Genomic DNA, 121,896 nt, shown 5'->3' with positions numbered 1-121,896 from the left:
GAGCCAATATTTTGAAGAAATTATGCTGATCTGTAAAACTCGGTTTAGGTTTGGACATTGCTGACACTCAGGAGTGGTCAGGTCCAGGTTTTGCTCTGGTTTTCTAGCTGTGGGCTCAGGTTCATTTCCTAAACCTCGGTCTGTCCCCCCAGTATGCAAAGGGGGCTGGAGGGTGTTGGTTTGGGCTGGGAGCTCTCCCCGTTGGCCTGGGTGCTGGACCACCTTGTGCCATGGCTCGGGGAGGCGATGCCTCGCCGTAACGGGGGGGACCGGCTGGCTGAGCCCAGGCACCGCAGCCGGGACCCCCCAAGCTCGCCTGCTTTCATGGGCCCCGCGGAAATGTCCCTGTCGCTGCCCCTGGGGGGCCGGAGGGAGCGGCACCTGACACACCGGCTGGGGCTAGCGCCCGCACGGCCAGGGTGGGGATTTGTCCCTCTCTTCACAGCGGGGGAATCTTCTCTTTCCTCCGCCCAACACTGGCTGAATAACAGGATTCTTCAGCAAAGGTGAGCTCCCCCCCGAGAGACAAGGCCTCTCTTGCACCGCAGGCTGTGCCGGCAGCAGGCGGTCGTCTCCTGGCGGAGAGGAGCGGACGCGCGGCAGAGTCCCGGCGCTGCAGCCGGGAGGGCGTTTGCACCCCTTTGTCTGCCACGAGGCCGCGGGGAGCTCGCGCGTCGCCTTCCCGGAGGGCTGGGGTGGCTCCTGCAGGGGACGAGCAAACAAACCAAGAAAATGCAGCACAGCGGGAACTACCAACGTGTTCCCTGTTCAGAGGGCAGCAGCTATTTAAATTTAGAATGTTTCGATACATGTTATTTTAAAAAGAACCAATAAAATCTATTTATATATTTGCTCCAGAAGAAAATTTGCAACAGTGGGATCTATTGATTTATTTATTTATTTACTTTTTAATCTCCCTGCTCTCCTAACTAGAGTGATGATTTCTGTGTTTCTCCTTTTAGGAGGATGACTAGAATACGTTGCCAGCTGAATTTCTCTTTTATTTTATTCCAAGTTTTAATTTAAGACAGGAGAAGTGTGGCTAAGCTTCTTATTTTATACAATTATTTTTTGGCACAGAACCCGGGGTCTCTCTAACTACATAGCTATGCATTCCATATTGTTTCAATCACGTTGAGATTGAAAGGAAGGATGTAAGCGACTGGTGACAGCCAAGAGCTGATGACAAAGCCTTGAGACAGCAGGTGAAGCAGAGCCGCGTTTGCTCCATGCACGAGTTTCACGCTCAGACCTGGGGCTCCCTTGATGGTGAAGTGGGTGCTGCAGACCCCCGTGCGCTGTCAGGGAGATGACAACATCCATTTGTACATACGCACACACCGATAATCGGGTGCATTAAATTGATGATGTAATGCGTAGGTGGCTGACTGAAACTTGGCATCAAGATTAAGAAATACAGACTATTTTGTCCGTAAAAAATGTTTTTAATGGCCGACTTACGGTACCATTGAAGCCCAGTGACATGCCTCTGTGGGTGAACTCAGTGTTTAGTATAGGATGTAATTCTGGAACTTGAACCATAAATCCACAAGTTCACACCTCTGAATTAACTTCATTCCCATTAGACTCAACGCCGTGTCCTGTTGGTAAAGTAAGGATTTATTGGTCCAGGTATTGAAAATTAAATGACTGAAATCTCCTTTCCTCATCTGCCAGAGAGGCCGTGGAAATTTCCCATCGTACGCCTTTTCTTACCCTTGCACTGCTGCCTTTAAATCGAGCTTTGGCTCCACGGCTTCATTTACACGGCGAGGCAGCAGCCCGGTCTGCAGACCTGCGTTATTTGTATGGACACAATGCGCAATTTACTGTAGCCTTCTTCCCCGCTCCTGGCACGCTGTGCGACGTCCTGGAGTGCAGGCGGTTGCACCGAGCCTGCTTCGTACTCTGCGCGTGAGCAACCCCGAACAAACCGTCCCGTGTCGCTGGGATAGCAGTAAACAAAGGGCCACAGTCGAAAAGGGTGCACCTCCCCGAAAAACCCCGCTTCGGGTCTTCAGCAGCAGGCTTGGATTTGACTTCGTGTGTTTTAGAGGCACGAAGTGTAATAGAAGTTGCAAGTATTATAATATCGTATTATTGGCACAGGGCACACCTTGCCTGGTTCCACGTGAACGACAGGGAGCGGGACTCTGCCCGGCCGGGCCACCTACGCAGATGTCCGTAGACGAGCTTGGATAGACTGGTCTCAGATATTTTCAATATTTTCTGTGACTAAATTTAGCTTTAAAAAAGTTGTTCTGATCACTTTGATACATTTTATGATCTAAGACTCCTCTCCACGTTTTAGTTGTTACAAGGATTTGTTGTTACAGGAATACGGAAGTCAGGTTGGACGGGGCTCTGAGCACCCTGATCTGGTTGAAGATGTCCCTGCCCACGGCAGGGGGTTGGACTGGATGGCCTTGAAAGGTCCCTTCCAACCCGAACCCTTCTGTGATTCTGTGATTCTATGAATGTTTCAGCATCTCTCTGCAGCGCCGAGAGCATGGGGAGGCCTGGAGCTGGTTAAGGCATTGCATGGGCCACTGGCAGAGGTCTTCTCTTTCCCCTCTGACATCGTTAGCGTCAATGCAGATTTATCTTTTAGATCTACAAACTTATGGCTGGCTTTAAAGCCCTCCCTGATTTTCCATCATCCAGGAATGCTTCAGTAACCGCTTTGTTCTCAGCCGCTGGCTGCATGGTGCGATCGACCGGCACTTCCTTCTCCAGTCAACGTGGGAATGCTGGAAGTAAAATATTGTCGTTTCAGACCCGGGCTTGCCGACCTTCCAGGGCGCGGGTGCCAGGCCAGTGCTCGACACGCGTTGGGAGCCGGGCTGGCGCGCCGGCCGCGACACGCTGCAGGGCTCCCCGGGGCAGGAGGTCCCTGGGGCTGGAGGAGGGCTCCATCAGTGCTGGGAGGAACCTGGAGATCCTCGAGCAAAGCAAAACAAACAGACGTGAACTCCCGCAGGAGTCAGGGAAGGAGCGCGAGAGCATAAGGAACACAGTGACACCAGTTTTGTTTCACTGTCTCGAAGAGGATTTGGGGAAAACATGGAGAGTTGGAAAGGAAATGATTTGGGGTTGGTCCAGCTGGTGCTCGGTGGCCGAGGAGGAGGAGGGCAGCTGGGTGGTGCAGGCGGGGGGACGGGGGCCTCTCGGGGCTGGAGGGGTGGTCTGGAAAGGCGGTATCAGGGCTACGGGTGGGCAGCGTGGTGGCACCTTGCCTTGGTAACTTCATCCCTGCCACCAGGTCACCGTCAGAGCCTGGTCACCTCGGATTAATCCTGCCCCCACCCACTTTTGAGCGTGTTTGCTTTTATTTCCCTCCCTGCACTGACTGCGCCCTGCCATGGGTGAGTACAGCAGAGCCGCCGCGCACAGGGCTCAGCATCTTTCAGCCGGTTCCCTGGTGCACCGCTGTGCCCCGCGGCCTCCATAAACATCATCGTCAGGTCTGGGAAATGATTAAAATTAATGAAAAAAGAGATCAGCAAGGAAACATAGACATCCCCACCAGTGCGGGCAACTAAAAAGGTGGACACAGAAATAGCAAACAGCCTGTCAAAGTTTAGCCTAATTTTTATTTCACTGTAAATGGAAACTCACTGCACTGGTACTGCCCCACGGTCCGTGGTGTTTCTCCCCAAAAGGTTTGATGGTGCTTTGGTGGATCAGGTTGAGAAATGCCTCTCTGGAGCTGCCAGCTCCGGCTGCTGCGAGGGACCGGGCAGCCCTTAGCTCTGACCTGGCAGCAGACCCCAGGCGCTCCTGTGGTACCATAAAGAAACTAATTTTTTCTCATTCTAATTCGAGTAAATGCTCGTTACCCAATGTTAGTATCTTACCTGTCAACGTAACAAATCGCAGAGCTCTGGTGGCCGGAGAGACAAGCACCAGCAACACGCAGTGCTTGCGACTTATCAAACTCCAACAGTAAATATTTATACGGCACGCCACAAGACTCCGAGCTTCGGGCCATAAACCCTGCTGAGCAACTGCGCGAAGGAAGCGGGCACCAAACCATCGAGTCAGATCACTCAGATCCCACTCCCCCCACCCCCCTTCCACCCTTGCTCAGCTTCACGCCCGCCTTCTCCTCCCCGCGCACACCGCAGGCGGCCCAGGGCAGGGAGGGGAGATGCCCGGCCCCTGGGGGCTCCCCCGAGGCAGCCGAGCGGCCCCGCTCCAGCCCCGCGGTGCCAGCCCTGCCCCGGCCGCTGCCGCGGCCCCGTTTTCCCAAAGCGTGAGAAGTTCAGCGCAGGCGGAATAACGTTTCTGAGCTGTCCCGTCCAGCAGCCCCAGGGAAATCAAGAGAGCGGGGAGCCTTTAGGATGGTGGAAGAACCAGGCTGTAAATTCAGAGGTATGCATCCACTCCAGCCGCACAGCGGAGGACCCTGCCCGATACCAGGCTTAAACCTCGCGGTCACCGCTGAGAACAGGCTCGGCTCGGCAGCACCAGCGCGGGCTTTACTCGATAGATTTAATCTGAATTTATTTGCCAGGTGATTCCTCTTGCTCCCTGTTCCCCAAGCGCTTCTGATGACACAAAATGTTGCCCGTGTTTCTAACCGCTCTTCAGCTTTCTTGGTAATTCGTTCAACTCGTCGAGCAGACCCCTGGCAGGTCCCCGCCGTCGCTGCCGCCCTCCTCGCCGCAAAGCCAAAGCCAAAGGCGACGGCCAAACCCACCCAGCAACCGCTGCACAGTCGACACGGGAACATTTCAGAAGCAGATGATATTGCTGACTTTTTAATGTGCTCTGCAAGGAACTTCCAAAAATGCTGTGGGCTCCCTCTGCTACTGGACGGAAGATACGTATTACAGGAAAAAGCATTACAGTTCATTTTTTCCCTGATTTCTCCCCCCACCCCCCCGTTAACTCTCCCTTTTTGGCAACAGCTTTTTGCAAAAGATACATTTTTCTAGGTTGGAAAATTTCAAATTTTATTTCTCCTCAGTCTTGAATGATCTCCAAGTTAATTTCTTCACCCGCAGACTTCTCATTAATTTTTTCCCCCCTCTTTTCCTTTTTTGCTTTCAGTCTTTTCTACAGTACTTCCTCCACTTTAGAATCATTTTAGAGTGACAAAGAAAATCAAATAAACTGGGAATTTTCCAGTTTTGGAGAAATTTTGAAAAGTTACAGAACAGAGGAGACAATTAAAAAAGAAAGGAAAACAAATTTTTAAAATTACATTCAGTTACGAAGGGGAGAAAAAGCAGGAAAAAGAGGGAAAATCAAAACAGTTAAATATTTAAAATTATTTTTCAGCAGTATTAAAACTGTTCCATTTCAAACCTGAAAGCAGCAGCGAATTTGATTTTTTCCACAAATATAAACAGTAAAAGGACAAAGTACACTGAGATTAAATAAGAAGGAAAATTACCTTTTTACAGACAGAGAGCGATTGAGGAAAGCAGAAAGTCCTTACGCGCTCGAATGCTCCCGGCAGTGTCTAAAGCCACCGAGACCTGGTGCACCTCGGGAGCAACGGCTGAGGGCCCAGGTTTGCTCCTACCCACCTCTCCTGGCCTGCAGGCCATTAGGCTGGAGAAAAACCTGCACTTCACACACGGACGTGGAAGCTGCTTCTACACCAGCAACGTCCCCGTGCCAGGGAGCGCTCCCGCATGGTGGCCCTCCCTCACCTGGTAGCGTCGTCGAGGCGTTAGACCTCTCGTGCCGCAGAAAGCTCTCCCTGGCCCACGCCAACAGACGGTCTCCCCCAAGGTTTTCCACGGCCCTATTTTGGAGGTGAAAGAGGTCCACGGCGTGGCAGTGGGGTGCTCTGTGCCACAGCGGTCCCAGGCACGTTTGGTTTGCTGGCACGGCCACGGAGGAGCCAGCAGCTCTACAGGTAGGTGGTGGCCTCTCGGCTCTCCCGCTCTCTAGCCTGCGCGACAGCGACGTTGATGCACTGAAGCCACTCCTCGGCGTTCTTCTCGTCTTTGGCCTTGAAAACATAGGTCTTGCTGTCGGTGAAGATCTCAAAGGCCCGGGGCAGGCTGCGGTCCCTGCGTTTCTTTGCCACCACTTTAACGCTCTGCACCTTGCTGAGCTCAATGGGGCAGTCGTCGGGGTCGTCTTTCTGAAACACAGGGAAGACAAACAGAACCAAGTTCATCCAGTAGAGCTTCCACCATCTTAATAAACCATTGATGTCTCTAGAGCTGGGCTTGTAAACATTGCTCATGCGGGCAAACGCACTGATGGGAACTTCCCAGAAGAGCCTTAGGGGAGTTGGAAACCCCCCTCCCACGCAGTGCCACGCTCACCTACTGAACCCCATCGGCTTTCATGGGTGTCATGGTCTACTGCACCCAATGGCCAAGGGTCCACAGCGATGCCCACGAGCTCTCCCCCCCAGCATCTGCACTTTTTAGTTCCAGCTTCAGCTATTAACATGGGCTTGGATTTTCCTTTCTCTGGCTTTTCATAATGTGGTCTCTGTTAACGGAGCCACGCACAACGCGTGCCGACCGCAAATGCCTCCTGGGTACAAAAATCAGCCAGTCCTCGGGGACTGAGGAAAGCTCTCTTCTCTTAAGCAGTGATAAGTTGTTCCCCTTCTCAGAGTCTCCACCCGAAAATGGCAGCAGCACCTCCTTTTGTTGGTTTTGAAAACAGAACAGGTACCTTGAGTCTGACCCAGGAATGTGAGGGAAATCACGGCATTTCTCAGCGGGGAATGAGAATACGGGATAGCTGCAATTTTGTTTGAAAACGTATGAAGTAGCTATGTCTAGGAAATCTTACTGTCACTGTAAGAAACATGATGCAGGGAGCGTCAGAGAGAGTTGTACAAAGACATGGAAGTTTCCTGCGGGAGAAGAGGTTTGTGAGCTCATGAAAAATGTACAAATTGGGTCTCGGGTGAGAAGTTTAAGCACAAGGCCCTGATTCCTCAAGAATATTTATGTTTCTCCTGTTGAGCTTCTCATACTTTTTATCAAGAGGAGTAAGGCAGATTTTCCAAAAGCTTTCTGCTCCTATCGTACAGGAAAAGTCTGGACTGATCAGAGTGAGAATTAGTGGTAATTATCTTGCAGGAGCTGAGCACGACTCGGGAGAGGCTGCGGTGTGGGAACTGCTGTCTCCAGAGCTGCTCTGCCTGCCCCGGCTTCATCTGCTCTCCCAGCAGGCCAGGTCTGAAGTGTGGGACCAGAACTGGGCAGGGAGACTTCTCCTGTGATAACGTCTCAGTCCTTCTGGGAAAGAACCAGGAACATTTTACTGTTCTAAGGAAAAGCTCATCTAAAAAGACCATCCAAAAGAAGTCCCAAGCCCAATAACTGTGATTCCTCTCTTGATAGTCCCCTACTCTTACCAACGATCTGCCATTTTTCCACATCCATAATGAACACCCTGGATGAGTTTCCCAACTTCTGGAGCTCTTCCGTGTTGCATACATAAGTATTATTTGCAGTCAAGGTCTCCTACATTCCTGAAGTGCCATAATCCCTGGGCAATCCCCTCCTTTCTGACTCAAACCAGCATTGAAGTCCATCCCTTGACCGGAGCAGCTCTCCAGCAAGAGAGGCTGGCACGAAGCCCTCGGCAGGGCCAGCGGATGGGTGAGCAGACAGACCCCTCCGGGACACGGGAGGTCCCTGGGCTGCGAATGGCAAAGACAGCGCAGAGCCATCGCCTTTCCGGCACATCTCCATCCCCTGGTGTCACTGTTGCTTGTTCCAGGATGGGACATTTATTTGTCTCATTCATTTTTTATCAGGGACCCCATTCCAGACCTGAGAAGTTTTCTTCAAATGATAATTTCCCACTAAAATGTTCAGTTCTGACCAAACAACATTACATGAACAATCAAGTTCATCTCCAGCTTCACATGGGAACAAATGTTTCCAGAGCCATCATTGCTTCCCCGTGCACAACCACGGGACCACAGCAGTGGCCCACCCTCCCCTGCTTCCACACTGACTGAGGCTTTATCAACAGTGTTAAGCTGGCTCTGCACTGAAACCTCACCTGGGATAAACGTTATGAAAATTTTATCACAGAAAATGCAAAGTAACGATAGACTCGGAACCAAAACTTTGCACCCCATGAGCCAGACCCTGAGACTTAGAAGCCCATCTAGCAAAAATTATATACTGCCTTCATTACCACATAGCGTTTGACCACAAGTTGCTAACGAACGTTGATTGTACCCTAGGCACATTTCTGTGGAAGGAGTTTACCACAATGTTCCAGGAGTTCAGGATGTGGCTCTTTTTTGGACCTCTTCTATTTTGCTTTTCTCCTGCTTCCCCTTTACCCACTGGCCATGCAGTTGCTCACACAGAGCGAATATTGTCCACATGGTTACTCTGACGAAGGGAAGGTTCATGGTGGGCCTCCAGGAATAAGCAGGCACAGCCAGCTGGCCATCTCACAATACCTCCTCTGTGTTAGGTTTGTATTTTTAAGTGAGCAGCGTGTAAAGTCCAAACGCCCACGCGGCACCCAGCCCTGCTCAACACCAGCAGAGACGACGGGGCAGAGCTGTCATGCTCAGCCAGGCAAGGACCGTCCGCCCTCGAAGACTGAAACAAGCTCCAGATGCAGCTGGGCAGGAGCCTCTACCACCGCTTTAGCCAGCCACAGCCTGCAGCCCTGCATCTTGCAACGCTTTCGGCAGCGGTACCCGGCCAGCGAGGCGCGGGGCTGGTCCTCCCTGTGGGAGCAGACCTCCTGTGGGATCTGAAAGTCTTGCTTTTACTGTCCAAACCACTTCGGTGAGGCTTCAGACCTCCAGCCCTGCTTAAAGGGCTTAACATTTTCTGTTCGGTGTCTGCAATAGTCAGCCCAGGGCACGTGTGCAACCTAAACCCGTGGGCTCAGGGTTGCTCCAGGCTGCAACCCAAGCAATGGTTAACGGCAGGACTTGACTCTCGAATTTAGGCCAAAAAACGTAGAAGTAACAGGGTATAACACTGAAAGACTGATTACCCAGGTGCAATAATGCCACTGCTGTCCCCGCGGGGCTGGATGCCAGCCTGCTACGCTGACAAACCAGTCCAGGTATTTGTGTTCAACCTTAAAAAAAAAAGCAAAGAAGCCTCGAGTTTGCCAGTTAGAAAAGGAAAGTTAATCTGTATGAATTACATTGTTGAGCAAAATCTGCTGTTCAACAATCTAATCTGCCAGCTTCACCTGCCTGCCACACGTTGCACATTCCCCACGTGAACGTGGGGAGCACTGAGAATGCAACTCCAAGGAGGCGATTTCTGCATGCTAATTGCATCCCAGGAGTAATCAAGGTATTCTGATGTGCCTTATGCCTGGCTTGTTTGGAGAGCTAATTAAAGCCATTCTGTTAAATACATTTCTATAAGCCAATTGACTTGGTAAAAAATGACAATTATTCTGACACTCTTTCAAAAGGGAACATCAGCCAGCACCGAGCTGCAGCTGTGGTACACATATGGATTAAACTGTCTTCAGAATCTCAACCACAACACCAGAAAAAGTCATTAGAAAGTAAGGAAAAGGCTGTTTCATGAACCTCTTGCTTTCAGAAGGATTGTATTGTCCCACGAAAGGCGCGTGTTCCTCCTCGGCAGGACAACCTATTGTATTTCCTATAGGAAGGGGCTCAGGAAGCCATTTAAGAAGCTTAAAGAGCTGTACTAGGTTTCTATAAAAATAAAGATTATTTACCGGAAACATTAAGGTTTGGCTATAGTTGGAAAATGCTGCTATTTTTGGATTATCTAAGAGAGAGCTCTTGTAACAAAATAAATAATCTATTCTGCACAATTCTCATTGCAAAAAGCTGAAGAAAATTAGTTTCTAATAACTGAGAAGTAATAACTAATGAGGACTGGATTCAATTACCTGCTCTTCCATGCCCTGGGACACACTTGTCTGTGAGGCCTATCGGTATAAATTTCAAACAATTTCACAGAAACTTCAGCAGAATTTATCTGACTTTAGATGAGGGTAGAAGGGAAAGCAAAAAAAACTCCGTTCCTTTGGGAGAAAAGCATTTTAGCATCACCTTGCTTTAAACACACTTGTATTTCCTGCACAAATAACACCAGTTATAATGCTGTCACCTCAAGAACAGTTATTAATGTACAGAAGCAGGCAAGACTTTCAAAAAAGGTGAAGAGTTGCTTGATTTTGGAGACTGCCCCGAGGTGTTCAGAAGGGCCTGACTTTCCAGATATGCTGAACATAACCATCTCCCCCCAAAACACTGCTGGTCCCATGAAAATTGGGGACCCAGAAACGACAGCTCACTTGCCGCACGTTGGCTGTGGCTGCTACATACCTGGCTGACCCATGCCATGCACCTTGCAAGTGGAAAAAATATATTTACCTGAGCAGAACTTACTGAATTTGTGGTTATTCAAGGAAATAAAGAATCACTGGTGTCAAGACTGGAAACTATTTTTTAACCCGCTGTAATTCCTGCAGGAACAGAAGCTTTTGCAATATCCGAGAAGTGACCCTGGGATGCCTCGAGGCAGAGGGGACGATGCTCAGGCAAGGTCACCAGCTCGTATAAATTACGCAGACATGGGAGCCGCAGTGCTGAGCCCTGGGCGTTTGTTGCCTGAACAAGAGCAGCGCTAATCTAACACTCTCGAAAATCTCACGTTCTTGATCCAGAGATAAAAATGTAACTAAAGCCAGCGAGCAACCCCTTGGCTGAAGTTAGCCATGTGGCGTACAGAGACCACGGGCAAAGCTGAGCGGTAAAAACCTCTGGGAAATGGTGTTGGGGAGGAGGAAGGAGAGAAATCAAACTGACGGTCTTCTGACTTACGGATTTTCCTTTCCGAAAAAGCAGCTGGTTGCCAGCCAGAGTGAAGTAGCGAGTTTTCCACCTTTTGATAAACTTCCACCGGACTTGCTTCTCTTTAAGCTTGCCTTCAATCAGAGGTTGGCCATCCTGATTCACAACTGGGGAGGTGAACACACAACGAGGGGTTATTTCTGCCCTCCCTTTGCCCCAGCCGAAAGCCAGGCTTTTGCTGCGACGCAGAGAAGTTTTTTTGCAGATCAGCTGTGTCAGCTCCAGGACCACATTCCTCCCGAACTCGAGCATCAGCTGTCACTTCAGAAAGACGTTTCAGCCCTTAGTCATGTTTTGCTTTAGCAGATGGAGCTGACAGCTCGGACTCCTCGGTCCATCGCTTTTTCTATTCCCTTGGCCATCACGTACCTATCCCCACCATTACGCCTCCCAGTTGTTCCTCAGCCCTGCAATAATAATTTATAATTTCATGAAAGTGAAAGTAAGCATTTATGTTGCCTCTGAGGCTTTAATCCACACTACAGAGCTCAGTACAGCTATATTCCTGCTGTGCAGTATTTTGGATAGGAATATTTCGAGGATATCACTCTCCATTAGCTGCAATAGCTTGCTTCATTGCAGCAGCAGCCCTGTGGAGAAGGAATTAAGAGCCAGAAGTGGGATGTCCACGTGGGGCTGAGAGATTCGGCACCATCCCACGGGAACGAGCGCCAACCTCTCACAGGTAATTCAAGCCCAGAAATGTGACTTTTTGCTGAGAAAGGGGTTGGTGAGTCCCAGGGCTTTGTCTCCCAGGCAGGACCTTTTCCGTCCTCACCCTCCCGAGACACAACCCTTCTTCCCTTGGGAAAGAGAAGTGTTTATTATCAGCCCTCCCTTATCCAGTGTTCGAGCAATAACCCAGCCCTGCATTCTGCAGAGGTCACTCCCTGTTACATCTTTATTATCTTTTCTAGTTCAGGAAATATTCTTCAGGAATATTTCAAAAGTCATTTAACATTAGCAATCCATTTTGTAAAAAATAATCCTTACAACAAACCCAGAGTTACTTAGGTCCCGTAAATCTCACAGCACTGACCGGTTGGGAATGTGATGGTTTCTCTCACTTTTGCATTTCTAAAATAACACAATTTATTTTGACTTCTGGACTGCCAAAGGCCAGAGCAACTCACAGCTCAGCCCCCAGGGACCCGGTGTCTGTCCTGCTCCCTCAGGAACAGTCAGGGTCTTTTCATCGTGTTGCCCATTGAAGACACGGATGTTTTTACCATCTTGTGGCAAAATTAACTTACTATCAGCGTGTCATTGGTCAGTAACACCGCCTCGCCTGCACGCTGGGTGTAAGAGCTAAAACAGCATTTCCGCCATGCGTGCACGTAAATGCCATCCTTACTGAGCCTACTTGAAATACCAGATGGGTAACTCTGCCCACGCCAAAGACGAGGAAGAGGAGGAGGAGAGACACAAAAGCTTCTGTCCCCCCGATGATCTGCGCTACAGCGCATTGCCCACAAATAATCTAAAATGTAATTAAAAATACATAGCATACAGTATAGAGTTCAATAACCGTAATGACGGTAATCGGCATGGAAACAGAAATACAGGCACACTCAGCTATCTCACCTTCAGCTCGGCCACTTTCCAATCTGTTCATCTTCTACGTGTTCTGAAAAGTGGCTTCAATTTGCCTTAGAAAAATAACTTACGTTTGTCACTATAGATATTCCTTCAATCAATTCCCTTAAAAAGAAAACCCAAATAAAGTCTCTAGGAAAAGGAGAGAAACCCCTTTTTTCTCTTATTGCAAAATTATTGCTATATTTAAAATTACTTTGAGAATTCAAAGCACTGCGTGAAAATTGGGAAGCCTTGCGCTTTGATTTACAGCATGTTTTAAGGTTGTGGCCACCTCTGCCGCCAGCCCTGTGACCATGGTGCTCACCCGTGATCAATGTTCACTGGCACTTACCTCGGCTGGAAGCATGCAGGGTTTTGGGAGCTGGAAGAGCGTTCCCAAACCTTGCTCGCAAAGAGGAATTTTCCAGCACAACAAAAGCCCAGCAACCAAGGGGATCACCATGGGCTTTAAACCATGACCACAGAGCAATCTCAAGCCGCTGCCCTTCACATATGGAGCAAACAATTTAAAAATTCTCTAATACCACGGCTGGGTTTCTTTTTCCGTTCTCTTCTATTTTTACACTGATAGACAGGACACGATGGAACAGATAGACTGAAGAGCAGTCCAAGGCGTGAGCAGTCTGAGAACGGATGTTTTTTGATGTGATGTTTAATTTGGAGCCTGTCCCAGCATCTGTCAGATGGTCAGCTATCCTCTGGCTGGCCGTACTTGCATACCTTAGCGTGAAAGTTTATCCAGTAATGCTTTTGCTTGAAAGCGTTTGCTATCGTCTGTGCACGAGCCTTTCAGAGCCCCAAACGCCGTAGGTTGGTGTGACGCTGAGGATGCCAGCTGAGCGGGGTGGCCAAGCGCAGCCACCAAAGGTAGCTCCTGGGGTTTCAAAGGCTTTATAGCTTTTTGGACACATACCTCTCTTCACTACCTCCTGTCTGGTAGAGGAAAAACAAACAATGCAAATACAATGCATCAGATTTAGATAAAGAATGTATGTTTTCCCCAGCGTTGTTTATATTGGCAGAGAGGCAGGCTTTGGGGGTCTTCAGTGTGTGCTATTTCAATTTCCTCAAGAAAGACTATAAATATTTCTGTCTCTGTAGATAGGGAGTTTTTGGAAGGAGATGGGCTGAATGAAAAGGGGGGTGGCTAAGTTTCAGCTTCAATGGGGAACTGCAGCTGTGATTTCCGCGATAAAAAAAGGTCACGCTCTGCTCCTCGCAGCCCGCTGCATCCCCAGCTCGACACAGCAGCTCTTTTCTGTATGTTTTCATGCCAGCACCGACGCGTTACACCACCCAGCCTGGCGTGGGACAACGTAAAACTAACTAACTAACTAACCAACCAACCTTGTTCAAACAGAGCAGAAAGCAGCTGAAATCCAGCTCACAAAGGTAACAAGATGCACACAAATGCCACTGAACAAAAAAGTACCAGAGAAAATAATAATCCATTTTGAGCAAGGAAAAAGCTGGGTTTTTTTCAGATTTTTTCTGCAAAAAGCTTGGGTCCATCAGACTGAGATGAGCCTTGGCTTTTTCACCTGAGCAGAATCATGCGGTCATTTCTGCCTGTGGCTGCGCTGATGTCCTGTTAGAGGGGACACCATCTGCCAACAGCAGCTTCATGGGGGAAACGTACTGGGAACCGAAGGGCTGTTTTTCTTTCTCAACAGCTTTCTAAGGCTGTATCAGGTATTATGTGGCATTTCTGCAGCTGAGATTTGCTGGGATACCCATAATGGTCATCCTGAAGAGTCATTCCTCTTTGGGAGCTCAGCAAAAGGACAGCCCCACAGAGCCGGCAGCTGTCTAGCAGGTCTGAGTACAAGTCCTCGTGCTCTCGTACCAGCCACTTCATCTTCTGGTCACTTCCTTCCCCATTTATAAAATCAGCATTATAATTTGTCAGATTTGTGAGAACAGATAAAAATGTTTGAATTTTTATAATTAGTTTTAAACAGCATCTAAGTTGATATTTTGCTTATTGTGCAAATGCCTCATCAAATTTCTAACCTAATGATGTACGGGGTAATATCCCTGTCATTCCCATAATTTGCCATTCACATGTGCAGTCTCTTGGTGGAGGATGTTTTCTCACCATGAGAATATGCAGTTTGGTGTCAGGAAATTACCGTCTCAGTAGCACGTGGGTGATAATAACAGGGCATAGCTCCATATTGTCTCCCAAGATGAAGTGTCAGAACAGCTATGACAAAGTCTACCCAGTGAGAGACAGAGAGCAAAAAGCTGTGAATCTGAGAAACTCAAACCAGCAGCACCAAGTAGCGAGCTTTCCCGGAGTGTGCACAAAAGAAAGAGGAGAGAACTTCACTTTAATAAAAGATGACAAAGATAGGACAGGAAAAGAATTTTTACTCCTACATGATTACAATAAAGAATTCATAATGCGCACAGTGACTTTCAGAGCATGATGACAGCTGTATAAACATGTAGATACAGCAAAAGAAGGATTTGATATGAAAAGACAATTAATTGCTCAGTGGTTGGGTCTTGTGCATCTACCTGGCTTCTGGTCCCATGGGAATGGCTTTGATACAGATTCCAGTGCAGTAGGAACATACTTTAACCCAAGCAAAAAAAGTTCGGGGACCAGAAGATACTGAGGTGGTTGGTGGTCAGGAGTGCAACATGAGAAAGGAAGTGAATGTACAATTTTGGCCTAAAGTGGATTTTTATGGCCAAAACCTTTCAAAAACAGGATTTACTAAAGAAATGCTGATCTCTCTTTAAGCACCCGGTGGCTGGAAGCAATGCTAACAGAGCACTTCTCATGTACATCCACAAAGAATCCCACGGGGAATTCTGATGTCAGCTTCCAAAGTTGTCGTAATGAATCTGATGCCAGTATGTCTGAGGGTCTGATTAGAAGAAAAAGATTCATGAAAGATAAGAATGAAGCTCTTTTCCAATATTTTTCTAAGTCCTTTTGCTTATTTTCATTGCGGTTAACTTCATAAAATCACAGAATAATTCAGCTGGAAGGGAGCTGAAGGAGTCTCTTGTCCAACCTCCTGCTCAAAGCAAGGTCACCTATGGGGTCAGACTAGGTTGCTCATGAATTTATCCATCCGGGACTTGAAAATCTCAACAATATCTCTAGGCAAGCTGTTCCAATGCTTGATCATCCTCATGGTGGGAAAGCTTTCCTTTGTAGCCAGTCTGAACCTCTCTTGCTCCAATTTATGCCTGTTGTCTCTTGCCCTCCCACCACACACCACTGAAAAGAGCCTGGCTCTGTCTTCTTGGTGACCTCCTTGTGGTTATGGACAGACTACTATGAAGTCCCCCTGGAGCTCTGCACCAGCTCTTGTCCCTCAGCCCCTCCTCGCAGGGCAAGAGCTTCAGTCCCCAAACGTCTTGGTGGAGCCTGTCCCAACCCCTACTGGGACTTTACTCAGTCACCACTGTAGCCGTTCAATGCCTGCTGTGTGCAAAGTAGGAGTAAGTGCATGGAGCTCTGTTAGCAAGGGACATCATGAGTAAATCCGTACTGCCTCAGAAACGTAGAGCTTTACTCTTCTGTCTGAACTCTTCCCAACACCAAATTCAGTAGCTGCTGACCCCCACTGCTTTCCATGGCAGAGCAGGGTTATACAAAAGAAGCATCTGCACTTCTAATACAGTTAGAAGATTTTTTAAAAATGCAATCAGCTGCCAGTTGGAGTGTGCGCATTCCTTATAAACATATTAATTATTGGAAAATTAAGTCTAGTTTTGATTTCTTCACCTTGCATCAATAAGGACAAATTAAAAGACTTCAGAAAAGTGATGCAAGAATGATTTAAGACTGATCTTTCATATGATTATCATATCACGGGAAACTAATGAAGCGTATTCTCCTTAATTTGCCCAAGCAAAGATCAAGATGTGACATGATGAAGTCTACAAATAGAGATTTTCTGCATAGCAGGGAAGGGCATAATGTGATGCAGTGTTTAGAGGCAGACTAGAAATAAACCCACATTTTAAGAGTGTGGTTAAATTACCTTAGCAATAACTTAGGCATGTCATGGGTTCTCCTTCACTTGACTTTTAAAAATCAGGTTTAGACATCTTTAGAAAAATAAGCAAAAGTAATACAGATCAAAGAGAAAACATTTCTTTAATATAAGCGTTATTGGACTAGATTCTTTGACTATTGTTTTATACAAGGTCAAACTAGGTGATCACATCATCTCTGGGGAAATCACTCTATGTGGTGGTATGCTAACATGTATGATGAGATCTTTAGCTTGAAAAAAAGAGTTAAAAGATTCAAAGGGTTATATTTATTATGTATTTATCATTACTTTTTTTTCTGCAGAACAGACAATAAGGCTAAAAATATTACCTAAACTCAAAATGAAGAATTATTTACTGTAATATCTATTGCTTCTTAAACCACCTCAATATAGAGATATATAACTCCAAAATCAATTTAACCCTGAATAGTACCCGTTGATGTAAGTGTCCATTGGAATTATTTTCTAGTAATTGTATCCTGCTTTCTTTGCAGAACTGCAATGCATCAAGTTTTAAGTAGTTTGGGTACTGAATAAAAAGTAAAAAACCCTCCAAACGCTTCCAAGATGAACTCAAGACATAAAAAACAAAGCATTAAATCTTGCATTTGATGAAACATAAAATCATCCACAAAAATTCAGTCCAATCATGAATGATCTCAATGATAATAAACTGCTCTTAACTTGAAAGAATGGAATGTGTGGGTGGCAAGCAGACGAAGATAAATGCAATTAACCTAAGGGAATATGGATTCACTCTCTCTCATTAATCATCACATTTGGTTTTGTTGAAAACCTGGAGAGGACACATTACTGAATGCCACTTTTTATAATTTTCAAGCAAGCATTATAGCAGGATATTTCAGTTCACTAGATAATCACCACTGCTAGCAAAAGATAAATGTATTCAGAAGTTAATATGGTGTAGGCTATTCTGAGTGAATTGCTTTTTCAAAGAGGAATTCATAAAAAAACCCTCAGTTTTACCCGAATCATTGCCCGTGGGCACAATGTCTCTTCTGCAGCCCACAGGGATTACTGCAATTTCTTTGTAAGCTTCCAGAATAGGGAATGTACTGCAATTCCCTCTCCAGCTATCAAGCGGTTTTACTGAATTTTTTTGTGCAAGACCTTGTGAAGCCAACTGTCAATACAGGAGGTTATGTTGAAATGAGGCTCTTAAAGGCCAGCTTTTCCTAACAAGAGGCACACACTGCATTTACCAACATTTCAAATGCCTTGTATCCGTGCTTGAATGGTCGTCATTTAAAAAAAAAAGGTGTAGCCTGGTTTTCCTAGCTCTGAGGCCAGCTACACAGTCAGGGCACGTACGTGTATTTGAGCAGATGAGTAGGATTTGTGGGAATGCTCTTCCTGGGTGGCAGGAAGAAACAATTTGGGATGATTTAACAGCACTTCTGGAAAAGTGTGGTTGTATAAGAAAGGCTTTGCAATCAGAAGAATGCATGAGAAATATTCAAACTTTCTCTGGGCTAATTGCCACTTTGAATACATCTACCACATTGCTTAAGCATAGCTGCATCTTTCCTCAAAAACTCAGCCTCCAAATGTAGTCTGGCTCCAAAAAAACATCATTGATCTGGCATCCTAAGGCAAAATCGAGGCTTTAAGGCGTAACGCCTTCCTAAGTCTGGAGGATAAATGGCATCTTGCAACATGGCATCCAAAAAATGCAACAAAACCCAACATTAACAAAAACCAAACGACAATAATAGAAAAAGAATTTGCCTCTGAATTCCTTCTTAAAGAAGAATTTGGTTGCTAAACAGCATTGCTGAGAGGGAGAAATTACTTTCTTGTCTTTCAATAGTATTTGAGATTTCAAAGGGTCTGTCCCACTGTGGAATGAAAATAAAAGATGTTTTACAGCCTTTACATTTTTTACCAATTCAAGGAGACCTCTGAATCCTCTTTCTCGTCTCAGATCTTATAAACCCAAAAGGACCCTAAAGTGTCTCCCACTCTGGTATGGCTTTTCCCAGCTGCCACAGCTCTACATCACCAATACTAAGGTGAATTTGTCATTCACCTGCAGATTTTTATTCCATTGAGCACTATCTTCCATGTTCCTTTCCTGCACCTGAGCTTCTTTATGATCCATACAATACTTCATTTTCTTGGGCTTCTAAAGGCTTTTAGAACTGAGAAAATCATGATATTCACAATGTGCCTTTTTTCCAAAATTTTCTTTAAACTGAGACAAAGAGACTAATTGCTCACAAAAAGGACAGTTACAGTCCAAAAATATTCTGTGCCTAGTTCCTCCTGTTCCTGACATCCTCAAAGGCATCCCTGAGCTCTCAGCCCTGGCTCTAAAACAAAGGGTAAATGGTGATTTTGAAGATGCTGACATTTATTAAAGTCTTCTCCTCCTCTCCTGGGCTATGGCAGCAGAGACAGCCCGGTGGCTGGGCAGGGAGGAGGACAGGCTGGAAACCCTTCTAGCAGGGGAGAGGCAGGCAGACCTGTGGGCAGCGACAGCCCTGCAAGCTCCAGGCACCACCCGCGGTGCCTTCAGTGCTTGAGGAGGGAAAACCTTCTTCCAAACGTCCAGGCATTCTCCATGCTCTTGAGTACTCGAGAAAAAGAAAGCAAAGTCTCAGCGTCTGCTGAGAAGGTAGCATTTCACTTAATACTTTAGTGCTGTATTTGCATTTTTTTCCATTGGGCTTTAGTTGACATCATACAGATACAAGCTAGAAAAAAGGTAAATCTAAAAAAAATTATTTGTTTTTCCACTCCTAGAAGAGGCAGTATAATTTACAAGGGCCTATATAAGTACCAGCATATAGGAATGAAAGTCTAATTTGTACCTGTACCTGCTGGGGAGCTTGACGAGGGCAGACCCCCAGCTGGCCAAGCGCTCCCACACTCGCACATCTCCATGCAGAGCGGATTTTGGCACTTCTTGGGAAGGACAGAACCGCTGTGCTGCTGGCTGGACACCGCTCAGGCTGGAGGGCAGAGCTTTGAATATATCGATCCCAGCGTGAAAACGGAGAACCGTATTTACACATCGGGGAAGTGGGATCGGCACGTGCATTTCATTGCAGCCTTTTCACAGCTGCTAGGGGAAACGGTGAACCCTTGGGAGCGACGTGACCTTCTCCCTCGTCTCCCTGGGATATTGCGACACCAAATCTACAACCTACAACACTGCGATGTGATTTTTCACCAGCCTGAAATGATGAATAAGCGAGAGGCGGCGTGCCAACCCCCCCGCCGCAGGCACTCCACGGCAGGCGTTACGCTCCCACTTCCCGAAGACCATCGGTGTCAGGCAGAGCATACAGCTTACCCTACTCGAGATGTCAGTTCAAGTGCTCTGCAAACAGACTCAAGAGCCTCTTCTCAGTGGTACAGGGACGTCCCCACTTCCGTAAGCTCTTGTACTAACCAAAGAGCACTGAAGAGCTCATTGGGAATTGCTGCCTGCTGTCGCAGTCTTTTATTGCTGTTTGCCTTGAGTTCAGACCCATTTGAAAACACCAGCTCTATACTGGTCATACCGGCGGGGTCTGGATCCCAGTCCCAACACCGCGCTCCTGGCAGCAGAGCCGCAGTGCTGTGCCTCATGGACCTCCCCGCGCCGCGTCCTGCTTCCAGCCCTTCTTAGACCCCTCCTTGGAGGACACGGCGCTTTGGCAGGAGAGTAACAGGGAGGCAAGGTGTCAGCCGTCCTTTGATGTCTCCAGACTAGTGTCATCAGCAAAACCCATGGCATCAATAAGGAAATGGTGCCTCATGTCACCCCGAGGCTTGCCTTTGCCGCCTTATCTGGTCTGTTGGCTGTAATACAGCTGTCCCACCAGCATAATCAATAGCTCGCTACAAACACGCCCCTTTTTGGACTAGTTAAATGTCTTTGAAAATTCAAAACAAAGCTACTTCATTAAGCTTTGAAATTTTAAGCTAGACAGACTCCTTTTCCTTGTAGCTTGACATATGTCTATCACTGATGTGATGGACAAACCACAGCAAGACCATGGTACTGAGATGAAATTTCAGCTCAAAGCGTGATTCTTTTATGGTTGTTGAGTCCCACGAGAGTTGTGGAAGGAGGAAGATGGTCAAATACCAATGAAATGAGCACGGGCAGCCCGGCCTGCAGCAGAGGCCGTGCCACTCTTGCAAGACTTACTAAATTCAGGATTGATGAAACATAAAGACATGCTAGCTGTTAAAATAAATAGCTGAAACAGCCAATTATTCAAAGGCTTGGCCAAAATATTCAAAATTCTTGGCCAGACTTGTGCAGGCTTTTAGAGAGTGGCAAAAAACATCTAAGACAAAGGCCATTCCTCCGAATTTCAGTATGCTGATCTAAAACACATGGGTATTAGAAGGCTTCAAAAAAAGGGTCACTAGAATCTTTTACCTGGGAAAAAGTGTATTTTCCACTCACCCTGTTTTCTAATATAGCTGAAGTATTATGGCTATTCTTAAGCATTGCCTTGTTCCTAAGACGATGCATACTATGGATTCAATTACATCATTCTGAGAACGAAGACGACATGAATCGGGTGTAGTATCTAGGCCAATGTCCCCTGACACGTGGCACCTGTGCTCCAGAGGACCGGGGACACGGTCCAGCAGAGGCAGCTCCTTTATCTGGACACTGCAAGATGGGTGCAGATCCCTCCCACTCCCCAGGGGTTAGTGGTCATGCAGATTTATGAGTCTACATTAATTTTGGATTGTATTCCTCTAAGCATACACCAAATGAGGTTTGTGCTGGACACTATAACCCACCAGAGACGCCTGGACGAGAGGAGTTTAATGGAAAATTCCGACTAAAATAGACACTGCCTGTGCTATGCTGGAAAGTTTGCTTTCCCTTTTCCCCAACCTCTGCCACCATCACCAGAGACACAGCGTTATCTGTGCGCGTCACTCCATCCTCCACAGCTCCACCACCACGCACAGCCCACCAGTGACGAAGGCAGACCACTCACCTGTTGCCTTTTCAGGGTTATTGCACATGAAGCACTGCCAAGTTCCTGCTTCCTCGCTGTAGCCGAATAAATCAAAGAACCTCACTTCTTCCAGGTGCATCTGCACGTGGTCCAGGTCCTAGGCCAATAATGAGAGAAACCAAACTCACTCACGAGGTGACCCACTGCACGGTTAACAGCTCGTAACCCGAAATCACAGAGGGATGCACAGCAGGTGCTGACGAGCGTCCTCTTCCATGTGCCTCCTGTGGGCAAACAACCTGCCAGGGCAAACGTGCTAAGCAGGACGTATCTCTCTCTCTATTATCAGTAGCAGCTTATATATATATATAGACACACACACGTGTGTAGGAGGCAGAGGACTGGTCTGGGGTTTTTTTGCCTCTTCAAGACTGCTGCCAGCAGTGCGCTCAGCAGTCCTGCCCAGCACGTTTCCCACCAGCTGAACCACCTTGATTACCTCCAGCCCTCTCTCAGGATTTTTTCGATGATCCACAAAGTAGTGGTCTCTGCTAACTTCCTCCTGTCCAGCCGGATCCCCCATCAGAGCAAGAGTTAGTGGCTGGGGACCACTTTATTCTTATTTTTTCTTTTTTTTTAAAGAAAAAATAGAGGCTCTGAACCCAGCTGCCTGTGAGAAGCACCAACACAAATGTTTAATGTGAATGTTAATATAAACATTTCCAAAACCCCAGCAACAACAGTGTTGATTTATCTCACACGAACACACCCAGGTAAATGTGACATTATTCTGCCAGTGACAAGCCAGGGAAGTAAGGATTATGCATCTGCAAAGTAAACTGAATGTCTGACTTGATCAAAGAAGCCTACAGAAAGTATACCTGCAGCTTCAAGTACGAGAAAAGCCAGAGGGTACTGTTTTTGAGGCAATTAATAACACTGTATAATTAAGTGTATTTTAAACCCTGTTATTTAATTTTAAAACAGATTGTGATCTCCCACTTAAACAAACGTTGGTGTTAAATACGAACAACCAAGTTACTCACTGCAAACACAAAAGGAATAGCCAGGACCGCTCAGAAAACTTTCCTATTTATTTGCGTGGGGTCTTCACAGATCTGCAACACCGCAGGCAGCAGCCCAAAGAAAACACGGATTTACGCAGTCAGTGGGGAAAATACCATCCCTTGCCAGGGACACTAGTTCAACACACTGAACAAGGCTGTGCAAAGGACCGAGTTGTTTGATTCCGGCCTTTTCAGACAAGCTTTAGCGAAGGAGAGGGAGCAGGGGGCCGGCTGGCCCAGGGAGACCTGGCAGCACGGTGTCTCTCCTCCCCAGCCTCTTTCAACCCGGGGAATGGCCAGGAAACGGCTGTTTTCACAAGAACCGAAATGCCCGAGACCACTTCAGACCTCCGGTCATCGCCCCGGATAACAAGCTCAGCTGAGCCAAACGTCAAGTTTTAACTGAATGGGGCTCTCGGGTGCCCCCACCCTCTGCACGCCGGAGGCCATCTCCTGATGGATTTTAGGCTGTCTGAAAGAAGGATGGCAAGGCAGGACAGAGAGCACGACTCACATCACCTGAGAAGCTCCAAACAACAAAGGTTTTCTCCCCTTTTCAGCAGGAACGTGCAGAGAAATGGGCTTCACAACACACGGGAAGACAGCGATCACACGACAAAGGTCCCGGACACAGGTTGCCTTTGTTTGCACGAGGCTGCTGCAGGGCAGCAGCCCACAGCCCAGCTCTTCCCTCCATCCTCGCACGGGAGTAAGCGGCCAGGCTGCAGCAGAGAGGTCCCCTGCGCGCCCCGGCTGCCTTGCTGGGCTCCCTCGTAACGCTCGGCTGTGCAATTCCTTATGCCTCGTGTGCCTGTTCGCCGGGGTCAGGGCTGCATCCGTTCCTCTGCGCAGCCGGCTGCTGGGCTGCCCTGCCCCAGCTCAAACTGGCTTATACTGGGGATCGCGGGTAAAACTGGATTATTTTGCCCTGTAAGTGCTCTTTATACATTGCTGAAGTTCTTATTTTCCTCCAAAGAGGAATTCTATACATTGGAGGAATTTAGCTGGCTGCTGTGCTGAGCGCTATGCAGCTTCTCTCCGTATTTCTCCCGCAGGTCCGTGGGAAGTGGATCGGACAGCCTGAAGCTCCCTGCCTCCCTTCAGATACTTGGTGCGTGGCGGGGGATCCCGAGCAGACGCCTCCCAGGGCAGGAGAGCCCAGTCCTCAGGAGGGACAGACCACACCAGCCCCCCAGGGTCTCCTCTCCGCTGGAGGGGCAGATGTCCCTGCGAGCAGGGGACGGCAGAGCAGAGCATGGCCAGCAACGCGTCCTGCCCCGATGTGCCCTGACCCTCCTCCCGCTGTGGCATCTGGGAGGCCACAAGATGGGCAAAATAACGACGGTACTGCTCTCAGTGGGTCCGTGCAGGACACTGTAAGGGCATGTGGATCACGCTGAACAAAAAGCCTAGGAGCTTCTCCATCCTGTGAAAAATCTTTTAGTGGCTGCAATGAGCCAACTCTAGACTGAAAGAGAACAAATATCACGGAAGTATCAATGCAGCAATCTTTCTTTTCCACTCTGTACTCTAGTACGCTTGAAATAATCTGCAATAAGCCACTTATTTCAGGAGGGGAAGCACAGGGAAAAAGCCTAATTGGAGAGAAGAGATTTATCTCATCCCCATGCTCCATCATCTTGCAAACTTCAGTGACTCCATTGTGAAAACGTGGCGCTTCTTTCTGCTGTGTAAACTGAGATAGCAAACAAAGGAAAGGGAAGAACAGAACTAACAATGGCTTAAAAATGTTAATTATTCTTTTGCAATGCTGCTCAACAAAAGACTCTCTTAAGGCATCACATGGGGCTCGTAAAGTAGTCACCATCTCACTCTTCTGACACAGCATGAGTCAACACAAAGAATTCAACAACGAGCTCAAAACCAGCTTAGTTTTTGTAATGTGGCCTGCGTGTACTTTGATAAAGAACTATGAAGCAACCGAACGGAAATCTGTAAGGATGTACATCTGGAAATGCTTTACTTCTGGCACATCTTAAGCCATGTTGTATAAATATTTTTTGTGGCATGAACTGGCTGCCCAGTGAAACACGACATGCTTTCTGTAAGCCAGGTATTCGCTGCAATTCCTTGCACACGCACCCTGGGCCAAATTCAGAAATCGCTAATAGTGATGTAAATCTGAAACTATTTCTCAGAATTTACTCTGGACTACATCACTGATGTAATAGATCCTTCTCCAGGTTTGCAAAATGCTTTAGCATACATATTGAAAAAAAAAGCCTAAATTCATTAACTCTGGATTAGCCGCAGGGTCACAGGGCAAAGGCGGAGCGATTGCAGAGCAGTGCTGCAGCACCGACCCCGCTGGGGGTCCTGGGGCTGCTGGGGGTCAGGCCTTCCCCACGTGCTCACAGCACAGAAATTCCTCAGTTCTGATAAAGCGTTCAGAAGCTGCTGTCACACGACGCGTAAAACTTAATATAAAATATAATACAGGATGCTGACACTGCATTTATATCAACAGTTTTCAAAATATTTTAAATTAAAAGTGCTACACTTATTGAAACAACCACACACCCATAATTTTGCTTCCTGCACTACTGGCAGAGGAATAATATTAACAACTACAATAATTTTGTCAAATCATTCACAATATGGGAAGTTCTATTAGCAACGGGAAGAACTTCTGAAACGAAAATTTCAGATTACTGCAGAAGCTTAGTCTGGCAAGCAAAGTAAGGACTAGGTCGTGCCGGGAATGCTTCGGCTAGATTTTTTGGGAATGTAAAAGCTAACGGAAACCTTCCTTAAGGCAGGCCTAGGTCTCGCTCCCAGAAAACTCAGTGGGACTTTTCTCAGTAAACTGAATGGAAATTGCACTAGAAACAAACTCACGTTCTATATTAACAAGCAAAACCAAAACTGAGAAAGTAAATCCAGCAGCATACTGCGGGGACCAAGACTGAATATTAAAGTCTTTTACCATTTCAGATGCATTACATCTGCTTGATGGTCTTCGGCCTCCGAAGGCTGTTAGGCAATCTGCAGCTCCCAGAGTTTCCAAACTTCAATTCACTGCTTAATTCATTAAATCAGTGAAGATCAGTATCTCATTTTCCAGCTCTGCTATTTTGGGAACTCAAAGATACTCTTACTGTCATGGAGTGATGAAAGTTCCCAAAATAGGCCAAATGCTAGTATCTGAGCAGTAGTAGGATTATGCAACCGATGCGCTGGAGACTAATCACGTTTCTAGAGTGTTAGATATGTTTTGTAGACTTTGTGTGCATGATGCACTACATCTAATCCTACCCATGAAGGCATGCTCTTCCCTAAGCTCTTTATTCACCCCAAACTCTTTTACACTCCACCGGCTCTGACTTTCGTCTAGTAGATCTTGGCACAGAATCAAGGTAAGCCAGAAGGTGTTTCTAACAGAACTCCTGTTTTTAAATCAGCCATAACCTTAGTAAATTAATCTTATTCAGTCAGACATCTTCATGCGTACAATATTCTGAGAGAGAGTATTTTAAAATCATGTTTGACAATTCATTTCATCCACTTGAGCTGGATGGAGATGTTCAGGAATAAACAGATATTTGTTTTGCAATCCTACAGCGTCCTTTTCCAAGAAGCGTGATTAATAGCTTTGAAATAGCATCCGCTGAAATCCCGGAGACAGTAATCTTTTAAACTGATGGGGGTAACTAATGGTGCATGTGCAAATGATCATTTCCATAAAATCCAAGTCTGTGTTTAACTAGGTGAATTTCCAAGTGGCCGCCAAATAGTCCATAGTGGCAGCTAATCTGAATCTAGGGTTTGAAACTGCCAGCAGGAAAAAATCCATATGTAGCATCACTAGTTTTCATCACCTCGGGAACAATCCACATGAAGCATGTAGGAGGGGGTGGAGAACAAGCCTGGAGACCTTTCAAAGCACAGTACAAAACAACACTGTGGACCCTCTGCGGAGGGTGAAAATATAATGCTGGTGAACATTTTTCAACATCCCCACAAGCTGAGTGCTTCATATAAAAGGGAGGTCAGAGGACGCACTATGGGTCACTGTATGGCCATCCAGGAGGAGAGGACTTGGCATGGCAGTAAGTGCTCGGAAGACGACAGAGCTAAGGCAAAGAAGGGAAAGGGGCAGGGAAGGGGGTTTTGTTTTTCATGATTTGAGCACAGCAAAGACTTGCTGTAGCTATTATAAAGGTCTTTGTACAGCTGTTCTAAAAGTCAGGTCAAAGTTCTTCTACTATTTTTTTTTCTGAGAAAAACAAAAGCTTACCTTTTGGTGTGGAAATGTAGACTGGATCATGGCAGTTTCAAAACTGTGCGTCCCCTTGAGCTGCGTCTTCTCCCACAGGGCCTTAAGGACTTGCACAGAATTACTCTGTATGGACAAAGGTTCTGCAAACAAGCTCTGAAGAAAATGTTGAAAAGAGGATTTCAAGTATTTTTTACTTGGCCATTAACAAAGAGCATCTTGTTCTTAGAGTGGGACAGCCATGCGAATAACCAGGGATTAGTTCATTTCTTTGTAAGGAGTTACGATGGATCAATATGCACACACTTAGATAAATCCTCAACTATTTAATTTCCTTTGGGCTTTTTTTGTTGTACATTACATGTCTTTAAGGTCTGTGGCTCACCAAAGATTATCAACTACCGCTACGCATAGCAAGTTGCATGTCATTTTTGTATTACAATGCTAGTTTATCAACATGTTAGCAGCACTGGCCTTGTGAACCAGGTGTAGATCTCAGCAACATGCATCTTTTTGGAAAAGACATGTCATTTACCAGTTCCTGCAAAGAGATGCTTCGCAGCGCTGCAGGTTTGTATGTGTTAATTTGGACCTGACTGCAGCTCCTGGTCCTTGTGCAGGGAAGAGTAACAATGCACTGTTTGTGACTCCACTGAACAGACAGCGGGATGAAATGCGAGAGAAAAAACTCCACAGAACACATTCAACGCAGATTTTGCTGGCAGAGTACAGAAATTTTCAGCCCCTGAACATTCACAAAACAAGATGAAACCTGTGTTGGGTTGGGTGCTCTCACCTCCAAAGCTCCCTATTTCAAAGGGTAGCAAAGATACAACCTTATGCTGCCTTGAATTATTCTAGTATTTCAACAGTGTTAAGTACTTCATTGTAGAAACTGCACACAAAGTCAATGTTACAAGAACGGTACTGCAGCTGAGAGAGCTTCGTGTTTCTGCCTCTACTATATCTGCTACATGATCTTGTAATTAAAAAATGCATTTGCATGCAGGAGCCAAGTTAAGAGTGCACAAGCAAATCTGATTTTCCGTATTTCAAGTATTTGATTTCGCAATATGAACAATGTCCTTTTAACGTAGGTTTCCTGGATGGACGTTCCTTCTTCTATTTCTAAGCAGAAACCCAATGATCCTAATCCCACTGTCTGGCATCCAACCGACACAGACACACTTCAGCAAGACGCAACCAGGAATTTTTATCGTGGCTGAGGCAATGCATTTTTTCCAGCTAAGCTGTCAGAAACAGCCAGATAATTTTGTCCAAATTAAGAAGGAGAAGCTCCAGGCAGCCACCTGGCATGAGAAAATGGCAGCCCAATTAGTTCGTCTTTGGCAAATTTATGAGCGACTCTAAGGAAGGTGTGAAAGGGGCACGTCAGACAGCCCCTTACTCGCTGCTGCTACCACAGCGGCGTGACACTGTCCCGCCTGATGAGGGGAATTAAGCCACAAATCATATAGCATTAGACGATTATTTTAATGAATGCAACTGTGAAACTAAGCATCCTGTCCATCAAGTAACCTCTCTATCATCACCCCTTATTCTAATTTTGTTCCTTTTGTTAATCATCACTTAACTGTAAGACAATTTCTCAGATCTCTGCGACATACGCTTCTCTTCCTACTGCCCTGCACTAATAATTTGCCGTTTCACAACTTCCATCCAAGGGTTTTGAAACAGGATATAACTATTCACTAATATTTTTCAAATTAAATAGAAAGCAGGGCTATGAAATTAAGGATCTGTTCTGGAGACCTGAGAGAAAAAGTCTCTCTTCTTGCTTTTCCTTTTGCAGAATGCAATGTTAAACAGAATACGAAGCAACTGGCAAAAAAGGAATAAAAACACAGTAACTGGTATTGAAATCTTCAGAAACCGTATATTAGTCGTCTGTCTGTGAATCTATGACGGATCTGCTGAAAACTACATTTTTATCACCAGCCTTTCATTTAACTCATTATTAACACACTATAAATACATTTTATGTCAAATTTATCTCTTGCACAATTTCACAGGCTTAAATAACATTATCCAGGACTGAATTTAGTATCCTGTATTTAATTTAATAATAGTTATATATCCAGTACTTAAAAGCTTTAGGATTTCAAACAAAAGAAAAACATAAATTATCTGACATTAAACACCATCCTGATGCAGAGCAAGCTCGAATGCTCGGTGCAATACAAGAGGAATGTTTTTTTCCCATAAAAAAGCATATTAAGTGCTGTGTTTACAGCACGTTTGCAAAGACATAAACTAAACTGCATGGCTTCAAGCCTGGCCCTGGCAGCGCGGGGGGATTCTGCCGGGGGCTCCTTGGCACAGGAGCCGGGGGCCAGGGGTAGCACTAGCACAGCCAGAGCAAACGAGGAATACCGCAGGGAATAAAAGCAAAGCTTCGGAAAGAGGAGCTGCAGTGGGATAAATGCAATTACCCAGCCCGGGGTGGGGAAAGCCACGGGAAACAGGGGGACCAGTGTTTGGGGGCAGCGTCTGAAGGAAGCAGAACCCAGCAGGGGCACGTGGGGATGGGGAAGGGGGCAATGGGCACCTGAGTGCAGAGGAACGGGGAAGGAAAGTAATATTGCCCCTGTGAGCTGGGAACCGTGCGAAGCTCAATAGTCCTGATAGAACTGGCAGGGCCAAATTCAGAGTAATGCGGGAAGGGGTTAAAGGGAGAGGTTTCTCGATGAAAGATGTATCACAGAAAGGCTAGGCACCAGGGATTAAAGGTGGATCAGTGATTAAATTGTCAGTGCAACTGATTCAAACCATGAACCGCAGACAGAGCAGAGGTCATTGCGTTAAAATCCAGCGGCAGGGGCGGCAAAGGCTGCGCAGCGGGGAGCGAGGCGTGCCAGCTCTGCCACCCGTCTCCTCTGCTTCTGCTCCTCCTTTCTCGTTTTTGTGCGTTTTAGTACTTTTCTCCGTATTTTTCAACATCTGCTTTCCTCTCATTAGGAATAAAATGATACATTTGTAACGTAATTCGTTTATTCTCTCTAAGTCCTGTTAAAATTCAACCTCTTTCTTCAGCTTTTCATTTACAGAGTAATTCACCTCCTTTATTTTCAACCTTTCACATTGTCTTCTCACCCTCTTTCTGCCTCTGCTCTTCTTTGCTTCCTTTTCTGTGCTCTGTCACTGTCCTCTCCTTCCCTGACCACCTCTCAGTTTGGCTCCTGCCCGTCCTCGTTCCTCATCTACAGCAAAGCCCCCGTCCCCACAAACAGCTCACACGGCACCTCTGGAGTCACGGAGACCACTTTTTGTACTGAAGCACCCAAACGCGCCTACTGACCTGCATTTTTGTAAAACATTTTTTGTGTTTATTTCTAAAAGCAAACACAGGGAAGAGTGATTTGAGCTGTTAAATTCACAGCATAACTCGCCATGCATCTTTTAAATTTCAGGTGAATTCTTTGTATTTCTAAGGTCGCATTAGGGTGGGATGAATTGTGGTGAACGGCTCTGCATAGGTTAAGAAACTGAACCTTGCTATTTTAACACAAAAGCCATCTGTTTCATCTTGAAGTGTGAATGTAGGGTTTTCTCTTACAATGTCATACTATTTGTAACCTATTAGGAAATTCCACATATGTCCAAATACTGAGCTGTATTTGGAAACGGTATTAAACGTGAGAAAATAGCTTTAGGGTTGGTAGGAGAACAGCACTGATCAGATTTGCAAATCCTGCTCAGTCAAAACTTCTGCAGTAAAAAAATCCCAGTGGGTGCTGCACCTCTAACTTCCACCTGCAGCCTCGGGGTTGATTCTGGTCCCCTACAAATCCACTGCAATGCTTCTGCTCGTTTGCAAAGCACCTGGGACTTACTAGAAGTTTTGCCTGAATAAGGACAATAAGGTTTGGTCCCACTTTTTTATCCTGGGACTTTGTAGTCTCTCCAGACAGTTTGAATTTGTTGTATTTAATAGAAATATAAAAACTTATAAACTGCAAAATCACTCCAACCTACTATAATGACTTTCTGAGAAATCACAAGGGTCGCAAAGCACTGTGGATTAGAAGTGTATTTAAAGAGATTAACCATTAAAACATTTTTTCTAAGTACAAAGTTAACAATAGAGAGTTGCCACTACTTTGTATTGCACACACCTGCTGGAAGAGGAACATGATATGGATCCACAGCGGAGGCTGCTGGCTGATGAGGGTAAAACTGGATTTACTGTACAGGCAGTAATGGCCCTTCAGGGGACAGCTGAAGAACAGCTTTGCTACACAGCTTCTAACAGTATCTAGAAATAAACAAACAGAATATCAAAATCAACTACATACCAGGCAGAAACCTAACTGTCCATTACCAGCGTACGTGCAATCAAGCAGTGCGTAGGCATACATTTCCACGACGGGGGTATCTCAGTCTGGGTCAACTCCTGCGGCGTTCAGAAGGGCATTGCTGTGCTGCGCCCTTAAATTAAATGCAGTACATCTGACAGTACTAGAGAAATTTAGTCTCCGGTGCTTTAAGTCTTGTGTAGTAATCATTTACTCCCAAATGCAAAAGGTGCAAGACAGTGCACAGTCAGGCTGTTTATCTTCTTGGTGCTTTCTCATGCATTCGGCACCGTTGTTTAGCTTATCGAACCAGACAGATATGTCAAAACTGTGCATCACTTATTCTTATTTAGAGTTTGCTGGAAAAAACATCCCATATTAGGAAACAGCCATATGGGGCCCTGACATCTGTGGGATCCTTGCCGAGACTTTGCGCGGCTGAAAGCTGGTGTCTGTAGGGACGGAGGAGTGCAGCGCATGGCTCCCAGCCAGGAACGGGCTCATTCAGCCACTGGTAAAAGCCGCGGTACCTCCCCTCCTTGCAGTGGATCCTGCTGAACCTGCCTGTGCAGAGGTGCTCTGGCTACAGCCTGGCTTCTAGGGGCTCCAGGTTCTACAAACCCCACTTCTCATCGAGGACACATGCTAAAGGTCTGCTTGTCATACCCAATTTTTTTTTTACACACTAAGCCAGGGCGCTGGAGCTTTTGCAGCCTTTGGCCGAGAGGCACAACACACGAGGGAAGGAATCATTGCCGCTGCCACGCTGCAAGGGACAATGCGACAAATCAGCAAGCCAGTGTGATGGCGGCTGCTGGCAGAACCTGCAGGCCATGACTGCTGGCACAGCCACAGTAAAAAAGCAGCAAAAAAAACACACGGAGAAGGAAAAGGCATGAAGCTCCAGATCCAACAGGACAAGGGACTGCAAATGCATACACAGTTACACGCCGGGAAAGGTGGGATATGTCCGTTCAGAGCTGTGACTCAGTGTCACTCACAGTCCCAGCTCCAGTGCACTACAGACAAGGCGTCTCCCATTCTCACTGCTCTGTCAAGCACCGACCATTTATGACATCTGTGATCATGTCATCTGTTGATAAAAATCCCGCAGTGGTTACATGCAACCCGCTGTCCTTTGAGATCAACAGTGCAGTACAAAAGCTATATGCTACGTAATGTTACCTGACTCTGAACTTCCCGTGCTGGTTTTAACTGGAAATGAAGCCCTTGAGATGCATGATTCTGCTTTTGCAAAATATTGACCTTGAACCCTCGTTTTCTGTCTTTGGATGAATGCTTATAATGATAACAGCATGTTAGGCATAAGCTAATCAGACTTCTTTATTAACTTAAAATAGCGGTGTCATTTTATAGCCCCTTTGAACCGGACCAAGTGGCTATCCAAGGTAAAAAGGCACGGAAAACAAGAGACAGAGATCCTTAGACGATGACCTTGATGCAAACACAGGGGAGAGCTGCACCCTCTTCACCCAGCTGGAGAGTTGAACTTGGAAGGGGAGGGGAACCACTGGCCCCACCAGCTGCTGCTGCTGCACTTGTTTCCTCCCTAAAGACAGAAAAGACAGACAGACAGACAAGCCGCCCTGCACTTGCAGATCAGCCCGCTAGACTGGTCCATGCACAAAGCCACCGGTGCTCACCTCTCCTGTGGCCCTGTCCTGCCAGCACCTGCAGGGTCAAAGCCAAAGCATTTCCAAGGAGAACAGAGAGCAGCGCAGGCTCCCGCGGAGTTGGCCAGCCAGGCCTCCCCGTGCAGCGTCCACAGAATGAATCACGCAGTTGAGAAGGCTGACACGGGCCAGCTGCGCAGGGAGCATTACTCAGAGCCTCGTGCTATCCTGGTGAGTCACCGTGCGGTGAAGGTGTAGGAATAAAGTGCTGTAAGAAAATATCCTAACTGGAAAAATGAGTTGTAACTTCATAGAAAGTGTGGCTAACGGGAGAGAGTTTAAATAGCACAGCCTTCTGGAGCTACTGACAATGAGAGCCAGCAACAAGGAAGACTGATATCAGAAGGCAGCCTTTCTGTCCAACAATAGACCATCTTGAAATACTTGTTGTTTTTAACATTTTTCATCTAATCAAGATGTGAAAGCATAGGAGAGAAATGTAATAAATTCTGTGTTTCACATAAAAACACCACGTATGAGGAATAAGTTTACCAGAGGTACAAAAGGATGGGTCCCTTGAGCAAAAGTATCAATGGATCAGATTGTCACTAAAAACACAGAAGATTCAAAACTGGGATGTTGGTACCTGCCAAAGATGCTACAGAGAGGCCAGATGGCTGTTAGGGGGGAGAAAAAACTTCAGAAGCTGGCAAGTGGAAACCACTTTATTATCCTTTGACAAAGCTGTTTGAATTTGCCGAGAAAAGGAAGTCACCAGTGTCAAGCTGGGACTGCAGAATCATTGAGACTCCACTGTAGCACAAGAGAAGAGATCTGAGATGCAAAGGCACGGGAAGATAAAAGTTAGACTCCACAAAAACCAGTAGAGTCACTACGCATACTGTGGGGAGACACGCACAAGCCAAGACAATGCATAATATTTGGAAGCGAACGCAAGAACCCAACCAGATTGTACCGACTGTAGCGAAAAGGATGATAACAGCACTCCTCCTCAGAGGATCACTTACATGGTATAATCAGCATCATTACCGCAGACGAAGCTTGGATTACCTGGAAACCAACGGGGTGTTCATTGATCTTTAATTACAGGCAGGTGCATAAGCCAATACGGGGCCAGAAGGAGAAAGCAGAAGAAGAGCCACAGGCACTAGGAAGTCAGAGGGTCAGACCAGGCGGTGAGCTTTCCTCCCAGACGGGGAGTTCATGAACCAAGTCAAAATGCTGTTGAGCTGAACAGGACTACAACCATCATCCGGATCACTCCCCTCCAAAGACACAGGAGGAGGGACCTAAACAGCCCCGGCTCTCCTAAACCATGGGTGGGCCAACAAGAAAACCCACCTGTATTTGTCTATAGAAAGCGCATTTAGCAGAGGACAACTTTGAAGATATATCCTTTGCTCTGAGACAGTGATGGAAAGAGGAGCTGAAGTGGGGCCACTGCTCTTGGCTTCGCTGAACATACCAAAAAAAGAGGCACGCTCACTGGTGTTAGGAAATACGGCACTCTTTCCTCTTGTGTAGGCCTGAAAAAATGAATGTATTACAGGAGAATGTTGCCTTGAGGAAAGGAAGAATCCTCATGAAGTGGTGGCTTGATGCCAAGCATTGGGCATTTGTAGGCTGCTCTTTGAAGGCGACGATATTGATTTGTGCACATTGACTAAATCCTGTGGGATGTGGAAGTGCTGTTTGGGTCATGTCAATCGCCCAAGCACAAACATACTCCAAGATCTACAGTGGGACAATATTAGAAGCGTGCATATGACTGTAAGCTTTCAGCAGTAGAAAGCCAGGGCTTAAAGTTAAACCAACAAAGATGCAAATGCTGCTAAACTGAGATAACAGTTCTGAAAAGAAAACTAACTTAGCTGCAAATCACAGATACACCATGCCCATAAGAAACACACTCACCTTAGCAGGAAAAAGATGGGGCATAAAATCCTCTACTCTTGGATTAGTGGCTATGGGGAAAATTTGAGTTTAACCTATTTACCCAAACCTACTGGTTCATACCCAAACCTGCCAGTGTTCATGTTCAATATAAAGAAGGAGTTTGAGAAACTGAAGGGGTTAATTAGAGCGACCCTAAGTCCTGGGACATATTAAAGCACAAAACTAAATGATGTCTCCAAGGAGGCTGTTGACAGAATGCTCTTCCAACAGCATGGTCCAAACTAAAGACCCCTGGTTTATGCATCACGGATGACAACAAAACCTTAACTTCAATACACTCAACCAGAAGTAGAGGCTTGGCCTTGGTCCATGTGTGTGAAAAGTTTAATGCTTCATTATGGGAAATCCCTCCCAGCTAAAAATGACCTTAAACCACATACTGCCACTGTGAAAAGGAGCTGGCAGTCAATGCCTTCCCTCTTCAGTGAGTACGGTGGTTATTTTTTCAGTTACAAATGTATGAATTGACAAGAAACCTGAGAGGTATTTAAAGGCTGCAGGCAAACATTGGAGTGCATTAAACAACCGTGCGAAGCAGCAGAGTCCAGAGCTAGATTTCTTATCACTCACAGTAAGTCCACATCAAGCTGATTAAATCCCACCTGGGCAGCCTCCCACAGAAGTCATTGCAGCTGCGAGCAGAAGGCGGCAGAGCTCCAGGATACCAGCCCCTGGTTAGCAATTAAGAAAGGGTGCCCAGTGCTAGGTGGGATTGTGTTGGACGGGACTGTGAAGGAGGTTCCTACGTGCTGCAGAACAAAAAATTGCAAAGGATGTATAGCTGTCCTGGTTTTGGCTGGGATGGAGTTGATTTTCTTCCTATTAACTGGTATAGTGCTGTGTTTTGGATGTAGTGTGAGAATAATGTTGATGACACGCTGATGTTTTGGTTGTTGCTAGGTAGTGTTTACGCTAGTCAAGGACTTTTCATCTTCCCATGCCCTGCCAGATGTGCAGGGGGCTGGGAGGGAGTGTGGCCAGGGCGGCTGGCCCAGCTGGCCAATGGGCTATTCCATACCATATGACGTCATGCTCAGCATATAAGGCTGGGTGAAGAAGAAGGAGGGGGGGCGTTCGGAGTGATGGCGTGTGTCTTCCCAAGTAACCGTTACGCGTGATGGAGCCCTGCTTTCCTGGCGATGGCTGAACACCTGCCTGCCGATGGGAAGTGGTGAATGAATTCCTTGTTTTGCTTTGCTTGCATGCGCGGCTTTTGCTTTCCCTATTAAACTGTCTTTATCTCAACCCACGAGTTTTTCTCACTTTTACCCTTCTGATTCTCTCCCCCATCCCACCCGGCGGGGGGGGTGAGCGAGCGGCTGCGTGGTATTTGGCTGCTGCCAGGTTAAACCACGACAATAGCGAGACACAAAAACCTAACAAATTGCTTAGCAAGACATTGTGGATGACACTGAGAAAAATACTACGGCTGATAATACATGCCAAAATAAATGTCAGCTCAAGTGCTGGAGTCCACGCTGGCTGAGCAAAAAGTTAGTTTCTGGAAAAAAGCAGCATTCATTTGTCAATACCAACTGAAAAAAAACTCCTACTCAAACAATCTTCAAATCTTTGGTATGAGATGAGCGATTACTCATAGCTATTTCTGCTACTTTTCATATGCTGAATTAGGCAATGTCTGATAACAAGCCAAAGTTTACGATGTGTGTTTTTCAATGGTTTGCAATGAACTATCATTTTCAACATATAACAGCTGATCTCAGTTATCCCAAAGTCAGTGGAAAATGGTTTTCAAGTAGTAAACCCACTCTGATGAAGACTAAGATGACTCTGATCCATATCTAGCACTGTTACACTGTATTTCACTCAGGTGCAAACCAGCATGCCAGTACCATGGGAATTCATTTTTATGGTGATGGGAGACCTGTAAATAGATAGGCAAGGAAAAATGAGTTTCTTGTCATCATCTGGGCACATGAAGCTGCCCAGAATGAAGCTGGGCACATTTTCAGGAAAATGATGTGTCAGAAAAATATCTACGTTGTGCCATTTCATAAAATGTTTAAAATGGAAAAAAAATGATCATTTTAATTAATAGCATTGTCAAATACCGACCCACAGCATGTGAGATTGGCACACTGGATGTACACACACTGCAGAATAACCAGTGGCCCGTTGTGTCACTGACACAGAGACAGACCTCTAACTAAAAACACAAATTGTAATAGTCACATAGGTTGAGTCATAGTCTTCCAAAATGTGACAGCATCCACTGAAGGTGAAGGAGCGGAACCGAAAGCACTGCCTTCCTGCAGAACTGCCCGCTGGCGCACTTCCCACCCAGGAACGTACACTTCTGCTCACAAGTAACCAAGCGCTCAAGCGTCTGGCCAAGATTTTGAGAGATCTTTAACTACCACAGCTTTCTTTTTCTAGCATTATGAATAATAAAATAGGTTTAAACTTTTATTCAAATGAAGCCATGGCAGTAGAATTCTCTTGTACTACATCCCATATAAAAACATTGCAGATGTTGTAGATATTATTAACGGGTTATCAGAGTCTGTTGTGCTCAAAATATCCCCCCAAATGTCTGTATTATATATGGCAAGTGTTATCCTAACACCCAGCTGTTGTTAGACACTAACTTTTGTATGCTACATCTTCATTTTCAAGAAGCCAAACGAAAGCATTGAATGTTTCTAGAAGTGACAATATTATTCTTTACAAGTATTTCCCCACCCGTGTAGCAATTTCGATTCAGAGTCTATGCACTGTATCCCACTGTAGCAGAGTAATAACATTCACCATGGGTTTGGATATTTCTAGTATAATATTGCACTTTTATAATATCTATTCAAGGATCCCAAAGAACCATTATTTAAACCTCAAAATGTCCATCACAGTAGGTCAGTTTTGCTATACCTTGTGGATAAGTTATAAGTGTGGCAGGATCATTTAGGAGTGAAGCATGCATGCAACACATCCGTGTTCATACTTGTGCTCAGAGACACTCTAACTGAGAATGAAAAATGTCTTTTTAAAATCATTGTAGTATTTACGACTTGCACGTACTTATGTACTCAGTATGATATGCAGCTTAAGATGATACATTTTGGGCTTTCCTAAAACACACGTACACAAATTGGCTGAGCTTTAGGTAAGCTCTGTTGCCGACTTTTCCCAGTCCATCATTGCAATGCTATATAAAATACTATGAACCAAATATCAACCTTGTGTAATCCCACCTGATTTCAGAGGAGTTAAAGCAGAGATAATACAACATAGCAAGACCTATTCACAGCTGTGAGACTTGAAGGCAGTCATTTCCAGGGAAAACAACTCTCTGCATTTGTACCTGGTAACACACAGCAGCTGAGAAAGGGGAATCTGGTGAGTGAGCAGGGATCAGGTCTGGAGGTTTAGCTAGGAAAGGGGAGCATACAAAAATTTTTGCTAGGAAGAACAAAAATAAATCACTTGCAGGCTTGAGTCAGCAAAATATCTTTGAAGGTGAAAAGAAACCAGTCTCAGCCTATGAAGGTGGAGACAACTCAGTTCCCTGAATCTCTGTGTAATTCCCCACGTGGAAACTCGTAACCACTCACCCTGACTTCGCCTAGTAAGAAAAGACGAATTTAGCCCCGAAGAAACTTTCCGGATATCAGTAAGATACAACACACAGGAGATTCCTGTCAACAAAACCTACTTGCTCTGCCACAGCTCCCCCAGCACATGGCGCATCTTGGCGAACGCTGGTAATCCAATGTTGACTAAAGGTCCTTTTGATGTGCTTTAAAGCAATGAAGTCCAAATTATGGCAAAGATGGATCTGCAACTCTTTAAAATAATTGGTCAAAAGTATGTAAGGGAGAGAGGAAGGAAAAAATTAACTAATTTCCCTGAGGACATTAAGCCTATTACATTGGTCACATTTAAGCTACACATTTACAGACTCTAGAACCAGTTTTGTACTTAAAAACTACTGTTGCTTCTAAATGTGGAAAGCAAATTTGAAGCAGGGTGTTTACGCCAACGTCTCTTTCACTGAGTAACCTGTCCCATCTGACCTAAACTAGGAGTTATGGAAACACCATTTCAACCACTAGATCTGTGACTCTAATAGCACTTCTATACTGCACGGGCTCATAGAGGTTTTGACTGTGGAAAAAGAAAAAGAAAAGAAAAAACACCAGAGACAGACTTGTCTTATGACTATTTAAGACTGCTAGCTCTTGGAGCTGGACAATGGATACGATCATTTTGCTTGGGCCAGGAAAATCCCTTGTATGTGTCAACACGCCAAAAGATACTGCACGAGGAGGAAAGGGACAGGTCAGGGACAAGGTGATACGACACCAGGTATGTCTTCATTGTGGCATTGACTTAGCCCAGGCAGTCGTGGGTAAACGCATACACCGCCTTGGTCTGAACGCCAGTCACCCCCACAGCCGTGCTGCTGCTGTGTTACTTGCATGAAAAATGAGCTTCTCATGCACCCGTGAGCTGCTGCCGGCTGAGCCACGCTCTGACTTTCTCAGAGAAAATTATGGCACATTTTGTACGTTCTTGTCAGCATTCCCTTTGGTAACGGCAGAGAAACCAATTTCTCAGCACTTGGGATCTCAGCTTGTGCCCCCACATCCAGGTGGAAAAGTGGCCAGCCTGGATCTACCCCACCCTCAGGGAGAGGCCAGCGAGCTCTGGTGCAAAGCAGGTTTACTAGGTGAGAAGTCCGTGTATGTTGATGAGAGTTTTGTTTAGGCTACGCACCAGCTCAGTTAACTCAGCAAAGGAGAGACATTCATAGCGCTGCTTCATCTCAGCAGCAGCAAAGAAATAGCTACTGCTGCTGAGTACCTGGGGTAACGCACCAAACAGACAGAACAATGGCCTGTTTTATCCAGTTACTGTGAATTATCCCTATTGACGAGCACCTAAGAGCAAACCTAAGCCAAGGCATTTTAGAGCTCTGTGCACCCCTCCACTCAAGCAGCTCCTCATCTCGGCCTCCCCCGGGTATCGCACCCAGCTGCGCATCGCTGGCAGCAGCAGCTCCGACGCTGGGGCACATCTTCTCCATAAAGAAGGACGAGTTCTCCTCCTTCCTCCGCCTGGCTTTGGCTTGGAAGGAGAGTCCGAGTAACACAAGGAAAGGATTTTAAAACACGCAGAATATGTGAAAGGCAACGCAAGGCACAAAACAACCCCACACAGCCACCAAATGCCCCAGATGGCAGAGACTGGTCAAGATCCCAAGGAAACGCTCCTCCAGTCAAGAAATATTTTTCATCACATCTGTTGGCAAGTCTCAAACTTCTAGCAAGAGAATAAGCAACAACTTGTTTTTCCTACAGGAAACAAGAGAATATATGTTGCAATTTTAAAGTTCACTCCTAAGTGGTTGTGCCTGGGGAAAAATAACAAAATATAAACAGAAGAATGTCAGTAGAGTTGTTAATTGTTGTTTACTCCAGCTTAACATGCTGGGCTAAACCAGGAGGGACATAGGCAAGTAGGTACAGAGTCACTGGTTCTGGGAACAATTAATGCATTATTTGATTTATACTGGTAATCCTTTACTATTAAATAAAATCTGTTAATATGAGTAAAAGTATGCTCATAAATTTCCCAGATAGAATCAAACCCCCCCATAAACATGAAACCAGATAATAAGAAATGTATAGAACTTTTAAAATTTCAGTTTTAAGCCTTTTTCAGCTTCCTCAGTTTCCTTTTCCTGATGTCTTGAGTTTGGATTACAAATAAGTATGCAAACAATAAATACATTTCTAGGAGAACAGGGTAATTTTTAAAGCAATCAGCTTCAAGAAATGCTGATTTATATTTTTTTAACACTACTAGCTTTGCATGCATGCCACAACTCAGTCTAATAGATTTCACCTCCACTAAGTTACGCAAAAATTAATGGAGAAGGCATGACTATAATGGGGTCTGGACAGCCACTACAATGCACTCAGTACGCCGAGTCCAAATCTGAGTGGCAAAAGCCACATTTGAGAACATACACATTAGCTTAACTTTATAAACCCCTTTACCATCGGGGTAGTGAAAAGCCTGTGTCATTTCGGAAGGTACAACAGTAAAACATCTTGCCACATTGTCCCATCTTCAGAAGCAAAAGTGCATTTACCTTTCCGCTACCTATATCCATGACTGAAGTGCAAAGAGCCCATAAGGCGTGCGCAGGAAAGCGGGGTCCTGGGAAAACGTCCCGCTCCTGCCGCTGCCTGGCTCCTCTGCGTCCCAGCCGCGTCCCTCAGCCACTGCTGGCAGAGGGCTGCTGGCTCACCCTGCCTGCACAGCGGGCACAGGCGGCTCGGGAGGAACCGTTAGGTCCGTCCTGGTCCAACCCAGCAGCTCCGAAGTCAAAGTCCTCTGGTTTGGCTTTCCCCCCAGGAGAGCAGTAACACCACCCCACCGGGAATCTTCCAGCTACCAGGTAAAGCGCATCTGGAGACCAGCCTGTTTAAACTGATGCTTCCAGATGAGGCGTAAAGCACACATGATTTGCTATTATCACGTATGTGAGGGCAGCAAGTTATGAGCGTGTTCATGTTCTCATTACGCTCCCCGTTGCGCTGGGATATCTCCATGGCCTGATGAAGCAGATCACAGCGAGCGCGATGGCCATCCTGTAAGTTAGCACTTCCATTCTCACCGCCAGCCCTCACATTTGGGATGCATTTGAAATACCAGTCCTGTAGAATAAAATGCCAACTCATATTTTTTTTGGCCTAGCAGCAGCAGAGTTCATCTCTGGAAACGCTGGCCTGAGCCTATGCAACTTTGTGGTCCCACTGAAGGAGCAGAGGTCCATCTGTTCCAAATCAACGTTTGGCTTATGGAATGCTGGAATTTATCAGACCGGTGCAGGGGTGAGCACTGCAGGGGAGCAATGAGCTTTTCCATCTACACCGTCATATGGTACCGATTATCTCTCAGTACAGCATAAAACATAATAACAACCAGATTTAGGGCCAGCGTACTGCAACCTGTTTCCCCTGCCGCCTCTTCCTCTTTCAGCATTCTGTCATTAATCCCACAAAATGTTTGCTGTTTGTATTTCCTCCTGTAGGGCACCGAGGAGCTAGGACTGACTTACTACTATAAAATGTTTATAATATTTTTCATTGGATGGCATTGCATTTTGAATGTGGCTTCAGTGACCAAGGACTGAATGATGCACTAGATCTCCCTGGGCTCTATCCTTTTAAAAAGGAGGCTAGGCAGGCTGGAGATGGGCAGATCCTTCAGCATCCTCTACACACATAGATTATCAAATGCTTTCTTTCCAACAGCTCACTTGACACTCAGTGCTCCGAGCTGTAGGCATTAATGGTGGCATTTTTATCCCAATTATCTAAAGAGCAAGTAGAACTAGAAAAAACTAGAAAACAAGGACCTGCCCTCAAGTTATAACCAAATCCAGCAGCTGTACAGGCTTGTGTCTGGGAACCATCTGACACCAGCCCCTCCCAGAGGCAGGATACACGTGGCCATGCATTGGATCCACCATCCCTACACATCTGGGAAACAAGAATAATAAGTAAAAGATCTTCCAACATGCAGGGTTCAAGGTGAGACCCAGCAAGCCTAGAGCAGGTGGAGCCGGCCAGCTGCTCAAGAGCCCTGTGCTGCATGCAGGAGCAATTGGGGCTACACCAGGTCTCAGCTGGATGTTGTGGCACTCTCGAAGCCAACTCCAGCAGGTCATAACACCAATAATGCCTAATACAGGAAGGCCATCTTCCACCTAAGCCTTTCAAAGCAACCTGCTCAAACCATTGCCAGCCCTATCTCCCCAGAAGGGTACATGAGACCTAGAAGAGCAGAAAGGCTGAAGGACTTTCAGAGAACACCTGCTGCAGCCAGTGGAGAAACTGCAAACGCAACGCGGGGATCTTGAACATGGGCTCTTGTTCCTAATCACTGGGACCCCAGCCACACCGAGGCAGTGGAAATCCTGCCCAGCGTACACTGAAAAGCACTAACCAAGCTCGGGAGCATTCAGGAAATTATAGATGCACAAGTCTGGGCCACTGTCTTCTGCAAGATCCTGGAGGTACCTATAAGATATAACATCACAAACCATCTGGAAAACTACTTTGCTCAGCTCCATGAAAGCTAAAGCACCTGACAAATACGGTGGCTTTTTTTTCTAAGGAAAAGATCCACAGGATTAAGAGGATTAAAGTGATGAACATGACATAAAAGAATACCTCAAATTGCTTAAGGTATGGCAAAGATGTGAATCTGGGCAAAGTGGTTCAAACTAAGCAGGAACTAACCATTGGCCTCAAACTGAAACAAGCTAAAATAAATGGATTTTTGTGGTTTCAGATGCCTTCTTTCTGCCCCAGTTTAAATCCCTTCTCTGACTGCAGTGTTGGTTCCAAAAGATTCACTTACGCACATACACACATGCATCTGGTAAGCTGTTGTAGCTTGTCTGTTCTTCAAAACACCCTCAACTTGACCATTTTCTTAGTATAAGACATTCTGGCCAACAGCCCAGTCTTAACCCTGCTTCTGCTGTAGGATCATCACCCAATTCACAACGCTCCTCTGCCTGAAGCACATGCAGCCAAAAATAGTAAATACTAAATGAGGTAACATTGCTGAGGACATGTCAATTTTTCAATGTGTATAGGAGGCATCTTCAAACTATCACAGAGAGATCATGGATCCACCCTTACAGCTCTTAACCTGTATCCCTTCACAGCTGTAAAATCTAACACTTAAGTTAATATTACATAAATTTTGACATATAGTATAATTCAAATGAGCTTATAAATCAACAAGGAGACTGAAAAAACACACCCTGTAAAGCAACAATATTTTGTGAGGGCTAAGACCTACACAGCAAATGTCTGACTCAATAGCAAAAAAGAAAATTTGCAAATCTCAGACAACGTTACAGAGCAGAAGATGCAATCAAAGACTTGCAGGGCACCTGGAGTGGTCGTCGGATCTGCCCCCTTACCCACACTCACAGTCAAGAGTGCCTATGACATTGGGAGTTGTAGTAGCAGCTGATGGTGTAAGGCAAGCTTCAGAAGAAATAAAATCTTATATTAAATCAACTGATGTATGTGGAAAAAACAGAAATATTTTAGAGAGCACCAATCCTTCTTCAGATCTGTCAAACCTCACAGCCTTGCCTTGGCCAGCTTTCCAGATTTCTTTAACGTACTTTTAACCTCCACAACCTCCTCTGCCAGCGCAAGCTAGAGAGCTTTTTCTACTGTTTAAGCTGAATCTTTTTTATTGGTATTTAAGCTCATTATTTCTTGCCTTGTCCAGCATGGGCTGTTCCCTTAACTGTCTTGCACATAGCTGAAAACTGCTATCAAGTCCTCCTTCAGTTTTCTCCTACTTTGGTTAAGAAACAAAATTTTCTCATTTTTCATCCTTTCGAGAGATGTTGGAATGGTGATTCTGATTCGAGTCAGAAAATCCCACCAGTACCTTATCCTGGTATCACTAGCTCACAAAGGGCAAGTAAAAGAGCCATAAGCGAGGAGGGAAAGAACAGAACAAGCACACAGCAGTAATTTCCCTCCTGCTCTCCTGGTACCTCCAGCTGTGGCTCCGGCGTTTCCAGCGTCAGGGGTGGTATTATTTTGATAACCCTTCAATGGCTCTAGTCCATGAATTTACCTAATCACTTTTGAAACCAGGTATCCTTTCAGCATACTTAATGTACTGTAGCAATCAGTTCTGCCATTTAATTATGTGTATTTAATTATGTGTATCTAATTATGCGTTAAGAGGTGCCTATTTTGTGTATTCTGAATTTGCTTCCTGACAACTTCATTACGTGTTCTCTAGTACTTGTATTAGGACAGACAGTGAGCCACCACTCCCAATTAATCTTCTCCGTCATTCATAATATTGCAAATCTCTATCAGCTCTCTCTTTTCTGCACTGTGGAGTCCCAGTCCACTTTTCTTCATACAGAGGTCTCTGATTATCCTCGTACTCCTGCTACAGGTCTACTTTGTCCTTCAGGATTCAGGCTCCAATTAATGCAGACAATGACAATGATTTCATCATGAGGTATCTATTTTTCCTAATAATCCTTCTCTTGTCCGTTTGTTTTTTTGTTAGCTGCTGAGCACTGAACTGAATGTCCTCTCTCTTTGTGCAAGGCAGTGACTCCGTATTGGGAAAACCTCAGCAGCTTCCTGCTTTCATTCCTACTGCTTCGGTATTAGGGCCCCCAGATCTGGCAGGGACGTGCACGCTAACTCTGGATGAATCCAAAGGCACGCAAGCTTCTTCAGCCCTCGCCATCCCCTTTCGGGGATGCCACCCTCTCCGTTTTAAGCAATAAGGAATTCACCACGTTCACAGTCTGCCCAAAGGTTAGACATCATCGTCATTAGAAATGCAAGCAGGGGGTTGAATTCTGCTTAGGGAAGTGAACAGAATTTGACCCATCATTACTTAGAAATTCTTAGAACTGACATTAACGCTCTGTTGACCTGTGTGTGAGCTGCCACTTGAAAGCCCGGGAAAGGCGTGACTTTAACGAAAAGGTATGTGGGGAAACTTGTGCTCTCCGTTATTAGCACACTGCAGTGCTATTTTCTTGCAACACATTTTGCCACTATTTCCTTCAAGTACTCTGGGAGATTGCTCTGTAGTGCCTATCTTCTCATTTTTTCCCTGTTTTACATATTAAATTTCCAGTTCAACAAACTCCTACATAACCATCATAAAATTAGCCAACTATGTATATTAATATTTTCTAACATTTTCTTACGATTTTCTAAACATCTTATTTGAAAAGTAAACCAGATACATTTGAATGGGCCTTTATAGTGTGCAGGAGTCACCGAAGTCCAGTAACTGCAAGGTTTTTGATGGAGTGGTTTATGTAACATCTGAAATATTAACAAAGCTGTCCCCCGCGTAATAAGCCAGACTGCATTTCTTCAACATATTTAGAATGAGTCACATAAATCTCCTGTTCTGCACATGTGTCCCTGCTCAAAGAATTTCCCTAAGAATGCTAGTTGAGGATTTTCAGGAAATTACAATAGTTTGAATGAATTTAGAAATAGTCACATGCTTCGAACATATCATAATAGGTACTTCAGAAAGGAATCTGAGCAATACATTTAAAAATATTCAATGTATTGTATTTGATTAATGCAAGATCATAGCATTCAGCACTTCAAAAGCCAGATTGTTCACTCTCATGTTTCCACTGTAATTTTATGAAACAAAAGTTTTATCGTTAATTCTACCAAATAATTATTTCAAATAGTAAACCTAGAATTTAAGATATTTAGGAAATTCTTCAGAAACATAAGTTTTAAAATATATATATAGTTATATCCTTTTTATGAGTGGAAACTGCTTTTCAATTTCTTGACCACTGAAAAAGTAAACAAACAAATACTTTATCAACAAAAGTTGCTATTCGATGGACCTGAAGTTACGTAGTATTAGAAGATGACGTTTCAAGTGATTACAAATCAATCTAATTTATTGAGTCAGCTACTCTTTGGAATCAGCATGGCCCATTGAAGGGTTGGGTGTAAATAGCTCACGACCACCAGCAAGTGGTTAAATGCACACAAATTCACGTTAAAGCGACTGCTGCTCTGTATACGCAAGAGGCTCACAACCCAACCTAAAGAATTTACTTCAGAGAGGAGTATCAAAGACCCATCTTGCAGTGCATCGCCCGCCTCCCCCACAGTCTCACAAAACCAGCGCTCTCGCACTTGAAAACAAATACCCACCCTTGATGAAAGCAGAAAACATTAAACAACCCCAGGGAAGTGGTGCGATAGGATCCAACCCAACCCGAAGCACTGGGGATCTCATTCTGTTGCGCCTTCAAGGAGCTTTGTGTCTGGACTGGAATGTGCTGACCTGAGGGTCCTGACCTGCTCCATTTCTGGTGTATCTTGTAAGTCAACTAATTTAATAATATCACGATAATGAGGAAGGAGACACGGATCTGCTTTAGACCAACCCAGCAGGCCAAGAAGGAGGCTTAAGTATTAGCACGTGCTTACCCATACGCCCGCGTGGCCGAGTCCAACCCACGGCACGTGCACGCTGTGGCACGCAATGCTCCACGACTGTTAACACAGCTCCGTAAGTTACAGCCCGGAGCTGGGTGACATTCCCCTTGCCCGCCTGCCCTGCAGACAGGTATTGCCAGCCCTCGCCGACAGCCACGGCTCTTCAGCTCAGTGTGACAGGTCCTGCCCTTTTGCAGAGAGCTCGGGGCTTGTTCCCTACGACAGCCAAAAGGCAATCCTCACATTAACCCTCATGGGAGTCTGGGATAGGCAAGGGCTGCACTATATCCCTGAAGGAAAAGAACAGCAGTCCTGGAAGATTTCAAAACACTGCAATTTGTGAATGACATTGTTTTATAAAACTAATGTTCCTCCCCATCCTCGAGCTCTGCGCTAGAGGATCTTTGCTACCCATTTCCTTGACCCCTGAGAGGACTTTCAGTGTAGCGTTAAAGTTCTCGTGATCGGAAAGGCTCAGACCTCTTACCTTCAATAACACACCGATCGGGGATAGGAATTTTCCTCCCCATCTCTGAGACATATGCTTTCACTTTACCCAGGTTTTCCTTCAAGTGCAAGTAGAGCTTGTCCTCGTATTCCACGGGGCTGGTCACTGTCTCTGCGCTTCCTTCGAGGGCCTGTTCTTTAGCAGATTCTGGCAAATTTGCTGATTCTGTGTAATCGATACTTTGGTGTGAAACCAAAGAATTTCCCAGTTGCATTGCTTCAGTATCAACACTAAAAGGCAATTTGTCATTTTCTTGGCTAATGTAGATCTCGGTGAAGGAGATACCAGCAGTTATCTCCCCGTTCTCCTCGTCCTGTCCACTCTCTGAGTTTACCCCCTTCATGCGGACTGCATGCAAAGCGAGGCTTTTGGACCTGGAAGGTGATTAAGGAAAGGAAAAATGTTTTGGAATAGAGGTAAGACACAAAAATCACCCGAAGACATGCTCTTCCGAGTTACCTCTGTGCAGCTGGTTCAGAGAGCTGAGCGTGGGGCTCACGTAGCCAGAGGCAAGTATCTTCTGGTAAATATGCATTTCAAAAGCAAAACTCAAGCCACAGCTTTAATAAGCAAATGAAACTAAATAATATCCATATATCACAACATCTGCATGCCATGGAGGGAGCTAGTCAGCCTATCTGCAAGAAACTTATAACCCCAGGACTGGAGTATATGCTTTATTGATCACATCATAAAAATGCCATCCAGCAGCCATTTAACTGAACCAAGATTCAGCCTCCAGTCCTTCATTGCCCCGTACCTATGTGCTGAGGATGAAGTTAAGCCTCCGTAAGAGTAAGAAGGGTAGAAGTGAAGTGACTGAAAGGGCAAATACTGGAGCAGGAAGAGAAAACCTCTGCTGTGAAGCTGCGGTGCCCAGGCAGCCTAAGGACAGCGCGGGTGCACGTTGCGGAGCCCTTATCTCACCCAGGGTCCCGGGAGAGTCGCCCTCATCTCACACAGCGCACGGGCAAAATTTGATTCAAACATTTGATACCTATCGTTAGCAGTGATACCCAAGAAAGGTCTCTGTATCTTCCCTTCTAGTAATATCTGTATGCAAATATTTTCCTATCCCTTGTGCTGTTTTAGGGCACAGGAGAGATTAAATAAACAATTTAGAAAGATTTTATCCAGCCTTTGAATTCATGGATATGAGACTTGGTTAAAATTAGGTATCATGCAAGCGGACCAAATTCTCAATGTTTGGATAACATTTTATTACAAAACTGATATTCATGAAAACCACTCACACATTTTACAGAGCCATACCTGTTAAATCTCATATCCTTCCTTTCTTCTTTAGAAACCTGGCCTAAGCTGTATCTCCGCACTGAGCCAGGAGTACTGTTGTCGACATTTATTTTCTCTTCAAAAGCCTGTATTTTAACTTGAAGCTTTTCATCTTCTTCATTTCCATTCATAACAGATTTTAAATCATCCAGTGGTACAGGAGATTCTGTTTCAGTATCATTTTCCATCCTAAGGAAGTAGAAAGCAGAGATTTAACTCTGGCACACTGTGTTCATAGTGATGCTGATGCTGCATTTCTGCCTGTGACCTGTGTTATGTATCTGGTAAAATAATCATGTTTCAGCAGAGGTTCTCTTAGAGGCTGATTAATCATTTTCAGAAACATCTTCTAGATCAATATCTCTGTCAGATGGATCAGAAACATTGAACATCTCTGACCACACTGGATTGGAAACTGCATGTGCTATATCTGCATAAGCAAAACCCAACTCTTTCCCACAGCAAAAAGTTTTTCAACTGAACTTAAACCATTCTCTCAAGCTTGCTAAACAGTGACTTATTACATTTTCATAAACCAAAAGTCAAGCTAATTGCAGAGTTTATAGAAGTCTGTGGTTTTAAAGGTTTTACGAAAGTACATGCAGTTCCTACCGAATTATTGTACTCCGAGTACGAAAAATATCTATTAAAACACTGCACATGGACAGAAACAGGCTCAGGAAAAGTTCTAAGCAATGTGACTGAAGTTCAGCAAAAGAGAAAGAGAAAATGAAAAGTTAAAATGAACTTGTAGGACTGCAGGACAAGCTGTTTTATTTTAAATTTGATCATTATGTTAGTCTTAGAATATGTAACCTTTTAATGCAAAATTTGAAGATAACTTTAAAGTAAATTGAAGGGAAGCTGTTAATCTTAAAGGACAAAAAGAAATCTGCTGTCAAATATACTGCTGGTAAAAATCTGCTTTCTGGCAATTAAAATATCCTCTGACCAGTGAAAAACGTTGTCTTCACTGGGGGCCCAGCAGTGCTGCCGCAGGGACAGCAATCGCTACCAGCCAAAGCCCCAGGGCACAGCAGAAGGGTCCCAGGATGAAAGGTCCACCACCCCAACCCGGGGCAAGGGGAGGCACGCCGATGTCACACCCTACTCCAAGCGCAGCCGTTTCCGTGCCCAAAACCAGTTTTTTCCCTAGATGAAGGTTTTCAGTCTGAGTGCTGGATTCCCCAAAACAGGGCTTCTGAAAACAGAGTTTGCTGGGTTCCTACACAGCTCACAGCCCGCGGTGAGACTCAGCTCCTCCGAATATTGGGCCATTCGCCGGAAACCTAAACCTTGGCTATCCGCACTCTCCCTTGAAGATGTGCTTGGCCTTTAGGCAGCAGCAGGACTGAATTTCCCAGGGGACCAACAGCACACAGTGGCAAAAGCACTGTTGCTCCTTTCCCTCTTCTTCAGGGAGGTGCCTTCTGCTGGGGATTTGTATGTTCTGATCTTACTCCTGCAACCGTGGAGTAACGGGACCAAAAAATCATGAAGGCAGTACAAAAACAATCAGAAATCTCTTAGAGAATTAAGGGGTATTTGACAGTATTTAGTTCTTAAACTCTACCCACAGCTCTAAAACAAGCTCGTTTTGCTTCTGACCATTTCTTTGGGTTTTTTTTTCCTGATGAGCAAACATCTGAGCAGCTAAATCTGTAAAATATGGATATGGAAAGCCACAAATGAGAATTTTAACATAGCACTTCCAAAGCAGCAGAGTCTCAAGAAGTCATGCTCACAGTCGGGAAGCCTATTAAAACCTCCAAAATACTGCAAATTACCAATTGTGGAAACAAAGCATGTTTAAAAAAAACAACCACGAATACTGCATCACAAAATGCACTTTTTCATTTGTTTTGATAAAGGCAGTTCAGGATATTTCTCAGGGGAGTTGGCAAGTTTTGTCTTGTTTTGTTTTTAATTTAGGCAAGATCTCGTATTAACAATGCAGAACACTTTGAAAAAAATTATTCTTCTGTAATAAAGAACCTTGGCATGACCTTTGCTAACAAATCTTTCTGGAGATGTGGGACAAGATTTAATTTATTAGGAAGCTGTCACTCCAACATAACTCTTAACACTGCTCCCATTGTGGGAACTAACCACCAAGAAAAACGTCTGTTACATACGTATATACATATAAAGCCCTCTGGCTACAGAGAGGGGATTGATGGACTGATGGGGTTTATGAATGACAGACCCAAACCAGCAAGCCTTGATGATGTTCGGAAATAAAACGGCCTTTTATAAGAGCACCTTTTTGTCCAGCACTCTCCCATCGAGCTCTGATGGCTTTGTGAAGGAAATACAAGAAAATGCTTCTCCTAAAGAAACACATTCATGAATCCTATTTGCCATACGTAAAGCAGCAGTAAGTTAGCGCATACAGGGCTCATCGCTGCCTGGTGCTCCTCAAACCACCTCCTCCGTTTTGACCCTCGTGGTGCCCAGGATTTCAGAGCAACTGCAGGCGCTGCGGGAGGGAGGCGGAGCACGCGGGGGACCACTTGCTCTCACGTGTACCCGCTTTGTGCTCGCATCGGTTCCCGTGAAGCCAAAAGCACATACCCTACGCGAAACGTTCAATGAAGCCTCCTCCCCACGCCCAACGGGATGCCTGGCAGGCCTTCCTGCTGGCCTCCCCTTCCAGCAACAGTAAAATAAACTATTGTTTGAAATCTTGGCAAGAGACATTCGGTACATTGCTGAGGTTGCTGGAGCAGGATCAGCTTACACCAAAGCTCAGGCTGTTTTCGAGAGGAAAAGGATGCACAGACCTATCGAAAAATCATAAGGACCTGGCTTGCAAAGATAGTGCTATGCTACTCATCGTTTCAGTGCTGTTAAATTCTCTGTAGAAAGAGATCTAAATATACAGGTCAGCAAGTCAAGAGTGATACATTAATCGGAAGAACATTTCTCCAGACCACCAGCACCATTATCAACATCACCAGTCAGGTGCTTAAAATGGGAAAAAGAGCATACACAAATAGAAGTTGCTAAAGATACACTCAAGGTGGGATTGCTTCCAGGGCTTCAACTCTGTGTGGACGGAGGCAACGCAAATGGATCAAGTGCGGGTCCTTGTGGTTCGTCAATGTACAGACATAATCACCTCCTCAAATACGACGGAAGCGCAGATTTGAGGAAGGCAAGTGGTGTATGGCAGTAGCGATCTCAAAACCTCCGGCTCACAATTGGGAAGCCCATCAAGAGCTTCCAAACATTGTTACGGAAACACCATCAGTTGGAGAACGTTCAAGGCTGAGGTGCCACAGGGAGCTGGAGGCTGCATCCTCCGGCACTTCACCCGCAGCGCCGCTCGCAGCCTCTGCGCTCGAGGTACTAATGGGGGAGGCCAGGACGTTTGACAGCTGATGCTGGCGGACACAGGCAGCAGGCAGTGGCGTGCACTGCCGGGCCTGCCTGCGGGGCCGCTGCTCCCGGGGCCGGGCAGGACGCAGAGTGGCGAGGGTGCACGCTTCATGCAGACAGGCTTCTTGGTACCTGCACCGAATTAAATCACACCATAGTCCCTTACCAACATAGGAAAGTCTTAGATGCTATTACGGCGCTCTTCACCACTACAAATGTTGATTTAAAGAAGGACAAATACGGTAGAAAATGAAAGGCAAATGAATGGTAAATGAATGCTCAATGATGCCATGTGCTAGACCTATCCTCTCCTTTAAGGAGAAAAGATAATTTCATCCAGCCACGACACTAAAATGAGTAGCACTGGTATAGCCTGTTACGCTCAGTTCTTACCCAGAATGAGGGCTTGGAAGCGCCATTAAATTTTCTTTCTTTCTTTCCTTTCTTGCCTTCTTTTAATTGACCATGCTATACTTCTAGGTTGGATCAGTCCATTCAAACTCAGTATGTGTTCTTAAAAAGCACCCCTGAGACTGAATAACTTGCAATTTTGTGACAGTAAGGGGCAACAGAGCATCACATGGTTTTAATTCTACTCTCCACTAACTGCATGTAAAATTCCCTGTGTCAAACAACTCCAAGCCAGCCATCGCTCTGAAGAAATCAGTTTCTTCTTATGTAAACACACGATTCTGGAAGGAATGGTTATAATCCAGCCACACATTTTAAAATCCTGTTTTCCTTTCACAGCATAAGTACTCTGGATTGCTGCTCTTTAAAAAACACTGCAGTTCAGTAACTGCAGCAGCTCTGGAGCTAGGAGGGTATTTCCATTTTGACATCTGGACTGGTCCCACTTAGGCTAGGTACAAGTCAGAAAAAATTCCACTTATATCACTGGAGAACTCTCATTTTAGCCTTAACCACTGCTTCATACTTGTTCTTGTCCTATCTAGCTGATATTATGTTTGATTCACGCCTGAAACGTTAACCCAAAGAATACCTAAAAATTGTAATTGTGAAAAACCAGTGTTTCACTCCGATGTCTCAAAGCCACGTTGAGATAATGAGACGATGGCAGCTGGAAGGGTACAGGGAACTGGGGTCACAGAGGATTAGGCAGATGAAGCAGGAAAAAATAAAATTAAAAAAAAAAAAAAAATCAAGCGGCAGATGGAGAATAAGGAATAATTTCAGAAAGGCTTGTTTGAAAGGGTCCAGGCCCTGCCACTGGCCCGAGACAGCTGTGTGCAGGGCAGACCCCGCTGCAGCAGACTTGTCCTGGGACACCGTTCCTTACCCAGAGGAGCATCAGGAACAGGTTTTGCGTCCCATCGCTTCTGGCTATGCTCACACCCGCCTCGTGGCGAGCACGGCTGCATCACAGGGACTGTCCTGTCTCATAAAAGCAGCAATTTATCCACAGAAATGTTAAAAACTGCTAACAACAAAACAAACAGTGTGGAGGAATGTCTATTTTAAGTTCCTTCCACTGCAGACATAAGGCCAAACTCTGCCCCGCCTTAAACCAGAATACATTCGAGCAGCTCCACTGCAGCCCTGGCATAAGGTGGGTGCATTTTCATCGTCTGCCCCTACATGTTATGTTCCAGAGTCTGGACCCCTGGCCCCACGGCAACTTTCATACGCCGAAGACAGCAGTTACATTTTCATTTGCTTATATACATGGCTGTGTTCAAACTTGTCACTCGGAAGCGAACACAACTTAGCAAGCAAACAACCAAAACCTTTTCCTTTCATGCTCAGTATAATCAGTAGAGCTTTTTTCCTGAAGGAAAATAAGGATGTTTTCTGAAAAATCCACTGAAAAATATTATAATTTCCTCCCTTCTCCTCCCCCGGGCTGTCCACCCAAACAGTATTTTGCATCTGTCACCACACACACGCAGATGAAGCAGCTTCCACTCCTCAGCAAAGCAAGTCCTTAACAAAGGGGAATTTTTGAGAGAAATGGAGAAACACAGCAACAACATTTTAATTAAAACCTTTTCTTGTTTTTTTACCAGCTCTGGTGATAAATGTTAGGTGCACAAGATAAGGAATACGAGTATCACAACATTTTAGCAATTAAAGTAATTTTTCTACCATAAATGAAGGCACATGGTGGGCTGCATGAATAATTATTATGCTTTGTTACTGAAGCCTCAATTTCTGCATTGCTTCATTGCAGTTCCCAGAACACAACATCCTTCTGGTCCCCTTCACTAAGTGACATCTGGCATACTCTTCTTCACAGTTGAACTTGACTAGTTTGGAAAACACGTATGTCATTTCATGCTCTTTTTTTTTTTTTGCTTTTTGCTATCTCCACTTAGGGTTTTTCACTATTTTCAATGAAACTTTTCATAAAATGAGTGCCGAGGGCTCGATTTCAGCAGAGGTTTCTGCCACCAGGTGAAGTTCAGAGGTTTCTTACAGTCTTGTTGTAAAATGAGGGACTATATCAGAGTTCCTCTCCTTTTTCATTTTTAACTCTCTCCAGGATACCAATTAATAGTTTCTTGAATGACCTCAATGTTTTGGCTCCAACTCCACAAGTCTCTTGGAGACAGACAAGGCTATCCTTCATGGTTATGAGTCTTCTGACATCTGTGTTAAAGTTTGTCACAGAATTACTATTCCTTTGTGCCCTCTTGACCTATTTCAGTATACACAATGCTAATTATAAGTCTCTCCCTAATTAAAAGTGACTACCACCATATATTTAAATAACACTTATATTCTTATACTATGATGAATGCAGCAACGCTCCCAATGCTTTAACCTTAGGATACACATTTAAAAGAAACTGAGTGAGCAAAACATCTTTTTATACAAGCTCGAGAAATTTTTTTCAGACTTTTTTAGTAAACCTTTATCAGGAAGCTATGACAGTCATTGTTCTCATCAGCTTCAATGGTTATCTTCTAGAATAAACTCAACGATAATTGTGTAGCCTGACTTCACTGATTTATTTTTAACTAAAGCTTTTTAGATTGCCTTAGTCTACTTGTCTGAGACATGGCTTTCTTCCTGTTCTTTAAGTGCTAAAACTTGAACAGCTTCTTTATTCTTCAGTGCCAAATGATGCAATTTCTGTTGTACAATGTTCAGAGGTCATTCTGCCTGGCAGCATGAAGCTGGTATCTGCAGTGCACCTACAGCTCTTACTGCCACCCTTTAATTACAGATTTCTGCTTTAGTGTCAACCATCCTTATGCTTGCATTTGAAATGCATACCTCAAGTTACTTCTACAAGTAGGGACGTTGCCCATCAGGTGTCTGTAAACTATTTTACACTTACCTGACCCTATAAATTGCACAATCCAATGGCTGAGTGAGTCTATACTGGAACGATACAAGAGGGATATCAAGATCGATTTGAAAATGGCAAGGTAGCAACTTACAGGAACTGCAGTACATCTTACTTTCAGCTGATTGTTCATTCATTGCAACTTGAGTATATTTAACATAAATTTATACTGCCTCACACAGCCACGGAGATGGCTGTGGCTTTATAATACAAAGACTAGCTTTACCTGGCTCCAGATGCGTTGTCGTTCTCTAGCTGTCGGACGAGGAGCTTGGCTATGGCAGTGAAACTGTTGCTCATGCGGTAGATATCTCTGCTCTGGGTGCCCAAGATGCTCGAGAAGGTGTCAGTGAGACTCTTAATTTCCAGCAAAAGAATATGGTGAAATGAGTGCTCCATGTTGGCCAACTGGTTCACCAAGTACAACAGGCATATTCTGGCTCGCTCCTAGACAACACGAGGAGGTAAAAACAATTTTAAACAAATTAATTCATTGTTTGCTTGTGCAGGGGAGGTTTGTGTGCATGCTGCTGATTAAAACATTATCATTGGGGAATAGTGGCTACCCCACAATAACTAACAAAAAGGCAACTGCATCAAACACAGAGTTTATTTTTGTGTACTATTGACGTTGCATTTATTCCTAAACCAGCCTAACTTCAGTACACCTTGTCTCCTCCTCAAACCTAGAGACAGAGTCCCCGGAGCCTCTTTGAAGGGCCCTGCATTGCTCTAGGGTGGTAGATCAGCCTGGCTCAGTGATCAGAGCACCAGCAGCAGACCTAGCTCCCCTTTCATCTTTGATGAGCCTTATGACCATGGCCAAGCTACTTCACCTCCCTATACCCAGTTTCTGTGCCCTTTTTTTTGCTTTATTCTTTGCTGTTTGTGGCAGACAAACTCTCTTGTAAGGGGCCAAGCGCTCACACACGCTGCTCCAGTTCACAGGATCTTCTCCCCCAGGGTCTTTTTCCCTGTGTCCGTACCCTGTGTCCGATCTGTTGCACATAGAGCTCGCGGAAGCATTAGCACGGACACAAACGTGTTGTACCCTGCCGGCAGACCTCAGCTCAACACACCCTGTGGCTCTGGTCTGCACTGGTTTGTGGCACTGCGTGACCCACGACAACTGCGGTTTTGTGTCTTCGTTACAGCCTCATTGTATTAATGGGCTAATGTCCAGATTTTTGCTTTGTCCATGTTACTCTCCACTCCATAACTGCAATAATCAAGGGTCACCAGGCAATTGCAGTGAATTCTGTGTATGCCATTAGCTGTTAAAAATACTTTGCCAGGAGTGAAGATCTATTTTTCAGACCATAAAACATTTCCCAATCACGACTTCCTTTCTGGACCTGTTGGGTGTTGCTGATTTGCTATATTTAGCAGTGTCACCTAAGAGCCTGTCGTCACCGGTGCTACCCAAACTGAGCGGGACCCCTCCGGCACAGCGTCGGCAGAGGAGCGAGGGGCAGCGGGCAGGAGCTGGGGGACTATCAGCATCTCTTCTCGCTAATGGTGAGAGGTTAAAGTACCTCGTAAATCACAGGGGTTCTCTCCTTTCATAGCAATTCATTTAGGAGCAACACTCAGATTAGACCCATGACTAACACTGCAACAAAGAGAAGTTTAAAATGAGGTTTCGTTTTAAGATCTCATCACACGCGATAAGGCGCTGTCTGGCAGCTGTATCAATCACTGCCAACGCACTGAAGTCTGATATGCCCTCTGTAGCCAAAGTTTTGCTAGGCAATTTTTCACAGGGATGTGATCTCGCCAATTTATCAGCGAGTTCACATCCCCCACAAATTAGGATTAAAGGGGCTGTTTCAGATCATAATATTAAACATGCAAATATTTTCTAGCAAAGATACTTTATCATCTCTCCTTGGCAAGGGCACACAATTCCAGTTCCAACTATTTCTGTATGTACGTGTACAAATTCACGTACTAAAACAGAAACCCCAAAGGTGAAGAAATGCATTAGGGTTCTTCTGTTTTGTTATAGTTGTCCTAAGTGTATTAGGTTCCACAACCCTAGAAATATCTAAGTGGGAAAAGCAGCAGAGAAAGAAGCAATTAACTGAGGAGCTCATATCAGATCCTCCACTGGGGTATGGCTCCACTCAGTGAAACCCACTTGGTACTCAGCAGATTGTTACAGAAATAGGGAGATATTTTGCTTTTAAAGCCTGTGCTGAAACGCAAGCAACGACACTTTAGGAAAATAAAAAATTCTCTTCTTCCCAAGGGTTAGCAGAAAAGGAGGGGAAGTTGTGGCCATACACATCCTCAAACTGTGGGGCAATACCATTATTACCTCTTTCCTTCTGGGACTGTGTAACAGGAGAGAAAAAATTGCTGAAAGCTTGATTCCAAGTACAGCTGGGCCATAAAAATACACGGGGGACTTTGGCAGAACATGACCCGAGCATCACAAGCAAGACATTTTTTGAAGAAAAAGTCAACTTATTTCAAACAAAAGAGGATCTGCTACACCATGCCATGACAGAGATGAATGAGAAAAGCGTATCAGACAAATTGCTTCCTTTCAGCCATATGGGGAAAAACTACAGCTACATCTTCGGATGGGCTGGGATGGTGTGACGGAATGAGCTTTTTTCTCAATGGCTTGAAAGAGGTTGACTTTTTGGTACATATTCACTAGTTTATTTGGAAGACGATCCTCCCTCCAAGAGGTAAACACAGGCTCAATTAACATTTAAAACACATTTTTGTTTCCTAAACAAACTGTGCAGCAGACGTAACTGGAAGAGAAGTTTTGACCATTTTCATGTCACTTTGATCCAGCTGGAGTGTCTCCAGCCATGCTGAAATGCTGCTACTCGCCTGGAGTGAGGTAAAAGAACAATAAACTCTACTGAGTAATATAATATGTAACTGTTATACACAACAAAATTACAGCAAAATAGCTGAACATGAAAGCAGTCATCATCCCTGCCAGAATTTTTTCCAAAAATTTTCAGAAAGCCTATCTGGATATACATAACTCATTGTTATTTTAATAATGCTTATTTTATGTATTCAAGTATTTTTTCATAAGCATCCCTTGCATTTTATGGCATTACATCTGCCAGTAACTGAAGATCTAAAATACAAGCAATGAGGTGTGGCAAAATATTTTGCTTTATCTTAAAATCAATCTCAGGAGACTACAAGAAGAGATCACAAGGCTTTCAGAAGTAACTCTGATTTCCAGTTGGTTCAAAACATACAGTTATTGGAAAAAAATTATTAAAATGTTAAATTGACCTATGCCCCAAGATGGTGTTTTGCTTTGCACAAATTTATGGTTAAGGGACAAGTTCTGATTTCAACTTCACCCGTGAGACTGTCACTGACATCAACAGAAGCGGTGTGTATAAACAAGGGGGCAACCTTTAAAATAAAGGGATCTCTTTTCAGCCAAACCTCTCATCTCTCCAGGGGTCTGTCTGAACTGCCAAGGTGGAGAGTGCAGTTCAGTGAAAGCACAAGAAGTTGCTTCCAGAAGCCAGCAGAAAGGATTTTCTGCTCATATCTGCAATCTATACCATAAAGGGTCAAGCCTCAATCCTTGCCACCTCTTTTCCCCAAGTAAACCTCCCAGTGAAATAAAATGTCAATGAATAAAATTCCAACGCTACCATTGTCATTTCATTTCCCACTTGTTTTGCTTGGCCGGGAAGGGGATGCTGATGCTGATTCACGTCTATAAGTAAAAGCCAGCAGCATATCTGTAACACGGCTCTGTTACAGGAAAAGGAAGAGGGGGAGAAGTGACAACAGAGTTTTTCAGGAAGGCATTGCCTCCACGGTGGGCTGCGAGATGAGACCATCAGCAGTGCATGCATCTGCAGGGACCATTTTGCTGCTTGCACGTTTCTACTTGGACCTGATCTAAATAAATTAACTGGTTTCAGTAATGCTTGTAACTTAGCAGTTACGCTTAGATCAGAGTATTATTTTAATTCTTTCTTGTGGGCGTGCTCATTGTTATATACTGAGCCTTTAAGATCTGTCCAGCTTTTATGATGCCAGATGTGTTTCTGCTTATTTTATCGCAGGCTGATTGTCTGCATTGCAGTGAGTGATGCCCTATACATCAGTGAAACCCATGGCATTTTTTTTTTCCTTTCAAGAAGCCTAATCTGCATGGGAACATCCAGAGACATGACCTGTCTCTTGGCTCATGAAGGGTGGGGGCAAAATCTGCACAAGGAATTGCCGGAGTAAAGCAAACAAAACCTTTACAAGGGAAAAGGACTATGAGAGATCCACTGTGTTACTAAACACACAGGAGCCACAAGGGCCCTTCAGTCACCATGTCTGGTCTGATGCAACCCCAGGCAATTGTGGACCAACAAATGTCCCACCAAAGTAGCTCCTCATACCCCCACAAAACTGTGGGCCACAAAGCAGTCAAGGTCCCTGAAATAAAATAAAAAATTGTTAGGGTAAAGAGGCAAAACTCGTAAGTAGAAGGTGAGAGAAAGACCACCAGTTTCAATGTCTGTGAAGGAAGAGGGAACTTGCTATGTGAAAACGCCTGCGGGGAGCAGACCACCTCCCACATGACAGAAGAGGCAAAAGCCCCATGAAACAAAAGTATTCGATACGGAGAAAATGGGAAACTTTAAGTCCCCCCCCAGCAACTCTAGCATAAGTTTAGCACCCAAAATGGTGACTAGCCTTGGCTCCAGCATGCAATGCCCAGCCATCACCCAAGCACGTTTTAAGGCTCTTTCTGCACCGTTTATACCAGAGGGAATAACTGAACTGGCAGCGTGGCACTGCCAGAAGCACATCCAAACCCTTCGAGAGCACCAGGGACACAGAGGTACTGCTCCCCACTGAGGAAAGGCAGGAGGCACCAGGTCTTCCAGCAGAGAGCTGCGGTGCTGGCAGAGGCAGCTGCCAGACCGCTCACGGGCAGGGCTGGGGCAGCCGTGGCAATGCAGATGGCACCTGAGACCTACCTGCTCCTCAGACGCCCCAGAGCTCCTGTATATTGTGCTCTCCTCACCTGGAGAGCTTGCCTTTGTTTCCACACCAAGGTGTTCTCCCTGGCTTGAGCCACAGCACTGAGAGCCTCTTTCTGCCACCCCGGCTCCTCTGCCCAGCACAGCGGAGACAGGGCAGAGTGAGGACAACTTCCAGAGAAGACCCAGTGGTGGCGTTTCAACGTGCGTCACCTGTGTCCAAGTGACAGCATTGTGCAAGCCTGGCACTGATGTCATGAGCCTCACGGACTGATGTGGCCCAAAGGTGACTGCAGTAACAAAGTCACATCACCAGAACACTGGTAACTACTTACACATTTCAATCAGGGCAGATCTTCCATAATTCAGAGATTTTTTAGAAAACAAGGGAGGAGAGGAGCCTTTTGTCTCACATTGGAAAGTTCACCTCTGCCACCCTTTGCACGTTGCTTTTATCAATGTTTTTGAGTATCTAGCGAAAGGCCTCCCGGACGCCACCAAAACAGAGCCCACTACAAGCAAATGAAAAGCGTGCCATCCCTCCAAACACACAGCAGCAGAGCGGGCTGGAATGCAGTCTGCTGCTACCTCAGCAGCTTGCAGCTTCTTAGAAAAATAAGACATATGACATGGGCCATAATGCCAGTTACTTGACACTGGCAAGAGAGAGATTGGAGATTATTCAATGCAAGCTTGCCCAGGCTGCGTGTGTAACACTTGGTAGCTACGTGTATCCGCACAAACCAACAGATTAAAAAAATATAAGGAGAAAATGTTCTGCAAATCATTTCTTTGTAAACTTTACTGTAGTCTATAATTTCCAACAATCTATGAAATACAACATGTCCAGTTGGTTCCTTGCTTGTTCTTGGTATTGGTATAAAACAACAACAACAGACAAAATAAATTCAGTCCCTTTTAAGTAGCAGAACACAGCGGAAAAGGGGCCTCAGAGACACTCACGTGGGAAGAGCTGGTTCAACACACTAAAATACAGAATCCGAATTAAATCCTTAAATTCTGATCCCAGCTGTGCTCATTTGAGGATTAGCTAGTTATAAGCTGTAAAGCTTCTAGGAGATGTTGACTCTTAAGTACTAAACACAGACCTAAATATGGTCAGCTGCAGTTCTCATAAAGGTAAATTTTGCTGGGGTGATGTAAGTACACACGGAGAGAACAACAAACTTCATTTGGCTCACAATCTTCAACGTGATTTTGTCTTCTCCCCCCACCCCCTGCAATAGAAATAAGATTTACAAAGCCAAACCAAATCTGTTTTTGATTCTAACAAGATAAATTGCATTTTAAATGAATATAAAGCTCAAGATCAACAGAAACAGCAAGTGTAGTGTCTTCCCGCGCTGTACCCACAGCAATCAGACACCCGTCGCCCAGCCAATACACACTCAAAACTAAGTGCCAAAGGAGAAGGGATTGGCCTTATTGCAACAAGTGAAATAAGACTTGCACGAGATCCATCCATGCCAGCGAACAGGAACGCAGAGGGGCTGGCCCCCGGCCCTCATCCCTGCCTCCCACCAGACTCCCCCGCTCCACAATATCCATCTAAATTAGTGCAACCGGCTCATCTAAGAGGATTACCAAGACAATTCTGCATTATGAAAAAGGTTGTGCAACTCCCTTAAACTTCCCTGCATTTCTCACCTATCTTGTTTCACCTTCAGCAACACGTAACAGGGCGTAACGCACCCCGATGCCCCACGATGGGTTTGCCCGACGTGCCTACACGGAGGCAGGTGATATGCTTCAAGGTGCACCGCCGATCCTTCATCATCGAGCAGAGCGGTTGCCCGAACACACCAACAGCTGCCAGCGAGCTGTGGTACAGGGCGCAGAGCCTCACCCCCCAACAACGCCCACTCCCGAGACTTAAGGGACTAACTTTGGTTAGGGGCCAAAAGAAACTATTTTCTCTGGAGACAAAAGCCTCTGGAGATTTTCCAATGACCACTATATCACTGATGAGAGCACATCATTTTCTGTATCTGAACAAGTAAAGAGAACTGTCATCTTAAAGGCAGAAGATGAATATATGGAGGATTTTGCCCCGCGCGGCAAAATGATGCAACTTCTCTCCCCTCCTCCCTCCAAACTGGCCTCCAGCGGAGTCAAAGGAAGGACAATCAAAAAGTCTGATTCAGAAAGGCAAACCCTACAGTGAAATCTCTAGCCTTCACGCAGACAAACTCCAGTTGACTTAGTGCAAGTTTTGCCTCAAGGATCACTGACAGGACAAGGAAACTGCGGGATTCAGCTCTTTGCTGAAATAAATTATCCAGGTTACCATACAGCAGGCATCAGTGCCACACTTCAGCAAATGGTTAGATTTATTATATACCATTCATTTTCTGCTATATAATCGAGTTTTGTCACAGCCATAAAAATTTGAATTATTTACCAGAAACTCTTTGAATTCAGCAGAACATTATTTTTGCCTTTACGGAACTGTGATTTGAGGTGGAAGGAAAATGTGTATTAACAGTAGTGAAAGACACATAAGCTCATACCTGGGAATGAAAATAAAACCTCACTGAAAATCATGATGTGTCATAAATAAGTCTAACCAGTTTGGTGTCCTCAGGACACCCAAGGTCTTGAGCAATCACGTAGTTTACAAGCTCGTGGTGGTAATCTCCTCCAAGCTGTATTTTTAGGAGCAGGGGATAGCAGCAGGGTAAGAGGGGTTGTATCAGGGTCTAGGGCTTTTCCCAGTCCCAGCGTGACAGGGCTAACATCGGATCTTCAGCAGCAGCATCCCTCCCTCGCTGCTGGGGAGGCAGGGGTCTTTAGGCTGCTCGTCGGAGCTGGTATTTTGGGGAGGGCAGAGGGCTCTGGGACCTGAGAGCTGCCTGGCAGTTTCTGTACACACAGTGTGTTTGAGTCTGTTCATGGCACCTGGATTAGGTGAACGTTGTTCCTGCATCCAGACCAGCAAAAATTTCAGTGCAAATTCATCACGCTGCCATTATTTTTTAGGGGTTTGTCACTGTAAATCCTTTTTAGGCATAATGTTCCCATTGGGTCAGATCCCAAACCAAGATGTTCCTGTGATGAGGCTTGAGTCCAGCATCACCATTGAGCGTTTTCATTATAAAGACATTTGTCTGAAGTATCCAATTAACTATGGCTACCAAGCCAAAATATCTGGATGACACTGTATGAGGAGGTCCATATTTCACTGCATGATTACAACATTCCTGAAGGCTATATGCATCTAAAATATGATATCATACAAAGGGTGTAAAAAATACATTTTTCTTCTTCTCTGCCTTTCATTTCACATATAGGTACACTGCAAGCTAACTTAGCTAAGCCCTTGGAATAATGACAATTATGTGCTTTTATCAAATAGGAGTTTTAGCCATTCAATAAAAAGACAGTTCATATAAACAGAACACACATGTGCACAGACCAGATACACAATAAATAATAATAATAATTTATACATTTATCTTTAGTTTGGGAATTTCAATATTTATCTTTTTATCGTCATGAATCTCTTCTAGAAAGTTTCTTTCTTTCCCACTAACCTAAACCCCATTTCTGCAGAGACCCTTTACTATGTGACTGTTCCTTGGTTAGAAGATCAAAGGGCAGTCTCAGTCATTAAAATACCACATCTGATTTTTGTGGTACTTGCTCTCCTAGCCATACCGGTATTACAGTCTAGACCTTTCGTGGTCTTATAACCAGGAATATGTTCTGGTAGGGCAGTCTGGTTACTCGTGAAAAAAGGAATACTTGGATGTATTACTTTATACAAGATTTAGGAAAAAAAAAAACAAACCACAAAAAAACGCAAGCCCCAAACCAACCAACTAACTTCGTTTGTTTTTAAACTTACCTCATCAATATGTCCAACAGCTCCAAAGATCTTTGCTGTTTGCCCAATCAAACTTGGAAAACTCTCACCAATTTCTTTCAGCATCGGAAGAAAAGTGGCTAAGGCTGTTGGTTCATAGCTGGATATTTCTATAAGTATGTTTAGAATAATGTCACTATGGTTAGGGTCTCTCAAGTGTCCAAATAGAAATGGAATACACTCTTTCAGCACCTATTAAAAAAATCAGACAGAAACAAATTGTGAATACATATAACCAACAGAGGTATTGTACATCGGAGTGATAAAAATAAAACACTAGACTTCGATTTAGTAAAATAGTTTTCCACCCTTGCTGACCTTTGCATAGAGCTATCGCTGAGGTCAATCGAAGTTCAGCTCAACATATGGAATAAGGGTAAGCTGCAGCCTTGAAATATTGCAGTTATGCATATATAAGTAAGGAAATGTCCAATTGTTAAAAAAGACAAAAAAAACCCTCACCAAATATTTCCTTTGCTCTGGGCCAGTCTTATACTTTTTTGATTAAAACAACATAGGACTTGGCCTTCCCCAATGACACAGTAAATTAAAGTATTAGTAGAAATTTTTAGTTTCCACTGGAAACTAAATAACGTGACAAGGTTAATAGTTGGAACAGAGGAAAAAATAAGAGGCAAGATCCTCATTGCACAAAAAAAATGCTGTAGGCAAGTTGTCATTTCTTCTAACAACACAATTTTTAAGAGGCTGAGGGTGTAGTCCTTAAAATCATCTTACAAACAGGATACAGTATATACAACTATCTACTGAATGATTATTTTTCATATAAGCACACATGAACACTAATACACCTCTGAGTGAGTGAAACTGTTGCATCTGTGTGAAAGACATTTCAACCAGAAATGGGGCATAAAGTAACCCATTCTGCTGTCATTTTCTTGAGGATTATCAGTTTTAGCAAGTCGATACCTGTCGCTCTGGCAAAATACTGCAGGTGGGTGGCTGAATTGTTAGTAGTAATAAATGATAATAGTAGTGACAAGTCCCTTGCTTCCAAAAGGAGCTCTATTTCATCTGGGACTGTCTATTATGATAAAGTTTCTACCTGGGGAAAGATACTAACTATCGTTGATTCTTCTTTTCCAAAGATTTTATGAATTTCATAAATTCACAAAGCAGGTACTTTCGTGCCTTGTTCTGATGCACTGGGTGCTGTCAATGACATGCAATTTCCAAAGCGTGATATATTTTGCTTTAGTTAATTAATCTCCATCTCACTCCTAATCAGTTCCTAACTCACTTTGATTTTCCTTGATATGTAATTTAATACAGTTCATATATTCTAACGGAAACATAGTTATAGGAATTCATACTCAGCTGACAGAGGAAGAGCCAAAAAAGTAGAAAACTGGTTTAACACAAACGTTTTGGTCCAGCAGAGACATTGTTATGTTCTCTTTATGATTAGATGGAGAATTTGGAAAGAAATTAAAGAATTCACGGGGAATTAGCGTAGGAAAGCACTGTCATGCATGTCATGGGACTCCTCACTGTTCGGAGAGCAGCTAGCAGACAGACCTTGCCAAGTCATCTGAAACAAATAAACTCCTCCAAAAGGAGGTGCAGTGTTTAGCAGTAAGATCTTCCAAACATGATTTTACCCCCAGTTCTTTTTTCCTAGCCACGATCTGGAAGAGCCTGAGGAGGTGGTGTTGTTCGGCTTGATCCAGCTGAGCCATCAGTGCCACCAGCTCCCTCAGATGGAGGTTTATCGGCTGCGGTTGCTTCTCGTACAGAGCAGGCAGGACACGCAGCAGCATCGAGTTCCCTGAGAACAGAGCAAACGAGAGGCCAGCAACTTACTGTCGGTCAACACCCCACCGCTGGAGAGAGCCCTAGAAAATCAGCACACACCAGGAGACACCGGTTTTTGAGAATCATCATTACAAAAACAGGGAGGCATAAAACACACTGTAGAAAAATATATACTGGCCCAAGAAGACAAATAAATAACCTAAATAGAACAAATCATTGCAGGTATAACAACGTAAGTGTAAAAAAAAAAAAAAAGAAAATCCTATTAACTATAATTTTCATTCTCAAGTACAATATCCTGAGAAGGCTGCTTAAAGAGCATTTGGATGGTACTCTGTTGAGTCCTAGACCAAACTAAGTGTGATTTAAATTAACCAAAAAAAAAAAAAAAAAAGAGAAAAAAGAAGGCTAGAAAGCACATAAAAGCTATATTTCTCCTTTGTTGAGATTCAGACTTTCAAATTAAATAAGCAGCATATGGAAAGAATAGTTGGTTAAGAGAACTAAATATGCATGACAGTAAATTTGAACATAAATAGTTAAGGATGCCATTTCCAGGAATAGAAAGGAGCCAGAAAGAGTCAACTGCAGACAGACAAAGATATGCAAAACCCTCTCTCACACATTTTCTTAAGATGTCTGTGCATAATTCAATTTGAAGCCCAGGCTCATACCAAAATATATAACTTCACATTGCTGTACATGCCTGCCTCAATATATTTAAGTTTCACTTGAACAACATATGGAAAACATCTGCCTATTGCAATGTAGTATGGCTCCTTTTCGTAAACCCTTGAAAGTCCTTAAGGTCTCTTTGGATTTGGTTTCCAATAGGAACTAGCACTCTGGCCTGCTGCTTTTTCTCCCATTTAAATCTGAGCCTTATAATTTTGGAAGATAAGCAGGTCACTTCATGGAAGGTAGGAAAAGGATATATGGGTCAGACTGGACCACATCGTGCTCTTGCCAGATACAGAAAGCGCACCCCAAGACACTGTTAGGTCTTGCAACATCACCTCTGAGCCAAGTAACTAGCATATAATTCATTGCAGGTTCAGACAACTTTTAGTCGAACGGCTTGTAATGATCCCTGAGGGGTCCTTATGCTTCGGAGGAGTGCCTCCACGCTATTCAGCCAGCCACACTTCTGCATCCTACCCTGAAGCATTTATTCTGCTTGAAGAATCGTTGGCTTCTCCTTGAAGGCAGCTCTGAGCCCTCCGTACAACCACTGCAGTCCTAAAGGCAAGGTTCAGACCTCACCTCTAGTCCCACAGATACGGCGAATTTCTGTCTTGTTTTGTTCTATATATAAAGCACAAAGGCCAGTGGCAAAGGCAAGATACTTGCTGATTAATTACCCTAAACAGATTAGCAAGCTGTTCAGTTCTGGCCATTTTCTAGCCACATTCTTTGTGCAAATCTCTTCCTGATGTTACAAGTGAGTCTGTAAAAAAAAAAAGTGTCACTTTTTTTATGAGTGTCACCAACGTACCGTGGGATTCACGCAAAGCACCAATTCACCCAAACTTAGAACTAAAATGGCGAGAGGATGTATTTACTTGGACTTTTCTAGACTCGCATTTGAGTTTGAAATTGAACAATTTTGTAACCGAATACACTAAAAATTATTTTCGATAATTTAGTGCTTACAGGAATAAGTCCTTTCTTTGCGCTTGCACACGTTTAGTTTCCACTGGAAGTTTTCTGCCCATATGGAGCAGAGCCCTTAAGCTCCCGGCGAATTTCAGCAATGGTAACAATTGCAAAAGATGAAATTCCCACGTTCCTGGCAAAATTCATCTCAGCTGTAAAAGTGTAGAGGGAAGGAATTCAGCAGAGATGAACCAAAACTAGCAACTTTAAACACGGAAAGACAGCCACTAACCTAAGACATGCTATTGCCTAAGATGGGATGTCACAGGTAGGAAGGTATCTGGAAAGTGAGACTAATAATTCAATCTGAGAAAGCAAGCATTTTAAGTATCAGATGTATTAGAGGAGTGATGTAATTTGACGTGACACAGCATGATGGATTGCAGCCATGAAGCTTCTCTGAACAAAAATACTTTGCACAAATGCAAATTTGCGCAGTATCTTCCAGTTATCATACAGCAAACATACTGGGTTTATATTCATTAACCAAGATAAATTAAAAGTAAAGGCAAATTAGAAGCAATCCCATCACGTTGGAGTGATATTTAGATGACCTCACTGACATGGAATTGCTTTTAATTGAATAACCTGTCTATACAAACTTGTAAACAATCCAAGCAGACATCACAGTTTGTGTCTGTTCTTCGTGTAACTTAAGAAAGGTCATGAAGCACAACCCAATTGAGTTAGCTCCAAGTACCTCTTGCCGTTGGTTTGTCACAGCTTTTCAGTTTCTAAGGGATTTACACACATGCAGCTCACCAACATTTTGATTCTCAGAGCTTGGGCCGTCAGAGGCGATACCGTGCCCATTCCCAAGTAATTCACTTTTTTTTCATCTTGCTTCGTCTGTCTCAGTCTAAACTAAGTGCCTGAAAAGTATGTTTGTTGTCTGAGAATGGAAAAACATTATACTCAACTCCTTAATTACCTTCTTTCCCTCTTCCTTCCCCTACCACCCTTACCCCCACAGTACTTTCCAGATTAGATTTTCTCAGACTTTCCAAGCAGACCACACACTAGGAATTATGCAATTCAGGCAGAAACTAACATACGGTTGGGGACACTCGATGGCTTTGCACCGCTGGCTGCAAGTCAGGCAGGGAAGAGGCACGTACAGCAGGAGCAACCACAACTGCGTGCTGTGGGGGTGCCAGCCCGCCCCGGCTGCCCCAGGACCGTGCCCCGGGCGCACTTTGGCCGTGCTCCCTGCACGCACGAATTGCAAAGGTTGCCTTGTGCTCAGTCTCTGCTCTGCCCAACCCAGCAGCATAGAGAGCCTGTTAAAAAATAATGAGCCTGGTAGCACGCTGCAGATGTAGCATGGACAGAAGGAGCTCTCGAAGCTATACAGCAGTGTTTTGACATTCACTTCAAGTTGAGTATTCAAAGATAAAAGCCCATGCACCAAGACTAATTTTCTTCCCCCGGGATGACTCAAGTTAGGCACATACCTCCCTGAAAACATTCACCTCTACTTTACCAAATTTTTGAGGTTTCTAATATATTGCTTTGACTTACTATTTATTATTTGCGTTTGCAGGAGAGCAGCTGGAGGCCCCACAGTGACAGGAAGCCCATATACACATAGGGTGAAACAGTGAGACAGTTTGGCACGTAGGAATAGCACAGTACCATGGCCAGTAGCCCGACACGCAGGTAGCCCAGGTTTGCACAAGCAAGGCTGGGTACTGGGAGGCATCTGGTGCAGCAGCACCAGGCTCTCAGCAGCCTTCTGCGGCCCCCGGAGCCGCGGGCTGCCCTGGGTGTGTGGAGCAAGCCTGGAGGAGCCGGGGAGCAGGCAGCTCCAGCCTTACCTGCCTCCTCAGCAAAAGGCAACACCTGCAAAGTGCTTCCTGGTCCCCGCTGCAGGTGCGGGCAGTGGTTGAGGCCACGCACACCGACTCTGCTACCTCGTACAGCCACAGCTCCCACTCGTGGCCCAGGTGTCGGAGGAAGAATGAGCAAGAACAGAAGCACAGGGCCCTCTTTACACACTCCTGTGTACAGCGATAAGGGGCTAAACCAGAGACTCAAATGGAAAGGGAACACAGATTGCAAGTTAGATGCAATTATGTTAGGTTTTTCTGCTAGTCTCTGAATATTTCATAGCCAATATATAATTTGTACCATATTACCCCTAATCTCACCTAAGCAATGCATCTCTGAAATAATTAATGGCCCATTGAACTGATAAGCTTTTCAGAATTTAAAACAGATTAACACCAATAACAATAATACTTAGCACTAGATTAATGTCTAATCCAAGAGTGCCTTGTTGTGTTTTTTCAAAGTTAACAGAAACATGTTCCCGAAACAAGATACTAGCAGTAACGTATTATCCACATAGTTATGTTGTTGTTATTGGTAATTAGGACTAGAAAAGCAAAACTCTAACAAGCTGTCTTTATGAGTTCTCCTTTATTGCTTAAAGCAGTAAACTGTTAGTATGCAATAGAAGTTTTTATACGTAACTATCAAAAAAAGCTACAATATTTAGGTTAAACCATAGACGTGTATCCAAACCAACTCCAGGTATGTTTATTTTTCTACCAATCCCCTCCGGAGCCCTGGCACATACCAACTGCAAAATGAGTTTGCAGAGAACACTTTCTTTTCAACAAATAACACAAAACAACACAACCGATGCAGCCAGTGCTTGTAGGCAGCGAACTCCAAGTGATTTCACCCCCTCTCACCCTCGCATTGCTGCACGTTACAGCAATCTGCTCTCGGAGGGGAAGCGGCAGCTCGCAAGAGCAGCTTTCCCCGTTTCTTCCCCTCTGCGAGTCAGTACATCTCCCCCCAGTGCAAACCTGCAAGGCTGGAATTGAGCAAGCTGCACGCCCCCTTCTCCTCTCGGCCAAAACCAACAGTCAGAAGTGCTCTTATTACAACACTGGCACTAGCGCTGCTCATTCATTCAAGCTGAGGCGCTCGGAGCATTTATTAGGGGCTCGCTGCGTCTCACTCGCAGTCTTGTCTCTGCAGAAGTCTGACTTGGACTTCAGCTCCAGACAGCCCAGCTATTTTCAGGAAGCAGCTAGAGAATGCTGCCCCAAGAAATACTTTCTCTGCTTATGCTGTTCTGTGTTTTCAGGGCTTCTGTTTCTGTTCTGGATGAAGATGATGACTATGATCTCATGTATGTGAATCTGGATAATGAAATCGAAGGTCCAGTTCTTGGTACTGAGGAAAGTAAGTAGATTTAAACTAAATTTGTGTTAAGTGCAGAATTGCATTCTTTGTTGCCTAGCTCTTGTAACAGTTATTACGAATTTTTTTTTCAGAGGAAGAAGCATGTGCTTGTACCAGTAGATTATTATGGACAGCAAATGCTAAAGCACTTGGATGGTGTGCCTTGGAATTTGCTTTATGCTCCTTATTTTTCAGTTTTCCTGCAAAAGACTGCTGATGACACTTAGTTTTAGAATTGCTATAATACACACTACTATACTTTTCTGTTTTGATATAGAGGGAAACACACTGACAGTCTAGAGCATGTAAGCCTTGCACAGAGCCAGATTTTGTCAAATACTCCCTCTGTTTAAAAATGTAAGTACAAAGGAATAGCAACATCTGTATCTTCCATTCCAGCTGTTTCGTGCGACTGCCAGCGAGAGCACACCGAGTGGGACAAGCTCTTCATCATGCTCGAGAACTCGCAGATGAAAGAGAACATGATGCTGCAGGCGATGGACGAGATCCTGAAGGTGGACCTGCAGACCCTGAAAGCAGAGCTGAGCCAGCTCACCACCAACCTCGCGGGCACCTTCACCGCTGCGGTCGAGAAAGTCACCTCCCACATCATGTCACAGGTAGAGCAGGCGCTTGTGAGGAACAGTGATCAAGCTGAAGAAGCCAAGAGGCTTCGCGAGTCTGAGCAAGGAAAGGTTCTTGAGCAAGTTCTGCTGCTGAGCCACAACATGTCCAGCAGGCTTGGCTGGCTGGAAAGCGCTTGGCTGAGGAGGTCTGAGGCGGAGGCTCAGGAGACAGCTTTTCAGCAGGATAAATTCAGTCCCACCAGAGGAGACAATCTCATTTTGAACTCTCTGTGGAAAGAGCTACAGCAAACCAGAGCTGAACTGAAGGCATCGCAGAAATGGGCAGCTCAGCACTTACTGCCAGCAGGTAAGTCCACGTGCGCTATGCTTTACTGGAGAGCTCCCTTTGGTGGGCCTGTCCAAATAGACATCCTACAAACAGCCCTCTTAAGCACCTTCCTCTGCACATGACTCCAAAGCAGTCTTACGAACAGCACAGCAGCTTTGAGCAGTCTGTACATACAGGGAGGAAACTCATTAACTGTTCTCGAAAAAGAGGCGCTGAGCTTTTCAAACCTGGGATCAAAGAAGGGTTTAATCAAAGTCCTTACACAGGGCAAAGCTAGCTAGGATCCCACCTCCTGCAGGCTCTCCCAGATCAAAACAGTTGCCAGAGAACAGCAAACGTATTTTAAACACACAAATTATGTTCTCTCACCTTTTACCTTCCCAGCTGGTAACTCCTACGCATACGCACTAGTCATTGAGCTCTCCTGTTCTCTTCATGCATGTACCCACTCCTTCCTCTTCCTAAACTAAATGTTGTCTCCTCACCAACTCCAACTGCCCAAGAGCAGAGCCAGATCCGAGGACATGCTGCTGAAGTCAACCAGCTAAGCACGCTTCCCGCAGCAGGGAGGGCACATTCACTGCATGCAACTGTCAGGACAGAATATTTCCTCAAGCATGGAAAAATTAGTAACACTGTGATATTGTTGGTTTTGGTTTTTTTCCCCTTCCAAAATGTTTGCATTGGTCAGCCAGTGAGGTGGCCATAGAAAGATGAGCTCATATCTCAAATTTCATCTCAGTTTTTCTGTGCGCTGTAATATGACACCCAAAAAGCAGCTACAGCAACTTGGGCATGGCAGAGCAGACCCCCATCTATTTAAAGTGTGGGTGCAAAATTGCTACATGCACAATATAGCTACGTTGAATATAACTCTGCCTACCAGATAGCTATCACTGCGTGTCCTCTAAATGTTGACATGCCTTTAATGACCATGTTTTCCACGAATGTAAGTTACTGCAGCTTAAAAACCTCACAGAAATCTACACTCGCAGCATCCCGCTGGTGTGTGTGAATAGGAAGTTAGGGGTGCAGTTACCCCAGCCTTGCCAGGGACCCTCAGCAACACCACCAGCGTAAGCTCTTACACAGGTGAGCAAGAACGATCGCTCCTTGTAACTGCTAAAGCAAAGGCAACAACTTAGACAAGCCTATTACAATACAAACACAATATAACAATAGTTTACATCAAAGCGTTTTACAGTCTAACATGACTCTATCCTTTCATGGATTCAGCTTTATAAATAAATTGCTTTTACTCCTTTAATTATCGCAACACTTTAGTAATCTTTGTGTACTGGGAGTAGATCTTACAGCATATTCCTTTTTTTCCCAAACACATGAATCTTGCCTTCCAGAAAGCATGATCTCATTCTTTATCTCTCTCCTGTAACTCGGCCAGCCTCGCAGTCAGTTACGCTGCACTAGGTGAGAGTAAAAAAAACTTGATCAGCATTAAGGATCTCAGTGTCATTAGTGGAAATCCAGATTATTTCCACTAGTTCCTACACGGTTTTATATTAAATGTTCTTATTTTTTTAATTTAGAAGATACATTTTAAGTACTTCCACTGCCTCTCTCTGGAAATTTTTTTTCAAGGGAATTTTTAGCAACTGACTTTAATTTCTCACATCTTGAATTACTGCCAGCCATACTCTTGAGGGATTTTCTAATCACACTTTTTGTTCTTCAGTGAGGCTGGTTTTAATTTTGTTTAGGCCTTGATAATAAAGCCTGAAAGCTTGCTAATTAAAAGCTCTTTCACAATAGTGTTCCTAAGAAGCATTTTAAGGAGTATCACCAACAGTTGCTCGCTGCTCCTGCCCCTCCTCAAAAAGGCCAACGAAGAAATGTAAAATCTGTTCAAAGTTGAAAGGAAGCAGTCCATGAAGTAACACAGCAGCGCAATCCTGGAGGACACAAAGAGTCCTTCATTCACCGAAGCAGAAATTTCCACACACATTTTAGATCCTCTAGCTTGTTTAAACAGGAAATGAACCAGCTTAATTGTAGAAGGGGGCTGCTTTTTCCCCTATGTTGCTTAGAATATTAAGTTATATACAACTAGGGAACAGTACATAGAATACCAAAAATGGCTTGGGTTTAGTGATCATCAGTTACTTTTCTAAGTTTCATAAACTTCTGTTAGTGCTTTTAACTAATCTGATTTCTATTATCAACATATTTATTAATTGGAGATGAGAGACGAACTGTTTTAAAAATCAGTCATCTTATACATTTCCCATGCTTAACCAATGCACGTGAAAATTACTGACTGATAGGCCTAAAGGCAGGGTCAGAAAAGGGAGTCATTATAATAAACAAACACACACATCTCAGCACGCTTCTGCCAACGCTCCTTGCACCTGCTTTTCGGTAGCCCCTGTCCCCTTTTCCTCTGCTGCCCAGTTATCCACGGGACAACCGCAGGACACTGCATAACTGCTCGTGACACAACGACCCGGCGGCTCTGTTCCTCCAGCCGCGGCAGCAGCCTCGCACCGTATCCCAGGAACGGCACGGTACCTAAACCCGCCGTTGATAGATCACTGAGTGAATTCGCTCACCATAACGTTGCTGTTTTCATCACTCCACACTGAAAAAGAACACGGAGGCTAAAACAAGATGTAAATGAAACAGAGAGAGGACTACCCGACAAACTTACCTAATGTAAAGTGCTAATTTCTCTAGGTGAGCCAGCAAAAGAGAAGCTCTCCTGGGAGGCACGCCAGAGCAGAAGGCACCTGCCCACAGGGAAGCCTAACTTCCCAAGGCAAGCACCAGGGCAGACAGGCAGCGTTAATCCTAAATGTCACTTTGCATGGCCCAGGACTATAAAATACACTACTTTTAGCAGCGAGGGAAGAGCCAAACCTTGTTCCTGCAGCCTGATTAGCCCCTAATGGGGCTAATGCCCATTGCCACGGTGTTTGGCAAATTCATCCATCAGATCTGACAGGTTCTTCAAAGCACTCTACGTCCCACTGGATAAGCTGAGCTCTCAGCTCCCTTATGAGAAGCCCAGGAGTGAGCATATGTCAAGGGTCCTAACTGTGCCTGTACAAATAGACCAGTTTTTATTTACCTAACAATCTTTCTAACTTTTTCAGGGTGTGAAACAGCAATTCTATTCCCCATGCGTTCGAAAAAGATATTTGGGAGCGTTCACCCAACTGCTGGAATGACCCTTCACTCCTTTACTGCTTGTATCTGGATCAAGGTGACTGAGGCTTTGGACAAAACTATTGTCTTCTCCTATGGAACCAAGTTAAATCCATATGAAATTCAGCTTTATCTCAGCCGGGAGTCTGCAGTGCTTGTTGTTGGCAGTGACCAGCACAAGTTGGCTGTCAAAAATGTAGTTGTTCCTGGGAAGTGGATCCATCTCTGCAGCACCTGGAGTTCAGAGAATGGATCTGCAACTCTGTGGGTGAAGGGAGAGCTCGCAGCCACTGCCTCGGACATTGCCGACGCTCACACCGTTCCAGATGGAGGGATTTTGCAGATCGGTCAAGAAAAGAACGGCTGCTGCGTTGGAGGTGGATTTGACGAAGCTTTAGCCTTCTCTGGAAAACTAACTGGTTTTAACATGTGGGACAGAGTGCTCAGTGCCAAAGAGATAGCAGGGCAGAGCGGAGAAGACGCGTGCAGTATCAGGGGCAACATCATCGGGTGGGGAGTCACAGAAGTTTTGCCATACGGAGGAGCCCAGTACGTTTCTTAAATTCTGGCAAGGCAGTTTCTGAAGCAGAGAACATATTTCATGAAGAGCTGAACGCCAATAGGTACCGTAGGAGCCCACATCTCTCGAATTCCCAAGGAAGATTAGCATTGCAAGTTTACAAAATGAGGTACTGTGGAGACGGGAATTGATCTCTGCCTGCTGTTTTGGCAAAACACTGAAAAAAAACCACATCAAGGTGTGACATTGGAAAAGCTGTTCCTGAGGTCAGACGACTGCTGTCTCTCTAGCATAGTGTTTTCTGATGAAAGTGCCACTGTGGACATTTCGGAGCCGAATGGTGCTCCTGGCATCCCTGCTGCAGCAAACACATCGGGTACCCGGCTGACCAGTCTCTGTATAACAGACACAAGGCTGCGCATCTTCCCGGCTCCTCCAGTCATTGGTTTTTATAGTGCTAATGTGAATTGTACAGAGGAACCACGTAAGCCAAGAAATGTGTTGTTTATTAATCGTTGTTAGTAATTTCTAGACTATAACAAAACTAGCTCCTTGTTTAAAGCATTATTTATGCCACGGATTGACCTAACATATAAAAGTAATATCCCCCATCATAATCTGATGTTACATTTTGAGAAAATGCAGCTGTATTATATTGTAAATTGACTTTGTAATAATTTTATTGAAATTATTTTTGTAAAGTTGTTCTATAAATAAAGATACTTTACTAAACTAAAACTTTCCATGCTTCTCATGAACTGAAATTCTGAAAGTACGTACTAATTGGGAATTTTTCCACCTTTTGAACCACCCAGTTTTAGCTGCTAATAGAAAATGAACACAAATGTCAACATCTCATACAGAGACCCTCAGAGGACCGAAATCCAAGCTTTAGCCAGAGACGGCTTTAAAGGCCCATCATGATAACAATCCCTCTTGTGAATGCTGCCATGTGCAAGGATCTGCCACTCTAGGAGTTATCCCACGTGGACATGGTCGCTTGTACAGAAGAGACGCTTTGACATCCTGACACACGTGTGTTGACCTGAGGCTGTGCTAGCATGGCACTTGGAGGCAGAAGGAAGGATTGGTTTTGAGACACCCCCAAATAAGGGGCCATCCAAGAAGGACATACCCAGTTTTAAGATACATTTAGATATCCAAAGTAACCAACTTGTTTGGCAGCGGCTTTCTCTCGCAGTCACAAGCTTATCCAAAATCCAATAAAAACATAGCGCTGGATACAGTGCATTAGAAGCAGATGCAGAGAGCCAAGACGCTGGTGGTGATTTGTGTGTAGAAAACAGAGCAGAAGTAGACAATGATGAATAGTTATTCGCTGGATATGTAACCATTTATGACAAGAACGATTATTCACTACCTGTTGAAGCCTCCAAACAAGTTTTCATGGAGAATGCCTTATTCAAAGCAATTCTTATTTCCACTGGAAGCAGCCCACCCTTCTGCTCTATTCACATGTTTCTCTTTCTCATTCTCTACAGATGTCCTAAAAACGCACTTTGAAAAGTTGCGTGACATGTTGCTGCTATAGCTTATTCCTGAATACGACGCAGCTAACAGATCCTTCCTTCCACGATACAAAAATTGTAAGAAAAAGCTATGACAAGGTAATTTCCACTTTACTATGCCATTCAAGGGAGTTGTGCTTCATAGCTAAAGTTGTATGATCTACTCCAAAGTTTTGGCAACACTGTTTATTTAAGGTAAAAATAACTGCTCCGATTGCTGGAATTTCCCCTATTGCACTGCAATAAAAATGTTTCTAAATTATAAATGTTTAGTAGTAAGCACCACAAAAAATCCCTTACTAAATAATATCTGCAAATAACCTTAACTACAGAACAATGAAATATTACCTCTGTTCATCTGCTGTCAGCCAGAAAACAGTTCTTCAGAGTTAAGAAAAACACTTGAGATCCCAACATTGTGCAAGGGCAAAACCGCTCTCAAATCCTCTTTCCATACAGTGCCCTCCATTAAATGAAAACAAATGTCCGTGAAATGCAGCAAAAAAAGCAAAATCCTCAAAAAGATTACCAGAAGTCCTTCCTGGCTCCTTTTCTTACTGTACCTCATACCTGAAATGCTTTGTCTTGGAAGTAGTCTTTTCCTATCTCTGTTCTGGTTTGGCAGATGACCAAATGCAAAGCCATTCTTTTCATTCTCGCTGACTCAGCTGGCAAACTCTCCTCTTTCCAATTGCTTTGCTCTTCCTTTATCACCTCTGTGGACCAGCAAAGCTTTCCCACAGTCTAGTCCCCTCCTGCCCACCGCCACAAGTCACCTCCATCAGCACGCTTCTCTCTTTTCTTCCTAGCTTAACTGTATTTTTCTTTGTCCATAGCTACTTTGCTTGTTTGGAAAACACTAAGTAAATAGTATTTTGGGGGAGTTTGGGCTCCAAGTACAGAAAAGCCACTGCGATCCTGCTCTCGCACTGCCAACATAGGAATGAAGGAGCAAGCACAAGACATGCATGCCTGGAGTACATTGCTGAGCCCAGTTCTGCTCTCTAACAAGCCACTGCTGAATGCAACGTTCACATCCCTTGCCTGAGCTCCTCTGGAAGGTGGAGCAGCCGTGGGACACTCAGATTACAGCAACGACTGCAGGGTAGTTTTGCTGCTGTCCCCTGGAAACAGGAATAAATCTGCCTGATCCCTTATGCTGATGGAAGTTGTCAGCACAGGGCCTGTCAGCATCGCGGGCACGGTACAGACATTTGCATGTTTAGAAGCTGAGTTCACACTGGAACAGAGTAGTTAAACACTCTTTCTAAAGAGCTCTTTTTTAGCTAATAAGATAAGAAACCGATTATGCAGCCAAACAGTTGCCCCAAGTAATCAAAAAATCCAGTTAGCTCTCAAACACTCGCAGGCAACGGGCCAAAGTCTGCTATCAGTCTCACTGGTGCCATTAGGCTGAGCCCCGTCTGTGCAGCACCAGAACAAGGCCCTTTGTCTCCGCACTGCTTTGTAAATCCATCCTTAGCAGCTTACCCTCTTGCTTCCCTTCTCCCTTCAGCAAACACTCAATCTTTAAGCACGGTTCTTAGCCTGCTGCAAACCAACCTTTTCATGCCCGAAATACAAATTATGTACAGTGCAATTACACCAGTATGCAAAACAGAGCACTTTGCTTATTCAGAGTGCCCTCTTCCAGCCTGGAATTTCCAAATCTGATGTCCACAGCAACATCTGCTGGTAGAATAACATAAATACACAAAAACGAGCAGGAGCAGTCATGATGAAACCTTCAGTTGTGGATGTTAATCACTTTTCCTAAACCTATGATTATACCATAAAACCTGTTTCACTTTATTTCTTTCTGTTAATAGCACTGCATTACAAGTGGTAATGCACAACGTTAACACATAAATACTAACGTCACAGGTCTTAAAAGAATTATCCATTGGCTTTGTAAGTTGTTAGCAATATTCTGTTCTTGGACTCTACTCAAGTATTATCACATAGCTCATACATATTTATCATTTATCATATTTCTCACACATTTGTCCTTAAACAAAGTAGACAGAAATATGCAAACTCTTACCATAATATCTTAACGACAAAATTACTTTCTAGTTTAGCTATCCGTCCATAAAACGCCTAAAAATAACTACACTCCATTTATATTTTTTAATAAATACAGAACGCACACGTTTAATTTGAGGGCTTAACATCTTCATAACAATGTTCTTGGAATAATTAGACAGCTATTGCTACTTATTGCTATTATCTGTACTTGAAGAAAAGCAAACAGTGATTTTGCTACTGCAGCAGTACTGTATTGCAACAAATACTGAGAGATTTACTACTTCAACTAAATCGGACTTCCTTTTGTAGAGGTATGAATATTTCTGGCTTTTTAAACCACAAAAGTAAAATGCACAGAGTTTAGCAACAATATTCTCTGTAAAGCTAATAAATGTAGGCAAAATTAAAGAACCACTACAAAGTTTTTATATCTTACATCTGACTATTTTGCCACAGAATGGGATTCATTTCATCCCCATTTATATTTTGGAGTATTGCCAATGACACTAATAGAAAGGGTAAGAGCCCAGTAACTAGTGTCTCATATCATGGCTTATGATTTGAAGTCTGTTATTACGGTACACTAACAAGTATAGATGTATTTCCTGCCCTATGGGTCATCCAATCTATAATGAAACTTCCATAGTCAACAAGGTTCAGTAAAGTCACGTATTCTTGAAAGGTCTTCCTTGATATAGTCTGCAATTAGATTGTGTCTAACATGTTTTATCACGTTTATAGATATGTCCATATGTATGCTTTATACATACATGCCTCATACATGTTTTTACTTACAAAGCGTTTGTTTGTATATATGCCTAATACAGCCTAACTAATCTAACTGTGGGCACGCTGCAGGACTAAATCCAAAATCTCAGTGTGTTCCTACCTTGAAGGACACTTCTGACAATGGTGTCTGTGTGATCAGCCAGCAGATCTGCTTTAGCGATTGCAGCCAAGGATAAATAACTTGACATGTTCCTGCACAGTTCCTTATTGCCCCTCTGAAGAAATTTCACCGCCACTGGGACAGCTAAGGCCATTACTGGAGGTCGATTGTAATTCTGTAAAAACATGAAAAACCACTGAAAAATAAGCAGCTGAAAAAAAATCATTAAAATAAAGTCTCATGCTGATCAGAGTAGAAAAACAAAAATCAAAACAACAAGGGGAAAAAAAAGGCAAAAAACATGTCAAGAAAGGTTATGTTTTGGTAACACCACTGAAGGCAGACTTCAAAGGAGCGAGTAAGGAAATTTAAAAGTACTGCACCAGGAGATGCTAATAACGCACCTATTTTTATCTTCCGCAAGAGGAAAAACCACGATATTAAGTGCACTAGTTAAATGTTAACTGCTGTAACATTTCTAAGAAGATATTTTGTGTTTGGTGCTCTCAGAGAAGACAGCAGAAGCTGTATGCATCATCCACACAGGATAGGTAATTTTCATCCCAAAGCATAGGAAACACCTCAGAGCAGTCACTCGCGCTGCTGACTGGTAAATAGTGCTCCCTGCAGTAAGAGATGCATTGCTGCCTGTCACTCCTGCATCGCAGTGACCTGCCCCACTCCGATGTCCAGCCCCAAGCAGGGCAGCCCAATGTGCAGGCACAGAGTCAGGGCTCAGAGAAGCTTAATTTCAAGCGTGGGTAAATCTTCCCCAGCACAAGTCACAGCTTCCCTCATCTAAACCGAAGTGTGTTACTGCTCCGAGTTCTGGCCTATCTTTGTGCTGGCAGGGACCACGTGAAGAAAGGACTCCCCTATTCCCAGAACAGGATCTCATGCTAAACTGGGACTAAATCAAAGGCAAACTGGTCAAATGAGGAAAAGAGTACACATGAGTAAGTGTACTGGGAGACTTGCTTACAGGGTAATAGCTTTAGTATTGATCATCAAATTTCCTCTAATAATAATTTAGATTTCCTTTCTTAAACTCCAGTCCATTTCTCTGTACATCGGGGTCAACTGAAATTTTTCAAGACAGCTAACTTCTGTACTCAAAACGGCACCAGGCTTCAGTGATCTCAGGGGTATCTGCACATACACTGAAGTTTTGACATTAAGTTCAGAAAAGGTTTTCTGCAACTACCTGTATACATGAAATTGTGTGCACAGACTATACACATCTATTGCCCATTAAGTTCCCATATACAACTGCCCTTGAAACTAGTAGGATATGTTTATGTGTAACTGAGGACCTACATTCTGTCTGGAGCCTCCTTAATCAGTGCTTTTCTCTCATCTTCACTCAGTTTTGAACATCTCTTTGAAACTGGAGTACATCATTGTTTTTGAAAATAATCCTGCAATATGATTATATTTAATTAGCATCTGAAATCACAGGCAACTACTGGAACCCAGATGTTTCAGAAAGCAATAAAATAGTGCAAAGAAAGGCAGTCCAGACTTAACACATGCTCATTCTGGAGCAGCACTGAAAAAAATAAATTTAGACCTGAGAAAAAACAAATCTATTTTTCCATATACCCTGCTACATTGCTTCCTAGGCCAGCTCTGCCTCCATCAGCAGTAACTGTCTTTGCCATTAGCCTCATGGAGAGCAGGACTGACCCTAATTAAGGCTGCATTGTGCTACTCAACCAATGCAAAAGAGGCAAGTTTAACCGGCTATGAGGATTTTTCATTGCAACAGAGACCTGCCAAGCAGTGGAGTCCTGCAGCCGCTCCAGGACAGTCTCTTTCTGCCAGCCCCTAAGGAAGAAGGGGCTGCAGCAACTCCTGGGTGTCAAGATGGTTCATTGTGGCAACTGCCATATGACCAAAAACTGCGTCTTTAATGAGAAAAGCCTTTAAAATGAACAGAGCTTTATGCAGCAGCATGTTTAAATCAACATAATGCCTCATTATATTTGGCTGAGAGGCACTACTGAGTAGGAGCCAAACTCTGCCTCCAAGTTATACTCTAGGACTCCACGCAGAAAGAACAGGAAGATAAGGTTTGGCCCTCTGACTATGATTTAAAAGATCTAAGAAAATTCCAAAGAACAACTTTTTTTTTTCCTACAATAAAGATAAAATACTTAGTTAAGAAAAGGTTTGAATTCAGATGGAAGGAGAAAGGTTTCATTTGTCCCATTATAAATATCAGGGCATGAATGCACACTTACGAAAATGTGAAGGTGACCATGAAAAACAGATTTCAATAATACGATATAGTGATGTTTGCAAACCTAGACGACCTCCCTAGTGCTAATATCAACAGAAACTCACTGCGAGATTCAACCCAGCTGTCAGATATTCATTACTACTTCACCTATCCCTCACTTTTGTATAAAAACACATTTTATGCCTTCTTTCTTTTTTTATGCAAAGGAACTTGCTGATAATAGCTCTGTTTCAGGGAGCAGTAAATGTACTTTCATAACTTCCTCATTTCATTTCAGTGAACTCGTTTCTTGAAGTAATCTGCCACACAGTGCAACCCCTAAAACATCTGGATATGAGCTACCTTGATTTAGGCACACAGTTGCCAACAGCGCAAACCAAAAGCTTAGACAAGCCATTGCACGCTTTAGTATTCTCTTGAAATATGACTTCTAAAGTACTGCAGAAACAAAATATGATTTTACAATTTACATTCTCTCGTCTGGAAAGTTTAACCTGTGCTGCTACCAGTATCCAAATCCAGTTGCTGTCTCACTTCCAGGGACACAAGACAGAAAAGGCGATTAGGCAACACCTCCGGGAACGCGTTGCCCATCAGAAAGCGCGGTCCCTACCAAAGCCAGTCATTCACAGAGAAAGGCAGAGGGGACACAACCCCCCGCTGTACCACTGCCCTTCACAGGATGTGTACTGTGCCCTGCGCTGGGGTGCAGCTTATGGGTCACGGCTCAGGAATGCCAGCACAGTGCAGAAGAAATCTTGCTAAGCCTCATCCATAGTCTTGACCAAATGCCTGGCTAGACTAAACCTCTATGCTTCCCAAACCAAAATCAACAAGAACCTGGGCTTCAGAAAAGGACTTTTTTTCCTTCTTTTAACATTTTGCTATAATACACTTTTTTGTGTGTCTTCAGAGTGACAGACCAGGGGTAAACAGAACTGACCATTGTAAAGTAAAATTTCACTGAAGCATTGATGTTATTTTTTCTGAAACACTTTCTTTTGGACTTTAAACACTTTCAGCCAAACTAGATGAGGAATCTCAATAAGCCTATGGAACAATATATCTTACAAGGGGCTAAGCAGTACCTTTCATGGGACAGTGTCATACTTGTGCCACTATTGCTTGAATTTTTGTAATGAAAGAACAAAAAAACCCCCATATCTGATTTAAGAGGCAGAGGTAAAGAAAGCAACTATGAAACAGCAGACGTACTGCAAACATCACCCCAGAGTAGTCGGTATAGAAAGGCACCTCACAGCAACTGTTTCTCCATCTGACATGGAGCTGGTCCCCATGAATTGTACCCACAGCTGAAACTCTGGAAACAACCCTGATTTCTGCTTCCATTTAGATAACTGTGCACATAGGTTTCTCTATGGGTGTCTTCCCAACAAGGACTGATATTGCCTGCAGTCCTGGCTTTAAAAAAAAAAAAAAAAAAAAAAAAGACCAAGAAACCCCCCAAAACCAAAAAAAACACCCACCCCAAACAAACCCAAAAAAACTCTGCCAAACTCACCCTGATTTAATACCAGATTCCCCCTTCCCTTCCAGTGGCTTTTCACCCTCAGCTTACTTACTTAGAAAGCCTTGGAATAGTCCATTCCTATCCCCAAAAGGCTGCTATATACTAAGATGTCATCTTTTTAGTCTTGCATTCACAGGGAGCAATAGTTCATAGACTACTGAGTTCAAACAGGACCCAATTTCAGCTGTTCTTCTACCAAATGTTTTTGGGACTTAAATACTTTTTCAGTCTTCTTGTTGCTGCCTCTAACATTTAGCAAAATATTCTAAGAAATTATTCCAACATTCCTGGCCAGAGCATAATTTCTTTCTAGTCCTCTATTTAGAGTAGTAGCAATCAGATTTTAGTTCAGAAGTCAGTTTTCTGTGTCGTATCTCAGCTTTTACAATCAAAATGTTACAGGAGACCCTTCTTACTGACAGCATATCTAATGACCTAAATTTCATGTCATTAAACTCTTTTTGGCGTTTTGCTGCCTTCCAGAACGATTTGAAAGAATAACCTCCCCCCGATATTAAATGCTTTCAAATTAATCTTTCTGTAACCACAGAAAATGATAGTCCTATGTCTCCCACTTTAATACTTACATGAAACGCAAATACTTAGAATTAATGGAGCATTAAGATAATGAAATCTGGCACTAAACAGTCAAGACATTTCTAAAGATAAGGAAGCTGCCAAAACTTTTGATTCCCTGCAACAGATGCCATATGCATGTAAGAATATACATCAACGATCGGGGTCATATTCTTGGTTTTAAACAAATGCAACCACTCCCATGCACCCTCTGAAAACAAAGTACAACTGCATTTTTAAAGATAAAACCAAATAGCCAACGAATGCATTACACTCCCTTGCTTTCAGCTCAGTCTTACCTGCAAGATACAGCTCATGATATCGGACGCAATTTTTGCATGTGGTGTGTCCTCATCTTTTCCAGAAGGCTTCAGGTTGTGTTCTAGACACGACTCCCAGAGAGCCACGAGGGCTTTCCCGTGCTTTTCTATGGACGCCGTCTCCCTGATGGCAGTGGTGATGCGAGTGATGCAGATTTCCACCACAGCCTGGTCATTGTCATTGATCTGGTAGTCCTGGTTCAAACGAAAAGACATTTGCCAATGAATGCCCATCCTTTTCAAGGACCCCACAAAATTAGCCTGAAGACACGAAGTTTTTGTAACTGTCCAGTGTCCATTTTCTCTCTTCCACCTTTACAACGAACACTTAGTGTGATTAAACACAGAAATTAGTCATCCCACAGACAATTCACTGTTTTAAGTCTTAATTCTCATTATTGTAAAGGCATGGATTATGTTATGAAATGATTTTTAGTAGTCTGTCTTGAAGCATGGCCTTCTTGACCAGGGCTTGCAGCTGCACACCTTAGAACCACTCACACAGGTCTCTTCTCCCATAACCATCCTAAAACCGAAGCTGGAATTGTTATATCCACAATATATGCAGCCAAATGCAGGGTCCCAAATATTTCATATCATGTCAAGTTCCTGATGTAAACACAGTTAGTTTCAATTAGTATCAAAATAACATGAATAAAAGTTAATTAAATAGGCTTTATCACAAAATCCTGTAATCCCCTGTAGTTGCTGACACAGATGCCACGTGAATATGAAACGGCAGCATTTCACCATAACTTAAAAGACCCAGAATACACAGTTACCATCCCTTGGTCTAACCTATGCTATTCCACCCTAAAAAGTAATGAAGATAAAAGACAGACTGAAGTATCAGCGAAAAGTCATTGTTTTTGCTAGATAAAGCATGGTCATTTTTAAAGGGCTGGAGCCAAGTTCAGCACTAGCTTGCAGAAGCGCAGCTCCAGAGTTTGCTCTGGGGGCTCTGGGCTGCAGCGTGGTACGACAGCGTATCATAGGCAGATGCTACGACGTTTGGGTCTGTCTCAAAGCAATTCTCTTCCTTTATTCACAAGCTTTGCTTGGTGTGACAGAAAAATCCATGCACTTATTAAAAAAAGAAAACACTTACACTTTTTCTTTTATATAAGATTACCTATTGATAAAGAGGTGATCAAGTTAACGGCCGCTGGCTGGGACAGCACAAGAGCAAACCCCTGGCGAGAGTCACGGTCGCTGGCTGTGCATGGACATGAAGAGCAGAGCGGTCCTGTCCACACTGCTGTGAAACTCCTCACATTGGGGGAGAAACACATGTCAACTCCAGTCTGCTCGGACAGTAGGAACAGGGCAGTGCTGGAGCAGCTCCCCGATCTCCAGAGCCCTCTGGTGGGAATCGCCCTCAGCAGCTCGGAGGCAGGGGATGGCTCTGCTTAATGCAGACTGGCGTGTTTGTAAAAATATTTTGTAGTGAATTCAGGCATTTTCTCTCAAAAAGTATATTAGGGGGAATTTGTGTAAAATTCCTGGTAATCTGCAGTTAGGTGAGTGGAAGTACAACACAAGCGGCAGAGGCAATGGCCAAAATAACTTAATTAATGTTCTGAAAGACTGTGCAGATGTAATTGCTGTCAAGGAAATGACCAAAGAGAAGAGCCAGTGTACAGTGGCTGTCCTGATGGATGAGTCCGTTCTTGTTACAACCGGCAACACCGTGATCAATGCTCTGAGAGTCAGAGGTTTGCACATTGCCAAAACTGATTTCTAAAAATCACATGCTATATGTAGTGCTAGAAAAGTGCAGTTGTGAGACTATGTATGTGTTGCTAATTGAATATCCTAAGGCTCAAAAAAGATTTTCCCTTCCCTTCAGCAGACTGGAAGCAGGAAGGATAAAGAGCTTTTTTTTTTTTTGGACAGCACTTTTAAAGAGTTTACCAAAAGCCGTGAAATCATTCAGAACACTTTCTGCCGCAAACAGAATACACACTATACATACAGTGTACCTGTAATCTCCTGTTGATCTTTAATATGCCTTATATAAATATTTAATAAAAATTACAATAAAGATGAACTTGAAATATCTTTAAAGGAAATCCAGCTAGCGAGAACTGGATTTGGTTACCACATTTTTAAATCTTACACTTTGCTCAGTACTCTTGAGTTTTTTTAGAAACGTAAATTGTTTATGTCCCTGTCTTTAATATTTTATTTATACAATACATTTAATCTCAAAAAATTATTAAGGAGAGTGTTTCACTTACCGCAGATGAACTAATTATTCTTATTTGTTCAAGAGCTTCTGAGAGGCTCCCTTCGATTTCAGCATCCTCTAAGGAGAAAAGATCCCCTGCACGTGAAAGGTCCTTTTGTGCCAAAACCAGCCCAAATAGATGATGCATGGCTGCGTTCACTGCCACTCAGCCAGGCCTCTGCATGCACCATGTGCATGAATGACTCAGATGAGGACAGAATGGAAACAATCCTGTGGACTAGCGATCAATTTAATATGAAGAATAAATCTGGGGCATATTTCAAGACTTCCTTGGCCCCAATCTAAAAGGTGAAAAAAGAAAAAAAAAAGGGGGGGGGGGAGGAAATCAGGAAATGCATTGACTGCCATATTCCAGTTTAGCAAAGATTTTTAAATGGTGTATGTAAGCAGCATACAGGATCCCCTGATCCAGGGACGTCCTTAAGCACATACCATGAACTGCATGTTGAAGGACCTTTTGTCCTCAAACACTAAATAGCTTTAAATTAGCTAAACAATACATAACTTTTAATAAATAAAACCAAGTTTTTTTCATTTCAATGCATATCACCCGAGCAGGATGGTGACTGGACTAACTGAGAAGGATTACAAACCGCCTTTCTGTGGTCAGTCGCAGAGCAGAGCTAGAGGCGGCGGGTGAAGCCACTTTATTTGTTTTCTGGGTTGTTGTGTCTAGACTCCAGAAATACACTATTAGCAAGATTGAGAAGATAATGAGTTTTGTTTAGAGAAACAGTCAGTTTTGTTGCCAAAATGATCCCTGCAATCTTTTCAACTCATGTAAAATAAACACTTGGCTGGGCTGAAACTATGCACTTCTCTGCAGCTGGGGAATTTAACAGAAGCTGAGCCAAGTGGGGCCGGGCTCAGCACCATGCACACAACTTGTGAAAGAGGACAGTCCTGCACTTGTGCCTTAAAACTCTGGTGTGTAAAGCATCCGCAGAGGAGACAACATTTGCCTTAATTATAGGAGAAGTTTGTTTTTTCCACATTTCGGAAATGTGCTATTTGTTATTCCAAGACTGCCAGGACTTGCCTTGTGCTGATGGTTCCTCTCTGCTCATACACTTTTGAAGTAAGGGTCTTCATGGCCAACCTCAGTGCACAGGACAAAAGGGACTGCTGTTGCACAGGATCCCTCAAGCCCAGAACATCCCACAGGGCTTAAACACCCTCCTTGGTCTTCACCAAGGCAGGTACAAATCCATGCAGGCAGAAAACGTATATCCTTGAGTCTTCCAAGGGTCTCCATGATGGCCCTACCAGTAGGGACAGACAAGGGCAGTCCCTCTTCCCTCAGCTCCCGATTGTACTGCATTTCTTCCATCCTTTCCCACCAACACTATTCACGATGACAAAGAAACCCAGCAAGCCACATTTCCTCAGCCCCAAAGAACACCTCTAAGCGTGGGGCCCTTCATGGGCTGCTAGCACTTCAGGCAGAACTGTGAGGGAAGTGGGGCAGTGGAACAGCCTGCTGTTCAAGACCCTGCTGAGAAAGGGGTGAACCACACAGAGGACATTCACTGACACATGCACTGAGCTTCTGCCAGCCAAAGGGGACACAAAGACACATAACGCCATGGCTGAATAAGTTCAGATGCACATGAAAGGAGAGGTTACAAATGGGAATACCTCTGTGCCTCTGCACAGCTCACCCCAAACAAGCTCTGCTCGATGGTCACCTCAAGCTCCCTTTAGCTTTAACTGCATCTGGGTTGGCCACTTTTTATTACACAAGTAATCGTTCTCACTCCTTCAACACCAACATCTTCCACATTATCAATATTTTCTCCATAACAAAGTGTGTGGAGATAAACACAGCATCTGTAGGCTGCTGTTAGTTGCTGTTTTGCGAATCAAAATGTCCTTCTGAATTGAAGTAAACATACCTGAATGTAAAGGACATACATATAATATACGTGTACATATGTACGTCCTTTACAATTAGGTATGCAACAATTTAAACCAAGTTTCAGCTTAGCCACTAGTGGCTGTCTTTGCAGGAATACAACAGATACATGACTATCTAGCTGACAAAATTATGTCATTAAGGTAGGCATACACTAAATATGATACTCATTAATTCAAGAGTTTGAGTTAGCTTAAAATGTTACGCACTTGCTAGAACTGGATCAGGCTGCGTTTGTTTGTGCACATCACTTAAATGACCCAGTCTGCGTTTCCAATGAGTAAAATTTCCCTGTGGCATTATATAGAGGAAAGAGAAATGTCTGAGATTTGACGTATATTAGCTGAAGTAAAATATAGGAGAAAAGGGAATCTTATGAAAAATAGGCTATTTGTAATCTGGACAGAGTGATGAAGAGACTGGGTAAGTGTGACAAATTAAGGACTCAAACATCACCACATTTTCCATGCATTAGATGCATCTGCTATAGCTGTGTAGAGCCACGGTCACCCCAACAGCATGTGCCAAGGGGGGCAGGCAGGAGCTCCTGCCCGCTGGAGCACGTGGCAGCCTGCAGGAAGCTCTGTGAAGATGTGTATCTAACCCAGGCGTAGCTCGACATGAGAACATGTATTAAAATACAAACATTATGTCACAAAAAAACCCTTTTCCTCTGTCTTCACTTACTCATCTAATATGGAATAGTTACTGAGTTTGAGGCCAGGAAGAGATCTACCAAGCACGTCTTCCAGGTGGCCCATGTGGATTCACAGCCAACTCCTCTAGCTTCTTCTCTTGAGTTGATAAACAACATACTACATTGTCGCAAACTAGATTGCTTATAATTATTATTTGAGATACAGAGTATCCTTAATCCTTATTACTCTGTTTTATGCTATTTTTCAGAAAAAAAAAATGCAAAATATCAAATAAGAGGCAAAACCAATGCAAAACACTGAGAACCTTCTGGAAATAACTCAGTGAAACAATCTCTATTTCAATAGCATAGACAGCACCTTGCACTTGATCTGCCATAAGCCCGATCGTAAGTTTTTTTTAATTTTCCCAAATCTATCAATATCATTACACAGGACTTTCAGTTTGATTATTTGCAACAAGACGGAAGCAGAAAAGAGCTAATAAGGTTGCAAACCCTGAAGCACAACAGGCTAGATCCTCCTGACAATCGCTATGGCACAAATCACCAGTCACCAAATCGATGGGCTGGTGTAAGTACAGAGGAGATTGGGCCCATCGTAGTCATACTCAGCAATTTTCAAATTCAAAAATAAAAGTTCAAAAAGCCGCAGACACAAACTGATTTTTTACCTGTTCACGATTCCACAACGACATCTCAATGATGGTTACAGGTGCAAAGCCTGTGTTCTTGCACACAAAGCCTGACCGTTTGCTTTGCTCTCCTGCTACCCCAGGCAGCACCCGAGGGCACAGCAAGTGGAAAGCTGGGGAATCGGGTGGCAAGCAGTGAACCTGAAGCTGTTAATTGCAGTGCCAGGAGTAAGGCATTTCAGGAATGCAGGCTAAAGCAGTCTAAAAGTTACCAATGGCTCCGTCAGGTGACTAAAGGAACCTAAATGCAGAGAGGCCTTATCTCTGAATGAAACGCTCTGTTTCTAGGACAAAATACAAAGCCTACTCCACTTGAGGGCAGTTGTTTTTAACAGAGAAAACAGAACTCTCTGTGTTAGTGGAAAGCTATCCTTCCCTGGGAAGAAGGTTAAAAAAAACCTCGGTAAGCTCACACTGTTTGAAAGAAAAAGACAAGCTTGCTACAGAAGAGATTTTCTGTCCAAAGGAATAAATGCTATCATTCTGGAACACTTTACATGAATACAAAAGAGGCTCTGAAGTTCGCTTTGGCTTTTAACATTACTCTCATAAGTAGCACAACAAAATCTGCACACATAATTCAGAAAAATGCGCTAGGAACGAAGATCCATTTGAACCCTCGCTTTGATCAGCTGCACTGAAACACAGCAGTCCCTTCTTGGCCTTTTGCAAACGATACTCTACTCGATGTGTTTGTGCAGAAGAAGAGTTTATCAGAAAGGCCCTGTTCTCTATCTGATGAACAGACACTTTTTATGTAAGTTTTATAGACAACACTAAGGACAATACAGAAAAACACTTACTTACTATAAGCTCTTTGAAATGGAATTATAGTAAATCTTCTTAACACTTACATTATATAACAGTGCTGAAAATACTTTTCTTGCATAGGTCTTAAAAGGAGAGAATTGTCCTTTAAGCATCTCCTTGCTCACTACACGACAGTACTGTTTCCTACTAATAGGTAGTGGGCACTGAGGAAAAGAAAAAGCATAATACATGTGTCCTCTAAAATGTCTTCTTTTTTTTTTCAATTTCTTTTTTAAAAAGGGTCAGGTTGGACAATAAAATTGCTTCAGAATATGGTTCCTGAGATGTCTCCTCAACCTGACTCCACATCACCTATGAGTATCTTCTCATTCAGATAGGATAGAGATACTGTATCTGTCAGATCAGCGTCTGAGGTGGATCAGACTTTTGTGTCCCATGTACACAAGCAATGGAAAAGAGGCAACGACATCCTGCGTGGCTCCCCATCGGCACAGTGTCTGTGGGGGTTTGCAGCAGGGATCCATACCTTCCCATGGTCAAAATGTGGGAAACAAAGCAGTGACTCCAGCTCTTGTAACGAACTTCAAGTCATCATTATGCAGAAAAAAAAGACTCAGCTTATAACACAGGCCATTTTCACTGGTTCGCGGTGCAGTCCCACATCTAATTCAAAGTTTTGATTCTGATTTTCAACACCTAGTTTCCCTTTTCATGACTAGCTGAAAGAGCTGTACGTTCCCTTGGACCTTGAAGCTGTTCCCCTCCAAGGTGAGTCTCTCAACTTGCTGGAGGCACAGCATTCTTACCAAAGCTCCTTATCAGAAGCAATCAGAATAAAAGCTAGCTTGACAGGTTTCAGAGCTTGAAGCAATTGAATTGGTCTGTTTGCAAAATAATTCCCCCAATAATAGAAGATTAACAATAAAAATTCCAAGTAAAAGGGCAGTTGGACCTAAGGGCATCCAAAAGCCAATTGAACTTTGAGCTAAAAGACTGAGTCTTACAGTTTTATCAGGAACTCAGGTTCCACAGAATGACATTAGAAGGACAAAAAAACCCCCACACTTTTAAATCAAAGAGGAAGGGGAGAGGATAAAAATTTTAAAATTTACAGTGAAGGAAATTCTACAAGAAATTATTCTAATTTCCTTAACCTTCAAAAGACTTGAAATGAATGTATGGTTGCTTGATTTTACCAGATGGTGCTATCCCACGGAAAACTAAAGTGCAGCCTTCAAAGAACTGTGCAATGATATTGTTAGTCTAGTTCCATGCTAAGCAACATAAATCGAGAAAACCCTCACTATATTTAAGGAATTTTAGGAAACGCGGGCCACCTAGAGTTCACGTTAAGCAAACCCCAAAGTATCTTCTAGTTTGCTCACTGCAAAGCAAGAGGCAATTAAATCCTTACTATACTGTTGAACTAATCCTGTACGTGAACTTACATAATATTGCACTTCAGAAGGAGGTTAAGTACACACAGTACTAAGTCCTGAGCTAACTCACCCCTGCAGCAAAATCCATAACCCACCACCATGGGAGATAGTCCCTGCAGGCTCTCAAAGCCACTGGCCAGTTGCAGTTGAGTACATCAAGAGACAACAGGCTGTGAGTACAAACCACCACCTTGCTGGAACCGCGCCGAGGGCAGATGATACTCCAAACCCAGCACACAGCCAGGGCTCCCAAGTGGGACCTGGTCGCGTTACTCGATTCATTCAGCACTTTCCAAACCCCATTCTCCTCTGTAACACTCAGTTTGCCATGGGCACCATGCATGGTTCTCCTCAAATGCTGAAGCACAGCTCCCAGCTGGAGCACTTCCAGCTGGTGTTTCTTGTTCTGTACTGAGGGATCAAGCTACCACAGGTGCCAAAGCTCTTTGATAAACAAAAGGTAACGTTCATTTTCTGAAATATTAAAGAAAGAAATCTAAAAGATATAAACTAAGCACCCGGTTCAAAAAAGTAACTTAGATTTAAGTGTCAAGTAAATTACACAGGAGAGGAAGGTGATCTGAGAATTCCCTTTAAATGGAGAGACTTGCGTTAAAGGACCGGGAGGCCAGAGGTCTTGCTTTACCAGGGCGATCTTGGGCAAATCACAACCCAATGCTTTGACTACTCTATCTATAAAAAGGGGGGGAAAAAAAAAAAAAAATCAATTTCCTTACCGTGCAGACATGTTGCCATGCTTAATACACTAGATTGTATGAAGTGCTTTGGATGCCTTGGATGAAAGACGCTATAGGAAAGCAAAAGCAAAATAGTATTAGTAACTCTTTGCCTTTTCAGCACTCTGTGTGCAGACTGTAAAATATATGCTGCCTGATACCTCCAGGAATACAACTGTGTATTTCACCAAACAGGGTTTAATATTTAGGACATGGTCCCATAAAAAACAAACAGGACAGCAGCTCCACTAAACCCTGTGGGAGTTTGTGATGTTATTCACACATGCATGGATTGAACAAAGCGAGGTTTAGATTTCCATTCTCTCTGGGGGTGGGGACAAATGTTTTCAACAACTGCATATTTAGTTTTATTTTACTTTTCCATGAATAGAGGGAAGATTATAATCATCTTCAAAGCAAACTTTTATTCTGTGCATATGATAGGATTCCCTTCTCTTGAAATCCTTCTCCCCCATCTCACAGGAAAAATCTGCTTTGTGGAATTAGAAAAAGTATGTCTCAAACAGTTACAGAAGTTTGTAATACATCCAAGACTGCTGGATACTTCCTTCCCCACATGCGCCCATCCAGGAAAAAAAGAAAGCCTGAATACATTTCCTGGTTATTTTCACCCTGAAATTTTCCCAAGAACATTCACATATGCAATTTACAGACAGAATATTGCAAGATATTTCAGAGAACTTTTCCTCTCCACGTTACACTAATAATTTGATTTATTTTTATATTTGAAAAGCATTTACTCACTAAAATAGAGAACTCTTTCAAAACTTTTAAATAAAGTTCTCACATTTTTCAGTGAAAGAAAAGGATTAAAGATTATATTGAAAGAGCATCATTTTCACACAGGGTGAATAGACTACAGCAGTTCCCATGGGATCAGCTGCATATATTTAAACTCTTCCCACAAGACAACCATTGTTTCCTACAAGCCTCTCTGGTTTTTTTCTGTCATGACAGGTTTCCACACTTCATGTCATCTAGAAATCCCATGGATGCTGAGCTGGACCAGATGACGAAACAATAAATTATGAAGTCTACTAATTAGGCTAGGGTTAAAAATGTTTTTTGCTAATGAAACACCTTGCTGCAGTCCTGGGAGCTGTGAACTGACTTGCTCTCAACATCCAGCTCTGATACACAAGGAAGCAGTATTCTTATTGGAGGCAACTGCAAAATAATCAGAGGAATTATACAGCCTCTTTTAAGATCCATCTCTTCTACCAGAATTACAGGGCTATACTACTGTCCTTAGTTTGAAGTAAGTTCAGTGTTCTTCCTAGATGTGTAAACCAGCATGTAAATGTTCTCCCCTGCAATAAACTGGCTTAATCAGTAGGTTTTATAGGTCAGATGCTCCTTTTAGTGAACCAGATTTCACAGATCTCCGAGGCAATTTTGGCTGCACAATCCATACGGAACCCAACTGATGCAGATGGTAAGAATGTACTTATAAACTTGCTAAGTGCTACTTTCGCAAACAGTTTATAACTTGACCAGGTTTTTTTTTTAATATATGTCTACTTGATAACCTATGTGCTGTCGAGACAGTTTTCTACAATTTTCAATATATAAGAAATCACAAAGGTTTATGTTTGACTGCTGTTTCAGAACACAATGTTATATATAACACTTCATAAGACTTAGCATTTTTTAACATCAGTAAGACAGATTTGTAAGAATTCAATTTCTAAATATCTTCATGATATTAAAATATCATGCTAAAATAAACAACACACTGCTAATATGGAATAAATTGCTTCATATAACAAATACCAACACACTTCTTGTCATGGTGATGCTGTCAAAAGCTGGTCATTTTCGAGTGTTGCTTAATGAGCTTTCATATCTGTAACAAATTTTCAAGACTGTAGTGATGTTACAGAAAAAGAACTTGCTATAAAATTTTACAAAATATATAAATATGTATTTCTGTCTAAAGAGAGTGGAAGACTAAATGGAACAGAGAATGAGGGACTACAGGATAGGGTCTCTAAGAATGCCGCTCTGGAAGTGAAAATTGGACTAGAGCAATAAATAAATTCAAAGTCACTGTCCCTCAAAGTCTCCTAAAATCGCAGTCACCAAACAATCGTTGAACATCCTGAGGTTCCTCCCAGGTACCTGGCAATCCACTCCAGTTTCTCTTCAGCATACGTTTTAATAGGGCCAACAGCTTCCCTAGCCTGCATTTTCAAAGTTCCCCTAAGACAAGGTAATAATTCTACAGCACTGGGCACAAAGTGCCTCCTGAGCATGGGGAGGAAAGCGAAACACATTTGAGCCCCAGGATGGGTGAAGAGCACTGCAGGACTAACATATGTGCTGTCACACACCACAATACACAGGCACTGCTTTTTCTTTCTGTGGCACTTCAAACTAACTTACAATGTTTTTCACAAACACCACTGTAATACATTTATACATATAATAACCACAGTTCCTGCATCCACAGAAAAACCAGTAACAGTCACACTATTAAAGACTACATTTCCTACACTCTCAAAAACCTCTTCCATTATTTAATATTTGGATCTGCCACTCAACTTCTTCCCATGCAGTAATTTATTCATTATTGAAAATGTTACATGAATGCATATTTAAGTTAGTTATTCATACCTCTCAGAAGCGAAACCTCTGAAAAACATTAATAATTGAAGGCAAATTGTCGCTCTTTAGAGAAATTCTGATAAAATCCATTACAGTTGTCAGTCCCCCTTCCATCCCCCTGTCTCTGGTATGCGAGGCTGCTGGCTCGGTGCACAGCCTTGTCAAACCAACCGTACAGTCTATTCAGTTACCCTGGAGTTGTCATGTGGAATCAAGCAAACAAATATCTTCTCTCCATTTTCCCCAACTCCGGCACTCAAAAACAGATCAGAACTAATTCTTCACAAAGCTTAACTTCAGCAGCAGCTTGAGTGAAAACGCTCCAAGCTTGATATGGAATTTGAATTAGTGAAAAGGATTTATCAACAGCCAGTAGTTACATTCAGTTAATTAATAACTTGCTTAAGAGTAACGAGGAAATTGCAGAAGTTAATATTACTTACAGGGCCTCTTCTCAGAAATTGGTGAGAAGGCTGGACCCTTTCAGCGTCTTTGGAGAAAGATTAGCCAAAAGAAAAAACAGGAAAGAGTAGGACACTGGAGGAAATGCATCCTTTCGGTTGACACCCGTTGCACCTCACCAAATAGTAGAACTTCAGCCAGCCCTTAGAAAGCGTAACTGCCCAGGTGGAACCAGGGCCCAGGACCTACCTGAACACCTCCAAAGCTTGGCAGCTGTAGCGGAGAAACGATTTCTAAATCATTCTGGCGGCATTCTGCACACAAGCTGAACATGCTTTCCTTCCACATTAAGCACGTCTGTATACTTTTCCCCTTATCTTTTCTTGGATAAACACATTCCAGATTCCCAATGAATCACCTGTAACTAAAACCTACCCTACACACAGGCCCAAAGGATCTTGATAGAACTGATACTGGCTATGTCCTCCTTCCCTGGGAAAGCCTAGGAGCAAATCCACACTGGGAGTGTCCCAGCACTGACATTTTTCTAATAACGGCCAAAGTAATATCAAATGAACCAACTCGCAGAACAGCAAAGTGTAAGGTCAAGCACTCTTAGCCAGCTGCTGGAAGAAAAGAAAGACTGTTTGCCCAGAGATAATGAGGAGGCATGTTTGTACCATTCTTGTTAGGGCTTTTGTCCTTTTGCAATAGAGAAAAGATTTATAAATTATATAGTTCAAAAAAGATCTGCTCCATAGAATACACATTCAGTCATATAAGTTCTCAATTTTGATGGCAAATCCTTCAAATAGCTTTTTTGCTCCTGTTCATTCCACTACGGCCTCTATAACCAAATACAAAATTAATAGTGTCTGAACACATACTTTTAATGATGTTAAGAAAGTAGTCATTGTTGTTTTTTTAAATAAAATGCAATTGTGTGTTCTCTACATCTTCCTTTTAACTTAGGATGTATATGAAGAACACAGCTTGCTTCTCTCCTACCCCTGCGAGACTGTAAAAAACTTGCAGCTGTTAATAGAATATAAATATTCTCACTCTAAAAATCATTTTCTAAACAAGAAATTTAAAAAAAAGTTTCAAAAGGCAGCATGGTCTAACTAGGAGAGCATAAAACAAGGGTCTTGGATTTTACTTCTGCATCCAATAACTACTTAAGTCATTGTACAGTAGGAATTAAGAGATTAATTCTTTCACTCACTGCCAGCCTATTTTTGACTTCTAATAACCACCAGAGTAACATTTCTCCCCAGTGTCTGACAATCTTTTAATTTTTCATGTGGGAGGAAAAGTAGAACCACAAGCTGGTTTTGTACCTACTCAAACACAACTTAGTTTAGCTAATGACAGTCCTCAGAAGATTTACATGGAAAAGCTTTTCTGATAACTATGCTGAAAGGGTAAGACCAGTGTTGACTATCTTCTCAGGCAACCCGTTCTCTTAATGTCACGAGGTGGACAGTAGAAACGGGCCCCCACACAGAATATCTCTTACTCTGAAGTGAATGCGCTCTGCTCCCAGAATCATCTGTACAGTCAGAAGGAAAATAAAGACAGACAGCAGGCTGGGGAATATAAGGCAGCAAAGTGAGGATCAGGTGAGAGAGACCCAAACAAGCTTTGAAAAGATGACTGATGCCATTACCATGGAGAAAGACAGTGACGTGGCCCTTTGCAAGCTAGGCACTTAGATCCCTTCCGCTCTCTACACTCACTGCGGAGGTTTGCCATGCTAGCATCACCCTTTACAACCCTGACGTAGTCATACTTTAATTCTTTTGCTTCTGCTTTTTCATTGATGGATTCATTGCTATACACCATCACCGTCACTAAGACGATGAAATCTTAGCTAATGCAAGATGGCATGTGAAAGAATATAGCAGGAAGACTGACACAAGCCACCCAGCGCAGGCATCTTAAAAGTTCTCTGACTTTCCTCTTGCTGTTTATAAAAATTGTAATCAACTACACAGAGAACCAAGAAATTACCACTGGACCAGGATATGCTTGGATAGACGAATAAAATCAGAGACAGCAAAGAGCACTTGAGCAACTCACAACTTTAAAGCATATAATGCATATGGTAAACAATATGTTGTAACAATAAGGCAAAATAACCTATTGTGACAATAAGGCAAAAAGATTTTCACATACATTTCACTACCTGAAAAAGGAGAATTTACTTTATGAAAATAGTTTTTCCCATCCTAGAAAAAACTTGGGTTTAACTTTTATTATAATAGCTACAATGAATTTATGTCCTTTTTAAACGAAGCCCTGAAAATATTTATTTTGTTAGACTTTTTAAAATAAACATCTTGTTAGGAAAGAGACATGCTATTGTTCTCTCTCTGTCTAATTGGTGAAGAGAAACAGAATATTCCATATTCATTGCATTTAGCCTAAATGAGTCATGTTATCTTTTACCCAGACAAAGCATTTTAATTTTAATAATGACAATGCTGACAGCTACAATACTGTTCTTGCAGAAGTTTGCTTGTAAATAATTAACAATTGTTGTATAACGACAGTGGGTTTTTTGATAGCTCTATTAATTTCACAGTCAGGCTGGAGTCTCTTTAATTTAGGGTATTCATAAAAATCTAACCCTGTCCCAACCTACTAACATAAAAGGCTAATGGAAAAAACAGGTTTATGCCCCTACAGTCTGTCTCAATGCCAAAAATCTGTTGTACACCAACAGTCAGCCATGGAAAACCAAGGAGTACAGTATAGAAATCACAGATCATACCTCCAAATGGTTTACATGTTTGACTAATAATTATCCAATTTTGAAGTTAAAGTCTGCATTGAGATAAATAACCAGTTCACACAGCAAAATTCTGTTCTGTGTTGTAGGACCTGGTGGACAGCCACTGGTAGTGGCATTGTCAGAGGACAGATTCAGCACAGGATGGGGCACCACCTATTACTGTCCTTTAACTATGTGCACTCATGCCTCTCAAAATGAGAGGCCAAGCCTCTTGCCAAGCAAGGCACTGATGAATATTCCTTTAATGCACTCATATTTTTAAAACCTGGCAGCATTCCTCTGATTCTGATGGAATCAGTGAGGATACAAATACCTTGAGGACCATGAAAATGTTTCCCTTGTATGCAAGTTCTTTATCTATCATATGCCATATAGTTCACTAATTCACAGCTACATCTTTTACATACATATTAGGAATTTTGTCCAAGAATTGTAGAACTGGAGGCAATGTTTCCTCTACCATAATAGGAGATATCCAATTTGATTTTTTTTTCCCCCCTTCAGATAACACATCTTGGTGTTTCCACTCCTGTGAGGAGGAAATATTTCACTCCACAAATAACAGAGCCTTTCAAACGCCCATTGAAGTTAATGGAGAGACTCTTATTGTCATTACAGGATTTATAGTCTTTTGTTCTCCCAGTAGGTATTTCCTCAAGTTACCTTATGCCCATTTGCCATCCCAGACAAAGAAGTGGATAGCAACACAGACATTTATGAAGTAATCTTTGGCTTCTGTATGGACAGGTTACAAGAAGTGTTTGTGGGCCATACATTTTACTGGCAGCAGCCCAATATTTAGTGTACTTGCATAGTTTCATACACTAAGTGGATTATTTAGGATTGTCAACTGCCAAATAAAAAATGTTAGATGTCAACCTAATATTTCTATCAAATTCCATATTAATTACTAAAGCTATTTTCTAACTATTCTAATTTTTTTTCCATACTAAGTATTGCTTATTCTCCACTTCAATTACTGGCAAAGCACAGAAATCTTGTTTGACACTTTCAGAATAGCTGTTTATTTCTAAAGGCCAAATCCTGTGTACCAGACAAAGTCAAAGCTCCTGTTGAAATTAAGAGGTTTTCCCTGAATGAAGACTAAAAACTATAGGATTTGACCCACTGTCTCAGAGGAGCTAGACCCTGCCTCAGCACTGTAGCTGTTCGTTAGTCGGGTTCGTAGGTGGTTATTGCCTGGCAGCCCTATCTTGTAACAATACACAGAGCTCATTATCAGCTGCACTGCTCCAAAAGGCTCATCTGCATCACAAAAGACAACATCTGCTGTGCATCTAGGTGCCATCTTGTTGATAAAGTATATCAGAAATAGAAAAAGTTTGCATACTCATTTCTTTATAGCCACTGCTGTTTTGGAGACAGTTCCAAGATACTCATAGGCAACAAAAAAATGTCACTGCAGGTCCATCTGACAGTACTTCAGATGCTCCGCAGCCCCCCTTGCTCTGATGGACAAACCACAAACACACTCAGTCTATTTTTTCACATATACACGCACACACACTTTCACATTCTGCATATCAGATAACATTTGCGTTACCCACCTGCATCATTTTCCAGTTGAACTGCATATTTTATTACTTCAGGCATCTATTTCCATTCACTTTGTTTCCCACATACAGAGATTTCTTAATTGAGCTGCATAGTTTATGAACTGTGCTAATTGAGCTGCATAACTTTACTGCTGAGTTTTTATATACTGTACCAAGCAGAATATTGAGTGCTGGATTTGTGCCACTGGAGTTACAAGCTCTGCAAGTTGAGGAGTACTTTAAACAGTTCTGTTGTATTTTTCACTTTGTAGATTTCTGTATGTTTTTCCTACTTTGTAATACCCGAAGGGGTTGAAATCTGCATTTGTCTTAAGCAAGTTTTTTTTAAGGATAGCCAGAGCAAATGAATTAAACTGTTGATGCCAGCCCAAGTAACCCTTGTATTCTGTCCCTGAGAGCAGAAGTCAAGAAAACTTACTCTAGGAGAGCAAAGGCAGCTACTCCCATGCAGAAGAAAAACTGCCTGACCACAAGGGACTGTTCCAATAGGTGCTCACGCTCCTGGTTTATGGTTACGGGCCAGAAGCCTTTAAAAGGGTTCTAGAGGCAGGAAGGAAAAGCAGTATTGATAAGTAACCACGAGGACGTGCTGTTCTCAGCTGCCAGAGTTAAAAGCCCAGCAATCAGGGCATGCCTGCTGCAGAGAGACACGGCGTGGAGCCAAGACTGGTTCTGCACAGCATCCAGCTGTTTCTCATCCTAATTAAGTCTATAGGCTAATAGTGATTATCAATATTAAACACCTACCCTCTGAAGCTACTAATGAAACCAGATAATCTGTACCATAGATCCACATTTAAAATTAATACAGGCATTTATGCTAACTTACAAGAAAGAGAAGCAGTACACACTGATACAACATGCTCACGCCTTTCTTGTGCACAGGTTCTCCTCTTAGGCTATGGATAGATGCCACAGTAAGAGCCGGTATTTAAAAAACACTAAAACATCTGTTCAGATGCTTAATAAGCTACCATTGTTAATGCTATACCTCACAAATGAGCACAATGCTTTGAAAGACAAACAAGAGGAACAGTACTTCCACCAGAAACTCTAATTTCAATAATGGCATCAGAGCTACGTAGTGGCTGTTATTTGAAGGCTTAAGGAAACCAGTGAGCAGAAAAAAAAAAAGAGGCAGCACCTCATGGGACAAGTTATTTAAATGAATTAATATCAGCACTAATATGGCTATGTAAATAGGACAAAGTTTTGGAGATTTGTAGAAGAAAGTTTCTCTATAAATAAGTGAGCATGAAACCATAGAAATGTAGGATTGGAAAGTCCTCAAGAGATTATCTAACCTACCTCCTTATGTTAAGGCAAGAGCTGTCAAGTCTAGGCACACCTGATGTTTGTTCTGATCTTGCAGAGCTTTTCAACACTTCATAATTACGAATTTACCCAGTAGTCAAAAACTTCTTCCTACCCCATTAGAAACAGAGAACAATAGATTATTGTTTTGCTACAGTGTTTGACTTTATGATTCTTTGCTCTCTCAAACATCTCCTTCTGGAGCAAACACCTCTTTCAGCTTCTCACTCGTCTCATATTTTCTTGCTTTTTTTCATTCTTGTTGAATCTCCTCTGGACTTTCTTTTCTGGAATTTCTCAGCCCATCTCCATAGGGCACTTGTACCATCAGGGAGCAGCAGGTAGCTGCTGATGCCTGCAGGCCTGGATTGGGCACCAACAGGCTACCAGGATGCTCAAGCCGATGGGCCTCCTTGCCCCAGCTCCCAGCCACAAAAGCAGCGTTGACTGTTGTGGCACGGTCAGAACAACCAGTTTGGTTTATTATCCTGCGCCAGCTGCGGTGATCAAGCATAAGGCTGCCAACAGGTACCCCCCAGCCAGCACACTTTTATCAGCCCCCGTCCTGTTTCTTGGCCATCCTCCCTTCCTCTGCCTCCATACACAAACCTAGTATTTCCATTACCATTACCTAGGTAAACTCAGTTTTATATAGTATCACAGATACAGTTGTCTACATATAGCTGGCCTTGCAAAAGTCCCCTCCCTAGAAGGTCCCCAGTACTCCCCCTAAATTATCTGTGAGGTTTGATCATTTCCCTAATAGCCCCTCTTAATCAGCTGTGCAATCCAGCCCTTCCCCATACCTGTAACTTCTGTTGGCTTCTCACACCATTATCTGTCACATCTGGCAATTTCACATGTTGTGCCCAGTGTTCTTCCATGCCCTGTTCACTTGGCTTAACTTCAGGCCAGAGCCTGAGCAAAATTTACCTCACGAAATTTTCACTACCTCAGCTTCTTTATGGTTTTTTTTTTGTTGGTTTGGGTTTGTTTGTGGGGTTGGGGTTTATTTCGGTGATACTGCTATATCTGTTGTCTTTTTCCTTAAGTATTCCCCCCATAGCTTGCAAACCTCCTACTCCACAGATGTGGCACACAGCCAACAGCAGGGGCTCCAGGATGAAACCGACTCCCTGAATTTTCAAAACGTATTGCAGAGAAATCATTTTTCTCTCATAAACTAAAAATTTAAACCAATAGTCTCTGCAACATAAGTCAACATCTGATCCTTTGTGTCCAAAATGTGGTTCTCAGTTTTTCCCCAGCAGGTCTGAATTTATCAAATAGTGAGGTGTACACATTGCATTAAAATCAAGTAATAAAAAATTTAGCGTTCACCTTTCAAGTCCAACTTAGTAGTAAACTGATTCAATTTTGCTGTCAATTACATTAGAGAGAAAAAGGAGAAAATAGAAAAAAAAATCAGATTAACACATTCTGAGATAAATGATATTTCAGAGAAGTTTAATCTTACTTTTGAAAAGTGCAAACTCATGACATACATCTACATGGAGAACTCTGCAGAACACCTAAAAGGCTCAACACCGAAACTCTTACATCATCATGTAACTGTATTAGGGTTTTCTTTTTTTTCCTCAGCAGGACTCATGAGGCAAGACAAGAATTTAGGCTGGGACCTGAAATTCCCATTATCCAGTCTAACTGACTTTAACCATAACGGTAATTTTCTCCTAATCATCAAGTTAGATTGCCCCTTTCGTCTTCCTCATCAGACTGTAAATAGATGTTCCTCTCTCTTCTTGGAAGAACAAGAATTAAAGAAAGAAAAGATATGGAAAAAGATTGAAACCCGTACAAACCAGAGGTAGATACCATGGACTTAAGAGATGTTGTTAGGAGATACCAGATCTTAAGTCAACAGATTCTTGAACTTAACTTTAACCATATGAGTAACAGTCTCATTGTTTTTAATTATTCATTGCCCCATTTCACAGAGTCAGAGAATCACAGCACGGTTGAGATTGGAAGGCACCTCCAGTGATCATCTAGTCCAACTCCCTGCTCAAAGCAGGGTCAGCCAGAGCAGGTTGGTTAGGGCCACCTCCAGTTGGACTTCGAACATCTCCAAGGATGGAGAGTGCACAGTCCCTCTGGCCAGTGTTTGACCTGCCCCACAGGAAAAAGGTTTTCCTTACGTTTAACTGGAATTGGCTATATTTCTGTTTGTGTCCACTGCCTTCTGTCCTGTCACTGGATACTGCCGAGAGGAGTCTTGCTTCACTCCTCCCCATCAGGTATTTACATACATTGATAAGATCTCCCTGACCCTTGCCTTTTCTTCTCCAGGCTAAGCAGTCTCAGCTCTCTCAGCCTCTCCTTCTATACGAGATGCTCCCACCTCCTAATCATCTCCACAGCTCTTTGCTGGACTCGCTTGAGCATGTTCCTGTCTCGCTTGTACGGGGGAGCCCAGCCCTGGACCCCGCACTCCAGACACATCTCACCAGTGCTGAGCAGAAGGGACAGATCACCTCGCTCGAGCGGCGGGCAACGCTCTGCCTAAGGCAGCCCAGCCTGCTGTTGTCTGCCTCTGCTGCAAGGGCACATCGCTGGCTCACAAGCCACTGAAAGTCCTCTGTATCCATAAACTTCTGTTGACACTGGTTCAGCTTTCACACACACTGTTTTAAAATGTTTTCCTTGACTACTTTTGAGAATCAGGCTTTAGAACAATATAAGCAGGCACCACAGAGAAAAGTCATGGCTGTCACAACTGGACTCAACCTCATTACAACAAGACAGACATAAATGTGACACTGGTATTGTAATACGTAGCGACTGACAAGAGAAAATGGATTGGTATTCTAGAGTTAAAACTGATCAAACAGAACTGTCAGCTTTACCTGGAAGTTTTCTGATGCTTAAATAAATCTTCTCCAATTCCTCCTTCTCATTAATTCTTGCAAAGAAACTCTTTCCTTCTGATTACTGTAATAATGTTCTGACAACAGAGAGGGTAAAAAAAGAACAGCATTTTCTTGTCTAAATAATATCCAATATCAGTTCCATTTATCACAGCTCATTAACAGGAAAAAAAAATGTAAAAACTTCCTGAATGTCTTCAAATCTCTCTGATAAATTTCATTAGCATTATTTCACCTTAAACATTATAAAATCTACTTCAAATTTGCAGTCTAATAGTACCTTCACCCACCCTACATTATGCTCCCAGAAAAGGGTTAATGTCATGCATACATACAGACCAAGGACTTTTTTATTTTAATGGCAAGGCAACAAAGAAATTCACTTAATGACAAGTTCTCGGACTAATGTATTATTCATTTTGTTATGTGACAGTAGAACAAAATTGTATCCATAAATATATAATGTTGTACAGCACTTTTTAATGTAGTTTACATTTATGAAATAATTGGCTGTCTTTCACCACATTATCCTCTCTTTATTCACTTTTTTTTTAAGCGGATGTCATAAAATGCAGTTCATGACTTAGAAAATGCATACATTCCAAGAACAGAGGCAGCAACTGGCCTGGATAAACCTATGAATTTCAACATCTGTTTCTGAAAATGTTTTCTAGCCTCTGGAAGCATTTTGGAGGTATCTTTACAGTGTTTTTCCACATACAAATTGCTAATTTACTCCTATTTCCTTATGATTAACATTATGTATTTTTAAACATATTAACTCATTTGAGGTCAACAAATTGTATCTAACCATCAGCATACTTACATTCATGTATTTAATGACATGTGGGTTTTTTACTTAAGTAATAAAAATACTCAAACCTCCTTACTTGGTATCCTAAAGCCACGAGCAGGGAGACGTCTCAGCACAGGCAGTGCCCTCACCGGCAGGGCTCAGCCTCGCAGGGTCTGAGCATGGCCAGCAAAGCTGGGCGCAGGCAACACTGGCCGCTAATGGTCCCAGGAGAGTCAAGCGGTGAACCGACTCCCAGATACACCCAGGGAGTCCAGTCAGGAGCAAAAGGAAAGGCCAGAGACAGGACTGGTGACAAGGCTACAGCACAGGTCCAAAGTCCATCCAGGAAACAGGGCTGGATGCAAGCTATAGTGTGCTTGCATGAAGGGTCCATCCAGGAGCCAAGCTGCTAACAGCATCGGGCCGAGGTCTATCCAGGACTGAGGGACTCAGCTGGAGCTGAACTGGGGCCCCTGGGCAGGTGTGGGTGGAGGCCGCAGGTGAGGCTGGTCAGGGCCATCGAGGCCTATCAGTGCCCTCAGAGCACAAACAGGTTCCAGGTCCCATTACCAGTTTGCTCAAATTTTATTTGCCTTCATAAATTGTTATGAGGAGCATTTACAGGTTATTTTATCCTCTCCAGTCGCCTGCATGGTCTTTCCAGTTACTGCCCTTGCATGCTTCAGGTTCACATCCAGTTCTGGGTGAGGTACCACATGGGTTACTTACACCGAGAGGGCTTTTCTTTAGGCAGGGAGGAGGTGTAGGAAACGAGTCCTCTGCCGCCAGTACAGCCCCTCCCGCAGCGCGGGCGGCTCCTTCCAGCCTGCTCCCCTCTTCTCCCGTGCTGCACCAGCCACAAGACCCCATTCTGCCTACACAGGTGAGGAGACTGCAGCTAGCAGGCTCTGTAACGACAGGCACCACCTCAGCACCTCAGCCAAAACATTGTAAGGCATGTAACAAAACCTATTCCTTCCACGAGTCTGTATGCTACTAAAAATTTTACAAATCTGCATGCTTTTGCCCGTCAAGAACAGATGAGTCTCATGGACATAAACGGGGAATTTCACAGTGCCAGACAAATGCTGCTCAACTGCCAAAACCAACACTGAATCATTGCTTGAGCAGCAATTAAACTAGAACAATGCAGACACCCAAGCCTTCCTTTAATCATTCTCCCAACCCTGTGTTAATTAGCTAGGCTGCAGTAACTACAGAAATGATGAGCCTATATGCGAATAAAAAGTAAAATTATATTAAAAATTCAGTAAATTATACAATTCTTCCCTATCAAAATATTTTAAAATATTCATGTCCAAAAGCACATCTCCTATAAAGATCCCAGGATTGCTCACTAGACTTCTGTGTATCGCGGATCACTAACTGCCATTACCAATCAAATTAAAAGGCGGCATTTAAGAGCTGCCAAGGCTCAGCAAGCGGGCACTGACACCGCAGAGGAAAGGTCACCGTGGTGTTTATCAGGCGCCCAGAGCAGAGGCTGGGTTTGCAAAGGGCACGTCGGCTTCACCCCTGTGGTAAACGAACAGCCAGGGGCCTCTTCACGCAAAACCTCGCTTCTCTACTTCTCCCAACGGCTGCTCTGCGTACGTGCCTATAGAGGCCCAAAAGCCATGTTTTTGTATAAAAGAGGGGTAGCACCACTGACATAACTGCCTAGGTCTTAAAAAATACCACAGTGGTTTGCATCTTGTCAGCAAAAGTGCCACTTCAGCTGTGTCAGCCACCCCCCGGGCCTTCCACCTGAAAGGCACAAGACAGACGACCAAGTTTTGTGGTGACAGCGCGCCTGTGGATGGTCGCTCCTCGTGACTGGGAGCACCGCTGCCGCCTTCGGCCTCAGTTTCCTCGCTCCACGCCAACACCTGCCCCCCTTCCTCGGGGCGAGCTCGGTCTCGGGGCTACGGCTCCCGGTCGCCGGCGTGAGGCAGCTCGGCTGAGGGGCGGCCCGGGGCTGAGGGGCGGCCCGGGGCTGAGGGGCGGCCCGGGGCTGAGGAGGGGCGGCCCGGCCGCGAGCGCGGCACCGCCGCCCGCCCGCAGAGGGCGCCGCGGCCCCGCCGCTCTGGCGGATCACGGCGGCGCCGGGCCGGGCGCGGCGCGGGCCTGCCGGGGGAAGGGGAGGGGCGGCGGCGCGGGCGGCCCGGCCCTCTCTCCCTCCCGTTCCCCCGCCGCGGGCCGCGTGGGTACCGGGGGGCTGCGCCGCGCTCCCCCTCCGCGCGGGGCCGGGGGGCGGCTGAGGGCGCGGCGGGCTGCCGGCGGGTGGCGGCCGCCCTGCGCGGGAGCGTAACCCCCTCCCTGTCCGCAGGGTCTTCCGTGCGGCGAAACCGCCCTCCGGTGGTGGTGCTGGTGGCGGCGGCGCGGGGAGAGGTGTGCGGCGCCGGGCGGGCCCGCCGCCCCCAGCCGGATCCCCGGAGCAGCAGCAGCAGCCCTCGCCAGGTCGGTGCCTGCCCCGCTCGGGTGCGCGTCTTCGCCTCCCCTGACAGGCCCGCCCTGGTCTCCCGGGGCTGCGGCCCTCGACAGCCCCCTCCCTGCCGAGCACGCTTTGCCATGTGCGCGGAACCGGAGAGCCGCTGCGCTTTCTTAAAGCCATTCGTAATTATTATTCCTTCCACGTTGCCGTCCCCATTCCCATTTCTCTTCTGATGACCAGGTACTGTCACCGTCCGGGGTGCGGGGGTTTGCACCCAGGGTTTGCAGAAGGCCATGAAACTGTTGCCGCCTTGACTTGCGAATCCCTTGTCTCAGCCTCCTGGGCCCACCTTCCCGAAGGGTAACCTCGGCACCTTTTGGGCTGCGATGCCTGCTGGGCTCTCCGGAAGAAAGGCGCTTCCTTATGGGGTTTTTTTATGAGCTAAGTTCCGAGTGTTCTGGGAGAGCTGGCCTTGGTTTCCAGGTGAAATTTGGTCATGCTTTATCATTAGCTCTGAATTCAGAGGCAGCATTCACAACCGGGATTATGTAAAAATGTGCTTAGAGAATAGCTGGAGACAAAATATGATGACCAGGTTAATACTGGGAAGTGTTTCAGAAGCCCTGAGTTACTCCTAAGCTTAGCTCCACTTTTTTTTTCTTTTCCCCAGGAGTAATTAAATTATGAATACTGTACAACTGAACATCCTTTTGGATTTCAAGCTGCTAGTAGCTGCTGTTTAGAGAACTTGCAAATCTGCCAAACACACATATCTGACATCTTTACACATTACTAGCGGTGTCTCGTTATTTGACATCCAGGAACACGCAGCAGCCAGAACGCATGGGTGTTCACGGCAGCTTGGCAGTTGGAGAGGCAGGGAATCTGTGGCAGGTCTCCCGGCTTCCAGGGAAAGCTTGCTTTTCCTCATCGGCGCAGTGAAGCTATACTTAATGAAGTGGATTTTGCTTTTAAACTATTGGCTATTTCTGTTGGCACGTTTTTACTCCAGAAAAGGGATTAAAATAAGAAAAAGAGTGTCCAAATAGGAGTCTCAAGCTACTAATTCCTTATTACTAAATATCTTACACCGTAATCATTTTATTTCTAACTAGACAAACACTAAACCTTTTCAGAAAGGTATGATGTCAAGGTTCCAAGTTAACTGTTCTGTGAAAATTATACCTTTACTGTAATTTTTCCAAATGCTAGTAAGTAGTATTTGGGCAGTAATCTAAGAAAGAATATGAGGTTACAGGCAAGGAATTGTTATAGGAACATAAATGACCTTTTAATATTATTTTCCTTTCTCATAATTGACAACTTAAATACTATAGGAAGAAAAGAAATGTCATAGCAATCTCCTTATCCTGTTTTCGGGTGGAAGGCATTTAATGCAACAATAGAAAAGTAAAAGCTTTTTTTTAAATGTTGAGGAAAAATTCAATGCAAGTCTCTATATATCTGGGGAGGGAACCGTCTGGATTGGTCTAGCTCAAACACCATTGTTCTTTTGAGCTGAAAACACAGTTATAAAATAGTTCAGTGTCAGAAGACGTAGCTTATTCGGTGAAGGGTATATCCTAATATGGCACACCCAGTCCAGGTGTGAAAATTACTGAAGATCAAACACTGACACCATTGCCTTTTGCCTTCCCAGCAATGGCAGGAGGAGTTCAGGTTTTGTGGCCGATACATGTAGTTCACGGCATCCAGTTGTGCTAGCCACTGGTGGAATTGTTGGTTTTGGTGATAGGGCTCTTACAGGGACAGTGTTTTGCTGAGGATTTAAGAAAAATAGCAATTATTGTAGGATTAAAAATACGGTCACAAGGACTGGCAACACAAACATTATTCTACTGCATAAATGTTAAGTAATAACAACCCAAGAATATCCACATGCTTTAAATGTGTTAAGTGTGTTGTGTGGCAGGAGGCCAAAGCTCAAGTCTTCAGTCATCTGGGAAGTGTAAGTGGCCTGTCTAATTCCTACCACTTTTTAAACTGTTTGGTTTTCTGTAATAGCTGCAGGGTTTTGGAGCAGGGTATAGCATAAGATCAGGTGGTTGAGTCTCAGTTGCCTTGTTTAGACTTGCTACCACATAGTCCTTGATCTTGTAAGAGAACTTGTGCATGCATGAGTCCAACGGCAGTCATGATATTCAGACATGGTTTTAAATACCATGTTAAACCTAATTTTTCAGACATGGTTTTGAAATACCATTGTCAATCTTCTTTTTTTTTTTTTTTTTTTTTTTTTTACATCTGACATATTTTGCTTACCTTTAAATGGGCATTTTGGGATGAAGCTTAATAAAATGTATAAGGTTTTTGTCACGATGTTTACGAATGGTTGAAAGTTCGTGCCTAAAAGCTGCCTAAGTAATATGTGTGCTTTTATGTTTCCCTTTTTAGTGGGTGGTAAAACCCTGCTCAGCTGCAGAGTGCCAGAATGGGAAAGCTTACTTGAAACATTACTGGCAAAGTTTTTTTAAAGTTTAAAAAATATTGTCAAAGGTGGCTACGAAGTCTAATAACTTCACCAGTATAAGCTGAATATATCTAATAGGCTCAGTGTATGAATACATGTTCTTTTTCTATCATTTGATTGGTTTAGGTCCAATGATGACAGCTCTCTTGAAAGGCAGTCAGTTTCTGCAGAAAACTTGTTCCAGCATTTAACACCACAGACACGTGAAGTCTCATGAAAAGCAAAAGCAGGTTTCTCGATGGCTAGCAAAGTGAGTCCTAACTTTACAGTGAGTGAAGCTCTATGAAAACTGTGTGACGCTTTATCAAGATTTGAAAGTAATTTCGATGCAGGTTGGAGGGTGGCTCCAACCTGTTACACTGCAGAAAGGGTGTACTGTCAGCCCTTCCGAGCCCTGTCCCCATGTGTGTGGAGTGAAGAACATCAAAAGTCCCAGCCACAAACATCAGGCCTTTGGGGACTGTTGTCTGTGAGATACTAAATAACTTTATTTGCTTCTAGAGGGATGCTCTTATACCTCAGTATTACTTCTTCCTGTTTTATGAATTTGCTCTGCATCTGAGATGTTCCAAATGGTCTTAGAAATTTTCACCATCTTACTGGTTCTATATCTAGCTTTAAATACTAAACAGGTGAACCTACTAGTATAGTCCTTATTTTCTTGGTTTGTTTTTTTTTTTAAAAACAGTGCATTTGCTCTGGCTTTTTTCCTTAATAGCTAGTTGATTTAAGACTCCTCTGTATGGGGAATTATTAACCTTCAGAGGAATTAAATTATCATCAGAATGAGTGGGAAATCAGCTGGTTTTTGTCAGCAGGAAGTTTCAAGTAATAGTAATAGATAATTCTGCATTTTTGTTAAGATTTTCTTCAATTTTGTAGGGGTTAGCCTTCTAAGTAAATATTAAAATTTCAAATAGGATGGATATTTCAGCAGGAACAAAAAATATCCAGAATTATTATAATTAACTATAAGAAAATATTTTTAAAAGTCAAACCCAACCCTCCCCTGCTTCAAAATTTAAGCCGTATTGTACTATTATGTTTCATTCTGGGGATTTTGGAGGTGGGAATGCCCTACATTTGCCTTGTGCAAGTTTCTTATGTTTTCTGTCTTTGCTCTGGAATATTAAGTCACGCAATCTGTTTGACACTATGTGGAATCACTAGTTAGTCTGATAGGCTAGATAGATTCCGGTAGACCTTAGAGCTCGTCTGGAATCTGAGTCATAAGTGACTTCTTTTTCATAACATTATCCTGAAATTAGTTGTATAGAAAGCAACTTTATGTTTTGTAAGTTTGAGTAGAGTGTTCAGAATCTGGGCTAATATGTTACTTTATTGGCATAACGTTGAACATGAAAATCAGAGTTTTGGTCTTAAGTGCAAATAAATTGCACTTTACCTTGTAGCAGATTGCTGGCACCTCAGTGTAACTGGCAGTCTCAGTCTAACACAACCTCAGACTAAAATGCTGAAGTGATATAAATCTGGAGTGTTGCATATTTGTCAAGAGCTAATGAATGCGATGGACCACAAAGTATTTTGCTTTCTTGGAAGCCTAACTTCTGTAAGCAATAAATATAAGCAAGCATTGTAAGGTTAATGTCTTATTCACACTGGCTATATTTATTTCTTTGAATTTGGCAGGTTCATTTATGAAATTGGAAATAACTGTGATATCAAGCATCCGTCTGGATGCAGAGGTCTTTTCACAGAGGATATTCAGCATTGGTAAACGGATTTTCGGATTTGCATGGGGTAAAAATGGAGGCAGAAATAAACTTCTGAAATTGAATCTCGGTCCAGGAATGATGGCTTCTCAGCTGTATACACATGCTTTCAATATCTCCCCAATAGAGAATAGGAGATTGTGCATAAATGGAACACCATGGATTTGGCATCTTCTAGAAGAATGCGTTGAGAATGCGTGGGAGTATTGGAGCGTTGTCATAGGACTGATTTCCATTGTCTGTTTTCTGTTTGCTGCACTACCGTAAGTTTGAAGTCTTAAGCAGTCCTCAGATTCAAACATGAGTAATCTTGCCTGAAGCCCTTTTCAAAAGCTGTCTTTTTTTTAATTTTATCTTGGATATGTTTCTCTATCTGCATAATACAGATATAATATGCCAGAGAAGCATGTTGTTCATGTTTGCAACAATATTTGGTGGTTGACAAATGAGCTTGATGTACTGTTCTGTTGTACTGACTTGACACTAATCTCTGCCACTTAGAGCAAATGAGAATAAATCACCTCTTCTCTCTTATCTTCTCCACCCTGAGATGTGTGTGCACACGCAGGCACACTTGCAGCAGAAGCTGGCTCAGTGTTTATTTAAACCACATGCTATGTCACCAATACTGATGTGCTGGCTCCTGCCAATGAAATTTGGACTGAGAAAAGGTCAGAAACAGCACGTGAGTTAGCACTTCGGTAGTGCTAAATCAGTTGCTGTTTGGTCGCTGGCACTGGGTTCAGGTTTCAAATATGCAGGTAGGAGATGACAAAGGAGAAGTAGAAATGCTCCCAGCAGGTGAAAATGCCTGAAACAAAATGGGACTGGCTCCAAAGTCCGTCCCCATAAAGGGGATATAATTTACTGAACTAGTAAAAGGGCTATGGGAATCAAGCAAAATAAAACCACTCTTAGTAAGCTGTTGAGCTTCAGAAATATTAGTTGAAATAGTAGTTGAAAGGGGGCTTTACATTAAAACTGTCATGTTAGTGAGCATGGAATTCATCAAGACATGTCTAATGGACTCACGTTTGGGATTGCTTCATAGTCCCCATTGTGAATCTGAGTAACAGCTCTCCAATTTAGAGGCATAAGTTTAGTTGTCAGCTCTTTTAGAAGCTTTGTTCATTCTTAGCCCTTCTATGTTAAATAACAGTGTTTTTCTTATTTCAGTATTTTAAAGGCTGGTATTTACAGCAGATGAATATAAAATGCTTACAGCATCGTTCTGGTGTCCAGAAAATGGTATTTCAGGGCAGGCCACAAAAAAGGAGCACGTGCAAGCAGTAATGAGGTTGTGATTTGAGTCTTTTGTTATGTTAGAGTAAGACATGGTGAGCTATAGTGATACTGAGTTGTTCTTCAAAAGGTAAGTGGAGTATTGCTGTGATAGGTCTCTTGTGGTTAGCGTTTTAATCTATCTTTATTCAGATTTTGAAAAATGTACTTCTGAGCTTATTAAACATTTTTTGCTTACGCTGTTTTACAATTACTTCTGGAATTTGTGCCAGTCAAATTTATGTCGCCTGTCGGAATGGAAGAGTGGATCAAGCGCTGTCTTTGGGCTTTCTGCTGTGCTGGATAGCTGGAGATCTTACAAATTTCGTAGGCTGCTATTTAACAAATCAACTGCCAATTCAGGTAACCTGTCAGTATTCCTACTTTTTGATTTATCCTTTTCAAACTGTCTCTTTAAACTCTAGGATAACTTAATATTGCACAGCAAAGTATATACTGGGAAAGAAAATAGTTTTGTATTCTGTTCACTGATCTACCATCTATAAAATAAGTCATAAATTCCCACATATTTACATTGATACTGTTATGTGTTATAGGAACCATTTCACACTTGTAATTAACATTCAGAGACTTACTGGGTGTTACTCAATGGTGAATGAAGTGGGGAATTTTCATTTGAACTTCAGCTTCAAAGTAGGCTTGCAGAGCAAATAGGCCTGGAAGGGGCTGGAAGGAAGTTGTGTTTAGCTTGTAATAGATCAAGCTGTTGTGGGGCAGCTACTCTTTAAGCTTCCTCTTGGTTTTTATTTGTTTTTTTTAAGAAAACTGTTTATTAACAGGGAAATACTAGTTCAAAGCTGTTAATGTCTGAAAATGTATTTTCTTCACTAAGAGAAGGGTTTCTCTGAAAGGAACAGTAATTTTCAGTACTACATTAATTGTGTCTGAAACTTTCTTATCTGCGGTTTTTATTTTTGACTCTTAATTAAAAGAGAAAGAGGTATGTGTCAGCCACCTGCAGAAGTTTTCACAAGCTGGAGATGGACCCAAGAGTGGACAGAGTTGTCTTCTCTTTTACAACTTAACATGTGCTGCTAACCGTTCATCTCCTCATTATGAAAAGGGGAAGAGAGAATGTCGGTTTTGTCTTACTGAGGGAAGAGGCACTGAGTAAGATTAGTAGCTTCCGAAGTGCTGGGAACCAGGTGGAACAGACTTAAGCTTCTGGGCAGGAAGGATTTATCAGTCTGCCCAGGTAGGAATTTGTGCTGTGCATCCTGGAAAATGACCAGCTATTGCGATTGTGTCAGCAAGTCCCTGTGGCATAAGATTTACACAGTATTCATCTGCAGCAGTCTAACTTGTTTTGTGCTGGAAATGCTTGCTTTTTTTTTTTTTTTTTTTTGGCAGTGCTTTGCTATTTGTCATTCACATTATGATTATGAAGCAAAATTTCCATGCAGTTAAGTTAAGGTATTTTGAACTATTTGTATACTGAACAAGCAAATGTATCTTCTCTTTCAGATTGTCACTGCCATTTTTTATGTTAACATGGATATAATTATGATTTCACAATTTGTCTACTATAAGCTCAAGAATCAGAAGATGACAAAATGTAAGGTTTTTCAACAACTAAAATGTTCTCTGTAATGTAGCACACTCTTTACTTTGATATTTTGTACGTTTAAATAAATTTTTTTCAGAGGGATCCAAAAATAGAGTGCACAAATTCTGGTTGAAGTTGTTAGGCCTATTGCTTCCAGTTTTTTCAGGCTCTTTTGAAAATCCTGCCTCTTCTCTTCTCTGCCTTTCTCTTTTCTTACCCACATAATATCTGTAAATATTTTCCATGTAGTACTTTCAGTTCATATAGACATACAAAATGTGGTAGTTTTGTGGAATCTGGTTCCGTATTTTAACTTACTCCATGGTTTTACTATCTACTTACAGCTATCTAAATATATGTGTAAGTTGAAAGCAAGCATTATTTCTTTGTGTGGTTCAGTTAGTTTCCTCCATGTTGATTGAAACCGGACTTCATTTGCTTATAGCATAAAATATCTTGACATCTTCATGTGTTCTGTTTCAATACATATAGTTAAAAAACATATTCAAGGGGAATGAAATTACTTGAGTTGTGCTTCATAAAATCCTGGCAGTAGTTGTAGTATTCAGCCCACCAATGGACTACTGTTTTGACTGAAATGGAAGACAGAAAGCTCTGTTCACATTGTATCAAATCAAAAACATTAACTCATCAATCTGAAAAAAAAAAAAGTAAGTATCAAAGAAAATCCATGGTGCAGCAGAGGTAACAAAAAGCTGAAGTGAAACAGATGCCTGCCCAGCAGACTAAATAAGGATGAAGCAGATTCATTCAATATGGAACTGATAATAAACCTGGAGATAGGTCAGTGCTGAAGATATTTCCTTCCTGCTGCCTACTCTTGAAAACAAACACAGGCTTTTGTACATTTTAACTGCCAGCGCCTGTTTCAGCTCAATGGTTTGCATAGCTGGAGAGGGAGGAATGGTACTGTGATTAAAGCTGTGAGAGAGGGCTTTTCAATACCCAGTTCTGGAGCAGTTACCCTAGACCAGTTGGTCAGTTGTGCATCTCAAAGTGCAGCCTGTGGAACAGCACTACTAAGTCTCTGTTATTTAGACTACAGGTCTTTAGGACAGGCTTACTAATGCCGTACAGCAATTTGTTCCACTGGTAACAGTGACTGCAGGACTTTACCAGCATCTTGTAGATACAGAAGATAGTGTAGCTCCAGAGTTCTGCAGGGTTGTCTGCCATTTTCAAGTTGTCTTGTAAGTGTCTATGGAGACTTGCTAGATGGAGTCTGTGTCTTTGAATATGTGAGCCTCGGTAAGGCTCAATATCTAGCTAACCATGGACATAAAGACTGGTCCAGCAGAGCACTTAGGTTACATATTTATCTTAAAGATATTTTTGTTAATTTAAATTTCAAATATCCTTGCTTTTGCAGTTTTTAATCGGGATGTGCTGAAAGAAAGCTACATTCTATTCTACTTAGCAGTTTTCTGTTTATCAGCTGTTATTTAATAGTGAACTATTAGGAGTTAATATAAGAGATAAGCTGAGTATGAAAATTTTCTCTGTCGGTAGCAATGCCTGCTTAAGGAGTTCCCCTTCTGTTCCTGCACTGCTACCCTCAGTTGTTGCACGAAGACACAGCACAACTATGATAGTGAGCAGGGGTGGGCGCAGAGCCCAGAAGAAAGAGGTGGACTTACATTGCTGCCAAGAAAAAGATACATGAAATTGTACCTTTAAATTTACATAATTATATTGCAAACAAGAAGTAACCTTAAATCAACAGTAGATGTTATTTTTCAGCTAATTTGTTTGTATGTCATTCTAGGCAGCAAAAACCTGAAGAATTTCTGTATAACTTGGATCATGGTGTGTATAGCACTGTGTGTTATTTTACCCTATCAGCTGTTACTAAGAAACCAAGACCAGAGTACAGTAATCGAAAGGAGTAATGTAAGTTCTTACCTGCTTCCATTCCAAAAAAATCCCACCCAAAAGGGTCTTGAAAAGATTGTGTACTCTGAGCTTTAAAGACATTTGGATGACATTTTTAACAATGATTTAGAAATCATAAATGTGGCACCATGTGCATTTTTAACTATGGACCATACATCCCAAAAATAAAGAAGTTATAAAATTGCTTCTTTTAGCAGCTTCCTGTGCTTATTCTGTCCCTTGGGTCATTAGGATGTGCTGCTCTGCGAAATAACACGTATAAGTGTTGTGTTTCTGCCTGTGTTAAATACCGTAGACATCCATGTAGAGACTACACAGTCACAAGTGAAATCAATAAAAGTGGAAAATTACAATTGTACCTGCTGCTGCTGTCATTTCAGCAGGAAAGTTCACAGGCTATTCTAGCAATTTTATGGCCTTCATACTAATGCCAGTAAAATAATTGTAATCCAGCAACATTGCCCAGCAGGGAAGCAGCTTATTTTCAAAACACAGCTAGAGTGAGAAAACTAGCAACTCTTAAACTGTGAAAAACGAGTATTTTGCTTTCTCCAGACAGGATGATTCATTTTTTTAGTGGCCCTAGCTACAGTTCTTAGTTTTGGTTTGAATTATTGTGCCCAGGCTTTTTTAGCAGGAGGACTGGATTGATATTAGTGTCGTATCCTAAAGCCTGGCACTAGTTTTGATCTCAGTCATGGCTATGACGCAGCAGTGTGCATTGTTGTGAGATAAAGATTAAACCCTTTCTAGCCCTCTTTGGTCATTTGAAGAGCAGCACTGAACTGCTTTGAAAGGAGTTCTGTCCAGAAAATCAGCCAGTGGACTGTCAGTTTAATCCTCTGAAATGCCTGAAAACATTGTTGCCAAAACATATCTACCTTTCTTTTTCAGAACTCTCTTGATATGATTGAAATGTCAGGCTTCATTTGTGGCTATATATCCTGCGTGTTTTACTTGGGAAGTAGATTTCCTCAGCTGTATAAAAATGTAAGTAGGTTTTTGGCTAAGTACACTTGTATATTTTACAAAATACTCTCTCTTGCTTTAGATGTTGGATTCTCCCTAACAGTGAGCCCTCTTGAACTCGAAAGCCTACTTTGCTTTTGTGACTGTCTAAAACGGTAAAGAAAAAAAATGTTTTTTTTTTTCCCCATTCAGAGGAGGATGGTGAGAATTTTAGGAAAATGATGGTCTTTGATTGATGGAAGAGGATTGATTGGTAGGGGAAGAGAAAATGTTTACAGTTGGATTTATCAGATATGAGCAGAAACATGCTTTGTGTGATTGTTGTCATGAGCAGGTGATATCTCCCCTTTTCTTTCTCCAAACTATTCTGCCTTAAGTAACCAACCATGGGATCAAAAGTTAGAATTAGAGGAAAATTAGTTAGAATTTTAGCCCCTTTTCACAAAGATGCTATTACTGGCTTTTTTTTCCCCACAGCCTCTTCACTATTAGTATATTAAAAAAAAAAAACAAAAAAAACAAAAAAACCTTGCAAAAAACCCAAAACAAAACAAAACCCCACAACAAAAGACCTGTAGGTTTTACATTGTCAATTGTATACAGGCATTTTAATTGAGTATGGAAATGATTAGTTCATTTCTAAGCCTATTCATATTCCCCCTCTACCTTTTACTTCACAGCTGGAATACCATAATATTTTCAAAAAGGTTTAGTAAACAGACTGATAGAGCAACAGATTTCTTTAGAACTAAATATCATTTGGAAGCATGCACTTACATAAAAATTACATTAACCAGAGCTGCTTCTAAGAATTATAACAATTTCTGTAGTTTTCAGTGATATGAGCTGAAAGTACTAAGCTCGGAGGATTCAGAGCCCAGGAAGAGATGGACAAGAACGACTGAAAGTCTTTGTCTTACAGTACAAAGTGCCAAAATTATCTATAACTGGCTACCGTGATACATGTTTTAACATTTCTTTGTATTTAGTTCCGAAGAAGATCAACAGAAGGCACCTCTTACCTGCTGTTTGCATTAGCCATGATGGGAAACTGTACATATGGACTGAGCCTTGTTTTAAAGATGCCAGCTACTAAATCCTTCCGGGCCCTCTACTTTTTACACCATCTTCCATGGCTCATTGGGAGCTTAGGAGTTTTGTTTCTAGACATTTTTGTATCCTTTTCCTGTTATAGCTAGAGTTTCTCAGGTCAGGCTTATTAATAAGTAGATAAGAAATTAAGTGGATTTTTTTTTTTAAATAAAAATTTTTTGTATGATTCTAACCTGATCATAAAATCTTAACTTCTTTCTGAGCAATAATTTGTATGCTTTTTATAATAATATTTCTTGATAAGAATAACAGGTTTATAGAAAATATCTACATTAGAGCTACATTGCATAGGTTAATTTATATCTTGTAGCCAATACGTAGTATACTAAAGGCTGGCGGGGAGGAGTTTTGCACATTGTGCTGTTTTTCTTCCGTTTGCTGTCTGATACATGTAAAGAAACACAAACAAACACAACAAACCCCAAACCTGCTTGTTTTTAAACGCAAATATAGAATTATAGCTTTGAGAATTTGGTTAAATTGTAAATGTTATTGCAAGATTGTATTAACGTCAGAGACAAACAATGAGGTTTTGGCAAACTTAGTTTCAGAAAATAGCACTTAACAAAGAAGTGCTGCAGCTACCCTTAGCTGTATAATTCAGGGCAAAACTGAGACACTGAGTGCCTCTGAAAACCAGCAGCTATGCTCATTCACTCATGCTAAGGGCTAACCGACTCCCGGTTATGTAGATTATTATGCCGGTTTCTTGGAAGTCCTGAGCAAAATTAAAACACTGTAATTTTTTATTCATACATTCAGGGGACATATGTAAGATGCCCACAGGATATTAGTTATTGTTAGTCATGCTCTTTCTAGATTGAGCACTAGATTAGCATTCTGTGACCAAGAAATTAAAAGCAAAATGTTTAGAGTAACATTGTGCTTTTGCTTTAAAAGCCTAGTGAATGGTAATGTGATGGTACTTGGTCTTACTGTTCGCCAATAGGTTTATAGTCACCTGTCTTGTTACTATAGCTTATATTTCACTTAAAATAGTATAAAGAGGAGATTTTCTGATTTTTCCTGAAGTAAAAATTTTAGTTTTGTGTCTGAAAACATCTTGGTACTTAGCTCCGTGAACTCAACCTATAAAACAGGATAAAATGAAGAGTGATCTCAGGACCATGCTGAAGCATATTGTGTTAATCTGTTCCATATTAAAAGGAAGTTCTTTACCAGATTTACCTGGAACAGTTCCAGAAGTTATGATTCCCAGGCATCAGTCTTGTCTTTCTGATTAAAGTAATTTCATAAGCCACTCCAATTAGACTAGCGATGGGACAGCCGACCCTGGCCTTTGGATGGACTGTTAAATTATAATGTCATTCAGAATAGCCATCTGTGCTTTTTGCATCTCCAGCATGGCGATCGAAGCGAGCAGTTTAGTTAAACATTCTGCATTGTGGGAACATAATACTTCACTACAGTGGTGAGACTAAACTGTGGTTCGGGGCCTGTTTTGAAATAAATTGTAGTTTTATCTTTTATGAGACACTGCAGGTTTTTTTGCATGAGCAGACTGTAGGGATTCAGGGTTGCTAGCCCATGTGGCTGGCCTGAGCGCTCAGGCCTTTTGTTCCACGAACGAAGTAGTGACTCTTTCTTCCACCCCCAGCCCCCCAGCTGGAAACATAAACCGGCCAGTATTTATTTACCCAAAAAACCCTAGAACTTGATCTTGATGACCCTTACAGTATGTTATATGCATATTTGCAGATGCCTTTCTATGATGTACTCTGAAAAGGAACTTGGCTACAAACCTCCCCCCTCTCTGACCCTGGCCCAGGATTGCAGTGCCAGTGTGCACATGACATTCATTTCTGGGTTCTGTCTTGATTGGAGTCTGAATCCAATCTTGCTAATAGTCCTCCAGTTCAAATTATATTGAAAACAGATGCTTCCAAATCAGGTTGAGGAGCTTATAGGAATCTAGTCAAGTATATAGTGTTAGTTGAAAATGTATGAAGTATTTGTAATCAAGAGAAAACAAAAGCAGACCTCCTGCTTTGAGAAGCCCTGAAGGTATGGAAGTCAATGCTTTTAAAGAGAGCTTCGTTACTGTCTCTTGCCAAGCAAGAAAATCAAACATCTAGCAAACTGGTATGTCATGTTGGACTAGAAAACGAAGAACAGGATCACCTGGGTTTTGGAAAACAGAGGAATTAAACCAAAAAGTCAGAATTTCTAAGAGGGAGGTGTATCATAATTGATCATTTGTGTAACAGTCAGTCTCTGTTTTGAGGAGTAGTTGCAGAAATTGCCTAATTCTAGAAGACTTTATTCCTGATAGCGTCCAGGGTTTCATTAGGTGGAAAGTAAACTCTCATTTCTCAAGGTCCAAGCAAGGATTAAGAGTTCACTTACTCTGTGTCTGCTGCAGTATTCTTTTGCTTCCATCTGACACGGCTGGCATTGACTATTTTTAGAAACAAATGGACTCCAGATCATAGCTGAACAGCAGCTCCAGCGTTACTTAGTGCAGGATTACACTGGAGTTGTTTCAGCTCAGTTTAACAGGATAACACGGTCATCCTGTTTCCTTGGTGTCTAAAGTTAAAGTTATTTGGTTGCACAATAAGCCAGTTATTTTCAATAAATAATGGAAGTGTCCAATTGTTTGTAAAGTATGAATTGTCCTCCTTTTCATTTTAAGAGGAGTTTCATAGCATTACACATTTGAATTAGAAATTGGACGTGATTTTCTTTTGCAGGAAATGTTTCCTTCCAACTGCCGCTTTGCAGTGAAAGGTGGTTGGAGTTTCTCAAGAAACCACAAAGCCCAGGGTTTAAATGGGCCTGAGAGATCCTCTTGTCAGTCAGAGGCGCTTAGTCCAGGTTTGCCTATTTTAAGGTTCCATGGTGGACATTATTAGAGCTTTATTTTATGTGCTTGATTACTTCGTGTTTCACTTGTACACACGGATGCAATACTACATATTTTAAAATACTACATCAGTTGATGAGCAGTTCTGCCCTTAGACTTTTAGCAGCAGCCATCACTAAGTTTCCAAGAGACTGAATCTAGTGCAAGTTTTTCCAGAAAACTTTGTCCTTTTCTCTAAGTCTACAACCCTCCTTCACCCTGCTGCCTTCCTCCCCTGCTCCCACCAAAACCAAACAACTCTGCTTTGTGTTTAGTTCAGACAAAGCCCTTTACCAAGATTTTTGCCTCCTTTTTTTTTTTTTT

The 121,896-nt window shown here is 43.2% G+C and overlaps 3 protein-coding genes across 6 annotated transcripts in view; 2 read left to right on the top strand and 1 right to left on the bottom strand.

The window, feature by feature from the left end:
• Positions 1 to 4,916: 4,916 nt before the first annotated feature.
• VEPH1 (ventricular zone expressed PH domain containing 1) lies at positions 4,917 to 87,029 on the bottom strand. 2 transcript variants are annotated; one of them, XM_075157670.1, is made up of 13 exons: positions 86,580 to 87,029; positions 84,319 to 84,534; positions 79,671 to 79,845; positions 65,620 to 65,786; positions 63,980 to 64,189; positions 55,356 to 55,576; positions 48,415 to 48,624; positions 47,122 to 47,516; positions 30,815 to 30,954; positions 26,700 to 26,834; positions 21,414 to 21,531; positions 10,787 to 10,923; positions 4,917 to 6,103 (listed from the first exon to the last, which is right to left on the bottom strand). In XM_075157670.1, exons 1-13 carry the CDS (start codon positions 86,715 to 86,717, stop codon positions 5,867 to 5,869), a joined length of 2,499 nt encoding a protein of 832 aa, XP_075013771.1. In that variant the 5' UTR covers positions 86,718 to 87,029; the 3' UTR covers positions 4,917 to 5,866. The 2 variants fall into 2 exon arrangements, with proteins under 2 accessions (XP_075013771.1, XP_075013772.1); XM_075157671.1 differs by lacking the exon at positions 26,700 to 26,834.
• Positions 70,351 to 75,953, top strand: PTX3 (pentraxin 3). The gene is made up of 3 exons (XM_075157669.1): positions 70,351 to 70,627; positions 71,027 to 71,560; positions 74,653 to 75,953. The coding sequence occupies exons 1-3, from the start codon at positions 70,480 to 70,482 to the stop codon at positions 75,264 to 75,266; spliced, it is 1,296 nt and encodes a 431-aa protein (XP_075013770.1). The 5' UTR covers positions 70,351 to 70,479; the 3' UTR covers positions 75,267 to 75,953.
• A 20,307-nt stretch (positions 87,030 to 107,336) lies between the features above and the next one.
• Positions 107,337 to 121,896, top strand: part of LOC142085488 (lysosomal amino acid transporter 1 homolog) — a 17,706-nt gene continuing 3,146 nt past the window's right edge. Inside the window, exons 1-10 of one of the 3 annotated variants that reach the window (XM_075157499.1) lie at positions 107,337 to 107,407; positions 107,534 to 107,664; positions 110,256 to 110,379; positions 111,780 to 111,863; positions 111,990 to 112,125; positions 113,377 to 113,506; positions 114,629 to 114,719; positions 116,497 to 116,621; positions 117,519 to 117,614; positions 118,583 to 118,768. In XM_075157499.1, the coding sequence (XP_075013600.1) occupies positions 111,788 to 111,863; positions 111,990 to 112,125; positions 113,377 to 113,506; positions 114,629 to 114,719; positions 116,497 to 116,621; positions 117,519 to 117,614; positions 118,583 to 118,768 (840 nt within the window). In that variant the 5' untranslated portion in view covers positions 107,337 to 107,407; positions 107,534 to 107,664; positions 110,256 to 110,379; positions 111,780 to 111,787. Of the gene's footprint in view, positions 107,408 to 107,533; positions 107,665 to 110,255; positions 110,380 to 111,779; positions 112,126 to 113,376; positions 113,507 to 114,628; positions 114,720 to 116,496; positions 116,622 to 117,518; positions 117,615 to 118,582; positions 118,769 to 119,750; positions 119,837 to 121,896 lie in introns of those variants that run through there. The other 2 variants (XM_075157498.1, XM_075157497.1) reach the window with 2 other exon arrangements.

The sequence above is a fragment of the Calonectris borealis genome, chromosome 9 (genome assembly GCF_964195595.1).
Source record: "Calonectris borealis chromosome 9, bCalBor7.hap1.2, whole genome shotgun sequence".
Taxonomy (NCBI): Eukaryota; Metazoa; Chordata; class Aves; order Procellariiformes; family Procellariidae; genus Calonectris; species Calonectris borealis.
Note: the sequence above shows the minus strand (reverse complement) of the source record. Positions and strands in the feature narration are given on the sequence as shown.

Coding starts and splice junctions, on each gene's coding strand:
- PTX3 (XM_075157669.1), top strand. CDS start 70,480: ATGCTGCCCCAAGAAATACTTTCTCTGCTTATGCTGTTCTGTGTTTTC. Junction 70,628..71,026: donor AGTTCTTGGTACTGAGGAAA/GTAAGTAGATTT, acceptor CTTCCATTCCAG/CTGTTTCGTGCGACTGCCAG. Junction 71,561..74,652: donor TCAGCACTTACTGCCAGCAG/GTAAGTCCACGT, acceptor TAACTTTTTCAG/GGTGTGAAACAGCAATTCTA.
- VEPH1 (XM_075157670.1), bottom strand. CDS start 86,717: ATGCATCATCTATTTGGGCTGGTTTTGGCACAAAAGGACCTTTCACGT. Junction 64,190..65,619: donor CTAGGAAAAAAGAACTGGGG/GTAAAATCATGT, acceptor TTTTTTTAATAG/GTGCTGAAAGAGTGTATTCC. Junction 26,835..30,814: donor TCATGTTCCTCTTCCAGCAG/GTGTGTGCAATA, acceptor CATTTTCTTCAG/AGCTTGTTTGCAGAACCTTT.